Here is a 126,217-nt window from a genome sequence, read left to right as displayed (position 1 = left end):
AAAAGTTATAGGTATATCACAGGTCCATGGATATACACATATATACATGTATGAAGATTGCTAGAGAAAAGTCCAGCTCATTTCACAGTGACGTGCAAAACTGTTGTCTGTAGCGGTTTAAATGTATAAACCCGACAATGCAGACGACGCACGTGAGAATTATTTTTATTAAACTTGCATTATTGTTAAATTGTGGAGAAGTCATTGCCATCTTCCTTTGGTAAATACTCCATAATTACTGTTTGAACACTAAGGTAAACTGGTTTTGTATTTAATGCTAAAACATATATAAATTTACCAGTGACCGAGTGAGCACAGGCATCTGAATCATTGTTTGTCATTAAAATATTGTTTAAAACCATTTTGGGTACATACAATGAGATAAACAACACATCTGAAGATATTTAGTGTCTTTGATATACAAAAAAGAAACAAGGTATGTAACTCAAACTTACCCGATTTCACGGTAGAGTCCAGTTTTATGCAAATTTCTCAACCAACATATAAACAATCCATTTTTAAATAAGTGACATGGAAAGAAGAGTCAATTACCTTTAAAATGGTGTGCGATATGTTGGTATAACTATATTGTCTTTAGACAAACAAGCATAATTCAATGTCAAATTCTCATGTTTTTCTTTAGTCGGAAAGAGTACAGCAAATTAAAATCTTCAATTTTCCCCGTGTAAACAGCACTGAACACAGACCTATTAAAGTTATGTTATGCTTCAGTGTACAAATAAATTAATTCCATGCCATAATATCACGAAAAGACTAACATCACAATGTTAGAAACAACTGTATCAGTCTTTAAACTAAATCCTCTTTAAATTTCGTAGGCACCCGGCCATTTTACCGAAAGCGCCCAGATGATGTCATTGACATGTACATTTAACATCTTTGTACCGGCTTGAATGTGAGCCACACAAGCTTGGATGGGTCAAATACTCTTCTTTGGAGGTTGATCAGAAACATCTGAGCGCTGTCAGGAAAATGTCCGCCTCAAACAAAATTGTAAAGTGGATTTAATTTCAAGACTGATAACGGTACTTTCTTAAACTGTGGTGTTAGTCTTATTGTGATATAAAGGAATGGAATTAATTCATCTGTACACTGAAGTATAAAATAACTTTAATTGGTCTGTGTTTAGTACTGTTTACACGGGGAAAATTGAAGATTTTAATTTGCTGTACTCTTTCTGACTAAAGAAAAACATGAGAATTTGACATTGAATTATGCTTGTTTGTCTAAAGACAATATAGTTATACCAACATATCGCACACCATTTTAAAGGTAATTGACTCTTCTTTCCATGTCACTTATTTAAAAATGAATTGTTTATATGTTGGTTGAGAAATTTGCATAAAACTGGACTCTACCGTGAAATCGGGTAAGTTTGAGTTACATACCTTGTTTCTTTTTTGTATATCAAAGACACTAAATATCTTCAGATGTCTAGATTATCTCATTGTATGTACCCAAAATGATTTTAAACAATATTTTAGTGACAAACAATGATTCAGATGCCTGTGCGAGTGAGTAGGCAAATATTTCGACACTAATACCATTTTCCCCCCGAAATAATCTACTGATTTTCAAGACATCTGAATTAAATATTCTTGGTAATAAACTTCAATTCCTCTCAATTATTCTAAATTCAATGAAATTAAAGCTGCACTCTCATAGATATACCGTTTTTACACCTTTTTATTTTTTTGTCTTGGGCTATTTAAAAAAAAAATGGTTAGAAAAGTTGAAAAATGATCTTAATTTAAATCATCATTAAATACAAGGCTGTACAGTACTGGTTGAGTTTGTAAATCCGAACAGTTTTGACAATTTTTTAACAATATCTTTGCGATTTTTGGTTCTAGTAACTTCAAACTTGGCATAAATAATGTTTGGTTCAAACCTCAGCTTCTGCTGAAGTACACATTCACAAAATATTTTGATTCACAAATGCAAAACATTCATTTTAAGCACAGTAAATCACCATTCACTCGGTGAAATGGAGTATGTAAATCCCGATCGCTTTTAAAATTATATTTTATCTAAAAATAGATTGCGATTCCGTCATAGTTTGTTTTCGTTTCTAATCAAACACACTATAGGAATGGGAATCAACTCGAACAGAATCTAATCTTAGAAAATATGAGTTGTTTCCCTTGCTTCGAAAATCTAAGAAAATTCCTTACCCATAATATTGATTACAGTGCGATTTAAAATCTGACGTCATTCCCCCGCTGCTGCATATTTACATTTCACCTGCTTTGGACAGGCATGAGAATGGCTGATTTACAAAAAAGAGGAAAAAATTCGCCGGGGGTCAAGGGGGCAGCATGTCCCCTTGTGGGTCCACGGCAAAGCCCTGGTAGGGGGTCCGGGGGGGCGAAGCCCTCCGGAAGCTCTTGGGTTTTAAGGGATTTCAGTACTCTGAGACTGTCTTAAAATGAAAGGTTATATCACTGAAAATCAATAATCCAGATTAATCCTTCAACTAATTAGTCAGGTTTACACTGTTATTACTTTTGTTGGAGAAGGAACAAGGTTACTGATTACACTCAGCTTCCAGTTATAAGGGATAACATTTGCTACTGTGTAGGCCTTAAATGTCATTTCAAGAAGGTAATAAAAAATATTTTCTGATGCCAACTGACTATTGCACCAAACATATCATTTACATCAAAGTGATTTCATGCCTGATGCATAGGCATGTTTGTACCCTTTATGCTTTACTGTCTGGTATTTGAGTATACACCCATCCAGTGTTCTGCCAAGGATTGAAAAAGATGGGGCCGAATGGCCCAGCAGTCATGAAAATTAGGGGCCATTTTCAAAAGTGAAGGGCCATGACCTTTTCCAGGGAAAAAATGAAAACGAACATGGTGTAACATCCACATGACATCAGTATTCTCAAATATTGGACAGATCCATTTGACATTTAGAAAAAAAACTACAAATATATGGCACAAATGAGACACAGTGATATATGTTAAGAACAGTTTCACATGTCAATGTGTTGTTATGCTTTATCAGGGATGTGATTGACCTGGCAGCTGTAGGGCTGAAATCATTTCGGTCATTGGGGCACTTTTGGGGTCAAAAGCACACTGCCGTAGAAGAAAAATTGGCCCCAAAGCACACTAGTATCTTTTTTAATCAGGTAAAAAAAATAAAAAATCTTTTATTTTTATTTATTTATTTTTTCTTTCTTTTTTTTTTGGGGGGGGGGGGGGGGTCCTTGGGCGAATCCGCGGACAAATCACATCGCTAAATTGTAACCCTCCCCACCCAGGAATATTTTCCTGTTTTGCATTCTTCTAATGCACCAGGGCCTCATTGAAATTGAATTTGTTTATATCTCCCCCCCCCCCCCCCCCCCTAATTTGAGTTGTTTTCTTTTTCTCAGCCATGATGATGACATTGAATTTAGTAAAAAAAATATACTACCCCTCGCAGTTGGATAGTTACATGTATTCGGACCAATGAAAATCGTTGTTTTATCGAATGAATGCTCTGCTGTAAAACTTCTGAAAAAGAAATCGTTAAGTAAAAACGGCTCTTTAAAAATTCAATTAAGTCAGAACGGCTTTTCGAAAAACGGGCGCGCCGATCGGCCCGTCTACAGGTATTTCGTTGCGCCATCCCGACTTTTTCTGCGCCAATGGCGCAAGGGCGCGTCCTTGGCAGAACACTGCCCATCCAATACAGTAACAAAATGACCAATATCCATTGCTACAGGGAGGGACATGTAAAAACAAAACAAATCTAAAGGAAAAATATAAACATTTTATTTTAATACTGAAAAGTTAAAATTCAGTATTAAAATAAACGGAACAGGGCTTCCATTAATCAGAGTTTGGAAGTAAATTTCTCCTAACAAATGGGTTAAAACGCCCAAAATTGATTCCTTGAAAGTACCAAAATTTCCATAATATTTAAGAAAAGTTGAAAGCTTAGAAGTTCAAAATATCAATACCTGGTGTCAAAATTACTTTTATGTCCACAAGTTCAATCAGACTTTAAGTGAAATCAATTATTATAATGTAAGTCAGTGAATTTGGCAAGTCAAAGTTGCAAATTATTTAGTTTTTAACTTACTAGTAGAAAAATATGCAAACAGATTTTGTACTTTTTAAACTTTCACATTGCAGTGAAAAACTTCCAAAATTGATGGACAGGAATTTCATACAACATGTACATCCAGTTTCAAATTCTTATGGAAGCACTGTGACTAGACAAGAAATGAGATCTAAGATTCCACATATATGGCATAGCAAATTAATAATACAGTTTTGCATTTCTCTGTCACAACACAATAGGCATGTAAAAAGTCCATGACAGATACAAAACAGCTAATAATATCATGAAACACAATAAAGCAATCAACTAATAACTATACATGTATACACATCATATCCTATCAAAATTTCTGACCATGTGGTCAAAACAAAAGCAAAATAAATCATTCAATGCATAGCAATTTACTACTTGAACTGGGACAACAGAATTATTTGTTTGTTTGTTCACTTCTACTTTAATTCTATATATATATATAATCTTAAAGTGACACTCATATTGGCATTTTAGTTCTTTATGCAATATGTTTTCTCTTGGCAGCCAAATTTTCTAGCATCTCCTTTTTTCTCTTATTCACCATTCTAACACCATGCTCTTCTAATTCTTTCCTGGCAATTTCAGATTGTTTTTCTTTGTTTGCCCTCTTAGTTGGCAGTGTTTTCTTCAGTTTGAGTGATTTTCTTTTTTCCTCTTCCACAGATCTATTTATTTCCATTTCCTTCTTATATTTTCCTGCAGCACTTCTCAAATTCATGCACATTACTTTGTCAACTGGGTCCCAGACAGGATCACTTCTTGCAAATTGTCGCACAGCATCAACTTTTTCCCTGGCAAGTCCATATTTGACAGATTGTATTGCGCTGTATGTTTCTATGTTCATTCTTCCTGTTCTTGTGTTAAGAATGTCTCCCATGATGTTGAAGCTACTTTCAACCTGTGGTCCATGGAAACAACTCAGTAGAGCAAATACCATATTGCACAATGTTGGGTATTTTCCAGTTTTGCTTACAGCAGACCACCAAATGTCAATACGTGTACCCGGTATGTATGGTGGCAAGTTCATATCTATCTGAAAGTCCTTCACCTCCACAGTATACTTCTCATCATCCTCTTCATCCTCATTGATGGTTTTCACAAGGTCAGGCAACCTGTTCAACAGCTGAGATGTGTAAGAGTCAGCTCTGCGATCTGGACTAATACCTGAAGCAGCACGAAGTACTTGGTTTTTCAGAGGAAGTTTGTGCTGCAGATACCTGGCACAAGTGATATATGCAGTGGCAGCACGCTTTCTGAAATCCTGCACAACTGGGTCTTTGCCTGAGAGTGAAGAGATAAGTTTCTTGTTGGCAGCTCCGATGAACATGTCCTTCTCTCTTAGAAGAAAAACATCACTATCATCTCCCAAATCTACCTTGCACAACTTACTGCCTGACTTTTCAATCACAACTTCTGGTCTAACGATACAGGCCAGAAACTTGGCCATCAGGTTTTCCTGTTTTTCCATAAGTGTATGAATAAGGGGCTCCTTTGTTTCAAACATGGTTACATAACATTTCAGCATTGGTAGGACTGAAATGTAGAAATTCAATGTTAACTCTGACTTCACAGATTTTTCAAAAAGGCGTTCAATGATGCGTCCTTTCCTGTTCTTGCCATCAGTCGTAAGTTTCTTCTTTCCAAAGGCCTTCTGGATAGCTCTTATTTCCCTCGTTGCATTTTCTCCAACTCGTCTTCGCTGAAGCACTTCATCTATGATTTGGGAGTATATTGCCTGGTCTTCAGTTCTTAAGAATGAGTAATAGAACACCTTGTGGACATCAGACATACGTTTTGTGTTCACTGCCACATCATAGCATGATAGCCACCGGTGTGAAACATATCTCTCTGGCATGATAAATTTCACATCCAACAGAATCGCCACCTCTTTCATGGCATCTCTTGTGTCTGTGCTCCATTTTACATCATTTGCTATGTCTGTGAACAACTGTTCTATCCAACAATCAAAAGGAGCGCAGAATTTCTTTGATGCATTATGAACATGATGGCATGTGTCGCCATCAATGTCCAAGAGATGTGGGGCATATTGCTTCAATCTGGTTTCAACTCCTGATTTACTCCCCCTCATAACACTACAAGAGTCCATCAACACGGAGACCAAATTTGACCATGGAATTTCATTCTCAGTGAATATACTAACAATATGCTCTGTTAATGTTTCAGCATCAACCTTAATTACATCAAGTGATGCTAGGTGCTCAATCACTACCGATGATTTTTGTTTATCAAAGTAGCTCACTAGTATCGTCAAAACTCTGTGGAGGTTTGTACTAGTACTTTCATCAATATTTAGGGAGAATTTGTTTACTTTCAGGTTCTCAACTGTTCTGTTTTTCATTGTCTCTGCCATCCCATACTTCATTTTATAAGATGCTGTTGCCTGTCCATAGACACATGGTTGAGGGCCTTCTGGTCTTTGTTAAGACTCTTAGCGAGATCCACAAGCTTTGGTGCCATGGTGAAGGGAAGTGAATTCTCGGCTAGGAACCCCAACAGCATAGCCTGAAAAATGTGTCTGTCAAGGAATTTAGGGGAACCCGAATATAGGTAATAAATTAATGAAATGCTACTTATTTATTGATATTATAAGAAATTTAAGTGTTCCGACGGAATACCGCACTTCGAAGTTTAGGTGTCCCTCCCGAAAAATTGGTGTCCTCGGGATCCCGGGACCCCGTTAGTGTTGAACACTGTTATTAACATTTTTATTAAACTGAACATGGAATAAAAACACACAATACAGGAACTCTTTTAATGTCATTTTTTCTTGAAATAACTTAAGTTAACATGTCTCCCAATTATTATTTTAGTAGCTCTTATGTCAGCATACATTTATAGAATGTTGAATTACTCAGTCGCTCAAAATTTCTGAAGAATTGGATTTTTTGTACTTTTTTTCCCGTTGAAATGTTATATTCAAAGGTTTTTATTTATTTTCTATTTAAATTGTGCAATTAAATTTAAAAAAAAATACATTTTCGTAGAATTCAAACAATAACAAGTAACATTAACAAAGACATCATAGGAGGCATTATGATTACACTTCATACAGCAAAAATAAAAACAGGAACAATATTTTAAGAAATTGTTACACTCCTGACATATGTAGATTACAAACATTAAATAGATTTCACTTAAAATTTCTCAGTATAAATTAAAAGACATGCAATTACAAAGTAATTGATAGCCAGTGAAACATTATAAAACAAATTTAGCATTGACTCATTGCGATTTTACATAATCTGAGAAAGTTTTTTCAAAACCATAAAAAAGTGTTACTGTTACTTAATTCTTGCTCTGACAACTTGCTCAACTTGTAAAAAAATTGTAAAACTCAATTGATATAACAGTAAAGCACTACAACAGTAACTAAATACAACTGTTCCAAATTGTTACCCTCCTGACGAAATATTTCAAGTTGCAAGTTACTATGTATCAAATTTCAATTTTAACCCAAACTGAGATATAAGTGTTGGCAGTGATAGTTTTCTTAGTATATCATGGTTGGGATGGTCATGATATATCATCTGCATATGATCAGGTGTACATCCCATTTAAGGTAGCTCACTGCATTAATCTAATCTAAATATCTGAGCCATCCACTTTTAAGACATGCAGGGTTCGAATTTAGACTCGCATACTCGCAAAATGCGAGCGACATTTGGAAATTGCGAGTGACTTTTATTCAAGCTCGCAAAATTCTGCGAGTGGCTTTTTCTAGACCACAAAATGTTAAAAGGAAAGGAGAATAAACCTGAACTTAATTCCGCTACGTAGTCGAGTGTAAACAGCCTGTAAGTGGCATGTTTACACTACCGTTATAAGGAAGACAGTACGGAGTCACGCTCTAGTAGGTTTTCAAAAATAGAACAAATACGGAAAAAAGGCCGAGTTTTATCTCGAATCTTTCCGGGATGCTCCGAGGCGTGCATAATACAAAGTTAATACGAATGACGTAATCACCTAGCTTAATCATTGGCTAAATTTAGCGCTTTCGCACACTATATGTAAACCCCATCATCCTTTGAATATATTTCCGCCCAACTGTCAAAATGAATAGACTTCGTTGATCGATATATTTCATGGTCCAAAGTATCCACGCTACATTTACTGTTGCTTTTTTATTTTAGATTTATTATTTTATTGTTTTTAATACTTATAGACTTAATGAAATCTGTAGCGTGCTTGTCGAATGGGTATTAAATTACCCGATGGCGAGGGTAAATATACAAAGTGAACAATGTCAAATTATTGGACAGCTTTGTTATCAAAAAGCTGCCAGCATCAGATGAGTCTTTCCATACCCTCCAAATACAATAAGCCATCAACAAGTTCTAGTAGTCGAGTCACTCAAGATTGATACTTTTTAATATTCATAATATGTCTTAGGTGTTAATTTCTACTTTAATTAGACAATATTATAAGGGAATAAAGCAAATAATAAAATTGCAAGTTGATTTTTCATTTTGCGAGTTGCCTCAAAAGGCACTCGCAAAATTTTGCGAGTGCTCCTCAAAGTTAAATTCGAACCCTGACATGTTCATTAGAAAGTCATATTTCACAACATGTTCATAACATATCTGTCCTTCTATCATATATGATGATTAATATACCCCGTAAATAAATTTATTGCACATCAACTGTTGAATATTTATATTACCTTTGCTACTTTAAGTCAGACTTACACTAATACAGTGGCACTGATGTGACATTCACAACAATTTATATATATTGTGGCCACAATTTAGTAAATTGTGTCACCAACTTTGTAACTTGAGGCCATAATGTAGTAACTTAATTAAGGCCGCAACTTATTAAAATGTGGCAACAATTTAGTTATGTACTTGTGACCAAAACTAAGTAACTGCTATTAATTACTATGTTGTGGCCATGATTTAATAAGTTATGGCCACAAGTTACTAAGTTGTGCCCTCAAGTTACTAAGTTGTGGCCACAAGTTACTAAGTTGTGCCCTCAACAGGGTTCGAATTTAGCACTCGCACACTCGCAAAATGCGAGCCAAAATTGAAAAATGCGAGTTGAATTTAAAGACACTCGCAAATATTTGCGAGTTCAAAATTTGCAGAACACATGCAATCCTCGAAAAAGTTATGAACATAATCAGAGATCAGTTCCTGCACAACAGATATAAAACTTATTTTAGAAATGCCTACTTTCGTTTTCCAATAATCACACAGAAATTGATGACGTAGATTAACGTTATGTGCAAAGACAGGTACTTGTTACTATGTGGCAGGTACTCGTAACTATGTTTATTTCTAGACTGGTCTTTTGCTTTCTTTTTTGGCGGCGGTATTTAGCGATAATCGTATCCAGACACAGCCTGTATAATGACTACAAGCTAAAAGATAAGTTTTTTTACGCGTGTTGATTTTAAAATCGCAGACGGCTGATGGCAATGATCGATCAGTTCCAAAAAAAGCAGCCAAAACGAAATAATCCGTCCGTTAAAACTGTTTCGATGTGGAAGAGGGAGTTGAATATTAAATTGACCCTCAACACAGATGACGAAAGGAATGTTTTCAAAATATTTTGCACAGACCAATACTGAGTGCCTGATCAGACTTCCTCAACACGTACTGTCAGTGTTTCATATATGATGATATCATTTAAAGTACAATTACATGATCATTCATTTAAGAATACAATATACCTGATACCATTGTTTTCCATACAATATACTGGTATCCTTTTTCCTAGCAAACACAAAGGTTTGACTTAAAAATGCGAGTGAGTGGCTGGTTTTGCGAGTTGAAAATTTAAGTACTCGCAAAAATTTACGAGTGTCAAAAATAGTTAAATTCGAACCCTGCTCAAGTTACTAAGTTGTGGCCACAATATAAATAAAGTGATGTCACCTCTGTGTCACTATACAGACTTCTTCATTCTGCATACTGTTGAATTATCAGCCACAAAATGATCCGCTACAAATTGAAAGTAATGGCTCATACAGATTATGAATATAGTCAAAAATAGTGTCAAAAGGACATTATCATACTGATATGTCAGACAGCTCTCTGTGGTTGGTAAATTTTCCTGGGCTGCCTTTTTCGACACATTTATCTGCTATTCTAGACTTCAATTTTGAACTTAGCAAATGGCGTTTAGGTACTGGTATATGACTTCCATTTACATGCATGGTGGCTTTTTTATTGGGCATGATTCTTGAATGCAGCTTTCAAGGTGTACAGCTTATCTTCCCAAGCTGCTGGTTTTGACAGTGTACTTTTAAGTTGAGTATCTTTCCTCTTCTTGTATCTATTTAGACATGACATTCTTCTGGCCTGACTATTTTTCTTGTTTGCAGATGCCCACTTACTTTTGAAATTTTTGTTCTCATACTTTTGGACGGCCAACTTTGCTTACTTCAAGTGTTTCCTCCACAACTTTATCTTTGTCAACCAACTTTGATCGTCTGTTAGAAGTTGCCTTTTCAATATAAGCTTTATTGTCTTGGCCCAAGCTCTGGGGTTTTCTAAAAGATTCTTCATAATTGGCAATTTTCTGATTTTTGCTTGCTTGTTACAAGTGTTTCCTGAGTTTTCTTATTTCGTTTTCATTTTTTTTTCAACTTTACATTGTCATTTTTATAATTTTAATTTTCTCTGTATTTCCTAATTCTTTTCTCTGATGTACTTTTAATGACTTTCTTCCTTGTATTTAAACTTTTCTTGTTTCTTAGTGCCTCTTTGAAACCTGAAAGGCTTACAATTAATTTGTCCCTATTTCCTATGATATTTCTTCTGTAAAAATAGTATTCAAACTCAAAACCTATAATTGGTCAGGAGTGTAACATTGAAGGACATATTAATAGTCATGCTGGAAATTAAAGTCACATAGTTTTAAATGAATTTAATTATAGAACAGAGTCATCAGTTTGCCTCATTGTAGCCCAAAAATACCATTTGTTGATTGTCTGTCACTGCATGATTTTTCTATTAGTTGCATAGTAATTAAGTTGTTTTAAATTCAAACATTTTTGATAACATTAATAGGCACAAAATTGGTTAAAACTTACCTTATTTACATCAGATTGAAAATGAATCCTTAATTTCTCATTTGTAATCTTAACATTTACAAGTACAAATATACTGTTATACTTCTGAAAATGATGATATAATAATATGCCAAAAATTCGCGAAAAAATGTTACACTCCTGACGGGCATGTATCATCTACACGCTCAGTAACTAACCGATATTTTCACGAATGATAATTTGTTATGATCACTCCATGACATAGACTTCCAGGAAACACCCTAATCAGTACATTTGTTAACTGTTCGCCAACACTGTGTTTCATTTTATACCAAATGTTACACTCCTGACATTTTTAGGCCAGCTTCTTTCTAGAAAGCTAAACATCAAAAAGAGTAATAACACAAAAAATATTGTACACATGTAATAATGATATATTATCCTAAACTTTAAATAAATGAATTGTAAGTAATATGATAATTCATCTGAGCTATACTTAAAAAAGAGTTTTTTAAAGAAAAGAAAAATGTGGAAAAATTCCTAACACACATCAGTATCAGTAATATTTCATGCATAAATACTGAAATATTGCTTAAATTTTTATATTACCTTGAGGTCAACATATGTGTTTTTCTGGTTTATAAAGTTATTACATTGTCATTTGCCAATGTTGTTTAATACAGGAATGCTTTGAATTGAGTGCTTTTTGTAAAGTGTCACGTTTTTTTGTTACACTCTTGACAATTTTGGCCTGTTTTTTATGCATAACTTTTTTTCTGCTGAAGCTAATTTAGTCAAACTTCCCAGACTTTTAGATGACACAGAAATACAAGATATGGGAAAGAAGAAATGATGATAATTTTTATATTATTCATTTTATTTAGAAAATACTCAAACTAGCCATATTTTTTTTAAATAGCCCTTTTGGAAAGAGCAAATTTTAGCATAAATATCTGCAAACTAATGATAAAAGATTGCTGACAAAAGATCAGTTCGCAGATTTTCATATATTCATAAAAAACTAGACCTTTCTTCTTTGGCTTTGAACAAAACTGGATGTCAAATGCTACTTAACTTTACCCCAGAAATTGATTTAAACCATAACTGGATCCCTTTTAGTCGACTGTATATTCCAATTTGGCCCGTGACGTGCTTTTGATGGTAAAATAAAAAAGGTATGGGAAACAACTCAATTTCTCGAAACGAGTCCTATTCTGACACATTATCTCCCATGCATTAAATATTACCTTTTACTTACACACAACTAGACTATCCACAATACCATTACCACTACAACATTACTATTTCCACTTCCGCTGCCACTGCTGCTGGTATCATTGTTACTGTAACATCACCTTTACTAGTGTTTACATTTTCTTTAAGACCATATTAACAATGAATTGTAGCAATAAAACAGTACATTTTGACTATTTTTATGTAACACAATATTATGAAATGAAAAGGGGGATTATCTGCACATCCGGCTTGTGAAGGCACATTTTAATGTACTTAGTTCAGATCGCCTCATTTTACAGGAGGTGTGATTAAAACAAAAAAACTTGCATCGTTATTGATTGACATGAAGCGCGCAAGATTGAACATTACTGTCGTATCCTGAAACCACAAACCATGAACTGAACAACCAAATCACATATATAACATGTTTTCTCATCTTTTTTGACGCTAATCAAACGTACCTGTGAAATGCCTAACGGCAAGTCCGGTTCGATGTCCATGACCTCATCGCAGTCAAGATAGGTGACGTCTTCTTCGTCTGCACGTGGGGCCCGACCTATCTCTTACTGTAACATAACCATCAAATATTCATTTAGCTTTCATTACAAATACATAACATTACAAACATATTTATGCCCCTTTTAGAATTCAAAACTGGATTCCATACAGTAATGCATTACCCCTAAAAGGCATTTAACCCAAACAGGATCCCATAAACATGTTTATCACAGAAAATGATTTTATCCAAAACTGGATCCCTGTTAGTCAACTGTATATATATTACAATATGGTTTTACAGTTTGGAGTTATCAAAACTGGATCCCATACATATAGTACAGCAGTACTGCACTCATAAAATGCATTGAACCAAAACTGGATCCTGTAGTGCTTATTGGCGCTACTTATTATCTGATTTTGAATCCCCTGCATCAATTAAACAATGCAACAGCATTTCCCATATAATCTCATCTCCACCAAAAGATCAAGTTTGACAGTTTGACAGGATATGGTTATTATGGTTCAACAGCAGGTTAAACAGGAAATGATTTATTATCAATTGTTTTATATCAAAAGCTGTGCTGTAAATCTTGAGAATTGCCATTTGATAATGATTATTTACTTGTATCTGAAACATATAATTGTTTTCAGTTAACTTTTCTGTTTATAGGTACAACAATAAGCGGATCTGTTGTTTTATGTGATATAAACCAAGGAACGGGTTAATTGTTAACAACTTGTGGGCTGTAGAGATGACTTGTGAAGTTTCCAAGTATGACATCGCAGCTCTGATGGCCTTGATTGACATGATCAGGATCAACTGGACAGACAGACTAGAGATGTACAAGCTGCTGCTTGCGTTACTGGCGGACTACAACCCCACTGTCCATGGAAACAGGGAAAAGGTAAACCGTTCAAAGTTTGTCCCAATCATGCCTACTAGACTGTTTGAAACAATTTTAGAAATCCTAGAAATTGTCAGTAAACAGCAGTGATTTTTTTTTTGGCTAATTTTAGGGCCGAATATCGGCACTTTCCTTCGCCAAAAAGCCTCCAGTTTTCTCAAAAAACAGAATTTAGTTTTCCCCTTTGCCTGAGTTTCTTTTTACTTACAATTTAAACCTGCAAGATAATTTCCCATTTCATCGAACCTACTTCTATTTCATACTTTCCGATATTAAAAGTCCTCGTATCCCCAAAAATCCGGTCCAGGTAACCGCATAATAGCCAATTTTTATTTACAGTCTTTTTTGCCGGGGTCATTTTGCAGGACGCACTGTTATTTTCCTGCTTCCTGTGTTAATTATCAGTTTACTTTCAGTTTTTCGTAATGCAAAATACACGATTAACCTGACAATTGTTGCCTGATGATAGTCAATAAAGTATGGTATGTTGTCGTGTCAGTATTGTTTTGAATTCAAAAATGCTTTTATCAATACAGTATTCATATTAATCATCAGTGTTTAATATAAGAAAATAAAAAACACGGGACAAGCTGTCTTGCATCACTGTTATAGAAAAAGTCTGTATGGACACACATTATATATATAATAATCTCAGTAAAAGCAGAAAATTAAATCTTTTATAAGTAAAATTACCATATTATAATTTCCCCAATCTTTGGACTTTTGGCGCTAATTTTCCCAATTGAAAAGGCACAGGCAGTAAAACTTTTTAAAAAAAAAATCACTGAAACAAAGTTACATTATTTCAACTTAATTTGAACAGTAAGTACTGTACTAAATATTGCAAGAAGTTAGCAGATGCCTGACTGGTAACAGTAGCCATTCTTCCTCCATTATCGATACAGTCTGGCCACTTTAATAAAGCTGTCGCACCATGGATAAAAAAATCGTAATTTAAATGTGAAAAAGAGGTCAAATCAGTTTTTCTTTTTGCAGACCGTAAGATACCTTCGACTGCTGATTTCTGACAAGGTTATTGCAAAATGTGTTATAAAGTCATTGCCATTGGGTAAGTATAAAGCATAACTACTTTGAAAGATTATAGTTATAGTGAAGACAGTCATACATGTATACATATTTTTTACCTTTCGATGCAGAAGTTCACTGAGCATCTTTGATGCACATTTTCAGTGTCAGGTTGGGCCAATGAAATATATTTTTTGATGAACTGTTCCGAAAGACATTTTTTAGGTACAGTAAAGCAAATTTTGTGAGAGAATTGTTCAGAACTTTTTAATGCACAATTAGATCACATGATACTAGACTGATAATTGCAAGTTAAGATTATGCCTTTATGGATAATTGGAAATTGATCCTTGACAGCAATTTTTAGAACATTTCAGTCTCGTTTCTTCTTTTAAAGTTCAATCTCGCTTTTAGATACTTCCATTTCAAAAGTAAGGTAATTCATTATCTTATATAATCAAGGCTATATGAATAAAAATAAATGTAAATAATGGAGAGACTTATGGTTGATTTACCTGCTATAAGGAGATCACAAAAAACTAAAGACACATACCACAATACAAACAAATGCCTCAACAGAGAGACCACAGAGATTCCGAGATAAACTGAGAGGTGACAGTGAAAACTTTAAGAAATTGAAAGACAGAAAGAAAGAGGAAAACCAAAGTATAAAGAAGAAATAAAACAAAAAATACTATTGAATCCTACTTATGATGCAAAAGCTATGTCAGATATCAGATGATGGCAGAAAGTAAGTCACAAAAGGAAAGCTAAAACAGAAGAGAAGACTAAAAAGCTGACTCCAATACGTGTACACTTGTAAGACTTCCAATGAAAACCAAAAGTCTAGTCTTTAAAGCAGCAGATAGATTAATTTTAGTATTAGAAAGGGAGCTGAGTGTGTAGGCAAACTCCCTAGGCCAAGAGCCTGGGCAAAAACTATTGGACACCTGATCAAAAAGCCACCTCAAGAAGAAGTCAAGAAGAAGGTCCAAGCTGCTAGGAGAAAGTAGTGATAAAGGAAAAGAGAACTGTGAGTCAGTATTGAACTTGAAGTTGGAAGACCAAGAAAAGAAGTGTCAGATATTAAGAAGAAGCTGGCATTTTCCACCATGGGTTTAAAACTTGATAGAAAAGAGCTGAACAGTTACATGAAAAGAAAAAAAAGAACAGTTAAACAAGTTAAGGACAAAGGCTAAAGCTTACAAGGAAATATGGACAGATATACTCCTAGTTACTAGAAGCAAAAGTTTTTGAGTGTTGTTTCTGGATTTTTTTTTCATTATTCATACCATCATTACAGAATGATATGATTGCACTTTGTTTGTTTTATTAAAAACTTATATCAATGATGAATGAATAGTTTTTTTCACGTAATTCCAATAAAATTTATTCCCTTTCAAAATAAAAAGCTAAGACAATAATATGTATTGTAACACTATTTTAACAAATATGACTGATTTTTAAGGAAGATCATCATAATCTGATGCACACTTTTAATGAAAAAAATGTTATAGTGCAGTTTCTTACATATCATTTTGTTTGTCAGGAGTGCAACGTTTCTGGCCATTTTGGATATGTTAATTAAGTGTGGCATCAAAAATGTAAACAGTAATTCACTCTTTTGAAACTTTCAGATAGTACTAGGTTGTCATTCAAATAAACATTTTGGATATTAATGTTTTAATCTGGCGATTAATTTAACCAAGGCATAAACTTTTGTGTACACCCGTTGCGAAAATAACACAATTTTGTAATAAAAAAACATATTTCTAGTTCAAAATTGGACATACAGTTGGTTTGAAGGTGTTAAATTGTGTAAAACTTCTTTGCCAATGAAACTCAAAACCATCTTTGTTTACTGTTTTCAATATTTTCAAAATTGTTGATATGTTAGCTGATCAAGTAATTCATATGTTTTTCCTTGATCAAGTTCATTAAAAATTCCGCTTACAATTTATATTGGTTGTTTTCACTGAACCATTTGAATTTTTGTAAACTTTGATAATTGTACATCATTTGGATATGTTAAATGAAGTGATGTAAACACTTTAAAATAAAAAATGAGTATTTTTTCTGCCTCTGGTACCATTTTTTTTTTGAAACAGCCCATATAAGGAAATAAGAAGGCAAAGCAAGTGTTTTATTAATTTAATTATTAATTGACCCTCAAATGGTTTTCAATCTCAAATAATTGATAGGGAAATTTAGTATGATTCCCAAAACCAGTTGTATTTATTCTTTTGTAATTTGACTGTCAAATTTAAATAAGTAAATAAGTACAATGTAATTGGGCTTGGACACATACATATGGTGCTGAATTTCAGTAAATATTTTGTAGGTGTAAGAGAGACGCCTGCGAGTACACAAAACATTCCCATCAAGAAGAGGCTGAGCAGCAGGTATCCTGTGTGATATGATTGAGTATTTGATACGTCATAAACTTGATACATAATTGTTTTGCTTTTCGGTGAAATATTGGGTTATTTGCTCTTCTTGTTCTGTTATTTTCACTAAAGTGAAAATATCTATTTTAGAATTTTGTTTTTTAATACTAGCAATGTGTTAACTATGCTGGGTTGGAAATTTGGAAGTAAGGATACTTAAATTTTTCTCATGCCATTTTCTAATTAATACCAAGTAAATCAATATTTTCTAAAACAAAAAATAACAAAAGAAACAGAAAACTTGTTTAATTTTAGTGTGTGATCGAAATTTATTTTACTTAATGATCACAGAAAGTATTATTTTATAATTGCAACCAGCCACTAGTGAAAATATTATTTTCTGTGGTCAGGAGTGCTAGTATCCTCTATGTTTTTTATCATAAGACAAGATATATATCAAAAGCAGGAGAAAAACAATTTTATAAAAAAAATGCAACTTAGTTTACCAGCAGCAGTAGTGCAACTCTTCATTTAAGTACAGCATTGCAGCAGTAGTGCAACTCATTTTTAAGTACAGCATTATGATAAAATCTACAAAAGTTTATCAAGCATTGCTGCATAACTCTGTTCAAAATTACTGTTGCTTATACCGTAAGACATTTGTTTGTCAATTTTAATTATGAGCATATGATTGAAAATGATAAGAATCATTCTATTTTTAGATTTTGCTTGCGACAAAAGAGATCCCCCATCCAGTATCTACATTCCAAATTGAAGAACTTTGCCGTTCCAAGATGTCTAGAGAAAGGTTGGAAAAAAACTTATTACAAAAAATTATAAGAGAATAATTTGTGTTATACAATGCTTGTTATGAAAGCCTGAGTTGATATATATTGAAGCTCCGAGATTACCTGAAAGATTACCCCACTGTACATATAGAAATACAGAGAGAAAACATCATAACACTCAAATGTTATACTTGAAGCACCATTTTATACATAATAAATCAAAACTGAAACTAATCATATTATCTAAGATATTGTTTAATAAAATTATAAAATGGCTATGCTTGTATTTTATATTGTAGAAAAATCAACACAGGTTAAACCAGCTGCAGAATCTGAAAAATGCCCATCTAACAATGAGGACCAATCACCACCTGATTCAACTGAAGAGGAGTTTCCTCAGCCGGAAGTAAGAACACTGGATTTATTCTTTTTAGAATGAAATCGTGTTCAGATCTGTTTCTATCTGTCTTATTTTCAAATTATTTTTTTAAGAAAAAAAGTTGAAGCATTGTCATAGCCTTGTTGTCATTGTTGTTTGCGTGCAAAAACTAAACCTTGTTTGACAGAATGAAAGAAAAAACAAGTGTTGACATTTGCTCTATGGTGCACTTGACAGAACAGGATATTGGACAAAGTTTCAATAATATAAAGTTGATTCAAATATATGTTATATATGAAATAAATGTATATATATGTAAATATGAATGTATGCACCACACAGATCCTCTGTAGCTTACAAAAAGGAAAAAACTATTTTGTATTTTTATCCCCCACCTAAAGGTGAAGGGGATATAGTAATGGTAGGCATGTGTGCATCCGTGTGTGTCTGGGCAATCTTGTCCCAAACATAACTTGAAAAGTCTTTGAGGTATTCACTTCAAAATCAATATACTGATATATATATCTCATTAAGGAGAAGTGCAGTGCAGAAGAATCATAACTGTGGCTGCAGTATCTTTTGACTTATTCCTTTTGTTAATTTTTAGGAGCTATTAACTTGAAAAGTATTTGGGGTACTAATTAATGAAATATGTATAGAAGCCTGCCATTAAGTGTGTATATACGCCAAGCTGATTGTAAGGATAAAAGTAGGTTTTATTTTGGACATATAAAAATAAAAAGGCGAACAATATCTATTGGGTGTTGGGGGATTTGTGAATGAAAACGAGGGTTGTGTATTGCAAAGGCATGGTCAAAATCTGTGCAGATCGGCAAATTGTTGGTTTTTAGAAGCCCTGTTCAAAATCATGTAAATCCAGTGAGTTTTTACAAGGAGAGTGGGGTGGGAGGTCCTTCCCCTCTTTGATTGCGATAACTTAAACGGACATCTACGATTATCAGCTGTTAATGAACGAAATCTGTTCTCTCGATTATAAAATGGAACAATTATACTTACTCAGCAAAGCTCTGGCAAGCAACTTAGCTAATAGCCAAATGTTTACTGATTGACTACCGTACTGAAAATTTCCTTCACAATCGTCAGGATGTAACAGGTGCGCTTTTGTTACAGAGTTACAGTTTGTTATGCTAAAGATTGAACAAAATCAGGGTAGTCAATATTTGCAACATGAATGAACACTTATGGCAACAAAATGTAAACAACAGACAACATCAGGAAAATGAAGTTTCTTGAAACTTCACACCTGCTTTCAACAATTTAAATTTGGGGCTTTTTAAGATAGTGAAGCTCAAAATTACGAATTTCTAATTGTATAGCAGTGGAACTTTCTCATTCTCAATTTCTTGCTAACACACAGTGACACAAAAAACACAGGACTTGTATACTTTCAATGCAATTTGTGTTTCATTACACATCAGTCATGCAAGATCGATTCAAAACTCGTCCACTAAATACTGGATTTGTGCTGTCTGTCAAAAAATGTATATTTCAAGAGCTTCTGAGGGGCTACACCTCCCTGAAGCCCCAACCAGGGTTTTGCTCTAGGTCCACGGGGGTCTTGGCAGCCCCTGGAAATTTTCAGGTTTTTGATTTTTACCAGCTTTCACCAAGGAGTCTGTTTCTGCTCATTTTTTTAACTTATTTGCCAGTCTACATGTTGTTATAGATCCTTGCTGTACATACAGAACTAGGCTTCATGCTCTGAATACAATAAGCACAAACCTGCGAGCCCTGGTTAAATGTTTTAGGGCTTGATGAAAGTAGAGTTTTATAGTTTTACAGGGCTTGATTAATGACTGTAGGAGTTAACAGTGTTCAATGCATAAATAAATGCGAAACATTTGATTTTCATATTATCAGAATATTTGTGCCTTTATATAGACATATGACTAGGATATAATTATATACTTAATATTTTTTTTTAATTAATTACAGGTTGTTTTAGCTGGGTCAGTGGTGTCGAAGACATGTCAAATACCTGATCAGATGCAAGCAGAACCCATCACAGCTAGTAAGCATCAAGTTTATCAACAACAAGTTAATCCTAAAGCAGTTGAAGGAACATGTCAGCAAGCTTCTTCCAACTATGTTAGCATGATGTCTCAGCTCCCCTTCCCCTACCAGCACCACATATATCCCACAGCACCAGGGCAGCTGGTGGCCTACCCACACATGATCACCAATTGTACGGGTCCACCATTGCCTTGGAGACCGGTTCCTTTCCTGCAAACCTGTGCACAGTCAGGGCCTCAGGTAGGAGCTGTTGCAACATCAGAATCAGAAAGTCTCCTTGATCTATCCTTGAAGCCTGGTATGAATATTTCAACTGATGATAAGCATACATTGAGGAGAAAGCCTTCCAATGTTGGAGTCGCAATACCGGTTAAAAGAAGTGCTTCTATGTCTGCCGTTGACAAAAACTCTGTGAAATCACCAAAGGTCATGAGAATTTCATCCTCCACTGATTTGACACGCCAACGATCATATTATAGAACAACACCAGCAACATCTTCAGTCTCTTCTAGTTCAAGAGAGTTGAGGAGCGTTGAAGCATTGTATCCCCACCCACCGACGTTCTGTGGTCAAGGAGTATCACCCCATCTTCTGGCTCTCCATCAGCTAACATCTACAGTTAGAGGACCTGCAATTACCTACCCATCACTTCTGCCCTACTACCAAACAACAACACCACAAGTCCTTGCTGCAACACAAAAATCAGCCACTACAACAAACTCATCCAAGGAGTCCAATGTAAATAATCATCTTTTTACGTCTTACGCATGTGCTTTATCAAAATCACAACTGATGACTGTCGAGCCAAAGACCCAGGGGAAGTCCTTCCCTTACAGACATCAGATGGAATTGTCCAATGGATGTAGACCTGTTGCTGAAATTTCATTAGAAAAAAACACTGCTATCGAGAACACACAGCTTAAAACACTGGAAGCCGTTGGTCTTACTATTACAGGTAGCAATGTTTCAGAGTCCAATCAGAAAAACATGGAGGATTTGTATTCAAACTTGTCGAATATGGAAATGAGCAGAGACCCTAAAACGAAGCAAGTCAAAATTAAGCTAGACAAAACAAGCAGTGGACATTTCCTTGCTGAACTGTTAAAACTTCAGGCTACTGGAAATATCACTCACCAACCCCTGTCAGTGGAATCTAAGGCTACAACAAACGTTCCTATTTCTGTGAAACGTAATGATACCTCTGATACATGTTATAGAACACCTACTGACTTGCCAAGAAAAGTGCTAATGCCCAGGTCTATTCAGACTGTTCCCAGGAATTTGCTCTTTGGAAATGTGCATGCTCCATTATATTCAGCAAGTTCTAAAATGGCTCCATTCAAGCAACCTGGCAGGAACCAGTACCAGAGTATCTATACCGTCTCCAATAAAGGTCACTCCCTGGGTTCTGTAAAACCTCTCACTACTATAGGCAGTGAGTATACACCGGCCACGTCAGAATATCTTAATTCTGTACCATCATTTGCAAATTCCAACAAAACTTATCCGGAAAGTAGAAGTATTTACTCTGAGAAAACTTTCTTTCAAGCGTTGAAGGATCGACTGACTGAAGTTGACAGTGAAATTAAGACATCAACATCAGGGGTCATGAGAAGAGCTTCTGACACTGATCTTGTTTCATTTGATGGAGAGAACATGGATCTGAGAAAATGGACAGTGGCAAACAGCTCTTTAACAAGTGAACAGGGGCGAATTACACCAAGAATATCAGAGGCTTCAATAGCTTCAACACATTGGCAAACACCCATGTCTATCGAAAAACTTGAACTAGTGCCAAAACCTCAATTGTCTATACCAACAGCAGAGCACACATTCTCAAAGCAAATTCAACAGTCTGAGCTGGGATTTACCCAGCCAAACTCCTTCTTCCCAGATATGCCTCTAACACGTAGCCTGAGTCTTGGCCATTTGGAGGCGAGTCACATCTTCTCTGAGCCCAGTTCCGGGACATCTTCTGTCCATCTGTCTCCTTACCTGCTGGGCATGCTTCCTGACAAGATGACCGACTCCGACATTGACAGTGATGATGTGTTTATGTCGTAGGTTATCTGGCTGCAGCCAACCAGTAATAGGTGCTCTTGGGGTCATTGTTTCAGTCATAATATTTTATAATGATTTATAGTATACACACAAGTGCATGTATTTAGTTGTGCTTTTTATTATTTTGTGTGGCAATTTATTTATTCTTTAAAGAAAATGTAAAAACTGTTTAACATGACTGACATGACATGACAAGAATGAATTGTAATATGATGCAAAATTAAAATTTCAAGTTGAATATTGTTTCTTACACGAGGTCAAAAGGTTATTCGACAGTATCATATTATGGCATTCTACTTGTTGTTGGTATCATCATGGACCAGTTTGGGTGTACAACAAAATATTGTCCAATAAAGAATTTCAGTTAAGTATTGAGACAAATGTTTTTTATTCAAAGTGTCCATTTAATGTTTAAGTCATACAGTACACTTTGGTTCTTAGCCTTAATTTCAGTTAAGACCCTTGTAATAGGAGCACGCTAAGCTCACAAATTTTATGAAAATCTAATTTCTTTTTGGGTGTCACAGTTTTGTCACGCACAGTGCAATTCTGAAATAACCTTGACCAGATGTTAAGCAAGTGAAAGGGACATGTCACACACAATACTTACATCCCTAGCCCTACGATCAATGTCACACATAGCGATTAATCTTCATGGAATGCTGCATATATGCACAAAGAGAATATTCAGCCCTATCATGCACAGGAGGATTACGAAATTACCTGTCTTGTGCAAGACCAAAATCCCTATCTTGAAGGATATTTGTTTAGGAAGGAAATGAAATATTGTCGTTAAAATGGTCAAGCTTTTGTGTTCATGGTCAAGGTGACCTTTGACCCACTGACTTCAAAATTAAAAGGTGTCATCTGCTGGTCATGACCAACCACCCTACAAAGTTGAGGACTGTACAACGCAGAACACTCTAGTTGCCAATTGGACAAGGTTTTTGTGTTAAAGGTCAATACTACGAGACCTTTGACCTGTTGACATCAAAATCAATATGGGTAATCTGCAGATCATGACCAAGCTCCCTGTAGTCCCAAGCATACACTAGTTATCAATCAGACAAGCGCTTCGTGTCGAAGATCAACGGGACCATGGCCTACTGACCTTGAAATAAATGAGAGTCATCTGTTGTTCACTTAAGGCTCAAAGGTCCTAGTTATCAGACAAGGTTTGGTCTACCTTATTAACATCTATCTGCATTTCAAGTTTCATTTTAATCTCTTTAGTAGTTTTCAAGATATGGCCCAGACAAGCATCCATTATAAAAAAAATATCGGGTTATGGGCAGATAACTAAAATCCCTTAAGCACTTTCCAAGCTATGGCCCAGAACTCCCAGTATGGAAAATTTCGGGTTAAGGGTCTCCCTGAACTCTTCCTACATACCCATTTTGATCATAATGTGACAACCTTAACATAAGCTGTTCAGTTTCAAGTGTTGTTTTTTTATTATCAATAATAGTGACTGTGAAGTTAAGTTTCATGTGTTGTTTTTTTATTATCAATAATAGTGACTGTGAAGTTATTTAGTAAGTTGGGAGGGGATTAAAGGAATTCACTTCTTCAGCGTGTCCATCCGTATGTCTGTCTGTAACATTTAGTGCTATAACTAACTTATGCATTAATGGATTACCATATAACTTGAGTCCATACATTGAAGGTCAAGGTCACACAAGACATTTAAGGGTCAGATTACACATGCTCTTGTCCAGGTTATAACTTACTTTAACTTATGCATTGGATTACATTATTATAACTTGGTACAAATTTTGTCCTTTTTGAGATGATGTGCAGTGACCATAATCTGGGTCCTTACCTCTAAGGTCAAGGTCACAGGAGATATTTAAAGTTCAGAGTACACAATGCTCATGTGCGCGCTATAACTTATTTATGCATTAATGGATTACCATATGTCTAGGTACAAATGCTGTCCTCGTTGAGATGATGTGTCATGACCATGACCCAGGCCCATACCATGCTAACAATGTTATGATGTCACCACAATATATGTATCTCTGTTTTGAAAATACTTGAGGCTTGTTATTTCATCGATGTTATAAATCAAAGACTTATTTTCCTTCTTCTTTTTTTTAACAAAAATAACCTTGAAATTGATCTTACCTACACTAGACAATCTGAAGAACTTTAACAAATATCATGTTAATATATCCAAGAATATTTAGGTTACCGATTAAACAACTTGTATTTAATATTTTCTCACTCTTGCCTAGTAGTGGAAGTGTACAATTTTGGTCAGATTCAATGTACCAGTCAGGTTTAGAGAATAATGTGTTTTAAAAAACAAAGGCGGGGGATAAAGCTGGACTTTGGACTGCTTTGTTCTTTTTTAAGTAGCCTTGACGTTAACCCTATGGCCCCAAACACAGTCACAAAAGGTCTCCATAAACTCTCTATATACCAAGTTTGGTTAAAAAGATCAACCCTAATTGCAGTCATTGAAATGAGACTGTTGGATGATCAAGACTGAATTCTTATACTTTTGTTTGGCATCAAATTTCTTAACAAGCCCTGCTATATAAAATTTAGAATTTGAGCAAGTCTGGAAGACAATTTAACCAGTGGAGTGCTTGTGGGCATGCGCTAATTTCGACAACTGACTAGTTATTCAAAACAATAGTTCAGTTTGACACCGCCTTCCTGAACAGTTCACTTTGTAAAAACCTGGTTAATAACTAATAATCAGGGGGATATTTCAAAAGGAAAAATATGTTTGTATTGTAAGCATTTATTTTACAGTTTCTTTAAACTCATAAAAATCAATAAATATAATATTATGAACATACATTTCATAAAGTTTAAACACAACCATATTTGGCAAGTCATGATTTAATACACTTATAATGTTCATGAGCATCTTGTCCTTAAAACACCACGTCATTATAACAATTTACAACAAAATGTGTAAAATGATGCAAAGTACATGATATTCAACCTAAGCTGTACTGTAAATATATTCAAATTTTGTCTGTTGTTCTAACTTTGGAATTTACTTGGTATTGATGATCACATATACATGTACTTACCAATCACAAGCAAAATGCAAGTTATATGTTGTAGTGAAGAAAATGCAAGAACAGTGACAATAGCTTGTGTAATCTGCAAACAGTTTTCCTGTTGTGACTGGATCTTTGTTACAACAAACCCTATAATGGTTTGACAGATACAACACTTCTGACAATTAACTTGTTAAAATGCAACTATTGAACAATGGATGCTGTACAAGGATGTGATGTACTGTAGTGATGGGTTAGTCATCAAAGCTAACCCTGTACAAGGATGTGATGTACTGTAGTGATGGGTTAGTCATCAAAGCTAACCTATTACAGTAGGAATAGATACTATCACTAGTACCATATTTGGCATTCTCTTATCAAATATTTTCACAATGACTCTTTAAAGCAGCGCAGTACAATGTTGTAAAAATATATATATGTAAATTCAGAACACAGGTGTTAAACACTTTTCACTAAGTGTGGACCGTCAAAGTTTAGATGTTGAATGTTTGAGTAATTTTGTTCCAGCGTTGCACCAAGACCAGATAAATGCTGAAAGTACTCGTCTTTTTCCACCTGAACTGTCACTGAGTGTAGGCCTACATCCCTCAGTATACCACTCACCTGCAACGAAATACATTCAGTGATGTAACAACTTTATTTTAAGTAAACAATCACATACTCCTTCTAAAAAAAATCCCCACCAATACAGTACAGTTAATGAAATGTCATAAAAGTACATGTAAATTAAAGTACATTTTCTAATAGTAAATTTCTTTTTTGCCACCACATTTATGAAAGTATGGTTAAAAATAGAATGCTATGTTAGAAATATTTGTATTTTAAAAATAGTCAATAGATTCTTCTAAACTTAAGAGTAAATAAAATCATACAGACTTTTATATTAATTAAAATAAAGCTTAAAAATTAACAACAATCAATAAAGATTTATAATAAAGTTATATTTATAACAAAATTTCTGCAGGTATTTGGGTGCCAGACAATATTGTAGACAATTGTTATTGCAAATGATTGAACACTGGAGGGTAATTGAATTTTGTGATTATATTCATATTTGATATGTGCAATTTCAAGTACAATTTAAAATAAAAAACACAAAATCTGACAAAGATATGTATATTTAAAGAACAACCTGGCACACGCCACTTTAATCACGATGAAAACGTGTTCAGCGTGGTATTTTTTCCATTTTTATTTAAAAATATTGTTCATACATGTATACTATGTAATGAAATAAGGGGTTGTTGCTCCACAGAGTTTAAACTACATCAAATAACGGTCAAACCTTGATTGCTGTCAATAATGGTGTTTGATAATTCCTTGCAGTGATCTCAATGTCATAGATGTTTTAGGGACTACCATGCTTTTATCTTTACATCCACCAAACAAGTTTGGTGAAGGTCAGATGAGAATTGTTCAAGTTAGAGAGTAGACAAAGCTTAAATGGCAAGGGCAGTAATCCTGAAGTGCTTCGGGGCATTTGGCTGATTATCATACTTGACCGATTTATTTTACCAACAAATATTTTCAGCAAGTTTGGTGAAGATCAGATGATAACTGTTCAAATTAGACAGTGGACAAAGCAAAAATGGCAAATTTTGACCAATTTAAGGGCCATAATCCTGAAGAGCCTGGCTGGTTATAGAACTTTGCCAAGAATATATACCAACAAACATTTATAGTAGCAAGTTTGGTGAAATTCGGATAAAAATTGTTCAAGTTTGAGAGTAGACAAAGCTAAAATGGCCAATTTTGATAAATTCAGGGGGCCATAACTCTGGAGTGCCTAAAGCGATTAGGCTGGTTATCGAACTTGACCTAGATATTTCACCAACAAACACTTTCATGAAGTTTGGTGGAAATTGGATGAGAAATGTTCAAGTTAGAGAGCGGACAAAGGTAAAATGGACAATTTTGACAAATTCAGGGGGCCATAACTCTGGAGTGCCTAAAGCGATTTGGCTAGTTATTGAACTTGACCGAGATATTTCACCAACAAACACTTTCATGACGTTTGGTGGAAATTGGATGAGAAATGATCAAGTTAGAGAGCGGACAAAGCTAAAATGGCCAATTTTGACAAATTCAGGGGGCCATAACTCTGGAGTGCCTAGAGCGATTTGGCTGGTTATCGAACTTGGCCTAGATATTTCACCAACAAACACTTTCATGAAGTTTGGTGGAAATTTGATGAGAAATGTTCAAGTTAGAGAGCGGACAACATTGTGGAGACGCCCGCCCGCCCGCCACCCGCCCGCCATGGGTGTTCCCATAATACGGCCATCGTAAGATGGGCGTATAAAAATTGTCTTATTTAGTAGTAAGAAGGTTAACATTTACTTAATGCTTTTTTATTGTCAGTAATGTAATGCCAGCACTTATTCAATGCTATTTTGCACAGGATATTTAGACATTTTCATTTTTAATAAGAATACTGTAGAACCCTAACGTCTCATTTCAGATCAATCAATTTATGTGTATTAACTTCATAATTAATGACATAAACCTCTGTCAAATTATATGCTGAAATATCAACCATATGCCAAAATAAAGGAATAACAAGCAAATTCATTGAATTGATATCCCCCGTCTGATTGGGCTAAGTCAAGGAATGGAAATCAATTGTTGGTGAAATATATATATATATGAGTTTGAGTTTGATTGCAACTGTTTGAAATAAATTTTTTTATAGTATATGATGTAACATTTAGAATTGACCAAGAAACCTAGCTTATGATTCAATGTTACCCAGTTCCAAACTAATCTAAGATTTCATCAAGGCAAACATTCTGATCAAGTTTCATGAAGATTGGTCCAGATAAATGCAAAAAAATATAGCCTCTAGAGTGTCCACAAGGTTGTTTTAAGATTTCACTCAGTGACCTCATTTTTGACCCCACATGACCTACTAGTTTCAAACTATTCCAAGAGTTCATCGAGGCATTCTGATTAAGTTTCATGGAAAGTAGAGCAGATGTATTGCCTCAAGAGTGTTCCAAAGATTTCTGTAAGATATCACCTAGTGACCTAGTTTTTGACCCATTAACCCACTTTTAAAAGGCAGTCAAATTTCAACCTAAGAGAACATAAAATAGTTTCGGACAAGATTTTTGACCTAGTGACCTAATTTCTAATCACATGTGACCCAGTTTAAAACATGACCGAGAGTTCATCAAGGAAAACATTCTGATCAAGTTTCATGAATATAAGACCATACATATTGCCTCTAATGTGTTTCAAAGATTTTTCTAAAATTTGACCTAGTGACCTAATTTTTGACCCCATAAGCCCCACTTTTACAAGCTGTCCATATTTCATCAAGGGGTACATCATGACCAAGTAAAGTTTGAACATAATCCGACCAATCATTTCCATTGCGGACAAAAAAAATCTTAAATTTGACATTGTGACCTAATTTTCAATCATATGTGACCCAGTTTTAAATAAGTCGAAGATTTCATCAAGGAAAACATTCTGATTAAGTTTTATCAATATTTGACCATGTATAATGCCTCTAGTATGTTCCAAAGTTCCAAAGATTTCTTCTAAGATTTGACCTACTCACCTAGTTTTTGACACCATGTGACCCACTTTTTTAAGTAGTCAATATTTCATCAAGGTTTACATCATGACCAATTTTGAACATAACTTGACCAATCATTACCATGATATGGTTCCGGAATATTTTTTTTCTTGGATTTGACCTAGTGACCTCATTTTTGATCATATGTGACCCAGTTTTATATACGATCAAGAGTTTATCAAGGAAAACATTTTGATTAAGTTACATGAATATTTGACCATGTATAATGCCTCTGGTATGTTCCAAAGATTTTTCTATGATTTGACCTACTGACCTAGTTTTTGACCCCATGTGACCCTCTTTTTTAAGTGGTCCATATTTCTTCAAGGGGTACATCATGACCAATTTTGAACATAAATTGCCCAATCATTACCATGATATGGTTCTGGACAAGATTTTTCTAAGATTTGACCTAGTGACCTAATTTTCAATCATATGTGACCCAGTTATATTTACGACCAAGAGTTCATCAAGGAAAACATTCTGATAAAGTTTCATGAATATTTGACCATGTATAATGCCTCTAGTATGTTCCAAAGATTTTTCTAAGATTTGACCTAGTGACCTAGTTTTTGACCCCATGTGACCCACTTTTAAAAGTGATCGAGATATGATCAAGGGAAACATTCTGACCAAGTTTGAACATTTTCTGATCAATGCATACCAAGATATGGTACCGGATGGAAGGACGGACAACGCCAAAACAATATCCCCCTCCCGAAATCATTGATTCGGCGGGGGATAACAAACAGAAACGATAGTTATACACAACACAATTTCATGATGTGTCCACATGCCCTGCTTATAACTTTTTGTTCTTAAACAATAAAATATATTTTTTGCAATTAAACTCCAAAACTTCACATTTATTTACAAATGATAATTTAGTATCCCATATTTTATAGCTGTCAGATGTGAACAATTCCAAGGGCTCTGAAGCTAAATGATAACATTTAATTTGTGACTTTTGTGCAATTGAAAAGATTAAAAACAGTAAGAAGTAGCTTGAAATGAATATAAATGACATTGAAAATAATTTCATAAGTGGTCTAAGCCTGTCTGCTTTTGGCATGAATCCCTCATATTCGACCAGACCCAAGGCTGTTTTTCAGGATTGTCAATTATCAGATGCTTGAACCTCTAAATTTGAGGAATGGCATTTGGCTACAGTATTTTGGGACACCCCTTTCAAATTTTAAGTACAAATGCCATACTTTCATATAATTATTTTTTTTAATTTATAACTTGATGCTTAAAACATATTTAACTTCTGGAGGGACAAGCTCTTCAGTACAGCAGTAACTATCTGATATATATTATGCATTTAAAGGATATCTTCTTTCCCATAAACAATCACTATGGCAACCAAGGCTATCTGAATTATTTTACCTTTCCTCGAAAAACATACAAGCTAAAAAATAAAACTGAATAAATATCTCACTTGGGATATTATCTTTTGTTCCATGGCATCCTGTGATATATTAAGATGTAACGTGGCTAATACTTTGCTGGACGTATGGTACCATATATGATGATCTCTGTAAGATGTCACACCCTCGAGATTCAACACCTGAAATTAACAACAAACGGCTATTCATAAAATGAATCTCACATTAATTAGCATATTTGCCAATCAAATTTTACTACATGCCAGTAACAACATAAAAGTTTAAAACTGCCGTGTATGTTTAAAAAGCAGACTCAATGCTCACCCTCTGTAGTGCAGCATTGACTTCCTGCTCCATGTCGGCAGGTGTCCTAAGTAGGAGAATGGTGGAAGTCTCCTTAAGGAGGGGCAGCACGCTAAGCAGAATCATAGTGGCTATAAACAGGGAGCAGATCGGGTCTGCGATGTTCCAGCCAAAGTTTTCAATGAGCAGTGATGAGATGATCACTCCCACGCTGCCCAGAGTGTCTGCCAGCACATGCAGGAACACACCTGCAGGATTGGAGATATAATGCACAGGCAGAAATTCAGTAATGTCTTGTGTTCGAGATTTCAGACTCAAACGAAACATCTTTATTTTATTGTCAAATTGCTTTTAAAGGAAAAATGTTAATAAAATTTGCTGAATAATTTATAAATAACATGTTTACTATTATTGTAAAACTGTATGCATTAGGCCAATATAATTTTATTGCTAGATTTTCATCAAAAAGCTTTTTTTAAATGGGGTGGGGGTGACATTTTATTCTTATTTTTTTAGATGACTTTTTGACCGTTGAATATGTGTTCGTGCTCTTTCTTAATACATAGGGGGACATATACATGTGTTTCTAGATAACCCACAAACTCGATGGATAAATGTCGTTCCTGGACAGTACTGGATTGATACACAAAAACAGATCTTTGTTCAACATTTTTGAGTCAATCAAATTAAACTGGCGGCGGAAAAAAGAAGGGGCTTGGGGGATGAAAATCTAGCAAATAACTTCTAGTCGCCTCAGTTGGGGGTAGGCCTTGTTTGGGGACAATCCAGATACTTCAGCAGGTAAAGAGTAAGTTCCAAATTAATATGTTGTATATTGGCATTTACATAATATTAAGATTTAATAATGTTTGTTTCTTCTTTCAAGTAATCATGTCACCCATTTTATGCATAAGAATGCTGGATTATATCATATTTAATATTTTCTAAAGCTGCACTCTCACAGATTGAACGTTTTAACAAATTATTTATTTTTTGTCTTGGAACGAGCCAATTTTTGCGACAATCCATGGAAACCAGTTATATAAGACTGCTGACAAAAGTTCAGATTGCAGATTTTTATATTTAAGTTCAAAAAGTTATTTTTTATGCATTTTTCTTAAACCATTAGTAACGGTTTAAGCCATAAAACATATATTTTGAACGGAAATATGAAAATCTACAAGCTGACTTTTTGTCAGCAATCTTATACCATTGGTTTTCAGATATTTATGCAATAGTTTGCTCTTTCCCAGACAAAAAATAAAAAAGTTGTCAAAACCTTCATTATGTGAGAGTGCAGTTTTAAAAGTTGGACCTTGGACACTTGTGAAAACTTAACTGGTTGAAGTTGGTTTCACCAGCTTCTATACAGAAACATGTTTGCAAATGACATGAACATGCATGTTAACACATACTTAAATAAGAGTAGAATGTGAAAAACAGTATCTGTATTTGACAAAATCAATTACCAAGTGCTACATAACTGTCAGCATAGTAAGGCAAGTTTAAAGTACTTATATATTAGCAGATTCAAGGAATCCCTGAAACCTGATAACATTTTTTTACATTTTTAAGTACATATTTCGTTGTTTAAAATACTTGTCCTAGTTTATACATTGTGAACATACCTTCCATGTTGGTATTATGAGCGTGCCCATGGCTGTGCCCATGACCACCACCATGACTGTGGCCATGACCACCACCGTGACTGTGGCCATGACTACCACTGAAGGCGAAGATACCAATCATGTTGACCAGGAGACCTATCACAGACACTGCCTAAAATACATGAAGGATAAGTTTCTTCCTATTTTGTGAACATTTCTGATAAAATTAATACAGCTCTTCACACAAAGGCTGATATATCACAAATATCTTTTCTCAAAAACAACATCTTAAAATAGTACCATGTCTCGAATCCTTGTTACATTCATCAATATGTTTCTGTAAACAAGGATTGAAACTAGTTAAAACTGGCAAAATTCTGATTGGGTGCTTTCATGACTTGAAATATATATATGTACCGTATGGTTATCTATAAAATATTTGTTCCAATCAAATATTTTATGAGACATGTCTTTCCCTTGTAAAACAATTTGTAACGTTAGTTGAATACTTACTAACAATCTGTTTGTGTTAATTTCAGGAGGTTCTGCGAGTCTGTGTAGTGACTCGGAGAACACAAATATTGCTATGACAACCAGGAACAGGCCATTGACAAACCCTGACAACACCTCAACACGGTCAAACCTGAAACACATTGTTTAGAACTATAGATCATCAGAATGTCTACAATATTAAGTGTCTCATAAAAAGGTGTGACACAATCTACCAAATCTAATTTAAGCAAAGAATTCTTAATAAAAAAATAACAATGTTCCGAGTTAAGAAATATGTTATATACAGGGAGAAGTTCATTTCAAGTATGTATAGACTTGCAAAAGTACATGATGCTTTATGATCTTCAATGTTTACCGGGGTAAATCTGCTATTAAGGGCATTTACTGAGAAGAGTGTTACTTTTTTTTTTTTCTGCAGTTTTTTTTTCTGTTTTAAAATTGGAACATAATATCAATTCGGTATGAGGCCTTATGACATTCTACATTTGTGACTCAAGAGTTCGAAGTCGATGGAGCTAAAAAATCAGTTTTTCTAAATTAAACAAAAACATATCTTCAAACTCCTCAGCCATTTCAGTAAAACTTCAAACTTGTGATTTAGGTTTAGCTTGATCCCAGTCTAACTGTCAGATATTTGTATTTGATGATGATGTACCACAGACCTATAAACCATGTATGTTTTCAGGTCACAAACAGATAATTTAAGGATAATTACCCATAAGAGAAGACCCTTGTTGCCTTCCATCGCACCATAACGGAGGCGTACAGACCCATGACCAGTGCTGAGCAGTCAAATAACATGTGGAAACCATCCGATATCAGTCCCAGACTATTGGTCCAAACACCATAGATCATCTCAACAAATGTGAAGGCCTACAAAGATTGATTAAGATTTATATAATAGTCATACATGACATTGGTACTGCAATCTCTTTTATTTTAAACTCCTATAAATAAGTTGAAATTATTCTAAAAAACGCTTAATTGTAATTAAAGGATTAAAGTTTTCAAGCCCTGCTGCACTTGTTAAACGTTCGGTCAGGCTTGCTTAAAATTTGAATTTCACAAAGACAGGCTTGTTACAATTGCTTAAACCAAAAAGTTATCCAAGTCTTACCAGTATATGTAAGTCTATTAAGTTATTTAAGTTACAAGATTTGAACAGAATATAGTCACACAGGTATCATACCAAATTAATACAGAGGAAATAAAAAATCTTTCGGGAGTCTGAGTCCTCAAGCACTTGTTTGAGAGCATTCCTCATGTGCATGATGACTGACTGTGAGGTACGCTGCAGTGCATCTCCGGAGAAACTATACACAGGCATACCGTCCATGGAGTAGCCAATAAAACTCCCCTTGTTACTCCTACCTGCTGGGCTACATAAGATCTTCGTGGCTGTAATACCGTATATACATGTTTATATTATTGTTACACAACAACGAGATAAAAATAGGACTGTTATATTTTCATTTTATTTTCGACATAACAAAAGTATCTAGACCTAGGGAAAGGAGACACTTAATAAGTTAAGCTAGGGATTGACACATGGACACAAAGTTCCGCCGCATGCCGGTTATGATCAGAGGGACATTCACTGCCTGCATGGGTCATTATCACTTACTTATATGCTGATGAAAAGGCATTAATTAAGTTTAGAGTCCTAGCTTCACTTACTGTATTTTTATGTTTGGGCTAACCCAGCTTGAAATTCTGTGTTTTTTTCAGGATGATTTTGTAGGTACTTAAATTCTTGGATTTTCATTTCTTTGAGAACAAAAAATAAAACTGCAATCCTACATCGTCTGCAAAATCAATAGGTTGTGTGAAAGATTAATTATCTTCAAAAGCATTGATGAACTATGCAACTACAGTGGAAACTCACTAAACCGGACAAGGTCCGGACTGGGCAAAATTTCCCGTTTAGTGAGGATTCCGGTTTAGTGAGGATTTGATGTACGGAGTAATTTACTCCCCTAATATTAACTGAGTTAACCTTAAATGGCTTTTGTCCTCTAGGGACAGTTCAATTCTCCGACGTTTAGACAGAGGTTGAGACATGATTAAAGCACTTGCAAAAGTGATAAGCATAATTAAACATTTCTACCTTTTTATAATCATCTTTTTTCCAAGTCTTGAAATAAAACAACTCGCGTAATTTAATGCTTGTTTAGTATGTTTGATAGTTTAATTAACGGACCGCTCTAATTTGATTCAATCATAGAAGTCTTTAGATAAAACAACCCTTCAAAATGATCACTAAATAACCATTTCTAGTTCTTTGTTTTCTGCAACAAACAAATTAATGTTTCAATCATTTTTATTTTCACAAGTTTGATTATCGCACGACAGTCTATCCACAGCGCAATCAGCTATTTAACGACGCACCGGCTATCAAAACAAAGTGACACGCGATTCGCGAATTCCTAATACACAGAAATATTTTGACATGTTTGAACAAATAAACGTCCGGTTTTGTGAGGGTAAATTACGTTGACAACTAACAACTTTTCTCGATTTTTTTGTCCGGTATCCGGAATTCCGGGGTTCCGGTTTTGTAGGGATTTTTTTACATTGAAAATAGAAGGGGAAAACCGGGACTCTGAAAAAAGTCCGGTATCCCGAGGATTCCGGTTTTGTGGAGATCCGGTTTAGTGAGTTTCCACTGTATCACTTTTGATGATAATGTCACCCATGCAGATAATGCACATTTTTACAACTTTATTTTTTTACTATATTTTGTTTCATTAATGTTTAATTTGACAACTCCTAATCATGTGCTATTTTCAACAAATTTAAGGACCAACCAATAGCTGAGTGATGATTTGTAACTGATACTGACCGAGCATGAAAGCTCCAAGACTGAAGATCACTCCCCAAGACAGTACATGGTCCTCAGTAATAATCTCCTGTAGTTTGTGCATGGTGGTGATGCGGGTGGTGTATGGGTGGTTCCAGGTCAGGGCCAGGAACAGCGCACTCCCAAATATTGCATACGCCCCAAACTCAGCTGTTCGCACGGGCTGTAGGTGGTTGGCAGCCACAGCCTCAATGTAGTAGTCAATGACAAGGACAAACAGTGTGAACAAGGCTAGTGGGAGCAGCAGGTACAGCCAAGATGAAACCTGCACATAGATGCAACATACACAATCAAGTAAAATGCATATGTAAACATCAATTACCTTTTGAACTTTATGCTTGTTCAAAGGCAAACAATTTTTATGTGATATTAAATAATTTAATATTCAGAGCAATGTCTAAATAGAACTAAAAAAAAATTAAAACAACTAATGGTATTTAAGTTTATTTATTATGAACATATTTTATGTTTCAAACAACATTCTATTAAAATAATTGTGAACTTAAGTTGTTCAGCTAGACTCTGTTTATAAGTTATGCTGAGGAAGTCGGTTAAAATCAGCAGAAGTCTGAAACATGTTTTTCTTTTATTGTGTTATAAAACGAGTTAAAACAGGTATTTTACCGGAGATTCTGCTCCTGATGAGAAGATCAGGGCCCAGGGACCAAGGATGGCTGCCTGTATGAGCGTGGAGAGAGCATGGAGACGCTTAGCCCCACCGACATCCACAGATAACTTCTTGGACGCACTGTTGAAGCCCACTTGTAGGCATAATGTCAGAAATAGGAGCACTACTCCACCCTACAAGCATATCAAACGAAATTAATGATTACAATGTATGTTGAGATAAAATCATGTAATCAAGTTATTTTTCATCAAATTTTAATCTTCATAAAATGGATATTCATTTTGTTGAACTCATGTACAGTATCCCTTTTACCAGTCTAGCATTTGCCCTTTTATTTTATGAATATCTCGAATTTCTTTATATCAAAGTTTGGCTTTATTAAAGTGACATTTCAGTATTCATGGTCAATTATCACAAATTCTTTTTGTCCCTTGCGTCAACAAGCAATTCAAACAAAAGTTGCACGATAGTTTGTGACCTGCTGCGAAACAAGCATGTATACAGTAATGATTACATTGTTGCAATAATCGCCTGTCGAAACCAAACAAAAAATATTCATTTGTTTAGGAAATAATAATAATCCTGGCAGGCAACAGCAAAGAAGCATTAAGTTATTAAAGCTGCACTCTCACAGATTAACCATTTTTACAACTTTTTTATTTTTTGTCTTGGAAAGAGCAAATTTTTGCGTAAATATCTGAAAACTTATGATATAAGATTGCTGACAAAAAATCAGATTGTAGATTTTCATATCTCTGTTCGAAAATTAATGTTTTATGCCTGAAACCATTACTAATTAACAGTTTAAGAAAAAATAATGCTTAAAACATCAATTTTTTAACTTAAATATAAAAATCTGCAGTCTAAGTTTTTGTCAGCAGTCTTATATAACTGGTTTCCATGGATTTTCGCAACAATTGGCTCGTTCCAAGACAAAAAATAAACAAGAGGGCCCTCAAGGCCCTGTATCGCTCACCTGATCCAATTCAAGTGTGAAATAAGTGTTTTCAGGGCGAGGGCAATTGTGATAGGGGGAGGGAATAAGTGTTTTTCAGGGCAATGGAAAGTGCAACGAGAGGTGACTTTATTAAAACAAATTTAGGACTAGTCTTCAATGCTACATGTTAAATATTATAGTTGAGTGTATTACAGTTTTACAGAAATTTGAAATGTCAGTCTGGTGGTCTGCTACCTTAGAAAGGATGCGTACTTGTCTTTGTTTGTACATTTTTATTTTCTGTTCTTGTTATAGTTGGAGTATAAACATGAAAATTGTCAAGTTCCATGAACATATGGTCATAAATGTGGCCTCTAGAGTGTTAACATGCTTTTTCTATTATTTGACCTGGTGACCTAGTTTTTGACCACAAATGACCCAGATTCGAACTTGGCCTAGAGCTAATCAATTAAAAATTCTGATTAAGTTTCATGAACATACAGTCATAAATGTGACCTCTACATTGCAAACAAGCTTTACGTATAATTTGACCTAATGACCTAGTTTTTGACCACACATGACCCGGATTCAAACTTGACTTAGAGATTATTAATATAAACATTTTGACCGACTTTCATGAAGATACAGTTACAAATGTGACCTCTAGAGTGTTAACAAGCTTTTCCTTAAATTTGACCTGGTGACCTAGTTTTTGACTGCAAATGACCCAGATTCGAAATTGGCCTAAAGCTAATCAATTTAAACATTCTGAACATACAGTCATAAATGTGACCTCTAGAGAGCTAACAAGCTTTTCCTATGATTTGACCTAATGACCTAGTTTTTGACCGCACATGACCCATATTCAAACTTGACCTAGAGAATCTTAATATTAACATTCTGGCTAAGTTTCCTAAAGAAACAGTCATAAATGTGACCTCTATAGTGTTAACAAGCTTTTCTTTTAATTTGACCTGGTGACCTAGCTTTTAACCCCAGATGACCCAATATCGAACTCGTCCAAGATTTTATTGAAGGTAACATTCTGACCAAGTTTCATTAAGATTGTGCCCAAATTGTGACCTCTAGAGTGTAAACAGTCAAATTGTTGACGACGGACACAGGGCGATCACAATAGCTCACCTTGAGCACTTCGTGCTCAGGTGAGCTAAAAAGTTGTCAAAACAATCAATCTGTGAGAGCTTTAAAGTTCACTTTAAATTGTAAACGCAAAAATTTCACATGACTTTATAACTTTTGTATGTGAATTAGAGATTTAGGTTTTTGCTTCATATATATTCATACAAGACAATCTAATCCCATATCTCGAGAGTTACAAGTAATTAATATATTTTGTTGTTCATGTAATTAAACTGTCTGTGAGTGCCTTAAGCGATAATGATCCCTGCGTTTACTCGTACCATGATTCATTATCGCCGCTGATGTATTATAACAAAGAATTTATTATTTTGCATATGGCATGAGAAAATATGTTTGTTTTCAGTTTGTAGCCCCACCCTAAAGTTTGCACTGACACTAAAAGCATCATGCATTTGTTTAGTTTAGCAGTTAAAAGGAATTATGAAAGTCATATTACGAAATATTGTATTAAAAGAATTGATTTCATTATGTCAATTTTGTTATTTTTCTTTCAAGACTTCGAAGGCGAAAATGCATTGGATAAATTATAAAATTATAAGATATCATTTATATCTTCACGATTTGCATCATTCGAAATGAAAGTAGGTGTAAGTTGTGTTGATTTGATCTTCTTTTCGGACTAAAAACAAACAAACAAAAAACAGCATATCAAATCTTGGATAGTATCTGGTGTGAATGACAAAATATATCTGGTGCCCAGATTTCTATACAACTGCTCATATAGATAGAATTGAGAGCTTCGCTGAACCAACAAGTGAGGACTTTATTTCCAATTTTTATCGCAGGGATTACATACAAAGGCAGGAAATTAAATAATACATACTTTGATACCTTCTTTAAAAGATAAACGTAACTATGAGGATGTAAAAAGCTGATAGTAAATAGATATTAAGATTTCTTTTGCATGGTATTTGTTGTCAGAATCATGATCGCTGTTTTATTTTCATTCGTTAGATGAATAAAAAGATATGGGGCTTTCCTTTTTGTGTTTGTTTGTTGATAGTTAATGAAGTTATTCTTTAGGTATCAAATCACAAACATACTTTCCGCACTTTGTGTTTGTTTAACCGATTTATACGTTGGCATTCCATTTTTAAATGTAAACACGATGGATAGATTCCGTATCGGTGCCCGATAGAGCCAGCAAATGAAGAATGTGGACGGAAAGAATCCAATTTGCATCACCACGGTGATGTATATCAAAAATTGCAAACTGTTAAAATATGGTGGATAATTGGTCAGTGTGAATATTGTTATTGATTTTACTTTTAAAGGAACAGACATTTGTTGCTCAACGGCATGTCAGAAATTAGCAATTTTATGTTATATAAACCCAAAATGGGCTTGTAAAGATTTAAGTACAAACCCAAAATGGACTTCAAAAGATTTAAGCAATAAACCCAAAACCAGCTCATTAAGATATTATCTTCAAAATGTCAGATGAGAGTATCTCAGCTCTCGCCTATCAATTCACAGACAGACCCAGTATAAAATCTGGGGGAATATCTGGATCTGTTTACAAACTTTAATTATATAGTTTAGTATCATATCTCTTTAAGTGCTCATGTTCATTAAAAATACAAATGTATATTTTTCATGTATCAATATATGTAATAAAAATAAATAAAAAAATCATTTTTTATTTCTAAATGAAAACTTTTGAAAAAAAATGGTATTACAAGACCAGTTCAATGGCGGATCAAGATATGTCATTTTTGGTCCAACTTCAAATAAAGCAAAGCTTTTTAATGAGGGAGGTTCTATACCATCCATGTTTAAGTGGCATACCTTGTGGTCTGACCAGCCAACAATATTGATTACATGGTAAAAGATGTATGTCAGGATGTTGTGGTGAATATGATCAGCTGAAACTTGCGTTAAGGACATCAATGAATAAGATGCTTGATGGAAAATATTTAAGCAAATCTATTATGTCACAACTAGGGATGGCTCATATTTGCAAAAATAAAATGCCAATTCCACAAAGGTGTATTCAAACAAATATTTTAATTCAAAACTTACTGAAAATATGGCCTTCAATGTAACATTAAGAACCGATTTTGATTTCTCCCACCTCAGATAAGTAGATCCAATAATTTAACCATGCTAGAAATTCTTATCTTGCCCACGGGCGAAGATTAAATGCCGGTATGGAACTCCTTTTTGATGGTCACCACATTGTAATTACATCCCTTGTTGAAGACTGTCGTCTGTAGCATCATGGAAACCTTGTCCTGTGGCAATATTTAGAACGCTAATTTATTATTTCTCGCTTCAAATGTCACTATAAAACAGTTTTCACACACCTTTCAAGAAATAATGCTTCACTTTCCTTAGAACTACCGGGGGTATTTCAAGATCGATTTGACTATTAACATAATCTGAATCACTTTGCGCATATCCATGACAATCACAAGTATCGCATATCCATAAGCAATTATTTTCACTAAGCACAAAAGAGTTCCAGCGAAAAATACATTTTTACCTAATTTTGTTCAACTGAGGTGGGAGTAAAAGCATCTACCATAGCCGCTCGTGTAAGATCGGTTCATCCCGACCCTTGCGCAGCGTGTTTTGCGGAAACTCGGTAAACCTCGTTTCGGAATGCACCTATCTTACACTCTCGCCATGGAATATACTTTAAATCTTAAACATCCAACCTTTCACCTTTGGAAGTTTTATCAAAATTGTAGAAAGATCCTGTACTTCCATTTTTTATTGTCAAATGACATAAAATGACATTGTGTGCCGAAGAAATATTGCGATATATCGTGACAAGTTTTGGCCAATAAGACTAATCCCTTGTCACAATTCTTCAAATAATGGAAAAACTATTTTATTGTGTTTGCATGGTCTTTTAGCATAAAACTCTGTAGCTGGCTTAATCTAGGGATATTTTATTTCAAAGCCTGTCTTTGTAGATCTATTTCATTTATATTTTAAGTATGTGACAACTTCTTTTACAAGCTCAAAGGCATGAACATGTTTACTCTAATTTAAAACAAAATTATTAATGCAGTTCCATGTAAGAGAGTGATATCTCCCATTTAACAAGAGCACCGCGAAACGGAGCATTATACGCCCGAAAAAGATTCGGCTTGAGGTCCTTTTAATGTAGTGATGATTTGTATAAAGTTATTTGAAAATCGCTTTATTAGTTACCAAGTTATGGCCCGGACACGGAATTGCTAACGGACGAGTAACAAAGATGTGGCCCGGACACAGAATTGCTAAAGCCCCCCATGGTGATTCAAGTCTTTGAGGTATGGACCTGGAAATTGCGCGCGACACATCCTTTTAATGTAGTGATGATTTGTATAAAGTTATTTGAAAATTGCTTTATTAGTTACCAAGTTATGGCCCGGACACGGAATTGCTAACGGACGAGTTACAAAGATGTGGCCTGGACACAGTATTGCTAACGCCCCCCATGGTGATTCTAGTCTTTGAGTTATGGCCTGGACATGGAATTGCTAACGTCCCCCCTATGGTGATTCTAGACTTTGAGGTATGGACCTGGAAATTCCATGTGACACATCCTTTTAATGTAGTGATGATTTGTATAAAGTTATTTGAAAATCACTTTATTAGTAACAAAGATGTGGCCCGGACACAGAATTGCTAACGCCCCCCCATGGTGATTCTTGTGTTTGAGGTATGGAAATGGAAATTGCGCGCGACACATCCTTTTAATGTAATGATGCTTTGTATAAAGTTATTTGAAAATGACTTCATTAGTGACCAAGTTGTGGCCCAGACACAGATTTGCTAACGCACCCACATGGTGATTCTAGTCTTTGAGGTATGGACCTGGAAATTGCGCGCGACACATCCTTTTAATGTAGTGATGATTTGTATAAAGTGATTTGAAAATCGCTTTTTTAGTTACCAAGTTATGGCCCGGAAACAGAATTGCTAACGCCCCCCCATGGTGATTCTAGTCTTTGAGGTATGGACCTGGAAATTGCGCGCGACACATCCTTTTAATGTAATGATGCTTTGTATAAAGTTATTTGAAAATGACTTTATTAGTGACAAAGTTGTAACGCCCCCCATGGTGATTCTAGTCTTTGAGGTATGGACCTGGAAATTGCGCGCGACACATCCTTTTAATGTAATGATGCTTTGTATAAAGTTATTTGAAAATGACTTTATTAGTGACAAAGTTGTGGCCCGGACACGGAATTGCTAATGCACTCCCATGGTGATTCTAGTCTTTGAGGTATGGACCTGGAAATTGCGCGCGACACATCCTTTTTATGTAGTGATGATTTGTATAAAGTTATTTGAAAATTGCTTTATTAGTTACCAAGTTATGGCCCGGACACGGAATTGCTAACAGACTGACAGACGGACAGACGATGGAGGCCATAACATAATACGACCCTTCGGGCGTATAAAAAGGATACAGTCATGGTCTGTTAGACTTTCGAGCTTTTCGTCATGATCGAACAGCAGGAGTGTTACCATAGCAACGAGAAATATAACAGCCCCTCGCATCTGTAAAGATCAAGTATTCATTTTAATAAAAACATTTTTGGTCACAAGTGAAACCCAACTTAAAACAAATGCACCACATCTGAATCATAGAATGCCAAATCTTCAAATGGTTCATAGGCTCAGCTTATAAATAAATATATCTTAGCCAAAGTAAAAGAACTTGCTACACATATGCATAATGTAGTAGTAAACATGCGTTAGTTTCGCTTCAAAACAATTAATGATCTAAGCACGTATGTCCAACATACATGCCTCAATCCTGATATACAAGTTTTTGTACAACAATGCCCACCCCCCACCCCTATAGACACAGAGGCGATTTCCCGGCCCAGTTCCTCCAATATTCTCAAATCTTTACTCAACAAAGTACAAGATTTAAAACATTTAAATAATGAAAATGGATAGGGAAAAATATTTTGATTCATTTTTAAGTTCTTAAAATGCATGATTACTACCGGTATGTTAATTTATAAATATCACATGGCTTCCAGTGTGACAGGACATATTGCCAACATAAGGAAAATACTGTTTACCCTCACCTTCGCCTCAGGTAACAGTTTTTTACTGAATGTTGACAATATGTACTGTCATACTGGTAGACATGCAATATCTATTTTAATATACCCAACACAGTAACATATAGTCCTTTTACCATTACACAACTTTCAATTTAATCAATATGTTTTGTAATCATTTCTGTCACAAATGAAAGAAGTCTAAAAATATAACAATGACAATACACAAAAACAAGAGGCCCAAAAGGGCCTATGCTCTACTGGCATGGCTTTTGTGGTCATATCAATCTACAGCATGTATGTATGGGTAAAAGGCAACAGACATATAGTTTATTTATGTTTTGTGTTTGGGTTACCTGAAAACGTAGCACGTTCAACATCTGAGCCCAGAAAGTATTGTAAGCAGATTAGTTGCATGAACTATTTTAATATGTGCCAAGTAAAAGTTATCTGACAAAAAAAAAATGCTTTCAAAACTGTACTCATAGTAAAAATTTCTGTAGTTTTAAAAGTTGAAAAAAGTTGGTCAAAAGATCAAAGTCAAGGGCATCCTAGGACAACATTGATCAATTTGAACAAACATTCACAATCAATTGTGCTGAGATGGATGCACGAACACAAAAAGATTTTCAAACCTTTCCAGATTTATGTTTACCAAACCTGTGAACCCTGGGTGTGGCCAGTAATGACACCAGGTGCATAACTTAAACATTCACAACCAATTTTGTTAAGATGAATGCGCAAACTACAGAACTTAAAGCTAAAAAAATGGCCTTTGGGCTTTCAACAAGAACAAGGCAGAGTAATTCACAAAATCAACTGCAGAAGCAAAAAGCAAATTGTCTCTCAAAATCCTAGACTTGCAAATTGTCTCACTTAACTCTAGACTTGAATTTACATGTACATGTAAACATGGCTAAAAATAGAATTCGCTCATGCAGACCTGGCTAAAAATAGGAAGCATTTCTTTAAAACTTTCATGGCCCATAATCTAGGCATTTATGGGCGGATCTGGCTGGTTTTAGAAAGGAACCGAGCTCTAATGGATATCTAGATACTGTACAAGTTTCATCGAGATACAATCAAACCTGAAGACTGTATCGTGTTCACAACCAATTGTTTACAGACGCACGAACGCACGACCGCACGGACGCATGGATGCACATACTACGTACACATTACCATCGCATAAGCTCTTCTGGCCTTTGGCCAGTAGAGCTAAAAATGAGCAAATGCACTGACATAAATCATGAAAAATATAGCATTTAACAATGATACAAACTTAAATAAGAATTTGAATGTACCAGTAAATAGTTGTTTAAATAATGCAAATATCTAAAAAAAAAAAATTAATAAACTGGAAACAGTTTATCATATGACGTTATACTAAGGCCCAAAAAAATAATCACTTCATAGTCAATATGATCTTCCTGACTCCTTGCACAATTGCAGACATAACCGGTGTAACCAATAGTTGTATGTCAGATGTCATTGTATGTTTATGACAAAAAAGCTGACATCACTAAAACAGGCGAGAAACAGTTTACATACATATATAGTTTTTAATCAAAATTGTATCTATTTAGTATATTTGCTAGTTTCACCTTTGCAGGACTGCCCCCAGAACCATAGAAGAGAGTACTGGCCCAGGCAATGACGACCACATCGCTGTGTTCAAACAGCAGGATGGTCCTCAACGGCCCACACAATGTCAGCCCAAACATCCATAACACGCTCAGTATACAGCCCACAAGCCCATGTCTGCACACTCGAAACCACTGAAAAACAGAAATGGACATTTATTGTAGTCATAAAGTGCAAAATTGGAAGAAATCACTAGAAAGTTATAAGATGTAACCAATTTGTCAATCATTATTTGATATAGATAGATCAATGATCATAAGTATTAACTGTTTTATGATCAAGTAGTCAAGAGATATAGATGTCTGCCTCTCACACAAGAGGTCGTGGGTTTGAACCCTACGGTCAAGCAAGGGAACTTCCTCTTGGCCTCTCTAAAAAAACACAAATGCTGGTTTCTACCCAGGAAACGGGCTCCAGTGTTATTTTGTAAGTTATCAGCTATTGTCCCAATCAATCTCAAAGAAGTAAATATACTTCAAGACATAATAAAGTATACAATACAGACTATTACTAAACACTTCTTGGCAATATGACCAATTGCATTCACAATCTTCTGTAAAATTGTCTACAATGAACCATTACAATATTAAAATAGAGGATACCTGATTCTTTGAAAGTTTCTTCCCAGAAGTGAATGGCTTTTGTAGAAAAACAAGTGGAACAGATGCACTGAAAAAAGAATTACAATCTTAACCTTATAAGCCTCAAAACATAAATGTACATGTTCTATATTTAATAGTTTTCTCCAGACAAACAAGACATGTTGAATAAGGTTGAAAAGTAAGATCATGATTTAAGAAAAGTGTTCTTACATATTTTGAATTCCATAATATTACACAGTGTTTTTTCTCTCACCTTTATGATTGGGGTCAGGGCCCTTTCAGTTGTGAAAAAAAGCCAGATTTTGTGGATTTTGCTACCACTTCTGTTTAAGAAATAATATTTTTGTAATAGTGAATAGGGCTCAATTTCTCCCTCATTTTAGGTACAGAAAAAAACATTGAAATATCATAGTCTACAATTTATTCAAAGTTACTGCTTTGGAATTTTTTTTAACATAGGTGGAGGTGTACTTACCCAGTTTTTACCACAAAGAGGAAGTGCACGACTGGAATGAGCTTCAATAAATCATAGGCCAGAAAAAGTCCCACAGCCCTCAGTAGTTTGGACAAGACCAGCAATATCAAATACACAATGACACTGAAATTGATAATTATGAGGAATTTGTTTAAAACTATGATCAGAGTGTTTAAAGGATGACTCCCACTATATGTTTACTATCCTGTTCGATAAAGATTAAAACTGCACCCTCACAGATTGACCATCTTGACAACTAATGAACTTTTTTTTTTTTTTGGAGTGAACCAATTTTTGCTTAAATATCTGGAATAATATCTGATGTAATACTAGTGACAAATTAGATCACAGTTTATAACATTTACGTTCAAAAATATAAGTTTAATAGCTAAAAGCTTTACTTACGCTTTAAAAAAATGAAATTTTATTGCATAAAACATCAGTTTTTGGGCATAAATATTAAAACTTTCCTCTGATTATTTGTCAGCAGACTAGTATCACTGGTTCTCAGACATTTACAAAACAAGAGGCCCAAAAGGGCCTATGCTCTACTGGCATGGCTTTTGTGGTCATATCAATCCAGAGCATGTATGTATGGGTAAAAGGCAACAGACATATACTTTATGTTCTGTGTTTGGGTTACCTGAAAACGTAGCAAATTCAACATCTGAGCCCAGAAAGTATTGAAAGCAGATTAGTTGCATGAACTATTCAAATACGTGCCAAGTAAAAGTCATCTGACAAAAAAAAAATGCTTTCAAAACTGTACTCATAGTAAAAATTTCTGTAGTTTTAAAAGTTAAAAAAAGTTGGTCAAAGTCAAGGGCATCCTAGGACAACATTGATCAATTTGAACAAACATTCACAATCAATTGTGCTGAGATGGATGCACGAACACACAAAAAGATTTTCAAACCTTTCCAGATTTATGTTTACCAAACCTGTGAACCCTGGGTGTGGCCAGTAATGACACCAGGTGCATAACTTAAACATTCACAACCAATTTTGTTAAGCTGAATGCGCAAACTACAGAACTTAAAGCTAAAAAATGGCCTTTGGGCTTTCAACAAGAACAAAGCAGAGTAATTCACAAAATCAACTGCAGAAGCAAAAAGCAAATTGTCTCTCAAAATCCTAGACTTGCAAATTGTCTCCCTTAACTCTAGACTTGAATTTACATGTACATGTAAACTTGGCTAAAAATAGAATTCGCTCATGCAGACCTGGCTAAAAATAGAAAGCATTTCTTTAAAACTTTCATGGCCCATAATCTAGGCATTTATGGGCGGATCCGGCTGGTTTTCGAAAGGAACCGAGCTCTAATGGATATCTAGATACTGTACAAGTTTCATCGCGATACAATCAAAACTGAAGACTGTATCGTGTTCACAAGCAATTGTTTACAGACGTACGAACGCACTACCGCACGGATGCACATACTACGTACACATTACCATCGCATAAGCTCTTCTGGCCTTTGGCCAGTCGAGCTAAAAATCAGCTCATTTTAATACAAACAACAAGAGCTGTCACAGTATGTGACGAATGCCCCCGAATGTGACATTGACCTATGAACAATGTCAGTACATGAAAAATTGATTTTGCCTTTACGTGTCAAATACATATGGCAAGTTATTTTAAATTGCCTCTGAATTTTAAAAATAACACCCATACTTGACAACCTACCCTATTATGTCCTTATATTCAGCATTTCATTGTGAATAAACTCTAAGAGTCTTTCACCTAAGAGGTAGGGACATGGGTCTTGTACGTGACACGTCGTCTTTGTTTGCAAAACACATGTGGCAAGATATACAACCTATACTCTATGTCCTTATATATGCAGCATTCCATTGTGAATAAACACCTAAGTGTGACCATGACCTTAGAGGTAGTGAGACGGGTCTTGCACGCGACACATCATCTTGGTATGTGGAACACATGTGGCAAGTTTTTTTAAAATCTGTCCATACAATGGAAAGTTACAGCCCGGACACGACAACCTTTACTCTATGTCCTTATATATGCAGCATTCCATTGTGAATAAACACTAAGTGTGACCTTGACCTTAGAGATAGGGACACGGGTCTTGCACGTTACTTGCAAATATCGGAAAATAACAGAACTTCCAGAAGAGAAACTGAAAGTAGACAATTTAGTTCGGATGAAATTATTTTTATTTATTTATTATGGTGGTTATGTTTTTATATTTTAATGAATGCCAAAGAAGATATGTTATGAACTTAAACAATAAATTATGCATTTGCTTTTTATCAGAAGCAAACAAATCTGACTATTTGGGGAATTGAAATGAAAAATATTGATAATTCATTCCATTTTCTCTATTAGTCTGAAAGTCATCATTTATGATCATAGGCAGCAGACTTTGTATCCAATTTTAGAGGGAGGTAAGCCCATTAAATTGGTTCTGAAACATATTTTTCTGTGAAGTATTTAATTTTGCAAGTGAGTGCTTTTATTATGCAATATGGCTGTGTCTCATAAAAATATAGATGAAGTGCTGGAAAAAGGGGTAAACAAGGTGAATTGGCACTTGTGTCATGCCCGTAATGCTACATGGCGATGATGAAAATCCCCTGGTATGTGACCCAAATCCCCTTAAATTCTGGGGATAATCCCCTCGGGAGCCTTTCAAAATTATGGCAATTTTTTTTTTCGTACTTGCATCTTAAAATACTTTGAAATTTTGCCGAATTAGATGTGCTAAAAAATCCCCCTGAATACTACCAAAATCCCCCTGAATTTTCAGACTTTTGAACAAATCCCCCTGAATGGTCTCCAGAAAATATGGCATGTATGATATCCCACTTCTGGTTTTTCTAGCCGAGAATGACAGATCCGAGCGCTAAGTATATAGAGCGGAAAGATAACAGGCACCTGCTAGATAGCTAAAAAATGGCAATGCTTTGTTGACAGATCAATCTAAATTTGTGTTTCATAAAACACATATTTGTAATAAGCGAAAGGTATTGGCTAAAAATAATTAATGTTTAACTTTAGTGTTTTTATTAAACAATGCAGTGTTAAATATTGTGGAGTTACAGTTGAAGAATATGTTTTACATTGGTATGAATCAGTAGAGTTGTGGCGTTTAGGGAACAAAATGAATATCTAGTCCAAATAATTGTACGTTGACGGATTTTTTTTTAGATTTTTGATATGGCAAATCCTTCACGTACAAATTGTTTAGTATCAAAAGTGGGTAGTTGTTCAGATCAGGATTCCGGGTAAAAGCATATAGCGTCTATAAAATATCATAAAAACAAGAAATATTACCAGATAATGTTATTTTATATTAGTTCCGTACACAAAAAATTAAATATCCAACTTATAATAATGAGTTTGACGGCTTTTCTTCATTTCATTCTGTCAAAACATAACGTTATATACATGAAGGGCACCTGCAAGGCTTTAGGGCACAGTTTTAAATCGCTCGGAACATTTCGGCCATGGCCGAGCTGTTACGATTGTATAACGTGGTCTATCTCGAAGCTTTGTCGGAGGAGGCCGAGTTATTATGGTTGTATCGAGTTGTTCCCCTTCGCATAATTGTTGTCTGTGTCAGTCAACTTTCGTTTTATTGGAAAGGTAAAAAACTTGTTTTAATGCATTAAATGCTTGTTCAGTGCAAAATAACATTTCACTTACATGGTAAAATATGAATATAACTCTTTATGATCAATTTCAACCATAAAATACTTCACTTAAAACAATTTCAATATTTTTAAAACGCCCCCGTTTTTTGCACATTCCCGTTTAGACGTTAGGGATTGGAAGAATCCCGTATAACACGTCTATTATTTTAGACTAAATGAATATGCAAATGTTCAAAAAAAAGTTCCCTATACGCGCATTATTGTGGCTATATCACATTGATACTTACGTTGATGCTGGGCCTTTGTAAATAGCATGCTTTGGCAAAATGTTTCCTTCATAGTCCGCCATTTGGAAAAAGTGCGTGATGATTATTTGCTTATGAACAGTTAAAAGAGTTCAAACACAAACCACTTTCAAAATCATGAGTTTTTGAACAATTTCATCAATATAATTTATTAATTTAGATCATCTCATTTAAACAAAATCGAAATTGATAATTTGACTGATCATTTTTCATTGAATAAACAAAGATACAACTGTCTTAAGATAGACGGGGAAGTATATCGAAATGTTTTGATGTGGAAGCTGACATTTTACCGGAAACGAGCGATACGAGGCACTCAATAGTTTTCGAAATTTCTAAATAGTCGTTTCTGAAGGTTACGGAACACTAATTCACGTTTTCATCATAAATTTAAATTTAAACACTTCCAATAATGCTATCTAGTAAAATATATGTTAGGTGAAAAACATCGTCTTAAAACCTACACCCACAACTTACCACAAACGATAAACTGTAATTCCGTGGCATGCTCATGCAATCTGGCTGGTGTTCACCCGTGTTAAGATATATTCTTTGAAGGTTTAAAACAGTCCAAAACCCTTCCCACAGGTTTCCACAATAATTCAGCGATTTCTTATCCGCACGACATTGATTACAAGTTTTTACTATGTTTTAGCCAGACATATATATATATATCTCGTTTTTTCATCAATTATAACTTTGCTTTTACTGGGATTTTTTCACAATATAAAGTTTGTTGTGTTTGTTTGAATATTCTCTTTTCATTTGTATTACAAAGTTAAACCAGTTCTCTTTTTTTTCGCTGAGTAATACAGCGTGTAATTTCAAGTAATAGCATCCGATCTAGAACTAGTGCTCCGCCGCAAACAATCTTGGGGTTTCTCGAAAACCTCTTGAAATCACATAAAACTGGATTTTCGTACCAATGTCAATGTAATTGCCAAAACATTGATCTACCGAAAAAGTGGAAACACTTGATTCGTTTTATTTTCATGCAATCTATTGTTCAATAAATCGATCAATCAATATACAAACAATCGATATATTGCAATGACCCCCCCCCCCCCCCCTCCACCCAAAACAACTTTAAATTGGCTTTTTTAAGTAATCACAAAACCCACAAACTTCAAATTCTAAAGCAAATCACCAAACTACAATCCCGAAGTCTGCCTTATTTCAACATCTGAGTGCCACCTACAGATATAAACCTACGGCGTAAACTGACAAAAGTTCCAGACAAGAAGGCTTTAATATCATCAACGTAACATATAAACTCAACATTTTCACATCCTTATTTTGCCGACAGACTTTTCAGAAAAAATGCAAATGCTTTTTGCGCCAAAATCTTATAAAATCTCGTAAAATGTATTCAACTTCTTAACCAAAACATGTTGCAAAGGATGTTTGTTTTACTCTGAAAAGATTCTTCCTAAAAACTATCATTTCAGTTTTTGGCTTTCCCCACCCACTGTTGTTCCATGTCATTCAATAATTATAGGGAGAATACCATTTTTTCTTAGAAGAATCATAGTTCTGACTACTTTTGAATGAAAAAAACAAGATCTGCATAGTATGATGTCCTTTATAATGGTAGCATCTTGCTTTACCTGAGCGCTTGTTTTATCACCCAGGACTCCGCAAAGACCTCAAACCAATAGACTTTTACTCCTTCTGAGTTTTAACTCTTAAAAGTCATAAATACAGAACACCACAGCGTTATGAAACCCAAACGCTAAAAGCGTTGACTGTTGAAAAATTGCCCTTGTTTTTGTAAGAACTGAGAATTAGTACTTAAAATTGATCAGGGATTGACTTCTGACGCAAAAGTTAATTTACATACGTGAGGCAAGAAATCCACAAGGTGAGAACAAAGAGTTATCACTTTCTAAGTGAGTGTAACTTTTGTCCCAGCGATGTTAATTGTCTGAAGTTTCCTACTAGACCGTTATGCATGTTCAAATCAATTTTGTCAATACAAAGACCTTTATTATAATTAAATTTCGCAAATACATAAACAGAGCTACGGAATATAGAAATAATGTTTTCATGTCACAATTTAATGTTCCTTCGTAATTAGTATCTTGTTTGTTTTGTTTTTCCTTTTTCTATTTATTTTCCTCAATGAATTGTTGTTTATTTGTTCAAATTTCAAAAAGGTCAACATGGTGTGACCTTGACCCAACCAATGACCCCAAGTACGTTCACATATGTAGAGCCCGAACTTAGTTTTATTATTTTGACCATCATACAAGTGAATGTTTTTGTCTAAACATTGTTTGAGTTGATCTGTGCTAGGTATTGGTGTTTCCTGGCAGCTATACTTTTCTGTTCGAGAGCATGTCAACATTATTCATCTCAGTGCGTTCGTCCATCCGTACGACTCATAAGTTGTGTCGACGCAAACTGAAAACGCTTAATTAAATACATGCGTTTTCGAACCCGGGATTGTCCTTGATGTTTGCGAAAACACGGATTTTCTAGACCTCCAGAACGGTCCAATGTATAACTGTATAGTAAACATTTGTATTTGTTGTGTTTTCAAATCATAGATTGCATATTCTTAGTTATTCCCTTATCTTGATATCACCTTTTCTGATTGAGTGACCTGTATTCAGATTAGTCACTTACACTTACCCTCAGTGAAATAAACTCACTTTATTATCTAACGGTACGGTCGAATGGTATTCATGCATACACGTTACGGAGAAATGGCGAACTTTCTTAAAAAAGATATTTCTTGGATGAGTGGATACACCCCCTACTCACCATAATACAATTCAGAAAAAAAACATCAAAATAATCTGGAACAACGCGAAAGCATGCGATAGTTTTACATATAATTAGTTTGTAACATTATTTCATTGCAGTATTTTGTGATTATTTTTACTTCCCGAATTATACTCCGAATAATGCATGATATAATGTCGCAGCACAATCTCACATAAGCTATGCCTACAACTATATATTTCAACAAAATTCAAACTTAGACGTGTACACACTCCCAGAAGTTGTGTTGATAACACTGAAAGTGAATTCATAGTCCCCCACGATGAGTTCCATCTCTCCTCTCCACAGCTTCGGCCAGCCACCGACAGGAGTCACCCAGCGAACTCTTCCTAACACCGAACATCCCTGCTCCTTCGTACAATACTTTGGGTTCCTCAATCTAGATATAACAAGCGGAGTGTATATGTTCGATGTTTGCAAATCTGGGTCTATTGCGGTGCTGAAAACCTTCAAAGTGAAAGTGTCCCCGACTTTGACAGTCTCCCCGCGTTCAATAAGCTTAAGGAACGTTTTGCCGCACCATTCATCACCATCATAAACTTGTTTTAGTTCTTTTGGGTGTTGCTCTGCATTAAAGGGCATTGCGAATGGTATCCCGTAAGAAAATCTCGTTATCCGCCCTTCTACCCCGCGTCCCAAGTAGCCCATCATTGCAGCGCCTTGCATTGAGAAAATCCAGGGATTGTTTGGAATAAATACGTCTACGTTAGGTAAACCTGTCTGAAGGAGCGTTTGGACATGTAGCGATTCCATAAAACCGCCGACAACGAATACCTTCATGTCATGGCTGTCATGTTTTGACACTAGTAAATTCAAACCATCCAGGATATTCGACACAGATGATACATAAAACGTTTCAACCAGTCGTCTGTGGAAGTAAAGAACACGCTGCTTTTCATCGTACAGTATATTTCTTCGGTATTGGACACTCTTATTTAACATAGTTAAGTCAAAATTGGATTCATCCAAAAATCCAAGAATGTCATTATCGAGTACAATTCCAATATATGCTCTCTTTACCTTACTTGTTGTTTTCTGCTTCATTTTCTCTATACCTTTCAGAATTTTATAAAACGAAGCGGGACAGTTTCTTTTTATGGCAGTCCATAATTGCTCGCCAAAAATATCTTTGAGGAACAACGCGATCTCTTTGTTAACTGCATTACCTCCTTGGCCATGTATTTTCACCGTTTCAATCTCCTTTATTTCGCAAAATGCATTAACATCACATGCAGTCAGAGTTATGTGTTGTCCACCCGCATCAGCAAAGATTGCCCGGCCTTGACTAGGCATATTTCCGCCTAGACGAAATTTTGACGACTCTCGACAAAAAGTAATCGCTGCTTGTTCGTGTGACACGATACGGAGTCTATCCTTTAATATCCCTATTTCAGACACTGCGTCTGACAATGCCAGTTTTACAGCGTCTGAAGTACGCAATGGCACGCTTAATACCCACATAATATTTGAAATTACGATTTCAAATTTGTAATTTCTTTCGACAACATTGATAGCAGCATCTTTTAAGTACTTTAACACTGCCTTTATAACGTCATAAGCATTCAACACCTTCCGTTCTTTGTCTAACAGTGTCAGTCTTTTCTTACAAAACTGTTGACTTTCATATGGAAAACTTTCAAAAGATTCTATATAATAATGGACATCTCTTTCAGCCACTAACATCTCTGTGTACATCCGTTGGGCCTTGTAACCAAACGCTTTCAATTTAAGGTCCTTCTCCATAAGAAGAGACGTGGGTATCTTGTCTTGTTTGAACTCGCTGCTCTCTGATCCCATGTAGATCCGACCATCCTTCTTCGTCCGCACGGCAAAACCAGACTGACTCGTCCCTATATCTATCCCTACCACCAAATCCGGTACAGGTTCCAGAAAATGAAATTCCCGGTAACTCATTGTTCACATCAAGCATTTCAAAACATTTAAAGCGTATAAATAGCTTCTAAAACTGAACAAGTTCCAATTTTGCGTAATATTTATTTTTTCATCAATGTGTCAATCGATCTCTAGTATTATTAACTCATCAAAGTATCGGATAAGACCGTCTAATCCTGAAAGGACAATTGTGTGATGGTGGCATATACACAATAATTAAACAATCATCTCAGTTATGGGATATAATACAAACTTTACCATCACTGATTTTTAAAAGATAATATTTAAATGTCGTATACCATCTATTATAAATTCTGAAATAAGGTAGTAAGACGTTACACGTTCAAATAATATACGTATGGCGCTTCTTATAATATACGTATGGTGCTTCTTATAATATACGTATTGCGCTTCTTATAATATATTGCAATACGACTAAAACACGACACATATCATTTAAATATTTTATTAAAGATGATGGATATGCAAACATTGTATAACTACATAATACCAAATAAATATAATTTGATTGCGTGCAATACATCAAATACACAGTTATATACATGTAATACCAAATGAAATGAAAGAGTGTCTTGAGAATCTTTTGGCCAAATAATAAATCAAATATTTGCATGTTTCAATTGGATTGAATTTTGAAAAAAGAATAACATTGAACTTAATTCTTCGTCTAAACTTAAGAAATTTTTATTGCTTCTTCCAAATGCGGCCTTTCCTGATAGCTGTAAAACACACTTCCATTACATATTGAGTGTTCAATTTTTGAATGCATCTCTTCCTATTAAATCGGCATGGTATAAAAAAGAATGCACGTATTCGAGTAGTATTTAGTAATGCACATACAGGCCATAATATAAATGCACTTTATCTGCTGAACTGTTAATTCTTCTTTTTTACTTTGTTATTTTGAAATCTGTTAATAAGCGCGGCAACTGTGTCATTACAGCTTTTGTTTTGTCTCAACTACCACTGGAATTGTGGATTTTTGCTCTAAATTCAACAATACAAACAACTTCTTTAATTTTAATAACTAAAACAACATGAAGGCCAATGAAGGTAAAATATTAACTAAATGCTGAAACATATACATTTGTACTTGATCAAAATTAATATATGGCTGTTGGAACTACATAATTACCCAACTTCCACCTCACAACCAACTCGTTCTTGTGCTTCTACGTCTTTCATGGTAGAGGCTGTTTTGTGCTGCCACAGACGTAAAAGAAGTTCTTCGTTGCTTACAGAAACTACTTCTCATTAGATTAAACATCTGCTCTCGAAACTTGTCCTGTTTCAGTAAGACCAGCATCGGATTTACTGCTGAGTTGCACATAGCCAACCAGTGCGAGAACAGCCACAGAACATGCACTGTTGTGTTGTCATAGATAGACGGACTGACTTCTCCTATAATTGTTATTATATGAATTGGCATCCAACAAAGGGCGTACGCAGCAACAACAGTCAGGGAATCGGCAAGTGTCTAAAATGAAAATAACATTAATTTTTATGAAAAGATGGTAACCCTATCATTTGTTAAATCTAAATTATCTTAATAGCTAATACAATAATTATGTAGTGAGGATGCGAAATCTTAAAATTTTGCTAATATTTAATACAAAGTTTACCTTCCGCCTCTGTTCCCTGCGCTTGAGCAGAGCATGTATCTGGCCTTCTATCGGTGGCGCCCGGGAAAACAAGATTAGTGTAATGTCTATCTTCGTTACCAGGAGAACTATCACAGGATAGATGTAGGTGACCACCATTAGAATGCTGCTATATACGAGTCTGTGGTTACTATTCTCCCAAACCTCAAGACAAAGGCTATCGCTGAGATTGGCCTCTCGGTCGACTGGCTCTATTTGGGCAAATGCCGCCATAGGGGTAGACAATATTAGTGCTGACGCCCATACTATTGCGATCACCAGCCATGTTTTTTTGGACGACATGCGTTTTCCGAAAGGAGAGCGAAAGGCTCGGTGCTGCTGGATCGCAGACGCGGAAAGCAGGAGAGAGCGTTGTATTACAACGGCTGTCTGAATGAAGTTTACGAAGGAGCACAAAGTTGGTCCAAACGTCCAATGCAGCCAAATCAAATTGCTTAAAACTGTAAAAGGTACACATATTCCAAGAAGGAGTAAGTCGCCAGCCGCTATGCTCAGCAAAAGGTAATTTGATGCCCTTTTCAATGACTGTTTCAAATAAATCAGCAACATTAGTAAAGTGTTAGCGCCAAAACAAACTACTGATGATACGGCATATAAACCTCCCAAACCATATATCACAACAAGAGGTAATCGAATGTCGAAATGTCCTCCCCCAGTATCGACTTCATTTTGTTCCTGAATGGAATCGTTGCAAGCCATTGTGTATCGACGGATGTGCTTTAAAATGAATGCGTGAAATGAAACGACTCTCAGAAGAGTTGCTATAAATATGCTCTTGTACTATCCCATTTATACAAGATAACATATGCAGTAACATATCTATCCTCTATTATGATTGGACACTACCAATGACTAGCGGTCACTCGCTAATTGAAGTACGAACAATGAATGCTCATTTTTGTTGTCATTTTTTAAACCTTTTTTAGAACTACGAAAAAGGGGACTCCGTTGTATACTAATATCAAGTATGAAGTTATTGTAGCAAAAATACTTAAATATGACATTTGATGGAATGCATGTATCCCTTTTTTACATTACTTAAAGTTCCATAATGTTTTAATGATGTAAACGTATTTTTGTACATGTTGCATGTATATCCAAATGGCTCCTCTTCACCTTTTTTACTGTTTAACCCCAAGAATGATAAAACTATGCAATTATGAAATGTAACAAAACTGAACGTATAACTTGAATCTAATTAAATTACTTATGTTATAAATTATTCGGATTACATTTCAACCTGTTGTTGGAATAATTCCAAATGTGCCATAATTAGTTCTAATATAAGTGTGCTGTATTAAATCATATGGACATTTAAAAATACCAGGATGAGTGAAGGTATTTTGTAAGCTTTTGGACATTTTTCTTAATTCCAGGTATGCAATTCCACATAACTTGCTTGAAATCACTTTTGTATTTATTCTGTAAATATATTTTGTTGGTTTAAAAAGTGTGTGGTCTGTTTCTGTTTCTCTGCAGCGTTACTTATTATAGCTAATCGTTTTCTTGGCAGTTGTTGGAAACAAATGATCATGAATAAAGTGCTTATAAATGTAAAATGACAAGGCAATAAGTCACTGTGGCAAATTACGATCACGTCAAGGAAGCTGAAGCTGATGTGATTTCAATGTTAACATCATGTCATGATCATGTAAGCAATGTTGCACAATCTTTAACACAAACAATTAATGCTTGTCTTGATTAGTTGGACTTCATGGAAAATCAGCTGTGTCGTTACAATGAAAACAAACATTTAACGATGACCGTGTTTGGAGGTAAATGGTTCGATGCCTAACAGTTCCTCAACTAGAGACATACAACGTCAAAATTAAACAGATTTAATAGACATTAAACTATTTCTATTAATACATGGTAGTGTTACGACCTTTCAAATTGTCATTAACGTTATGTTTCTTTTGTAACAAAATTATTTATTTACAATTAAACAGTTTATTTTAGCTAAAGGTTATGAATTGCATTTAATTCAGTCTACATGTAGACATAACACCTCTTAAATATGATCTGGAAAATAACTCTTTAAGTTTGTAATGTACATTTATGTACTTTATCAACAATAGGTGATGTACGTAATGACTCACAAATATTCAATATGTGTACTTTTTATAAATTCGATTGTTGCAATTGCCTGTGCAAGCAAGAGATCTGTTTACCTCGTGCTAACAATGAACACCTGTTGTGATTTTTAACTGTATCATATAAAACAACGATTACGTGAGCATCAATAGAGAGATGCAGTTAAAATGAACTAATCACTTAACAAAATGAATGATTAATTTACAAGTGTGCCGTTTGTTTGCCAGACATGCACTTCGTACGTCGATATCGTATCTCGGTTGGAGAGAAGCGGATGGGCTTCGTGCAACATATGTTCAAACAATAGCATCCATACCCGAGCTTTATATACTAGAAATCATTACTTGTCTCACACCACGTTCAAACATATGATAAACATGGTTTGGAGTCTTTCAACATGCGTGTGTTTATTGTTAGCGACGTCTAATTTTCCAAAAACGTTTTCAGGTAAGATTTCTTTGTTGTTGTTTTTCGCTATTATACCTCTTTACTTCGTTAAACTTTGATTAGAAATACGTATATGTTTCAATCATTAATATTTGAATATCCTAACTAATTTATAAATTAATTCCGGAATCCAATTTGAATCATGTTGGAAAAAGGCCGAGAATTTTAAACTACTCAAAAACAGGTTTTGAAGGTCTTGTTTATATTTTGGCGAAATGTTGATCCCGATTCATTTCTGAAATTTAAGGTATTTTAGCTTGATTTCTCAAAATTAAATAAGGTTTATGCTGGTCCCAGAGACGGAATTCTTACTTCAAATGCCCATGTGTTGCGTTACAGAAACAGTCAACAGTCAGTGTCCTGACAAAGCGTCAATGCCTGCCAGCCCGTGTGAACATACTTGCTCGAGTGACGAGAACTGTGGCCCGGGGCAGATATGCTGCCCAGGGAGCTGTCCCCGGGAGTTTGATCCCCCAAAATACTACAATACCTGCTTCGTCCCAAGTATGAAAGAATTTGTCTTACATTGAAGTCGTTTGGTATCATTTAGTTTCCTGAAAACATATGTTTGTATTGTTAATTAATAAAAAAATGAGGATAAGGATACTATTTTTTTTCTCTGAAGTGATGCTGTGGGTCAGTTTATATTATTAATCTGTTGACAAATGTTATAGCCTCTTTCTAGGTTTTAAGTTAACAATTTATTTCAGTGACACGTTGAATGATCACCGATAAATTTAGTTTCAACTAATTTATCATTTGCTGCACTTTTGTCGGAAACAGGCAATATGTTTAAAAAATAATAAAGAAACACCACAATATGTTGTCAACTTTACATTGTACATTGACTTGATTCTTAAACTTCCGTGGGACGTAATTTGTATACAAGCATCTAATTAGGAATCAATCATATTTTTTTTGTAAAACGCATAGTGACGTGTTTTCTGCCATGTTATCCAATTAAAAACAAGTAAAACATGAACTATAGTTTAAAGCCTGTAGCTAATATGATCGGTAGAATTACGTATGAGACAGAGAAGTAATCAAAAATAAATATTTTGTAATATTCCCCGTGACGTGATTTATTGATGCTGAGGTACGGTATATAAAGAAACTGTTACGAAAGTGTCTTCCTATTGTATCATTACCATTTATCGTTCGATAACACCTGGAATATGCAGATTACAACGTCAAGTTTACGTGAGTAGACTCTTTTTTATTGACTTTTTATATGTTCATTTTAATCTAAGATGTAAACAACAATAGTGTTAATACAGTGCAAATATGTTCAAACAATTTTATACCGTAATTGAATTAACGTATAGGATTTGATTTTATGGATTCTCTTGATAATCAATTTTAAGTTTTTGCATTGCTTTTCAGTGGCTCTGTTTTTAACAAGTGTGCCCCTTGTTATCTGCCAGAATGCGCAGGACGTTATCAAATCCGTAGTATCAGATGTAAACACAAACGACCTTCATCGGCTTATCAACTTTCTCGGACGTGAAAGACGAGTGAAACCTGCACGACCAATTGCCATTGATACTACAATGTTGGATAAAACAGAACATGACCTTACCCAGGATATTGTCAAGTCTCACGCTGGGAAGTCGGACATAGGTTCACTACACCATACAGACCATGTAATTCAGACAAGGCCGAACTCAATGACATTGGGTCCTGAGCCCGAATCCATTCCATCAAACCCAACCTTCTCAAGAGTGATCGGAAGTGCTAACCAAATTTTTGCCTCTCAAACCTTACCAAGAACAGGAATTGCAAAACAGGAACAAACGTTACGCAATCCCAAAGATATTTCTGACGAACCGATGCATGTCGTTGGAAAGTCGTCTATGACATCAGTCCGTACCGTTGGGCCAAAGAGACCTATAAAACCACTGACTGAAAAACTCGCCAATACAGCTGTGTACCAGACTAGACATATGCTACCGTTTCCTAACAGCGGGTCTCAACAAAGCCGACATTTTCCACCACAACATTCATTCAGAACGTTACCTTTTTGGAACAGACTTCGACTTAGACGTGTCTTCGTGAGAGGCATTAAGCGAGTACCATGTAAACTTACATATTTCAACGTCAGATGTTTTTACGATATTCCAGTTATCCGAGTTTTCCTCGTGCCGTTATGATATCCCCAAAGACGATATTGGAATTATGAATAAAACTGTGAATACATGCTTTTTTATTTTAATCATCAACATAACTTTTCGAGAAGCTAATCGGCATAATTCCGCAAGGAGTAAGCTTTTTGCTTCACAATGGACCAATTGTTCAGAACTTTGTAAAAGTCAACAAAGTTGTTAACAACATCGTCGTTTACTTTCACCTCTGTATTGCGTTTTATGGTAACACTTGTGCTCTGCAGTGTTCCTCACAATATTTGTGACAATGTTTAAGCTGTTCATGTCTTAATTCAATATATGAGCACACCAAAGAATGTTTCGCCCTTAAAAGTTAACCATGATGTGATTAATCACGTTGTTAACTTTGAATGTTCTGAACAATCGGTCCGATATGTTTACGATCATGTCCTCGCCATTGAGTCACTTTCTACGTATTTCTTTATAAAATGGGCAATGTGACTTGGGATTAGTGTCAACGATATGTTTATTTTCCTATTGTCATCGCTTAACCCCCACAACGTCAAACAGCACATGTAGTGACCGCATGCATCAGCCATTTACGCAATACTTATCCTTGTACCTCAGTTACCATTCGTTCCCAGCTCCTCTGATGTGAAATTTGTAGTCAATGTTTCTTAACGCGGAGCGGTCCGTGTTTTGCGCAAATTATAGTTATAAATTCGTGGAAACATATTATTTATACTATTTTGTTTCGGTCTGTTTCGTTAGTTATCAAAACTGACACATGCCATCATGATGGTACATTTATGTACATATAAACACATTGATTGTATTCAAATAATTATCCATGTTCATCTAATTACATTCTCAAAAAATGTGTTTGGATACTTGTGATATCTTCTCATGACGGATATATATAATGAATATTTCTGGTTTATTTACTACAAAGAAACGTACTTAACTTGACTCTTAATTGTTTATTCATAACAATTAGATATTAAAAGTCGTTAATATCGGTTTTATTATTATTGTTGATGCATTACGCCGCACACACGAAGAATGCGTCCATATGTATATTTGTGACAGATTGCATAAAAAAGGACGAAGATAATTGCATCACAAAAATTGCAGCAGCCCATTGTTTAACACTTTGATAGGCTGTCCATAGGTTATCCTTGGTGCAGTTGACTCATTTAAACGATTTAATTGGTTAGTAGATATTATTGGATAAATATTGACAAAAGAATGAAAATGTTTGGATAACGTTAACCAAACCAAAAACTTAACCAGTTTTATACAATTGGCTGCTGATAAACGTAGCGACTATTTTAGAATCACATAGAAGGTTTTATCACACAATACCACTTATTTGATTTTGTTAGTAGTTATGCACTTTTAATTATAAGTTTGCTTTATTTCTTTTGATAAAAAATTATCGCACCGCGAAATCGTTATAAAAAAATCAAAATATCATTAAACTCTAAGCATATCTAAAAATTAATGCGAATCATGAGTAATTTGGACTTTAACATAATTATAAAGCTGTTAACAAGAACAATAACACCTACTGATACAAATCTTCATTTACTAATAGTATATAATAATAATAACTTTATTTTATGAAGGTAACACATAAAGGCACATCCGTATCCTGTTATAAGAGTGGTCTTCAACTATGACAAAATAGAGATCATACATATACAGGCGTGAACAATTATATCAAAATAATCAACAATCACATTCATTACAAAAAGTACACGGAAATTATGTAAACTATTATCAGCAATTCTTAAAACGCAACGGACAATCATATGTTATATAAAAAGCTTAATAAATATTTAATATTTAGCTTGTCGAATAAAAACTGTTTGATACGTCTTAACGATTTCTTACTATAATTGGTTTTGTAGCAAAGTGAACTGATATTCGTATGAGTATTTCTAAGTGTTTGTAAATGAAATTACTTCACTTAAATATGTTTGCATCAGCCCAAGCATATATTTAAAGATAAAAACATAATTTCGGATATTTAAATGGTGTGTGATTTTACACAGTTCCATATTGTTCAGGAATAGTCCATCGTAGATAAAATATAAGCGTTGTAAAAGCGCCCTTTCACTAAAAAAGAACTAATTATTTTGAAAAGCGCAATTATAGAGTTCATTTTACTACATACATTGTTAATTGGATATTTCCAGTTTAATTGATCTACTATAATAACGCCGAGAACCATATGGCTAGAGACTTGTTTAAGCGTTGTGTTAGTCAAAACCGACGATAACGTAATGAATTGTTTAGATGTAGATGTATAATAACTTGAAATCACCATGCATTTATATTTGCTAGGATGGATTAAAATATTGTCGTTAGCGCACCAAGAAGCACCTGCATCCGAATCATTCTGCAAATATTGTTGAATTTCGGCCAAACTATATATCCAGATGCATGCGAAGTGGTATACTTACTAAAAAGGTCAATGCATGATTTGTTCAGAATTTTTATCGTGTCATTGATATACATCGAAGAGAAGAGGACCGATAATGTATCATTGCGTAACACCACTTTAAACATTTTGAAATGTAGATTTCCTACCATCAACCTTTACACAATGTATTCGATGAAGTAAGTATGAAATCATGAGCCGGAAGCAGAGAAGTGATACATGCTCAATTTTTATAGAAGAATATCGTGAACAACAAGGTCAAAAGCTTTACGGAGATCAGGAAAACCCATTCCAACAATATAACCACAGTCAATACCATTCAACCAAGAATCATCTAACCGTATTAGTGTTGATTGACATGAATGATACTGTAGAAAACATAATTGTATATTATGAAGAAATTTATGCTTGTCTAAAAACTTCTTGGTAGATTTGCAATGTGTTTTCAAACACTTTTGAAACTGAGGGAAGAATAGAGATATGTCTATAATTGTTAAAATCATTTATGCCTGAACCTGTGTGTAATGGAATAATACACGCATCTATAAGTTGATCTGAAATACTCCACTCCAAATGCTCTATTTAATTATAGAAGTAATAGGTCCAATTATAACACATCCAGAGTATTTGAGAATCTTGGTCCTGGATCAAGCCAAGGCGCCTTTAAATCATCTAAGTTGTTGATTATTTTGAGAATTTCAAAGGAATCAATACAGTCGATCTTGAAATATTTAGTGTGTAATTACTGTCAATAACTTATTTAAGAATGGCAAATTTACTTGGGTCATATTTTTGTTTCAACAATATTAGAAATGATTGTGGTGTGGGGATTAAGAGCATGCAAAATGCAACCAGTGTCTTTGACGTAAATTTGATCATTAATTTGAATATGTGTAGGTGAAGCAAAAGGCTTTCAAGATTGTGTTAAATAATTGATTTTGTTTTTTATATGTATAGTTTTGCGAATAAGCGTGTAACTTTATTTCTTTGTTGTTTATATTGAATTGTCCTATCACAAAGCTTAATTGCAGTTTTAATATGCTTTGGTTTTCATAGGAGCGTGATTGAAAAGAATGGTGTGTATAGAACTACTTAGGGAATGCAAAGCTTCGTGAGATCCATACAGTGTTTAAGTAAAGTTTATATCAGAGTTGAGTAAAATATGTCTGAAAAGCTTGTCTATTTTAATTCTCGATATATCTATAAGTCATATATTTGTTTAGTTTTCGGCATTTGCTTGTACATCTTTGAGTAAATAACACAGGTTGGTGGTCACTCTGGCCATATCCTGGAACAAAATCTGCCAGGCATGTTGAAATAAAACTGGTCGATTAGGGTAGATGGTGTTTTACATCTTTCTGATTGGGCTAGAAAGAAGTTGCGATAATCCATTGGACGATACAAAAGAAGACCACTGAACTTGTTGAAAGGATTTCTTAGATGGATCAAAATTGATGTTAAAGTTTCCAAAAATGTGATATTCTGCAGACTGAGTTACTTAAGAAATCTGACTTTCATGTACCGAAATCCAATCGTTTGTTGAGTCTGGACACCGATACACAAAGTTTATAAGGAATGAGATTGTCTTAGAAAATAATATTTTAATTCGAACGGACTCTATCGTTTGTGTATTTAAGTACTTTCTATGTGAGATCAATCACAGCGAGCAATAACATAGATTTTTAAATCTTTATCATTGATTTCATCATACAAAAGTGTTTCACATAATCCTAAAACATCAGAATAATTGTGTAACCATTTTATAACATCTAGCTTTGGCTTTAAAAGTTGAATATTTAAACTGACAATGCAATCATCTTCTTACGAACTTAATCTTGAAATTTGTGTTTTTTTACAAATCACTAGATCACATTCATTCGTGCAAATGGAGACCTGCGTATCAATAGTTAGTTACGTTATTTATTTATTTTATTACAGTTCGAATTCTTTAAAGTGTTACGTGTATCCTTGTCTTATTGATTTACAGTATCGATTTCACAAATGCATTTGTTCTTATTGCACTCTCTGCATAACGTATCTAATTATAGCAATTTATTAGTTACATAATTATATCGGATGCAGTTTGTATATGTATATCGCTGAGTTCCTAGCGGAGATATTGTCGGCAGCAATCTCTGGTCGTTTGATGATTTCAGCGACATATTAAGCATAATACGTTAGGATTGTTTGCCTAACGTCTAACCGAATGTCTAACTGAAATGCTAATTCATCAGAACCGACCCCATACTCATAGATGTCACTAGTATACAGTATAGTGTTAAGTTAATTTATAGTATACAACACTATACATTGTTTTATGTTGACTGCATGGACAGTTTAACTAAACATAACAAACAGGACCTTATAACAATACTCTGATTGCTTTTTTAACAAATACTTTCTTAACTGTAAAAAATACTTTTTGCAATAGCGTTCAGTACATTATTAATAAACTACCATTATCAGATGATAACGATCTTTAGAAATACTTATCAGTATTTATTATTACATTAGTAGATATTGGAAAATTGCCTGTTTTACCAACAATTGCTACATGTGTTGTTGCAATGTGAATACGAAAAAGCGTTATTCGAAAAGCCATATGTAGCTTTTAACAAACATGTTATCATTAATATTAATAAAAGCAGCAACCTCAGTTTTAATTGCTCTTGAGAACTTATATGCAATTTAAAATATCTTGCAACTTGTAATGCTCATTTATAAAGATATCTATGACAGTAAGAGAAAGTTCCAGAGGATGAGAATATAATCCATAGATTTGTATACCGTGAAACATGATTTAGTTCACTGTCTAAAAATATAATGTATTAGAAATTGTTCCACTTTTGCAGAAAGTAATAATATAAGTCTTATTCATATTTACAGACATACTTCATTTGTCACTGTACTGTCAACATTTATGAAGACGATGTTTTAGTCCTTTTTAATATGATCATCAACATAGAGTCAAGGAGTGGACAGCTTATTTTTAAATGATATATTAAAAAGATTGAAGCTGAGATTATCACCTTTTCTTTGACCTATTTTGGCATGAATATTTCTGTAAAGCCGTCAACAAGTCAAACATGTATATAGTTTGTTTAGTGCATTTATTTAATAATTCTATAGGAATACAAAATATCCATATATTACATAGTTTTTTGAGAAGTATAAATTGTATCACCGTGTCGAATGCCTTGACAAAGTCTATAAAACATACTGTGATACAGAGAGATTTGGACCTAGATTAAGGTGTTCTTCAACAAGAGTTCTTAACACAAAGATATTATAAGTTGTTCTTGCTTTGTGTTGAAAAAAAAATAGTGTCAAAACACCTTTGATGTCTTTCATTAAGAAAACAAAACAATTTAACACTTTAGTAAAACATGGCATAATTCAGATACACATAAAGTTAGATGTATCACTTGGAGTATTTCCTTTATTCAAGTGTTTGATATTTCCAATATACCATTGATCTGGGTATTTTTCGGTAGAAAATATGGAGTGAAATACTTTGTCCACATTTTATCATTTTAAAAGAAATAAAAATACTCCAGTAGCCTTTTTGTTTTTAAATTTATCAATTAAAAATATACTTTCCTTTCCAGGTATTTAATCATCTAGCTTATTAAATGTTTTCATGATTATTTTTTTCTTTTGCAACATTTGTTCAAATGCCAGTTTTATTCAGAGTGAAGTATAAACTGGCGATAACCCGCAAAGAAGCGACACTAAGCGAAACCGATTGACCCATCTTTTTTACAGACATATGTGATCAAGGTTTGTGTTTGCACGGAAGCAAGTGCGTGTGGGGCCCAGGCACCCCAGAAAACGGCTACACATGCGTGTGTCTCCCGGGATGGTTGGGGAAAAACTGTGAAAAAGGTAAGAGAAAATAACATAGCAGCAATACGTTATGGCGGTAACTCTTGATTTTGTTTTTCTATTTGATATCCATTCAAATAGCATATATATAGCTACACATATAGCAATTTGTATAGTATATATTTAGTAAGGACAAAGACAACATAATGGTGAATGGTAACAGTTGTATAAATCTAAGTCAATCAATTATCAAGCATATATCGCTTCTGTGGTGAAAGCTTATATATTATCTGTCTTATGCACTGCAGATCTCCTAAATATTAAAATAATGGATAACGTCGTAAGAAAATAATATATTCATATATGCATAAAACATTTGTACTTAAATATATAAATCTGCGATCTATTTTTGTCAGCTGCCTTACATAATTGGTTTCCATGGAGTTTCGCATAAATTGGCTCGTTTCAAAACAAAAAAAAATGAAAGAAAAAAAATGTTGTCAAAACGTTCAGTCTGTGAGGGTGCAGCTTTAAAGTTTCGAATTTATCATGGAATATTGTACATGTATTTCATATGCATTACATGCTTGGTACATTCGTGAGTTGGTCGCGTAAGAAAGTTTTGTTGTTATTTAGCAGAATTTGCTGATAAGAGTGAAACTGAAACATATACAAAACTTATTTAACTTGATCAGAAGAATGTTCTTGAAAATGGTTTTGAAAAGTTCCAAACCTTTGTACAAATACAAGTCACAAACGCAACTGCGTGTTCAACTGGAATGTGAAATGGAGCAATTAATTGCATTATAAATTAAAGTAAGAACAATGCAGGAGAGTGTGAGGGTATGAGACGCATATTTCTGTCTGCTAAATGTTTTGAACAACACCAAAAAAAGTTTTGATAACTATAAAATAGCGAAAAAACAGAGAAAATTGTCGAAAACTGACATAAACTTGGCATCGATGCGTACAATGCATTGAAACATTCTAAATGAAGTACCACATAGTTTACAATTTATTTATATTTAGCAGTTATTTCGTATTTTTTCATTAAAAAAAGATTACTGGGTATGTCTACCAGGTAGAATTCATTCCTTATGCGTGATTGGCTAGTCGGTGTTATCACGTGATATTACCGAGGTAGGTGTATAGCTTAACTGTATCAGCCAGTTAGAGTAAGTCTTCGTAGCTCAGTGGATACGACGTTTGACTGCAATTTTGGCGACACGGGTACGAACCCGGTTTCCGACACATTTTTTTTACATTTTGGTACTTTTTTCATAATTATGATATCAAAGCGTAACACATTCTATTAGATAATTGTCCTGAGATTCGTTACAAAAAAAACTTTTTTGGTGACAATCTGGTGTACAGCCCCTTTAACGCCGATGGTCGTTTTATTGCCGACCGGTCGTGTTTTGATAGTTAACCACGTATATCTTTTTTATAAATACTGTTGAGTCATTACATATTCAAATGGTTTTGTCACATGAAATATACTGTTACAGAGGTAAACGAGTGCGAAAACTCCCCTTGTAAAAATGGCGGCACGTGCGTGGACCTTGAGAACGATTTTACGTGCTGCTGTCCGCCTACATACGGCGGCAATATGTGCGAAAAAGGTAAACAAATCAGTCGACGATTGTATGTATCTATTTACGTATTACAGTTTCACCTGCGACGTACGGGGGTTGGCTCACGGTTGGCGTCCAGAATATTATCCGATAAAAAATAAACTAAGAAAACTTTGTCAAATCATCACCAAATTTGGTCAAATTCATAAATAAATGGTCATTTATGGGCATTATATTACGGATTAGTCTGATAACCAGTCATATCGTTTCAGTTACTCTAGAGTTATGGCCCTTGAATTGGCAAAAACTGTATGAAGCGTGTCGTCTCTTTCTCTAACTTGGCTTAATGTACAACCACTTATTACCAAACTTGGTGTCCTAAAAAGAGGACGGGTGTACTTTTTGATAGTTGGCACTCTTGTATAAAATATTTTAATCAATGATTTCGACCAACAATGAAAAAGTAATAATTAAAACTTATTGCCCTTTTGAACGTTTCGAAAGAGTTGGTAATTTAAATAAACAATGTTTCAGTACGAATTAATACAGAATAAACATACATTTTAAATTTTTTTTTACAGAAAACGTCTGCAAAGACCATTCTCCGTGTTCTGACAAGCTGTGTCCGCGGTATCCTAAGGCAAGATGCCAACTGAAGGCGGTGTTTGTCCTGGAGAATGGAACCGACGTCACGGACCACTGCTTCGGCGAACTGCCGTAAAGGGCGTGGTATATACGGACTGGAACTAGGGTTGATTGGAGATGCTTTATTGTGAAATAAAAACCGTCATGGGATGCGTCATTCTTTGTGTGTTCAAATTTATAACTATAATGGACTTGTATTGCTATAATTTATAATACTACCACCACCACCACCACCACTACTACTACTACCACCACTACTACTACTACTACTACCACCACCACCACCACTACTACTACTACTACTACTACTACTACTACTACTACTACTACCACCACCACCACCACCACCACCACCACCACTACTACTACTACTACTAATTTCATCTAACCGTCAGGATACTAACAATATCAAATTGACATTCATTTATTGCAAGGAATGTGTTTGCTAATTCGTCAAGTTTGGTAGTTTAGTTAGATAATGTTTAGCAGTATTATATATATACCGAAGCAAATTTCAATGAATATGTAAATGTGTTTTTTTGTAATACCTGTATTGTAAAAACCTGCATAATTCAACCTGCGTGCATGTACGCACATTTCAAGTAAAGGGACCGTCAACAGAGCATTTAATTAAACATATTTGTTAACACCATTCTTTGAAGGTCAACATTTTATTTAAACATAGTCATTTGAAAAAAAAATACGTGCACATATAATTAGACTTATCACAGGCATACCGAATAACTTTCAAAACGTGTGTGTGTAAGTTTAAAAATATGTATTTTACAACGATTGTGGAGAACGTGATGATGACTAATACCACTTGTCACTCTCGTGGGAACAATGATGCGCGAGAGTGTGGTCTTGTGCTTTTGGGCAAATCGGAGTACCCAGAGAAAACCCACTTGTCCGGCTCGGTGACCACTAACCAAACACACATGCACACAGGCCGAAATCGAACCGTGTCGCCTTGGTGAGAAGCGAGTGCGCTAACCTAAGCGCTTACAGGACAACCTGTTATAAGTTTGGTAAACAAGACCATTAGAACGGCAATGACTCCAATTTTGATTTTATTGGTTACAGAGAGTGTAAAACACAATATGTGTATACAAGTGGACTATTTAACAAGTCATCCTGCTATGTGTATTTTAAACAGGGTTAAAACGCGTAAGAGACACGTCGTCGCATTGGTGATCTATGTCACACATGCATACATGTGCATAGGCTCGTGCAAACAGATTTAGGATGAAACAGTCATGCAATTACAAAATCACGATAAAATCTTGTTATTTGAGTGTCGGTGAGGTACAAGTACAGATGCACATTTTGATTGAACAGTTCACTACATGTACAAGTACACGAACACGTGGTGTTTGCAGCATTTTTTAAAATATGTACTGCACTAAAACTTATCATGAGGATAGTAAGTATGAATCCATTCCGATAAAATATCGATGGTCAAGTCAATGGAAACTAAAAGAAACATCCAGATATACTAAAGTGAAACATCTCCCCAAAAGAAGATGCGCCAGACTTACTGGGACTACATTGAAGGAATTATATGAGTTCAGCAAATCACAAAAGAAGATCACAGACCAAGCTCAAAGAAATTTTGGACATACGTGAAACATGAAAAAGATCACACTACAATTCCTGGATTGAAAGACAAAGGCCGTCTATCCAATGGTCCGGAACAAAAGGTAGCCATCCTAAACAAACAATCGAATCGGGAAGCAGCAGCATCAATGAAAATAATTTCAAGAATGACATTTATATTTTATGATTTCTAAGCCGTCCATATCAGAAATGGGACATTAAGATCAACTATAATTGGCGTAAAGAAATTCCTGAAAATTCTAAACTCACACAAAGCAGCAGGCCTGGATGGCACCAAACCATGACTACTAAAAGATTTGGCTACACAGATAGCCCCCATACCCACCACCATATTTAATTTATCCTATAATACTAGAAAAATACCTGAACAATTGAAATCAGCGGTAATCCAACCAGTCTTCAAATAAGGCAGTAAATATAACGCTGTAAATTATTGCCCAATATAATCAACCTGTATCTGCTGCAAGATCATAGATCACATCATCACTTGCCACATTATGACTCACGGAGAGACAAATAACATCTTGTACCTCTTATAGCACAAGTTGAGACAACAAAGAACATGACGAACGTACATCCTTGTAATGGACTTTGCTAAGGCAGTGCTGTAGCCTCCTCCTACACAGAATACATCACTACAGCGTACAGAAGGATACAAGGCAAACATATGGATCAATTTGCTCATATCAGGCCGCAGCCGTTACTGTAGAAGGTCATATATCAGATCCACTCAGCGTAGACTCAGAAGTGTCCGAAGAATCTGTTATGTGCCATTGCCATTATGTGACTACGTAACTGCTTTACACGAGGGTCTACGGTCAACCTTAAGGCCTTTAGACGGCACTAATGACTGCATGGCTGTTGCATCCAACACAGACTGCTCGAACCAATACAACGACCTAGATAAGCTGTCCATGTGGGAAAACAAGTGGAAGATGGAATTGAATCAAGCGAACGACAAGTCCCCGGTCCATCACAAGGAAAAGTTCAGTTACAAACTACACAGCCACACTTTAGAACGTGTCACCTACGCCTTATAATAAGGCTGCGCATTAAACGGTTCTCTAGAATTGGATCACAAAAAGGCCCTCGACATCTGGAGATGAAGCCTGAATATTGTCTCAACAAAACAAACAAACAAGGATACTGCATAAAAACATAATCAGAGCGACAGCTGAGTTCGCAAGCGTCGTGTGGGACCCCTACGAAAGGAATGACATCAACCGTATTGAAAGGGTAGAAAGGAGGGGTGCCAGGTTCGTTAAAGAGACTGGGACAGGCTGCTACCAGACATCATTTCAGCAAGCTTAGCCGAGGACTTTAGAGCCTGTCTAGCCACACACTTTCTATTATAATTACAGACGTATTTTAACATCTAATTGTGTATACTCTCACTATCTCTGTTTATTTTTGTTTTCTTCTCTCTCAACCTCTGACAGAATATACAGTTTGTTAAATGTGTGCAGTACTGGAAGGAGAAGATGTTGATAATAATAAGTATTAAAACCTTCCGAATAAAGTTGTAAATTTGTAAAACTTTCATTTTGGTGTATGATATCCTGATATACTGCTTTGCTCTTTACTTACAATATGTGTATTCGGAGGGAAAAACTGTTCTGTTTTTGTATTATTGTTAACCAAAAATTCCCATTCAAATGGTTAAATCAAAGAATTTCCGTTTTGCCAGAACAGCATCTGTGTTGAACATTTTATAGCCTTAGAATTAAACTCAAATTAGAATCAATTCACGTCAAATGAACCCGTTTTTGACGATGTAATCATACAATTTTATCAGCATTACACGTTCAAGTCTCAAAATCTGAATCAATTCATAACGCAATGATCATTTAATTACACTAAGTAACTAATGATATACATGTATGCTATTTTCCATCGTTTCCTTGAACAACGTTTGTATATTATTGCTATCAATGTCAAAAACACATCTTTTGTGTCCTCCTTTTGGCATGTGTTTCATTTATGCGAGGCTGAACTGTCAAACCCACTTGTTTATATGTCATGAAATAACAAAAACTGCAAGCTATAAAGAGCTTTTAAAACCATTCGACGACGATTTCTTTTACGACCAACAACTTGTTAAACGCTCTAAATATTCTGACATAAATCGTCAACCTTGGTTAACTTTGTAGATGTCTGTCAACAATCTTAATGACTAAATATGATATACCATATTGGGGAACACTCTAATATTGAACCTACCTTTTTTTCAATAAAACGTCCGCACAATTAAGCCAATATTGCTTTTTTTCATAGTTTGAATTATTTCGCGCTTCCGAAGGACTCGTCTACATGTATCGATGCTATCGACGTCACGGACGACGTGCATGTTTATATAAACGTATCTTTAAGTATCATGGAAGAGTTTCGTATTGAAAGAATATTTGGAGGATTTTCAAAACGGTAGGAGTGGTTGTTTTTAAATCATATTTGACCAAATTTGTATATAATTAAGGATCCCATCTGAACATTGAGAAATGCTGTAACTGCATACAGTGGAAACTTAAAGACTAATTCGGCTTCAAATGGGGATAATATGGAATTGATAAAGAATGATTCTCATAACAAAATAGCCTAAACAATCCATATCTGAACATACACCTTCACCATCAACATAAAAAAACGTATTTCAGTGTCGGAGACCACGATGACGGTATCTTTACGGCAACGGGGTTTTGTGTCTTTCGAAAAGATCTATTACAGTCATGTATGTATGCATGCATATGTATGGGTATAAATTTCCCTGAATATCATGAATACCACAATATTTCTTCAACAAAACACACAATTTAAGTTTTATTTTAAATTTCAAAAATGCTTAATTAAGATGCAATCAAAAAGACAGCTTACGGCAGTAAATGAAGCTACACAACAATAACAACAACAATAACAAAAACAAGACAGCAATTATGCCGTTAGTTTCAAAAACGAAACAAACATAGACAAGTAACAAATACATTATATATAAACTGTCAATGACTGCGTAACAACACACGTTTGTAAATATTCTGATGTATATAAATAGGTTTGATGTTTGTTTTAAAAGAAAAATATTTTAAATAAAAATATATCTGTGAATTTAGGATAACTTAAATAAAGAGACAGATTAAAAAATCTACATACATCTCCCTCGTTTTATGTAGAAAGTTCATATGAACATACACACTATAGACAATGAAATAAATAATTAATGGTGTGCAATGTGCGTTTACGATCTGTCCGAATTTATAATTTTGTCAACGACTGTCATAATTTACCACATATGGACTGTTTTTTCGTACTTCATGGCACATTAATGTCCCCAAAATAAAGTATATGTACACCACTAGCGTATATTCAGAAGATTTGTGTCTCAAAATAAGAACGTTCCCCTCAAATTGCAACCATTAACATACATAACATCAAAATAAGTTTAATAAAAAATGACATTACACGTTGTTAAATATATCAACTTTATTAACAACTCCACTTATCAAAGTTTTTGATGTCTTTTAAAAGAATCGGGGATTTGATCCACTCTATCATATCGGATACTGACGTCGCGTATACATCACCATAGCCTAATACTGTGTCCAAAAATTGAAACAGCCCAGCCATATTTTCTCTGTAAAACCAATGAAACCATATTTGCTTTAAGCGGATTGCAAACGGTGCCTTATTCGTTTTATAATATGTGTTAAAGTTTGTCATTAGATATTCGAACGTTTCCTTCTTTGAGTTTGGTTGTCTTGGGCACCCGTCAGTCACATCGCAAGAAGTGCTGTTGCTAGGACCGACCATTGGAATAACGGGAACTTCCCACACACCGGCGTGGGGAGCATCCGGACATGTCTCGATCTCGCACCTTTCAGTCCATCCGAAATCTAGCGTAAATGGCCAAAGCTTCGATTTGCTGGACGCGGTCCGGTCTGCGATGAGCGTGGAATCATACATATTTTCTCGCGACAAAACTTCAAACTGGCCGTCGCCCGCAGGTTTGTACGACGGGCTTCTCCAACCTTTGATCTCTTCCGCTGTCAAACTTGAACCTTGTATAATTTGATTCCTTTGAACATTTATTTCATTCTGCATTTGTGTTGCATTTGCTTGCGGTCGCGGTGTCAATCCCATCAAAGCGATTTCAATGCCATCTCTATGCAGAGCGTCTGTAATCCGGTAACTTGAACCTGTGTCGGAGACGAATACAGTTCCTTTTATTCTGCAGCCATTTGGATTAAAACGCTTTGGAGAAAACAGTGCTCGCATCTGGGAATACGAGTGGAAATTGAGACTTCCATCAAGCGTGATGTATATCATCTGTGGTATATCTGATGCCTTCAATCCGTGCGGCGTCGTTTCCGTTTTGCAGACACAGTCTGGAGCGTGGCAATTAACGCCTTGCATACAGCTATTCCGGCGTTGTGGTATTGAACTTCCACTATGAACAAATGGCTGGCCAAAGTGCGGGACAGTAATCCTTGGTTCGGTCTTCGTCACCAATGGAGTTGTTGACTTTAGAGTTGTTGTTGTTGTTATTGATGGTGTGGTTTCTATGCTTTCTCTAGGGTTATTTTCTGCATTCGTCTTAGAAACGGCTATGGCAATATCTGTTTCTTGGCTCGGTGGGATTTCTACTGGTTTGCGGGTTTTACTGGAGACAGGGGTTTTGTTGTTCACAAGGAAGAAGTTTGCAAAAAGAGACCTTGTTCGTGACTTTTGTCCGCTTACATCAAAAAGCTTCACAGAAGATGGTTTATTTTCCTTTTTAGGTAATAACTTGTTAATTTGTGAACTTGTTTGGTTATTATCCGAGACCTTACTTTCAGCCATCAATGTTTTCCATGGCAAAGGTAAATCGTCGAATCCAGCAGCATTCCACATTGATTTACTGCGCATTTGAGATGGCCGCACATGACGTTTTGTTGTTGCAGTTGCAGTTGTCGTGGTTGTTGGGGTTATACTGACAGTGGTGGTGCTTGTGGTTGAGCTCGATACTATTGTTGTTTTTGTTTGTGGCTTTTTTGTCGTGATTGTGGTTGGTGTTGTAGTGATAGTTGTTGGTGCAGCTGTTGTGGTCGTAGAAGTTGTGGTTATTGGTGTGGTAGTGAAAGGGTTTGTAGAAGTTGTGACCATTGTTGTTGTTGTTGTCGGTCTTGTCGTCGTTGTTGTCGGTTCGGTTGTTGTTGTCGAGGGTGTAGTTGTGGTGGGTGTAGTTGTCGAGGTTGTAGTTGTCGAGGGTGTAGTTGTCGTGGGTGTAGTTGTGGTGGGTGTAGTTGTTTTGGGTGTAGTTGTCGTGGTTGTAGTTGTCGTGGGCGTAGTTGTCGTGGTTGTAGTTGTTGTGGGTGTAGTTGTCGTGGGTGTAGTTGTTGTTGTTGGTGTTGTAGTCGGTATTGTTGTTGTTGTTGATGATGCAGTTGTCGGCGATGTAGTAGGTGTTGTCGTTGCTGTGGGTGTTGTTGTTGTCGGTGATTGTGTTGTTGTTGTTACTGTTGTTGTTGTCGGTTTTGTTGTTGCTGTTGTCGTCGGTGGGGTTGTTGTTATTGGTAATTTAATTGGAGTTTTTGTTTGAGCAGTTGCGCTAGTCTGTTTAAGTGTTGTTGGTGAATCTGGTCTCCTTTCAGTTGCTTCGCCTACAACGCCACTTTGATTTCTTTCGTTGAAAAAGATTTCATCATTTGGGCTTGTTTTATCAGCATTAAGCTCATTTACTGCCTCTCCTCTGTTTATCCTTGTCCGCTTAACTCCAGAACTTCTGTGGAATTCTTGCATTACCATGCTGTCTTTGAAGTCAACTTTAGCAGGACTGTCATTGTGTATAATGCTGATGTCTGATGGCATGTAATTCCGTAAATTGGTATTCTTTGCATCAGATAAGACCTCTACCATTTGACCATTATTGTCTGTCAGAGACACTTGATGGACTAGGTCGGAACTACTACGGAGACTTTTGTGACGCAGAAGACGATTTCGAAGTTCTGTTTGAAGTGCCTTTAGTTCTGTTAAGCTGAGTTGTTCCAACATTTGTATTCTTGAACCTTGTTGATATTGTAGTATTTTATCAAGTTTTTTAGCAATTGCCTCATCCAAACCGCCATAACGTCTAAGACTTCGTGAACTCGTAGGAGACACTGTATTCAGACCATCTATTACTTCAGGAACCATTGTGTCGGGATAAGCATTAGGCTCGACCTGAGAGCTTGCGTGATTCCTTTTCGTTTGCATTATTTCCTCCTGTGCTATCATCATATTTCTTTGGCGTTGCATCTCCTTTTGTTTAGTGATTTCTTTTTGTCGTAAATCTTCTTTCTTTTGAAGTCGTTGTTGCTCTTCTAACCGTTGCCGTTCTAATTCCCGTTGTCTTTGTATTTCAGCCCGCTTTTGTTGCTCAAGTTTTTCTCTTTCAATTCGCATTTGTCTTGCTATTACTTGTTGTCTAAGTTCTTCTTGTTTTTGCATTTCCAACTTTTTCTGCAACTCGAATTCTTTCTGTTTTGCCAATTCTTGTCGTCGTCGTTGTTGCTGTAATCGTTTTTCTTCTTCAAGACGTCTTTTTTCCAATTCTTCCTGTCTTAAAACCTCTCTTTGTCTCTCAAGGTCCAGTTGTTGTTGTCGGCGCTGTACTTCTAATAACCTGGCCCTCTCTTCTGCCTGTCGTTTTATTTCCAACTGTCGCTGTTCTTCCTCATATCTGCGGCGTTCCAAATCTTCCTGGCGCTGTTTCTCTTGCAAGGCTTGTTGCATATGCAGATTTCGTTGATACTCCATTTCCCGAGCAGCCATCAATGCAGGAGGTTGCCACCAGAAACGAACCATAGGCAAGTTGGGAACAAGCGGTGGACGAGGTGATGGGAGTATTCTTGGAACGGATGGGGATTGGTTGGACCAGGTATTTTCACGATTACTTTGAACGCTTTGTGTTGTTCTTCGTTGATTATCCATGTGATGCATTCGAAATCTCCGTCTTTTGCTTTCTGATTCTTCGACTTGTTGCAGGCGAAGCTGAGGTGCAGATTGCTGTTGGATGGAAGCGGTACCAGTGCTGTTGTTGTCGCCAGTGCATTGCCAGGGTCCAAAATGGTTTAGTTGATTAAGCGGTGTCGGTTCCTTCAGCCAATCAATAACTTGTTTAATAGATACGATAAACACGTCATCAAGCTGACCTAGTTTCTTAATGAACCTGTCCATAGCAGCCTTTCTGTCTGGATAGTAAAACCATGAAGCATGCATATTTATACCCATAGGCGCACGATTGCCTTTGTAATACCTTTGAAAATTGTCCCACAGGAATTTATATGCCAAAGTCTCCGATGGAGGTGGATTGTTACACCCATCTATGTAAACACAGTCATATTTGTTCAGGTAATCCTTCACTGAGATAACTGGTACCTCCCAGAAGCCTTTATGGGCGTGTGAGGGACAAGGCTTAATTTTACAGTCATATGGCCAGCCATAATCCAAGGTGAACGGTGTGATAGGTTTGTCATTGTTTGCCTTCGGTGTGATGGTCAATGTAGCGTCATACTCATAGCCTAGTTCTTTTAAAACACTAGGCTGGGTATCGCCTAGAGGTTCCAAAAAGGGGCTTCTCCATCCTGTTATCTTGCTTTCAGGAATTCCGGTCTTTATAGATAAATTTTCCCTCTGCTTTTTAGCTTCTCTTGCAAATGTTCGTGAGCTTGGGTGACCATGTGTAACGCTGTGTGAGGCGATCTCCATTCCTTTGTCATAGAATTCCTTTACCAAACTATAAACCGTATTCTTGTGCGAAATGAACAATGTCATCGATATCGGACATCCATTCGGATTTTTCCTCTTGGGCTCGAAGAGTTCCCGATAGTAGTTGGCAACTTGTGGTGTCACGGCATCGTCGAAAGTGAAGAAAACCATCTGAGGAATATTCTGTGTTTCGAGTGGCATCGTATCCCGACAACAGAAACAATCCGGGGGATTACAAACGTGCGATTCTCGACATGTTATGCATGTTGACGGATCATAGCATCGAACCACAAACTGTCCAAAACACAGGTATAATATCCATATTGCCGTTATGTTAGTTTTAAATGTAAGACCCATATCCGTATGAGCGTTTCTTTAAATCGGTGAAAATATCATTTACAGATCTAAATTTGTCTTATGATTTTGCAAAGTTGTGTATATGTGTATTGTTTCTAGTCTAGAATACTGTAAACGACAAGTCCAATCGTTTTCATATATCCAAACTAGATCTGAATCATCCTTATTATAAGCATGGGTCTTGAGGTCCGACCTACACAACGCTCACCGACACTGTATAAGTAATTCGCCGTTACGTCCCAACAAAGCTCCTCTTGTCGCTTCCATTGACAGGTGTCCGTTATTCGTTAGTTCTACACCCCTGGGCGGTGTATGGGGCTAAATCTTGTGCAATTCATTATCTGCTCATTTAAGCATCATTAGTAAGGACACTAAGGCATGCCTTTAAACTTTTATTACTTAGTTTTTTATTGAAAGTAATAAAGTTATTTTGTAAGTGTCTAACAGTGAGAATAAAGTATTAACTATTACTTAATGCATAACTGTCAGGTCGCGGTCGTTAAGAAAACCACATCGTCACGCAGACCGACGTTTCCTTTTTTAAACAACAGAAAAACAGTTGCATGCACTTCAAGCATATTTTGTAAATGATAGATATATTTTTGGTATACGAAATACACGTCCAAGATCTATCCATGGAGAAAATAAAACAAAATGTTTAATCAGAACTGTTAAACTCATATCGGTCATATCTATGATTTTCACTAGAAACGCCGCAATGCAGAAAAGCCAGGTTTGTTTCTTTATTTCGTGTAATCAGAAAATTTAGCTCAGTTTTGGAATCTTTATAAAAAAGTGACCTTCACCTTTTTGAGTCACACCGGTTCCAATTTTCTGTAACCTTGACCTTAATCCTACTCCATGGTACGTTTTCACATAAGCCTCATCGATACCAAGTCTCAACACCACATGCTATTTCTGTAAGTTATTAAGTAAAACATTTGTTATCTATATGTATTATCATCTACCTTGGCCTATACCCTTCTGACCCCCTGCCACGAATATAAACACAAAGAACTATGATAATTATGTAATTGCTTTATACCAAACTAATTTAATATATTAAAACACCATTTATTGGCCATTTTGCTGTGCGTCTCTTTAACCTTTGACAAGTTTCCAATTAAAACAGTTCCTGGCAAGTTAGCAGTCTCGTTTTACATTAATTTCTAGACAAAGGTACTTATTACCAATTAACACTAGTTAAGGTATAATGACTTTGCGTTATTGTTCAATACATCAAATTAGACATGACTGTTTAGGTACGTTAAAAATATCCCCGTGACAGTAATAGTAGCGTAATGTCTTAGAAATATTATTTAATATCTATCTCACGTCCAGGAAATGAAAAATAGTTAAGTGTATGATAATATTATCTGTAAAGCCAATTACAATTTGGCTAGCTATAATAAATTCCTTAAATGTTATATTGACACGATATTTATGTAAATCGTATAATCATATATCGTAATGGACGTGTAAGTCAGGCGCATGTGGTAATAAAAGGTATGTTTGTCGACTGGTTCACGTATGATGAATTCAATGTTTTAAAATTATCTGATATGAACTTACATTTCCATTGTATATCTTACACTCCTTTAGACTAATGTATGTCAACATTCATTCATTTTTATAAAAGGCGGATTTTCCCTTAATGTGGTAAGGACTACGCCACTCGTGAAATATAAACTTTGCGAAACGTTCACTAGATGCAATTTAATTGCAATTTAATACCGAAACAATTTTTTTTTCTTACTTTAATTATATGCCTAAATGTGACAAATGAGGACATTGTAATATATTATTTTATTTTTTATCAATTGTATTAATTTTAAAGAAAAAATGACGTCGTTGTCCCATACCTGTCATTGGTACGTGAGAAAGGGCTGAAAAATAGAAGAACACATATTCAAGCAGTGAAATATCTTTTTCAGTTCACTGATCTACCTATTAACCACAAAATCTATATAAACCACGGGAATGCATCTAATGAAATCAACAGTTTAAAGTGTAATTATCTTATTAACAGATAGACCGATTTGCATTCATTAAAACATTGGAAGAATTTTAAGCAGTTGTCTTTTTAAGAGTTTTCCCATGCATTTCTAAAGTGTCATGAATGACTAAACACTTAACAAACATAATGTGTGATAAAGAATTATTCTTTCGATGGTCACGATTATTCTAGGAACTAGATCGATTTTGGATAAAATGAATGCATGTATTTTTAGAACCTTTTATTTTTTATCTCTGATCAATATGGGAACCATTTCTAGCGAAATTACTGATGGACAAATTCTTACTACAAGTCTTACATATATTAATTATTTTGATACCTTAATCTTTCATTTAATTTACATTAAGGAGTTGTGATCATTTATTTAAATGAAACCCCGCCACAACTTCCCGCACTTCATCAACACTTAACATAGACAGGTGCTATTGGCGTTGAAAGTGTATCCGATTTTTTAAGCACAAAATACAACCAGAGCATGTGCACAGCAGTCTCGGTTTGATTGAGACTGTTCATTGGCACAAATAGTATATGCACGCCTGATAACGCCTCTTGTAAGTAGTTTACAGTACTGTAGTCTTCCTTTGATTGAGAATGTTTATTAACGACAATGGTATGTTTACCAATGTCAACGCCACCAATGACCGGCTAACAACAGTCTCGACTTTATTGAGACTGTGCATTGACGGCCATGGTATGTGTACCCATGTCAACGCCACCGATGACCGGCTAACAACAGTCTCGGCTTTATTGAGACTGTGCATTGACGGCCATGGTATGTGCACCACTGTCTACGCCACGAATGACCGGCTAACAACAGTCTCGGCTTTATTGAGACTGTGCATTGACGGCCATGGTATGTGTACCACTGTCTACGCCACCAATGACCGGCTAACAACAGTCTCGGCTTGATTGAGACTGTGTATTTACGGCAATGGTATGTGTACCACTATCAAAGCCACAAATGACTGGCTTACAATTAGATTTTTGATTGACGGCAATGTGTACCAATGTCAACGCCACCAATGACAGGCTAACAACAGTCTCGGCTTGATTGAGATTGTGCATTGACGGCAATGGTATGTGTACCACTGTCAACGCCACCAATGACCGGCTAACAACAGTCTCGGCTTGATTGAGACTGTGTATTGACGGCAATGGTATGTATACCAATGTCAACGCCACCAATGACCGGCTTACAACAGTCTCGGCTTGACTGAGACTGTGCATTGACGGCAATGGTATGTATACCAATGTCAACGCCACCGATGACCGGCTTTCAACAGTCTTGGTTTGACTGAGACTGTTAATTGACGGCAATGGTGTGTGTACAACTGTCTATGCCACTAATGACCGGCTAACAACAGTCTCGGCTTGACTGAGACTGTGCATTGATGGCAACGGTATGTATACCAATGCCAATGTTACGAATGACCGGCTTTCAACAGTCTCGGTTTGACTGAGACTGTTTATTGACGGCAATGGTGTGTGTACCGATGTCAACGCCAATGATCGGCTTCCAATAGTCTCGGTTTTATTGAGCTTGTTAATTGACGGCAATGGTATGTGTACATATGTCAACACCCTGATGTCCGGCTTACAACAATCTTGGTTTGATGGAGACTGTTCATTGACGGCAATGGTATGTGTACCACTGCTAGCCCCACCAATGACCGGCTAACAAAAGTTCGGTCTGATAAAGACTGTTCATTGACTGCAATGGTATGAGTACCACTGTCAACGCGCCTGATGACCGGCAGATTATTGAATATCCTAACCAATGTCAGGCGTTCAATCAGACAAAAAAACTAGCCGGATTTGCAGTAAACGAAGCTGTAATCTCTGACTTGCAATGGAATCACTTGAAGACATTGCACACTACAACACTTAAACGATCCAGAACACTTAATTAATGACAATATTATTGTTGATATTGGTATACATAAAAAGCAAAATGAAAAAACAACAACAAAAACACAACAACAGAAAATAGCGTGCTTCGATTGTCGGGTCCCATGAACGGCTATTTGACCTAAGCAGCTGAATGTGAAGAGCGTAGCATTTTATGCATCGAAACCTCGGGCACGTCGATATCTCAGTCATGTATGCTACGGCGGCCGCAGGGTCTGAAATATCTCCGGCATATAGCAATCACACGGCCGCCGAAGCGCTCCTTGGGTCACATACTGTAGCAGCCACACATGTTAGGGTAGCCGCACGACGTATTTTGATTTTGCGGCTGCTGCACATTTGAAGTGATGTCGCACGGTCGCCTAAGGGCGCCAAGAGGCGGCTGTAGAATTTGACAAATACCAAGGCAGACGCGAGGTATCCTACATAGCACCCGCCCGGGTGCCACAGGGAGGCCACACGGCAACCGTGCGGCCATGGTACCGCTCTACGGCACGGCTAGGGGTGTCTGTTGCTACGTTGATGGTAGGAAATATTTTTTATAACCTCACGCTTTAGCCCTACGGCGTGTAAATTATAGGGATACGTTCTACAGTTACCCTGCGGCCACCGTAGATTCGCTTCTGCCGCCGCTCGTATCTGTCGATGTCGGAGGCCGACGGTGAATCAGGTATTAGAAATTAAAAATAATGTACTGAATTGTTTTCTTTGCAAATTGAATAATCTTCATGCAGTAATTGGTGAGAAGACTGACATACATGATTACCTTTCATGCTATTATTTTTTACTGTAGTAATAAATGTCAATAGCACAGCATAATACCAGTGCCCTTATATATGATATGTACATGATAGGGCAGTTATTTATATAAAGGTGTTACTTTATCAGCTATTATATAGTATAACTTATGCTAATTGACAAGGAAATTGTGAATATGAATAGAAGACATGTCAGTCGTCCCTCATAAATTGCGAACTAAAATCGATCGACTACTATTACTTTATTACCAAGTCTTTATGTATAGCCGTTAGAGTTAAGTATCAAGTCATTAAGGGGTTGAACAAGAACGCTGCGGAGCAAACACCAACGTTCGTCTACTGTTTTTAAGGTCGGAAAGGAGCTAACCCAACAACGATTAAAGTCAGAGTAATCGGTATTGCTGGTCATGTGCGTATTGTTTCTGGCAACAAGTGTGTCCTTTCATTTGAATGTCTTGAATGTTTTTAAAGTTTGCCGAGATTGTGTTCTTCCTAAAACATTTTTTTATTCGAAAAACAAACCAGCTAAATGTATATGACTGCGGTTGACTCCAGTATTGTTCGGAGTTATTCACGCAATACAACATACGTATTTTATATGAAAAATCAATATATATATATATATATATATATATATATATATATATATATATATATATATATATATATATATATATGTATTGAACATATATTTATGTGTATTTAAAGACTACCCAGCTTGGAAACCAATGTAATAGGATGTTTTTTGATTCATTGAGTAGGTGGTCGTGATAGATAAGCAAAGCTCTTGCTATACAAAGTAATACTGAGAAAAAGTGGAAAATATACTTTAGTTACATAATAATATTTGATTATACCTTATAACTATAAATGTCAATTCGTTTTTTTGATGTTCATGAGGTCAGAAGGGTGCTATCATATATATACATAGCAAACCCTATGTATCCCTGAAGTGCACCATTGTTTGTACATATAGTAATCCATATGTACCCCTGTAGTGCACCATTGTTTGTACATATAGCAATCCCTATGTACCCCTGTAGTGCACCATTGTATGTACATATAGCAATCCCTATGTACCCCTGTGGTGCACCGTTGTTTGTACATATAGCAATCCCTATGTACCCCTGTAGTGCACCATTGTATGTACATATAACAATCCCTATGTACCCCTGTGGTGCACCGTTGTTTGTACATATAACAATCCCTATGTACCCCTGTGGTGCACCGTTGTTTGTACATATAGCAATCCCTATGTACCCCTGTAGTGCACCATTGTATGTACATGTAGCAATCCCTATGTACCCCTGTGGTGCACCGTTGTTTGTACATATAGCAATCCCTATGTACCCCTGTAGTGCACCATTGTATGTACATATAACAATCCCTATGTACCCCCTGTGGTGCACCGTTGTTTGTACATATAGCAATCCCTATGTACCGCTGTAGTGCACCATTGTATGTACATATAGCAATCCCTATGTACCCCTGTGGTGCACCGTTGTTTGTACATATAGCAATCCCTATGTACCCCTGTGGTGCACCGTTGTTTGTACATGTAGCAATCCCTATGTACCCCTGTAGTGCAGCACTGTATGTACACAAAGCAAAGCAATCCCTATGTACCCCTGTAGTGCACCATTGTATGTACACATAGCAAAGCAATCCCTATGTACCCCTGTGGTGCACCGTTGTTTGTACATATAGCAATCCCTATGTACCCCTGTAGTGCACCATTGTATGTACATATAGCAATCCCTATGTACCCCTGCAGTGCACCATTGTATGTACACATAGCAAAGCAATCCCTATGTACCCCTACAGTGCACCATTGTATGTACATGTAGCAATCCCTATGTACCCCTGTGGTGTGCCATTGTATGTACACATAGCAAAGCAATCCCTATGTACCCCTGCAGTGCACCATTGTATGTACACATAGCAAAGCAATCCCTATGTATCCCTGCAGTGCACCATTGTATGTACACATAGCAAAGCAATCCCTATGTACCCCTGTAGTGCACCATTGTATGTACACATAGCAAAGCAATCCCTATGTACCCCTACAGTGCACCATTGTATGTACACATAGCAATCCCTATGTATCCCTGCAGTGCACCATTGTATGTACACATAGCAATCCCTATGTACCCCCTGTGGTGCACCAGTATAATTATGTTCACATGACAGTGTAATAACGCACACCTGTTGACTACAGTATTGACAATAAATTTAAACCACTTGCCATTTTAATAAACCAGCTTTTAATTATTTGACATTGTTTAATCTGCTAATTATCTAATGAAGTATAATGAAGTTAATGCTCATTGATATATTATGACGGATTAAATATAAGTATTGACTGAAGTATGCCGTGCCCTTTAAACTTGATAAAATATTGAACCACCACATACGTTGAATGTTTAAGACAAGAACTTATGATATAACGACGACCGTTTCACGATACTGGTTGTTTCATGAAACGTGTGAGTTACTTTCGGTGACGTAATATAATTGCACAAATAAATAATGCGCCGTTGTGCAAGTTTGTTTCACTGTTTCAATTTCTTCCATGTTTTCGTTATTTCTGCGTAAGTCGACTTTTTTGAAGAAAAAAAATCACAATGTGAATCTTGTCATTTGCCCAGTTTTTGTGATAAGTTGAAACACTTCTTTGTTACAACTTCCATGTTATTCATTTCCACCCACTTACCTGCGGTTGGTTTTTGGAAGATTAATGACATTGCTTATGCCGCCGAAGAGCTCATTGTTCATAATAAGAAGTCTCTTTAGCAAATTACTGCAAGGTTTTCGCCTTCTTTGTTTTGTCACCAGTTAAGTTGTGCTTTCTTTCGAATATAATAGATGGCTGGGAAGATCAGACCAGAGGCGCGGGAATAACAAATTAAACCACCGTATTCGTGTTTGTAAGCTTGATAACCTCTGTAATTGATTTTTCGGACCTTTTTTTAAAGAAAAAGGCCTCAAACAATTGTGAAAATATCGACATCGACAAAATGCCTTAAATTGTGAATTTACCCAGCGCCTTAGTTTGGGCCACATGCCCCCCCCCCCCCCTTGCCACCCCTGTTATAGAACATGGGTTTGACGCATTTTAAGCCCGAGATTACCTTCTAAGAGATTTAAAACAACAACAACACCATAACTGTAAAATTTTGAGGTCAACTATAATTCTGGGGATTATGAATGGGGCCGAATCCTTTGGCTTATTATATCTTCTTTTTCACATAGATACAGGCACTGGTTTAATGTTAACAGTCTGCTTAATACAGGCACTAGTTTAATGATACCAGTCTGCTAGATACATGCACTGGTTTAATGTTAACAGTCTGCTAAATACTAGATACAGGCACTGGTTTAATGATACCAGTCTGCTAGATACATGCACTGGTTTAATGATACCAGTCTGCTAAATACTAGATACAGGCACTAGTTTAATGATACCGGTCTGCTAGATACAGGTATTGGTTAAATGATACCGGTCTGCGAGATACAGGCACTGGTTAAATGATACCGGTCTGCTAGATACAGGCACTGATTTAATGATACCAGTCTGCTAGATACAGGCACTGGTTTAATGATACCAGTCTGCTAGATACAGGCACTGGTTAAATGATACCAGTCTGCTAGATACAGGCACTGGTTTTATGATACCGGTCTGCTTGATACAGGCACTGGTTTAATGATACCGGTCTGCTAGATAAAGGCACTGGTTTAATGATACCAGTCTGCTAGATACAGGCACTGGTTTAATGATACCAGTTTTTGCGAGGTTTTTGTTTCCTGAATCCTTTTAGTTCTCTCAATTTAAGACATAAAATCAACATTTTTCTTGTTGATGAAAACCAATCAAATTGCATTACATATTGCAAAGAACAAGCATCGCAGAGCAAACGCTGTTGTTTTTTTTACTTTTTTCATTAAAAAAAGTGCATAATTATGCAATTTTTACAGATCATGTTATGTACCTAGCTATTCACATGCATATCTGGAAACATGCTACCAAGTTTTATTTCCATATCTTGAACATTCTTTTTATTTATGGACAACACTCAAAAGTCTTACAAAGATGCCAACAAAACCAAGGCTTTGATTTTTTTCTTCAAAAAAGATACACCTAAAATGGGAAAGAAAAGCAGACTTGGTTGAACTTTTATTTTGAAACATATTTGGTTTAGTTGCAAACATAACAAATAGATCACTTAGATTATATAACTTTAACTGCTTAGTACACATAGATGGAACAATTAGGTGAAAAAGAATTGCACAATGTTGAACAGAATTCTATCTAGTTTATGTCATGTTGTTTGTTTTTGATCTGTTTAGTTTATATTTAAATTGATTGTGAAGAACAGCCAAAAGCTGATAAAACCACTATTGAGTCTGTCTCCTGGGCAAAAACCAGTACTGAAGACCTTTTTGAGAGAAAAAGTACCCCTGGTTAGGACTGAATCCACTATCTGTGAGTGAGAGGTGAAAACCCTTACTACTTAAGCACATTGTATTTATATGCATATTTGAAGTAATAAAACAATAGCTTTTACAATGAGACACATGTAACTAAAACACATGGTATTTTAATCTCTGTTAAAAATATAAATAGTTAAATGCAACAGGATTTCAAAGTTAAATAACATAAAGAACATAAAAATGGCCTCCCATAACATTACATAAATAGGTTTTCAAAGGTCTATGAAATAAAACATGTACAATTTAAAGAAAACTAAACATCACTCTATTTTAAACCTTAAAACGAAAATCAATGGCAAATGCAAGAACAGCACTGTACTTTTCCCAGTTGGGGGATTATTTCATCCATTTTCCTCAAATAGTATCTTACAGTTCCAAACTTATATACTTAAATGCATGTGGTAATACACAAGATTAGGACAAGTTTATGCAGTTTAAAGATATTGTAGTGACCACTGAAAACAAAACACCGATATTTGATACATACATTTACATAACTAAATACACAGCATTATGCTACACAAAATAGTTCAAAAGTCAATGTTTCTAGAGGAAAAAAACATGTCACCAATCAAAGCAAGATCTACATGTTCAATTAATTTGTTAACAGTTGATATATGGGGCTCTGCCTAGAATATACGCCTCTTTGATGGAGCAATATTCAAAGCTCTTATCTAGTCCAACTTGAGGAAATGCACTGAATTAATGCAGATCATTTTAATACAGACCTCGTCCTTCAAAAATGAAATACTTTGTTAACTTGTCCGGCACAATGACATTTCACAAATATCTGATATCCATACATTTACCAAGAATACTTGTATGATATTAAGACAGACAATTGCAAACATATTGCTTATTATGATGATAGAAAATTGCCAACATATTGTTTATTAGCAAGACAGACAATTGCCAACATATTGTTTATTAGCAAGACAGACAATTGCCAACATATTGTTTAATATCAAGACAGACAATTGCCAACATATTGTTTAATATCAAGACAGACAATTGCCAACATATTGTTTATAAGCAAGACAGACAATTGCCAACATATTGTTTATTAGCAAGACAGACAATTTTCTATATATTGTTTATAATCAAGACAGACAATTGCCAACATATTGTTTAATATCAAGACAGACAATTTCCTATATATTGTTTATTAGCAAGACAGACAATTGCCAACATATTGTTTATAATCAAGACAGACAATTTCCTATATATTGTTTAATATCAAGACGGACAATTTCCTATATATTGTTTATTAGCAAGACAGACAATTGCCAATATATTGTTTAATATCAAGACAGACAATTGCCAACATATTGTCAATAATCAAGACAGACAATTTCCTACATATTGATGCAGATGTTTAGCACTCTAGTTGTTTTCCATCACAACTGTCAAGAAACAGAATCAGAAACATTGAAATCTATACATATATAAATTCATATTAACTAACATACATCAGTAAGCTTTTATAACCATAATCAGTGTGATGTAATATTGCACTATTTCTCATCTATATCCATAATTGTGACTTTTATTTTCATTGAAAACCATCTGAGATTAATATTTAATGAACAGATGAACATTACATTCCTTTCATATATATGATTTCGAAGCTATTCAAATTTTGTTACTTTTGCAGTTTAATTTGTTTGCATTTATGGTTACAGGAGAACATCTTTACGTACACTCTTATCTGTATATACATCACTCGACCCATAATTTTTTTCATCTTAAAATTTTTCACCTGGTTATTTGAAATTGATTGTTTTTCATCACATGATAATATATACGATCAAGGTGACTCACAGGCATCAAGGTGCAATGGCGTCCAAATGCCATATTTCAAATGATGTTCATGTTATTCCAAGTAACAAGTATCACCCAAATGATTAACGAATTCCTTGCAATCAAATAATTCACAAAAACTTAACAATCAGTTCAACATTGTTTCATTGTCGACCATTCCCTTTCCTTAATATATATTTATTTACGATGGTTGTGATTCATTCATCAATGACATTTCATAGAATATCATTCAGTATAAAAAGATAATTCCTTGAACACATTAAAAGAGATTCAAGTACACATCTCAGAATAATTTGTTCATAAACAAAACTGTCATTACTCATCAGTTAAAATTTGGACATGGGAAAACATCTTCCATTTATTTCCAATAAAAATTGAATAAAAACAGCACTAAATAACAGATTAACAACATCAACAAAAGTGAACACGACCTAAAATTGAAATATTCTGTCAGGTTACAAAAGCAATATCCACTCAGTCTGCTTCCTGCACTCGACGACATATTTCATCGGTAAACTGTGAACATGTTGACTTTCCACCAAGATCTCCTGTTAACACCTGAAATAGAGACATGTAAAAGTAATGTTTCACAAATTGGAAGTGTCACCTGTCCAGGCACACATCATTGTAAGACCAAATTGAATACTAAATTTAATGTCAAGGGTATGACATTGACATTAGACCAGCTGACCTTAAATTAACTGTTCATGATCAATAGTTCTAGTTAGTTTGAAGACCATAGGATTAAGCATTCTTGATATATTGAGCGGAAATCATATGTTGAACTATTGTCACTTAAACCTTGAAATTTGACCTTACTGACTACAAAATCAATTTATCTACTCGTTATGTTTCTTAATATGTCAAGCACTGGTTATTTATCAGTTAAATTAATGGTGTGTTTTTCTACAAAAAGAGCACAACTCATAAAATAAGGTTTTGTCAGTTTCGTGAGAACATGTCAGCAATCAACTCTCTGACATGTTTCTTTGCATGAATTCCAATCAACCTTATACTACCTTTGTTTTGAAATACATTCAAGAGGCATATCTCCAAAAACAGTTTTGAGCCTGAGTGATGTGACAGCATGTCAGCAATCATTGTTCAAACATGAAATCTTTACTACAAAAAAATATGTTCTCATCAAGCAACTAATTGTCAGACATGTATCTATCCATGCTAGTTGATTAGTTTTAACCAATGCTGATAAGGATGAAACTGTTTTTTCTCTCATTTCATCAATGGGTAAACTTCCTGAAATAGTTGATATCATATCAATATGACAGCATATGTGCAGCATGTAGTGTGACATCTACCAATATGTGAAATTTATTAAACTTTGTCAAACTTGTCAAGATATGGTAAACAAAAATCAACATTTGTTTTGTTGTTTTTTCAAATTTCATCAACTACTGAAGCAGTCAGAGGAATGACTCCTTGCCAGCACTGATCTCCCTGACATGAACCTAGGTGTGAAGTTTGAAACTATCACCAATCCTTCAAGATCTTTTTTACCCTTCTGTGCTGAAGCCAGTATCTGGCTACTTCCCCAAGCGACAGACCCTGTTTTTCCTAAAAAAAAAAAGCCTCTGAACTCCCCATTTTAAGAAAATTTCCTAAACAAAAAGCAATATATTTTTAACAAACAAAAAAAACAAATTCGATAATTTTAATCCCACTGTATTCTAATTTGTAAACAAAGCAAAATACGAAGACCGTAAATTCCTAGTTAAATGACTTTATTTGCCAACAGAAGTGAATATCCAATATTCTGCTTTACCCCGCAGCCTCGCTATGGGATTGATCTTTACTTAATATAACTTTGGAACAAGAGCTGTCACAGTATGTGACGAATGCCCCCGAATGTGACATTGACCTACGAACAAGGTCAGTACATGAAAAGTTGATCTTGCCTTTATGTGTCAAATACATATGGCAAGTTATTTTAAATTGCCTCTGAACATAAAAAATACCACCCATACTTGACAACCTACACTGTTATGTCCTTATATTCAGAATTCCCTTGTGAATAAACACTTAGTGTATCTTTCACCTTAGAGGTAGGGACATGGGTCTTGCACACGACACGTCGTCTTTGTATGTGGAACACATGTAGCAAGTGATTTTAAAATCTGTCCATACAAGGGAAAGTAACAGCCCTGACATGACAACCTAAACTCTATGTCCTTATATGCAGCACTCCATTGTGAATAAACACTAAGTGTGACCTTGACCTTTGAGGTAGGGACATGGGTCTTGCATGCGACACGTCGTCTTCGTATGTGGAACACATGTGGCAAGTTATTTTAAAATCTGTCCATACAAGGGAAAGTTACAGCCCAGACACGACAACCTATACTCTATGTCCTTATATGCAGCACTCCATTGTGAATAAACACTAAGTGGGACCTTGACCTTTGAGGCAGGGACACGGGTCTTGCACGCGACACGTCATCTTGGTATGTGAAACACATGTGGCAAGTTATTTTAAAATCTGTCCATACAAGAGAAAGTTACAGCCCGGACACGACAACTTATACTCTATGTCCTTATATGCAGCACTCCATTGTGAATAAACACTAAGTGTGACCTTGACCTTTGAGGTAGGGACACGGGTCTTGCACGCGACACATTGTCTTGGTATGTGGAACACATGTGGCAAGTTATTATAAAATCTGTCCATACAAGAGAAAGTTACAGCCTGGACACGACAACCTATACTCTATGTCCTTATATGCAGCACTCCATTGTGAATAAACACCTAAGTGTGACCTTGACCTAAGAGGTAGGGACACGGGTCTTGCACGCGACACGTCGTCTTGGTATGTGGAACACATGTGGCAAGTTATTTTAAAATCTGTCCATACAAGAGAAAGTTACAGCCCGGACACGACAACCTATACTCTATGTCCTTATATGCAGCACTCCATTGTGAATAAAGACTAAGTGTGACCTTGACCTTTGAGGTAGCGACACGGGTCTTGCACACGACACGTCGTCTTGGTATGTTGAACACATGTGGCAAGTTATTTTAAAATCTGTCCATACCAGGGAAAGTTACAGCCCGGACACGACAACCTATACTCTATGTCCTTATATGCAGCACTCCATTGTAAATAAACACTAAGTGTGACCTTGACCTTTGAGGTAGGGACACGGGCCTTGCACGCGACACGTCCTCTTGGTATGTTGAACACATGTGGCAAGTTATTTTAAAATCTGTCCATACAAGGGAAAGTTACAGCCCGGACACGACAACCTATACTCTATGTCCTTATATGCAGCACTCCATCGTAAATAAACACTAAGTGTGACCTTGACCTTTGAGGTAGGGACACGGGTCTTGCACGCGACACGTCGTCTTGGTATGTAAAACACATGTGGCAAGTTATTTTGAAATCTGTCCATACAAGAGAAAGTTACAGCCCGGACACGACAACCTATACTCTATGTCCTTATATGCAGCACTCCATTGTGAATAAACACTAAGTGGGACCTTGACCTTTGAGGTAGGGACACGGGTCTTGCACGCCACACGTCGTCTTGGTATGTGGAACACATGTGGCAAGTTATTTTAAAATCTGTCCACACAAGGGAAAGTTATAGAGCCGGACGGACGGATGGACGAACGGACGGTGCGATTTTAATATGCCCACCTTCGGGGGCATAAAAACTAACCAACTCAGAAAATGGTTGCCTGTTTGTTCTTACACACCAAGTTTCATCATTATTCATCTAGACCATCTAAAGTTATTGAATGGAAACAATCTGTTTAACACCCTCCTGCCCAATGCCATACCCAATTGTGATGCCACATTACAAAAGTAACTCCTATATAGCCTCCAGATATAACTATGTAAGCGTATAATAACTCTATTATAAATATCATAACAGTTTGCTAAGAACATACTGTTTTGATCTTCTACATGAGTAACCCTAATGTATAGTCAAACCTGGTTTAACGGTCATATGCTTTTAAGGACCACCTGCCTTATCGTCTCCTTGTACGTTTTTACTATATAAAATACATGCATTAACCGGCCAACTGTCTAACGCGGCCGCTGCCACTAATATTTGTCCCCATGAAGCCATTAAAACACTAACTAGCGGCCACTAATCCCTTATCACTGACACTTCTGCAAGTAATTTTTGCCAATACACAGCTTCAATTGATACTGAATTTGACGGAATAAAACACCTCAGATATGTCCGTCGTCCAATGAAAATGCCTTGTTTACTTATCGAGAAATCACGTCGGCGAATGTTTCGATCAGAATTGACACACTTAATGAAGATATTTTAATAATTACGAAGTAACTTGTCAAATACCAACAAAGAACGCAGGTTATGATAATTATGAATTTACAGTTTGCACTGTCACTTGATGGTGTGAAACGTATAACGATGTGTATTCGTTATCGTATTAATTTTCAAAGTGCACAGCTTTATACTTCTACGAAGGGATATTTACATTGCATTATTCCTGATATTCTTTTAAATTTTGATAATGGCTCATAATAAAACAAATCGGAAGTGTTTGACTCTTTAAATAAAGAACTCGTCGAGTGTATTAAGTTATTAGAAAATGGCCGTAGTGCAAGAAGAACTGTGGAAAGACTCAAATAAAATTCTTGCTTATGCTAACAATTGAAATCCAAACACTAAAAGACAGAGGAAAATTACAGGAAACGAGAACTCAATGAACTTGTGTATTCATGGTTTTTGACTCACAGAGTGACATGCTTGACATGTTAATGTCATGCACTTTAAATTAGAGACAGAAGTTAAGCAAACAAAAATGACGGACTACTTTTGGGTGTTTTTGTTTATGCTATATATTAGCTTTTATCTATTGTATTCTATTTGTATTTTTTTTATAATAAAGTTGGGTTTTTTTCTACATTTGTATTCAACCTTCTTTAATGGTACTGAAGATACTGATTGTGGTGTGAGGTGGTGGTTAAGACGCATATTCGACCTCTGTTTGAACTGAGCTAAAGTGTTAGAAAAGTCCAACCTGGACTAAGTGGCCACTTGTAGGAAGCAGCCACTTTTACCTTTTTCGAAAGGTGGCCACTTAATACAGGTTTGACTGTATATGTAACTTTCATACATAATATTTGATTATTGCTTTGCATACTGTACATACTGTCCTAACTCAAGACAAAATTTCATACACATATCTATACATATAAACACAGGTAAGACAAGAATGGCTCTGATCTAACTTTGATGTATTCTGTATTTTGCGTTAGTATGAACAATAATTACCATGTATCTTTTATATAAGTGATACCTTTTTTAAGCAACAGACATAACAAACCAGAACTGGTCAGACAAAGTGCTATCAAGTACTATTTTATTATGCTGCTGTATTTAATGCATCAGTGTAGCAGATGAAAGAAACAGCATTGTTTTGAAGGGAACCCTGCTGACCTTTTACATAGATCCTTAAAAGGTCATCTGCCTGTCAAATGCTAATTGCATCCTTTATAATAAGCCATAATTATTAACTTGAAATTGTCAGTTATATGTATCCTTCTTTGTTATTCATTGTTAAGAAGTACATATTATATTTAATATTCAAATTTTTAATTAAAATTCTGTGACGTTTATCTCTGAGTTTCATACAAATACAACATTGCTCATGCATCAAAGATTTAGAGGTTATGTTCCTGATTTAAGGACACATTAAACAGTATCAAATTATGACAACAGCATCTTCAATATTCCCTGTAGCCTGATAATTATGCCACAGGAATCAACCATGTCCAATTTACGCTTAGTGAAAAGCAGTATCCGCTAAGTGAAAAGCAGTACCCGACATTTCTTTTGTAATATCCAACAAATGATTCAGTGTTATTCTGAATTGGCTGCTATTATACCAACTTGAGCACAATTTCACTCATTCATAGCATAAAAAAGATGTCTATAGAGTTTTTTGATGAAAATAGTACATTTGGTTAGGGAAATAATACCCAGGTAGACCACATGAAAGATGATTTCAATCAAAATCCAATTTGCTTAAAATGTTAAAAGACAGCACTATTTTCCGGGGAATTTTGGGACATATTATCCCCATAAAAAAGCTCACCAAAACAATCAGAATACTAAAGGTGAGCATGTGTTTGTCAGAATTGTCTTGCTTGAAAAACTACATTGTTAGTAAAAATCAAGATTTAAATCCGTATATATAAGATATGGATGTCAGGGAGGATGTATTTCACTCCAGTGGGGGTTTTCAGGTACAGATATCTCAAGGTGCCAGCCACAGACACAAAGATCTGCAAAAATCTATGAGAGTCAAATATGACATACTGGATCCAAACGCAGTTCTAATAACCCTTTTATTATATACATTACTGTTTTAAATCTCTTCAAAGACACATGATTTCGAAATAAATGTCATTTGAATGTGGCACTATTTTGTTTACCACATTATTTTTAAAACCAGCAGTGATATTTGTTATGCCATGAGGGGCTGTCAGACTTTTCAACCCCAAGACTTTTCAACCCCTTTGTCATTTGTGAAATCAAAGACTTTTCAACCCCTTTGTCATTTCAACCCCTAAAAGTGCTAAGACTTTTCAACCCCACCTTAAACAAAGACCTTTCAACCCCTAATAAACGAAGACTTTTCAACCCCTTAATTTATCACCTTTTTAAGAAAATAACTACAACAGTAAACAATTTATTTTGAAATTTCTTTCAAAATTCAAGAATATATTAAGACTAAAAATATAACAGACAAAAAAAATGTAATACATACAAAATATACATACTTGAAACACATAATAATACTACAATTCATTAAATATTTACATTGAAATAAATAAAAAAAAAATGCTCGACTGTCCATTTAGCTATTTAGTCACTTAGCCATAAATCTTCCCTATCTCCCTGAGGAAATCCTCACACAATATATTATGTGCATAGTACTGCTCCATAAATTAATTGAAACAGCGTTTGTTTTTCTTTTAGTTTTTTTTAAACACTTTTTTAAAAACATTTTGTCATCAATAAAAAAGACAATAAAATGAGTTGAACTTTAAATAAAAATCTTCATAATATTTCAAAATATCTAGATTTAGCAAACAATGTTTAAGAAATACAAAAGTATACATTGAGTTCAAAGATGTTAAAAATGTATTATAGATTGAGTTCCAAATGCTTTCAAATTACATAAGTGTAACATAAGATTTTATTAACGTTTTTTATTTCTCAGTTTAAAAAAGTAAGGACATTCTATTATAAAGTGGTATATATGTAAAAAAAATGCTATAAACATTGTATTGTCTTTTCATATATGCAATTAAAGAATGGAATGAAGGTCGCACATTCATTAATGGGCAACATGTGCGACATGGTCATACATTTCTAAGGGATTAAGGGGCTTCATAACACCTTTAATTTGAGGTTATAGTAACTTGAGAGTGACAGTTAATTAAGGTTTTAATATCATGGCCATCATTCCGAACAATGGGCAGCTTGATACATTTTGTGTATGATTTTCAGGATTTAAAACCAAACAAAAAATATATTTTATTTAATTATACCCAAACTCTGAATTTTTAGATAATACATTATCAAGAACTATAATCAAACTGTACTGAAATAGCAATATGGTACTACAAAAAAGTTTCCACTGTTGAACTTTTTTAAAAGCAATGAAAGTTTTATAAATGTTCAAGTTCAGGTTTTTATTGGCATTGTACAGGCACAAAAAGGAGAAAGTTTCGTAAATTCTTCTTTGCATTCATTTTCTTTTGCAATTATTCAAATTTGTTATTTAAAGAACAAAATTATGGTAATAACTTGTACATAATATATGTGAATTCGCTGAAATATGTAATATCCTTCAGAATAATACAACAATTGCATGTTCGGGATAACACAGCATCAAAATCTTACTTTACCGTACCATTGTTAATTTTCGGAATATTATTTTGAAAAACACTAACCATCAAGTGCTAAGTAAATCAAGGCAAAGCCTTTGTAAATTTCATCCAATACTTTGGAGAAAAGTGTATCAAATAAGCCAAACAAATCTTTAATTGTATTTCAATAACAATTGGTTAGGTTTGTTGCAACACCTGGCTGACAAAAATAATAGGGGTTGAAAAGTCTTTGATATAGGGGTTGAAAAGTCTTCAATATGGCTATCAAAATATTTCAACTAGGGGTTGAAAAGTCTTTGATTTAGGGGTTGAAAAGTCCAAACAGGTAGGGGTTGAAAAGCCTTTAAAATAGGGGTTGAAAAGTCTAAGGGTTGAAAAGTCTTCGTTTTGAGAAGGGGTTGAAAAGTCTTGGGGTTGAAAAGTCCTCCTCCCACATGAGGTCACCAAAGTGGAATATGGCCGTATTTCACTGGAGTTGTCTAAAGACTACCATAGTTTTGCAATATGTATTGAGTGTGGATTTATGATGGGAATATGATCATATAAAATACCTTTCCTGGAATTTCTCATGTTAATAATGAGAATTTAAAGATTTTATGACAGTTTCATATGTTTAAGACAACAATCATAAATTTCACTTGATTCTTTTTTCAAGATAACACAATTGCGGTGAAAAAAACAGACCCTATGTAAGGATAACTTATGAAACAATCTGTTTCACAAATGAGATATATATCTTTGTCACTGTAAGCTTAACTACCTAAAAATGGTGTGGTTTTAGCTGAAATGAAGTGATATTGCTAATCATGTTTGGGGAGGCATTGATTTGTCATTTAAGGCTTTGTGGCTTTATGTAGAATGCAATAATACTATTAAAGGTGTATAAATATCAGCATTTGTGCTACACCAACAATAAAGGTGTCAAATATTGAGGCATATAGACCAAGTATTTGAGGTATTTTTTATTTTTAGCAGACTTTTTTAAAGTTTGTTGAAACTGATTTTACTCATTTTCATGAACACAAACCAAACTGGAACAATTGAACATCCAAGCCGAAAATCAAAGTCTCAAAATTGTTACTTATGCTTTTAATACGACAAAAAGAAGCATTTTTAAATTTTCAACCTAAGATGTTTATCAAACATTATGCCCCCCCGCCCCTTGCGTGCCTTGTTGTCAGGACAGTTGAATGAAATATGCATGGACAAAAATGCCAGCTGATTTGTCATTTCACACTGGATGCCTATGAGGCAGTTTTAAGATCAATACCAATCTTCATTCAAAGTTTGAGGATAGTTGGTACAGTTCTAAATCACTTTGAGATGATGACTGATATTTCCTGGCAGCAGGGTATAAGTTTATCAGACATTAATTTGAATGTGTCCTTGACCTTTGGATCTGATGACCCTAAAATCAAAGGAGTCATCTACTGGTCAAGCCCAACCTCCATGTCAAGTTTGAGGACCAAAGGTCTAGGCATTGTTGAGTTATCACTCATGCAAGCATTTCACAATCAAGGTTACTGTGACCTAGACCTTTGACCTCAAGATCAATAGGGGTTATCTATTGGTCACGCCCAACTCCAGAGGATAACAAGTCCAGACATTGTAGAGTTACCATTTGGACAAGCTTTGGTATACCAACCTACTAACTGCGTGACCAGCATTAGCAAAGCAATATAGACCCTCTCCTTCGAAGGAGTTCAAATTGAACTTTTGACTATTTTTTATAATTTAAAACAAGTATTTTGTTCATATTTCACATGAAATTAAAAAAAAAGTCTGACCCTATAAAATGTTAATGAGTCTCTTTTAGATATAAATCACACTGGTGTCTGTTACCAAAACAATTACCACATGCATTTTGAGGTATTGTACCAGAGACTCAAAATGCATGTGGTAATTGTTTTGGAAACATGTAGGTGTCCGCCTCTCATCAAACAGGATGTGGCTTGGAGTCAGTGACTCCAAGCCACATCCTGTTTGATGAGAGGCGGACCCCTACATGTTTACCACACGGCAGACTCATCCTGGTAAAGTCTTGGTTGTCATATTAACCACACTTTTTTAACACCAACGTTTAATCTGTATAATAGGGAGTTATCTTGTGACATCAACAATATGGTTAATACCTGTCCATCCCGGATGACAGAGAGGGCGGAGCTCTCAATACGGCGGGCAAAGTCGCCCAAGCTCATGTAGCGCAGCATCATGACAGCACTCAACAACAGGGCTGTCGGGTTGGCTAAATCCTTCCCAGCAATATCCGGGGCTGTACCATGTACCTGAAACATCACAGCAAACATGTAGGAAACTGAATTCAGTCAAAATCAACACCATAACAACTCCTTGGGATACTGTAAGAAAACTCAAAATATTAAACCTTCAGTTCTTAAAATAAAAAGATTGTTGAATTTGATGACATGTGACAGACAACAAAGTTATAAACATTTACAACAATAAAAGCTTGAAGTGAGAAACTAGTGAGAAGCTTGAAGCTTGAACTATCAAAGATATGCACCGTGAATAAGCAGAAAACTATAAACACATAATTGAATAACTATATAACCGAAATATTCAACATATAGTCAAATATGGATGTTATAAGCATTTTATGAAAAACAGGAACGTGATGAATGAAATAAAATATAAATCAGAAAGGTTGTGTTTCCGCTTGCCATTGAAGACTTTTTGAGTGCATAAAAATTAGCTTTATAAATGTCAATATTATTGCATTTTTTCATATTGCACAAAGGAATCTAATAGGATAAATATCCAAGTTTTAAAGAAAAAATCAGGATTAAAATTATTTTGATTTTAAAGCTCTTTCATCAATACTAAAATATAAGTAGAGATCCTTAGCCATCAGAATTCTGTTTCACTTTATAATTTTTTTTCTATAACAAGCATAGATGTGTCTGTTCCTGACACTATCATCATGAATAATTATTATTAAACATTAAAGTGACTTGGCCTGTCATATGCCTAGTCATAAGTAAAATGTTTTATTACAATATCTCTTCTGCTTCATAAATCTGAATCAAATGAAAAGGTCACTTCAGAATACTTTAAACAGAAGAAAGAATTATTCTCTTTACAAAAGAAATAATTCTACAGAAAAGGTTAATTGGCTTAAGGCTTCCTGTTTGCTGATGAGGAAATGACAAAAAGAATAACAAATGCTCTCAAAGGAGACATTTTCTTTTTTGTTTAGTTGCACGCCATACAATAACTCTACTGATATCTAAATGTATTTCATATCAGACACATTTTTTATTTTTTAAACCACCCAAATGGTCCAACACACAGAGAATTATCATTTATAGGTACACTCCAGCATCACATAGTTTTACATGCAACCTGGCACATGCATTTGTTTCCACTTTCATTTGCAAAAAAATGTGAACTAAGAAAAAACGATTGAAATTCAGAGATAGAGATTGAAATTCATTCACATTGGTGACCAAAATGATTGAAGGACATCAGATGATTGGTTCAGAAATGGTTAAATACTTGTGATAACCACAGATCCAATACACATGTAAGACATCTAGCCGGAGCAACACTGTTTGAGTAGCACTAGTCATGTGACTTGTTGGCCTATCAAAACAAGTATGAAATAAAATATAAATGACATTTTGTATATACCCCCCCACACACACTCCCAATCCTATGACCACGCAGCTTTTATCTTATTTTAAAAGTTTCTTAAATTGCATATAAGTTATCATTTTTGCCTTCAGATTTTATATTTTGATGTTCATATTTCAGTCCTTTGATACAAGATGATACAAGAACTCTAACTTGGGAGTGGGAGCAAGTTGAACCAACACTATTCTTTGCCAGATTCCTTACAGGTTTCTTAGTCTTGAACCAAACTGTGCCCTATCCAAGAAACTGGTAATTTGCTGTTTATTGGTTTCCATTGATGTGTGACTTTTATATATGAGACACAACTATTGGTTTGCTATTAGAAAAAAGCCATTTTTTAGTGAGTAAGAGCTATAATGTTGCATAATACAATGAACATACCACATGGCTAAAAATCACATATATACACAAAAAATCCCTGTTCATTTCAAACATTTTTCAGCCAGACAATAATGACTTGCACTGAATGCGACATTCTGTGCAATGTGACAAAAGTAGATTCAAACATGACTGTATGGTATTAGATTTACATAGGCACATCCTTACCCAAATCCATCAAGTATTTAAGTGTGAATGTATTACAAATACTTTACTTATTTATCTATATACATGGTCTATGTCATATGAATACATATAGAAATATAACACAGTTCTTGATGGGCTTTTGCATACACATACCATATGCTTATGCGTTCAACATGTGCATGGTCTTTAGCATTGGTCAATTTTGCTTAACTCATATTTGTCTGAAAGAAGTCTAAAATATCCATCAATATTCAGGTTACATATGAGTCAAATCATATTGTATGTCCAATGTGATAATCACAAGTGTGTGAGTGAGCCATGGTGTTTATGTACATGTCATTTCATTGTGAAAGGGAAAAATCTGTACATCTCTCTCTCTGTACATCTATATAAGCAGTACACTAGGATAGTATGGAAGGGATTATCCGCCAGTTCAATCATTACGCTTTAATAATGACATTCTACCATGCAATTCATTTATATGATGTATTTCAGAATTGCATTTTTCCTGTATGCCAGCTGTGTTATTGACTATGACTATGTTGTTATTAAATTGTTTGTGACGTAGTTCGACCTCTTAATGAAAATGTGAACATTCAAATTATATTTCAGTTCTAAGGCTCATGAATACATAAACATGCATAATATAATAAGACGTTGCATTTGCTAGCTTTAAATCTGTCTTTATTTTATTTGAACTTGCTTTCTAAAATTAAATTTATAAACAGTTTATTCTTACAGTGTTCAATATTTTTTATTTGCTTTCAACTACAAAATTCATAGTAATTTCAGTCATATGCGGACATTGTGTTTTATATGAAACAGTAATTTGCATATCACAATAAGAGTTTCAAAGTATAAATCAGAATTTTTTAGTATTGTGCGCTAAAATTGGCCCCTTTAATCAATGAGGGAAAACTGGTAAAAATGTAAAAAATAATAACTGCTCCCTGAATTAGCAGCCAATAAGAATCAGCCAAAAGTAAATAACTAAACTAGATACCCCGAAATACAAAATATAACTAAAGTATTAACAGTGTGTGGACTTTAGGTGAGGGTTAATACCACTAGAATGAGGTAATGTGACACCCGAAGCCTGGATACTGGCACGTAGGGGACATCTAGGGTTAACACCTAGTACCAGCCAATAATGGACAGCTTTGGGGCAGATTGACAATAAATGACTACGAGGGTCAATGACAATTTGCTATTATAAGCCAGTGTGTGGACTTTGGGTGAGGGTTTATACTACTAGAATGAGGTGATGTGATGGCCGAAGACCAGGTACTGGTAGGTAGAGGAAATTTAGGGTTAAAACCTGGTACTTGCAAATAAGGGCCAGCTTCAGGTCAGGTTGACAATAAATGACACCATGGCATGGTTTTTTCGATTGAAGTATTGGTTAATCATTTACCAGTCAGCAAATAAAGGGTTTGTGTATATGTGAAAATCTAGAAATGCCTCTAAAACTAATTTGAAGATGGTAAGGTTAATGATGAAATATAGATGAAACGATAATTGGTATATCATAACCTTCAGTATGCCTGAGGTGTTTTTGACGTACGCACCGGAAGGGATAAGTTTGTATTAAAAAGCGACCTCTGTCTTATGAATACGCTCTGCTAAACTTGGTTCCCCACTTCATTTCTAGAAAATGTCAACATCATTATGTAGACAACATTGTTTTAATTTGTCAATGTTAAGCAGCATTTTATAGCCCCAATTATGCTTTCATTTTTAGTGTTTAATATTTTAATTTCAAATAAATTTACACATATTTTGTAAAGTTCATAAATTTAATGCCGAATGTTGATTTCAATGTTTTATGTTTAATTAAAATGTATTAGACAAATTTTAAGGGAAATCATATCAATTATCACAATTAAAAAACAAAAACTCGTGCACAAATAAAATTAATGTTTAACAAAGTAATATTTCAAAATACCTCTATATTTATAAAGATATGAAATACACGAAGTGTTTAAAATAACCCAAATCTAACACAAATTCACTTTAGCAAAAGAAAAATTGAAATGTCATAGTGTAATGAGTGAACTGGCAGTCAATCTCTTCTATACGATAGTTGCCATGGTAAGCAGTTGTTAATTGTGTTGTTAACAATATTGACTCATACAACGTCTCAAAGAATTTAGCTGCAATACTAAACAGGTCTACAAGGTTATTTTTTTATGATATAATGCATATTTTTTTTTATATTACCTTTTTCGGTAATAGGCACAGCCAGACTCAGACTTCCCACTAATTTTTTTTTTTCAAATGTCATTAACATACCACAATTTTCTTAGTAATATGTAAATGATGATATTAATGGCCATTATTATTTAAACTATCATAAATATATGCAAGTATTGAAAAAACATCCATGATAAATGACTTCATTACTTTGTACAATTTAAAGCCAATAAAATAACTACTATACTTGTAATAGTTGACGTCAATGGTGTGATACAATAAACGTGTAAGAAAAGTCACATAATCTGGTCAAATCAAATTTGTTAATCAGTATATGACTTATACAGAATTATGAGAGTTCCTGTCATAACAATGACTTCATTTGCATGAAATTGACAGCAGTATATACATATACTATTAATTTACACTACATGACAACAACAAACAAGTTTAACTTTCAATTGGCAATAAAATACTAAAAATCACTCTATTATTTCCAATAATGAAATCTTATAGTGGTAAACAAAGTTTCTTTGAGCCTTTGTAATGGTTCAAGTGTCTAAAACCAGCGATTGTTTTGGTAACAAACACAGATGTTTCCTAACAGGTTTGTTTCATTCTCTTACATATTTGATGTTGGGAGATATGGAGCAATTTGTGGGTGTTGTGTCGATAAGGTGAACATTTTACCCAAGTTTCATGAAAATCCTTCAGGGTGTTAAGAAGATATGGTCCATACATAAAATCTATTACTCAAACTTTTGACCTTCAAACTGTGACCTTGACCTTGAGGTAGCTCACCTGTAATGTGGGTTCCGCAGGTCATCTCAATAAGGTGAACATTTGACTTAAGTTTTTTTTAAAAAAAACTCAAGGGGTTCAGGAAATATGGAGCAGACACAAAATTTGTGGTTTAAACTCTTGAACATGGAGCCAGTACCCTAGGGAGACATGGGTAATCCGGACTTTTGCTTTGTTCAACACAAATAAGAAAACCTTTATTGCGTAATGTATGAAACAGTCTTCAGAGGTGAGAATAGCTGAGGGCAAGAGTACATTAAATTACACAGGGGCGTCCAGAGGGCACAACTCTCCAGGGCAGTGCCTAAGTGAGGGTCACACGGGGCTTTGTTGAAGGTAAAGGGTTTGAAACCTTTTAAGAGCCTGAGATTGCATTTAAACATCTGTATTAGATGTAGCGAGTTAAAGAGACAGAACAATCCCGGATATCCTTCAATGATTCTCACCCATGAGTATTGATCACAGCTTGACTGTTATTGATAAACATGGATAAACATTGATACATACGGATTCAAAGATGGCACCATCCTGTCCAATATTGCCACTAGGGGTGACTCCAAGACCACCTATCAGACCTGCACACAGGTCACTGAAAAAACAACCACCATACAGTGCTTGAAAATTATAGGCTTCTGCTGAGGATGCATTTTCTTCTAGGGCAATAATTTCCTCATTTCAAAGATAGATAGGACTTGTTTGGTGTCTGTGCATAGACAATTCATTTTCAATTGTTTTGTCAACGAAAAGTTTTGCACTACAACCTTGACATTAAAACCAACATCACCGTCTCTAATGAGCTAATAAAATTCTTTCAAAGACACAATATCACTAAAAATGAAACAAGAGGGCCAAATGGCCCTGAATCGCTCACCTGTCATATATTGCACATTCTTCCATTATATACAAATATTGAAAACCTAAGCCTATGAACACGGGGCGCGGCCAATTTTGACCCCAGGGCTAAAGTTTGAACAATCTTAATAGTGGTCCGATAAACGATGCTTCATACCAAATATCTAAGGCCTTCGCCTTTTGGTTTCGGAGAAGAAGATTTTTTAAGTTTTCATCATATACATATATAAGGAAACCCATGACCGCCCGGGTGGGGCCATTTTTTGACCCCAGGGCCAAAGATTGAACATTATTGGTACAAGTCAACTAGATGATATATCATGCCTAATATCTAAGCTCTTGTCACTACTTGATTTTACGTGTGTATCTATATATGTATATTTGTTATTAATTGTTGTATGTGGCCCATATTGAAAATTGGTATGTGTACTAAATATGTTATCTAGTTTAAATTAAGACGTTACTTGTCTTTGTGAGTTCGGAGAAGATTTTTTAAGTTTTCACTATAACACATATAGAGAAAACCCATCAGCCCCGGGGTGTGGCCAATTTTGACCCCAGGGCCATAATTTGAACAAACTTTGTAGAGGTCCACTAGACGATGAATCATGCCAAATATCTAAGCTAAAAGCACGTAAGTTCAGAGGAGATGATTTTTGAAGTTTTCACTATAAACATATAGAGAAAATCCATGACCCCCACAGGGGGCGGGGCCAATTTTGACCCCAAGGCCATAATTTGAACAATCTTTGTAGAGGTCCACTAGACGATGAATCATGCCAAATATCTAAGCTCTAGTCCAAGTAAGTTCAGAGGAGAAGATTTTTAAGTTTTAACTATAAACATATAGAGAATACCCTAACCCCCCGGGGCGGGGCCAATTTTGACCCCAAGGCCATAATTTGAACAATCTTTGTAGAGGTCCACTCGACGATGAATCATGCCAAATATCTAAGCTCTAAGCAACATAAGTTCAGAGGAGATTTTTGATTTTTTTTACTATAATTTTTTTTACTATAAACATATAGAGAAAACCCATGACCCCCCAGGGGCGGGGCCAATTTTGAACAATCTTTGTAGAGGTCCACTAGAAGATGAATCATGCCAAATATCTAAGCTCTAGTCCAAGTAAGTTAAGAGGAGAAGATTTTTGAAGTTTTAACTATAAACATATCAAGTATACCCATGACCCCCCGGGGCGGGGCCAATTTTGACCCCAAGGCCATAATTTGAACAATCTTTGTAGAGGTCCACTAGACGATGAATCATGCCAAATATCTAAGCTCTAGTCCAAGTAAGTTCAAGGGAGAAGATTTTTGAAGTTTTCACTATAAACATATAGAGAAAACCCATGACCCCCCGGGGCGGGGCCAATTTTGACCCCAAGGCCATAATTTGAACAATCTTTGTAAAGGTCCACTAGACGATGAATCATGCCAAATATCTAAGCTCTAGGCCAAGAAGTTCAGAGGAGAAGATTTTTTTAAGTTTTCACTATAAACATATAGAGAAAACCCATGACCTCCCGGGGCGGGGCCAATTTTGACCCAAGGGCCATAATTTGAACAATCTTGGTAGAGGACCATTTGGTGATCCTACCTACCATATATCAACGGCCTAAGCCTTGTGGTTTGGGAGAAGAAGATTTTAAAAGTTTTTTCTTTTGGTTGCCATGGCAACCAGAGTTCTGCATGGAATTGAATTCTTTGAACAACTTTGATAGAAGCCTACCCAAGGAACATCCCTATGAAGTTTTATTAATATTGGCCCAGCGGTTAAGGAGGAGATGTCTTTTAAGTAAATTGTTGACGGACGACGCACGACGGACAAAAGGCGATCACAAAAGCTCACCTTGTCACAAAGTGACAGGTGAGCTAATAAAAAACTAGTAAATATAGCAATGATGCACCGTTTGTACAATAGATATTTACCCTTTACATGATCAATTACAACCTCTTAATGGCACAATTGTTTTTATAATGTCTTCACTAACATCAAAGAATACAAAAAATTGCAACAGTGATATGCCTGAATTATTTTCTTATCGACTCAGTAACAGGTAGCATACCTATGTATCTTAGTAGCTGAAAATTAAAAAGCTCCTAACCTCAGAATATCTCCATACAGGTTTGGCATCACCAAAACATCAAACTGCGTCGGATCCTGTACCATCTGAAAAAAAGACAAATACTTGATCAAATCATGGTATAATAACAGGGAATAGTCATCAATAAATAACAATATGACATGGTTGTTTTAAAGAAGTGATTTAGGAAGGTTAGTTACAGGACAGTGTGTACAGATGTGATGCAATGATTTCAAGATATAGGCATAACTCAAAAAATATGGCGGTTGATCCCTGGAATTCATCTGATACTTAAATATTTCATATGGTTAGAAAGGTTTTTAAAGTTCATTTTTTAAGAAGATGACATAAGGCTAGGCAAAATTACAATTTTGGTTTTCCTTTTTTTATTTCAAAGTTAAAAAAATCAGTCTTTATTTTCAAACAAGAGATGTCTTAGTACAGCATGCTCATCTTAAAAGCTAGCCTCTCAAAAGTGATAAAAATAGTAAAAAAAGCCCCCAAAAAAGGAAAATAGGTCAATCATAACTTGAATAACTGTTTGAAGTATTCCCCAAGTTGCCCTAAAACTTCAACAAAACATTCTAAGTTAATCAAGGGCCATAATTTGTATTAGGAGAACATTGAGTTAAATAATCTTATTGTATGATGGCTTTCACCAATTGTGTGAGTTATAAAGTCAATTGAATAAAGGGTATACAAGTTATTAGTGAAAATCCCAACTTGCCCTAAAACTTCTAACTGACACAATATGCCCTGAACTTGAACAGAAGTTCCATAATCAGGTCCATAATTTGTATTTAGGATGATCTGGAGGTATGTAATCTAATTGTGTGATGGTCCATAACAACTGTGTAAAGTATTGAGTGAATTGAATCGAGAGTATTGGAGTTGAAAGTGAAATAGCTAGCTTGCCCTAAAACTTTAACCAGACGGTGACCGCGGAGGGAGTAGTATAGTCATTTGTATTCATTGAAGAGTCAAGCTAAAAATGAATTTCAAGAGCTTTATGGGTGTAATCATGTTAAGAATAGGTCCACAAACAACAAAATTGTCGTAAATAAAAAAATCTGCTGCTATGAAAGTTTCCTAAAAATGGATATTTTTAGCCCTCAAGATTAAGGTTAAATTTAAAACAATAATTCATCCTTTTCTCAGTAAAAAAAAGTTAAAATATAGTTGCTTTCCTTTTGCTAGTTCATTTATGCAAACCAAACTTTGCTTCATAATTGGATATTTCGAATTATGGTCCTTATTGTATGAGTTTCCCTATAGTATATAACTAAGTGAATTTGGTCAATGTTTGACAAATTCATGGGCCATAATTTTGGATTAAATAAATGGTGCAATGTGCTTGTTTATAAAAAACAAATTGGATAATATCCTCATCACCATTTGCTAAGAATTGGGGGAAAAGGTGTGAGAGACCAGTCAACGTGAATATGGTCAAACATTGACAATTTAAGGATCATAACTCCAGATCAAATAGTATGATCTGGCTGTTGACCAATCTTGTTTGAGATATGATGCCCTTAAACATTGTAACCCATTGTACTACAGTCTGGAGTTTAGTCCAAGAATGCAGTTATGTATGATGAAGTCAAGATGTTATGCCAATTAACATTGTAAAAATATCTGGCTGATCAAACTCAGTCAAGATATTATGCCAACATACATTAAATTGTAGAGAGTGGATATGAAAATGATGCTTTGTATGATGACGCAGATGACAACAACAATGCCTGACATGATTCCTATATGTCTGCCATGCTATTCAGGCAAAAATAACAAAAAAGCCTCTCTTTCAAGCTTAAGAAAAAAAAAATTGTCCTAAAATTTGTATTCCTATCAAAGCCATTGATACAGTTTTAAAGCCTGCTTATTTTGTAATTAAGTTCTATTTCATTTAAAGGATTACATGCAATGGGTTTCTTAGCAAAACTCACATAGAATTTAAAATGTTTCCATGCATTCAATGGTGTTGTTATTCATTTTCTTCATAAAAATTAACAGTTCTAACCTACCTATGCAGGCAATCCTTTTCCACGGCAATGTTGCAAAAACATTGCCAACATATGTAAACAAAGACGCCAAGGTTGCTTTAGGCCCTTAATGTCAGTCAAAAAGGTGGAAATTGGAAGCAAACTGGCATGTCAATAATAATAACAAGTAATGTAACAAACAAAAGTAAGCCGGTAACTTCTTTTTAATCAATTAAGAATTAAACAAGATGCCAACAGGTGACTCGCCAAGCCCGTCAAAAGGGCCTTTGAGTCACCCACAAGACATATTGATCCTTCATGGAATTGCAAAACCGATTCACATGGATATTTTTAGCCCTCAAGATTAAGGTTAAATTTAAAACAATAATTCATCCTTTTCTCAGTAAAAGAAGTTCAAATATAGTTGCTTTCCTTTTGCTAGTTCATTTATGCAAACCAAACTTTGCTTCATAATTGGATATTTCGAATTATGGTCCTTATTGTATGATTTTCCCTATAGTATATAACTAAGTGAATTTGGTCAATGTTTGACAAATTCATGGGCCATATTTTGGATTAAATAAATGGTGCAATGTGCTTGTTTATAAAAAACAAATTGGATAATATCCTCATCACCATTTGCTAAGAATTGGGGGAAAAGGTGTGAGAGGCCAGTCAACGTGAATATGGTCAAACATTGACAATTTAAGGATCATAACTCCGGAGCCTGAATATAGAGATGCTTCTATATTTTCAACCAAAAAGTTTAAGTTAAATTTCAAAATGTCATACTTCAATTTTATGACACAAGATATTTTTCAAAGAAGAATGCATAACCAAACAACAGGATTGAGGAAAGTCTGTGTTCATTTTGTCACAAAGAAGACCTTGGAAGGATTGGGAAATATTCACAAGTGAAGCCAAACATATATGTGATGTTCTTGTTTTGACACGACTTACGTTCAAGCACACTGTATCCAGATACATCTCCTTGAATTTAATGTCCTTGTTCTTCTCAGCAACATGCCGACAGCACTTCAAAAACAAGCCGTCAGACATCCTCCTGTAAGTTACATTGTAAAGATCTTTAAAGATTATAACATTTTATGACATGATTGTATGCAGTGAGGATACATGTTTTCAAAATTGTCAGTCACATGCCTTTGTTCATTCATTACAGCTCATTTCAATGTACCTCCAGAAACATGTTCACAAAAACAATGAAAACAGAATATTATTGTATGTATTACAAACTGATGAACTTAAGTTTTGGTGATAAAAATGTTTGTCAGTCATTGAAATGTACACAATATTGCTTGTATTGTGTTAAACAAATTACAACATTCTGTACCAATCAGCCCCTGGTCTCAACAATTTACTTAAAAGTCAATAAGGCAATTTTGGCCTAAATATGACCCAATTTCCTCTGTCCAAAGGTTTCTCCTTCCTCCCTCCCCCCCCCCCCCCCCCTAGAAAATAATCTTCAAGATAATCAATGAAATTTGATAGTGTCGTTTTTGGTTTAGTGAGCTATACTTGAATTATGGTTGTTTCTTTAGTTGAACCAAATACCAATTCACACATTTGCTATGGTAAGAAGTAAATAAAAAATATGTTCCATGTATTGCTATTATGTGATATACTATACAAATATTAAGATTCCCCCTAAAATGATGACACAAAAATTCCACCTCTAAACGACTGGATGAATGACAGTCCCAAAAGACTTGAAAAATGCCCTTGTCTATTTCAATATACATATCATACATTTGTTGAATATAAACTCCATTTGGAATATTGATATTGAAAAAAGCATTTTTTTTCTTAAAAATATACAAACCAATGTCTAAAAACTTTTCAGGAAGTCTAAATGCCAAATGACAGTTAATATTGCACTTTTTTTAAAAGGATTACTTTTTGGAAACATTTTTTTAATTCACAGAGATTTTTTTCTTTATAAAACAAGAGTTGTCAATGTGACTAATGCCCCCAAGGAGTCAGACAGATCAATGAAATAGGCCTACCTTCAGGATGAGCTAACATTAACTACAAGCATATATATATTAGATAAAATGACTTGACTTGTCGTGAGTGAGCGATGGCCTAAGAGGTCCCAGGGACTTGCACCCAACACACCCAGAGAAAAAGCATCTGTCATGTCACCTTTATATGCCAAACATCTGTGTCATTATATAAAAAAAAATCCCCGCTGCATACCTTAGACAGAGCCAGTACACCACCACCTATACTCAATGTGTAAATATGCAACATTCCAAAATGATAGACCTCTTAAGAGATGCTTTGTGTGGCATGTTATATGAAACGAAAATGCCCTGTACATGACAGATTAACAGCCCGATATTGACCATCTATACTCTATGTGCATATTAGCAGAATTCCATTATGATTAACCTATAAGTGTAACCTTGACCTTCCAGGTAGGGACGTGGGCCTTGCACAAGCCACATTGTCTTCATGTGCCAAACTTCTGTTCCAGGTTATTTTAAAATCCCTATGTGTATGACATATTAACAGCCCAGAAATGACCGATTTTTCTCTAAGCGCATTCAATAACTATCAACCTGTAAGTGTAATCTTGACCTTCAGGGTAGGAATAAGGGTTATTGTGCATGACATGTTGTCTTCATGTGCCTAACATTTGTGCCAAGTCTAGACACTACAAAAACATATGAACAGACAGACAAATGCACAGTGAATATGCCCATCTTTGGAGCATACTTTTTTCCCCATCAAGTAAGATCTGTAGAATATGATTTTGAGCCCTTAAAATGTAAACTTGTGAAATACAAGCTGTTAGTTCCTGTATATACCCACATGATGTTAGCCTTGTGGACGGCAGTGACGGTCGAGCGGTTATTGTCCCGGGCATACTTGAAGGCGTACTCTGCCACCCGCATCGACGCATCTTCCGTGATGAGCTTGATGCTCTGTACCACACCATCAACAATCTACACAGGAGGAAACAACAAGTATACAACAGTAGAAGCATGTATGAAGGTGTTGGAGATCATGTACAGTTTTCACACACATGATTGACTTTTTTGAACTTTCATGAGACAATTAATAGTCAGAAGTATGGGCCTTGCTACACACATGCCAATGGTCACTAGTAATATGTGAACAAATTTGTTCAAAATATCATAGACGGTTTTTCACTCCAAAAACATAAAAAAACAGGATAAAAATGTACATAATATTTATATTAAGAAATCCCAATTATCCCGAGAATAAATCTTAGTATTTAAAATTATTCAATGCATATGGTAATATCTGTTCAGGGTTTTTTCCCTATCATATATGTTGTCCAGTAAACTATATCTTGCCAAACTGGGGGTCTCTGGTAAAGTCCAAATGATGGACATTTACTTCAAAGTCCCTGGCTTCAAAATAATGTCAGGGACTCTGGTTTTTGACATTTGGGAAATCTCTGATTATTTTAATTAATTTCGGATCGGAGTCAGGTATGAGAAAGTTCACATACTGTGTGTTCTATACCACTGTATTCCCCCTCTGTGTTTTCCCGAATGGTGACCAGGTCTACATCATCATATGGAGTCTTGAAACCCTCGATTGACTTGCAAGGACGCACATTGGCATACAGGCTAAAAGCTCTAAAATTAAATTTGACTCAGTGAAACAATTAAACTAATCATAAGATGTTTTTTGAAACATTGTGAAATGTTTATTCATGACATATCAATAAAAATCAATACAGCTTAAATCAAACATACACCTTGATTAAATCTGCTGTAGTTTCATACCAAGACGATTACCAATAGAAGATATTTTTTGTAAGCTGTTACATGCTATGTTGTATAATACATTGAACACTGACATGATACTACAATTTTTGACAGACCTTTAAACAGCTCATTATTAAGCAATGAAAATATGATGAATAAACCTCTGGAAATATTTTTCAGATAGGCATGTTTAAAATGTCAATAAACCAATTACAAAACTAATGAGGAAACATCAAACAAATATTGATATTCATTCTCATTAGCATTTCAACATTAATTATCAATAAAATACTCCTCAGAAATTAAGAATATTGACAACATCATTTCATTTATATCCTCTCTACATCAATGGCATTTATCTTGATGAGATAAAAACAGTGGTATGTTTGTTTGAACGGAATGTTAAATTCTGCTTCAATGGCTTTGGGTGATAAATCACTTCTATGACTGACAGTTCCTGTCCACAAGGTTGATGTAGGAATACTTATACAGAGACAAATGTACAAGGAGTGATAGGTTAACATTTAAAGATATTTTAATATTATTTCACTTGAACAAAAATGGATACTGATTTAAGATGGAGAAATATAATAATTCAATTTAAATGCAGTTTTATTCATTTAAGCTTCTGCTAATGTTAGTTTCAATGTATTGATTTTAACTAGAATTCTGTGATTCAAATGTGTCGCCAGTCCAGAAAGCATTACTTTTTGTAAAGGTGATTTGGCTTGACCATGACTTTTTGATCCCAAAAACAATGATAGGGGTCATCTACTGACCATGACCAATATGCATCCCAAGTTTGAGGACTGTTCAGTGTTCACCAAGTTTTAAATTAACAGAAATGAAAGCCATGATTCACAAGTGCATACAAAATTTATGGTGAAGCATGTTACATTCTAACAATGTCCACATGTTTGGTTCAATTCATTACTAAAAAGTTCTTTTAACTTCAATGTGAGCAGACCTTATAGAGAAAAACAAAATGCAAACTACGTGGATTGAAAAGCGAGCAATTAAAATCCCATGTTACATTGCATATCAAACAATCTAAAAAAAAATTCCACTAAAATATTATTCACATAATGGAATGTTTGATACTTATTATGGTGAATTTAGCTTGAAGTTGATGATGCTATGTTTACAAATATGTTTGTGTAGTATAAATAGCCAAGTTCCAAAAATTAAACCAGAGCCAAACAGAATGACACTATTTATTTCAGAGAGCCAACCATTTAACTTCTCCTTTCCCGACAACACATATGCATTACAAACACACTACTCACTTCCTGAGAGCAAGGTTCAATGACCTGTGACCCTTGCCAACGGGTGTGGCCAGGGGCCCTTTGAGGCCGACCTTGGTGACGGCCATGGAGTCAAACACCTTCTGTGGGAGGTGGAAGTTTCCGTCAGCTCCCTTCACGGGCGTCACATCAACCTCCTCCCAGTCTATAGGAGCCTGTAACACACAAACATTATGAATGGAAATAAAGGGAAGTTAGTTTAAAGCTACGGTTACTGCACAAAACTATCAAGCATAACAACAGTATGTGTGGCAAGGATCTGGTGACTTACAGGTGTGTTGCTAATTTAACATCTTCCTATTGAGAATGCAGGGGCATAGCTAGCCCTCTATTCATGTAGATTCATAATTATGGTAGGTGGGTCCAGTCACATGCCCCCTCAGAAAATTTTGAAAATCATGGTGCAATCTGGGTGTTCTGAGGTGCTTTATTTAGTACTGGAAAATGGACAGTTTTAGGATCATGTAGTCAAGTATGCATACCGCAATTTTGGGTGATTTTTTTATTTGATTTTTTGTCAATATCATGTTGTTTCAGCCGCATACTCACATGTAGGCAGCTACGGGCCTGGCATGTGAATATGAGATGTTATATCAACACAAGTAATATACATGTAAGCTTGCAACAATAGAATCATTTTTGGCTACAGCTGTTACCTACAAATCTTTTCAACTGCAGAAGAAACATCAATCACCTTAATGAACAGTCACATTTCAAATAGCTTCAAGCCTTGGTAACACCACAGATTTGTTCAAGGAAGAAACATTTTATCAATTTTGAATAGGGGTTATAAATTGAAGGCTGACAGGACAGGTCAGCAATCATTCATATTATAATTTATAATAACAGAACTGCTTATTTGAAACACTGATGAAGATGGGGCAAAAACAATCAAAATGATGTGTGAGATGAGATGTTAGGCAAATCTTTAACAACTTTTAGATGACAAAGATCTATAACAATTAATTTCTGCATAATAGCATAATTAAACTTTGTTGTCTGATGCTGAAAGTTAAGTTATGTTTAACAAAAAAAACATTTTGATTTACATGAATTCAACCTCGGTTTTTGCAATACATAATCAAACAAGAGCCATCGTAAGACAACGCGCTCGACTTCGCCGCTTTGATTTAGAAGTGAATACAATAACAATGTAATATTACCAAGTTTGGTCTATTTATGTCAAACCTAACTAAAATTATTCAATACATAAGGTAACTTTGATGCTGCCCTCCCACCAACCGAAAAATGACGCAAGTCATTCAAATAAATTGATTTCCCATTATGAAAATGTGGTAAAAAATATACAAATATGCCTTTCAAAAAAAATAAAAATAAAATTTAAAAAAAAAATAATAATAATAAAAAAAATCAATGACCATATAGTATAGCCCTCCTTGTTTTCCCTTGGTAAAAAACTGTTTAAGAATGTAAAAATGTGCCTGTCAAAAGATATATAATTTTTTTATATATATATTCAAGGGACATAATTTGTATTTAGGGTTAAAATGGAGTTATGTTTCTTGTTGTAAGATGGTCGTAAATAATTTTGAATTTTATTAAGTGCATTGAATGAAAGGTATAGAAGTTTTTTTATTAAAATCCCAACTTGCCCTTAACTTTTACTTGCCTAAAACTTTAACCTAAGTCAATCAGGGGCCATAACTTCTATTAAGGATATGGAGTTATATAACCTCATTGAGTGATGGTCCTGAACAATTGTGTGAAGTATTAAGTCAATTGAATGAAGGGTATAGAAGTTATTAATAAATATCCCAACCTGCCCTAAAACTTTAACCTAAGTCCAATAGTCAATCAAGGGCCATAATTTGTAAAAAGATAATATGGAGTTATCTAACCTCATCATGTGATGGCCCTGAACAACTGTGTGAAGAATTAAGTCAATTGAATGAATGGTATTGGAGTTTTAAGTGAAAATCCTAACTTGCCCTAAAACTTTAACCTAAGTCAATTAGGGGCCATAGCTTGCATTAAGGATAATATGGAGCTATGTAACCTCATTGGGTGATGGTCCTGAACAACTGTGTGAAGTATTAAGTCAATTGAACAAAGGGTATAGAAGTTATTAATAAATATCCCAACCTGCCCTAAAACTTTAACCTGAGTTTCATAGTCAATCAGGGGCCATAATCTGTGCAAAGAATAATATGGAGTTATCTAACCTCATCATGTGATGGCCCTGAACAACTGTGTGAAGTATTAAGTCAATTGAATGAAGGGTATAGAAGTTATTAATAAATATCCCAACCTGCCCTAAAACTTTAACCTAAGTCCAATAGTCAATCAAGGGCCATAATTTGTAAAAAGATAATATGGAGTTATCTAACCTCATCATGTGATGGCCCTGAACAACTGTGTGAAGAATTAAGTCAATTGAATGAATGGTATTGGAGTTTTAAGTGAAAATCCTAACTTGCCCTAAAACTTTAACCTAAGTCAATTAGGGGCCATAGCTTGCATTAAGGATAATATGGAGCTATGTAACCTCATTGGGTAATGGTCCTGAACAATTGTGTGAAGTATTAAGTCAATTGAACAAAGGGTATAGAAGTTATTAATAAATATCCCAACCTGCCCTAAAACTTTAACCTGAGTTTCATAGTCAATCAGGGGCCATAATCTGTGCAAAGAATAATATGGAGTTATCTAACCTCATCATGTGATGGCCCTGAACAACTGTGTGAAGTATTAAGTCAATTGAATGAAGGGTATAGAAGTTATTAATAAATATCCCAACCTGCCCTAAAACTTTAACCTAAGTCCAATAGTCAATCAAGGGCCATAATTTGTAAAAAGATAATATGGAGTTATCTAACCTCATCATGTGATGGCCCTGAACAACTGTGTGAAGAATTAAGTCAATTGAATGAATGGTATTGGAGTTTTAAGTGAAAATCCTAACTTGCCCTAAAACTTTAACCTAAGTCAATTAGGGGCCATAGCTTGCATTAAGGATAATATGGAGCTATGTAACCTCATTGGGTGATGGTCCTGAACAACTGTGTGAAGTATTAAGACAATTGAACAAAGGGTATAGAAGTTATTAATAAATATCCCAACCTGCCCTAAAACTTTAACCTGAGTTTCATAGTCAATCAGGGGCCATAATCTGTGTAAAGAATAATATGGAGTTATCTAACCTCATCATGTGATGGCCCTGAACAACTGTGTGAAGTATTAACTCAATTGAATGAAAGGTATTGGACTTATAAGTGAAAATCCCATGTTGCCCTAAAACTTTAACCGGACGCCGACGCCGGGGCGAGTAGTATAGCCCACCTATTCTTCGAATAGTCCAGCTAAAAAGTAAGCATGACACACATTAATGATTTCAAAAAAAGATATCTAAACAACTCATAAGAAAAAAGAAAACATGTATAGATAGTTATGAACATGTTCTTAAATGTAATGTACAATGTATATGAAGCAAGACAACAAAGGTAACAGAACATTTATCAATCTTTAGAGTTAGGTTAAGGGGGTATTTAAAAAATTTCACAATAATATCCACAAAAGTAAAACCTGATCATACAATGTATACGTAAAGATAAAGGTTAAGTACTCATTTTAATAATTTCTTTAAAAAAAAAAACACCATAAATAAATCTCCACCTGACAAGTCTGACATCAGTGTACAAATCACAGCAATGAAAAATGAAGAAAATGCCTAAATCATGTGGATCCCATAAACTTTCGACTTTTTCCAGACAGTAGGGAACCACAGAATGTTGTTTTTTCGCTTTTAATGCTATGTATAATTAAATTTGATGTAATGATTTTAAGATTGTTATAATAAGGATACTGATTGATAGAAAAGGTTTTTAGGGAAAAAAACAGTACCTTCTTAAACAAAAAGGATATATCACCATTCACCATGATTTTCTATTGAGTACAACTTCAAGGCCTAAAACCTGAGTTGATATGAAATAAGGTTTTTAATAGTAAGCAGCAAATTTTCCATACATGTGAATGATATAGTAACAGTAAAATAATGCAGCAAATTATCCTACATACTGGTAGCTAGATACTTGTTCAATTAACAGGACACAAGAAAGAAATGTATTTAAGTGAATCTTCATATCACTATGATCATGGTTGTCTTACCCCGGAGGCAGCAAAAATCTTCTGTACAGCCGCCGATATCTCTGGGCCGATGCCGTCTCCCGGAATCATGGTGACCAGCTGCCTCTGTAATGTACAGATATATAAGCTACAACAACATTCGTACCATTATGTTACATGTTAAACAATGTTTAATTCCATTCATCAAAATTAGTCTTTTGGATGAGAAAGCCCTGATTCTTATTCTTATGCTTGGCATTTCATTTTTTGAACAAGCCCTGCTATATGAAATCCAGAATTTGAGCCTGGAAAGCATTTTACCAGTGCAGGGCATGGGGGCTTGTACTAATTTCAACCACTGTAATACACATTTATGATTGCCTTTTACATTAATTAACAAACCATGCTGCCTTGCAAAGGTAGAGTAATCAACATCGAATTGAATTGAGAGATACAAGAGTTATTCAACATTATAATGAAGTTATTTTAATATAATAAAATATAGAACTTAACTATGTGAAGATCAAACATTTAGAAGCAGTTTCTTTTGAAATATAAAATTTAAGTATAATCATTAATCAACAATGCATTTTACTTAACATTAGCAATTTTCTTGATTTTTTTAAATGTATTTTTACTCTTTCTTGATTGACACATTACAGACTTTAAAGGCTCTTTAGCCCTCTGATCTGATTTTTTTTACAAAGACATGAAATAAATTTTATAAATAAGATATAAAAGAAAAAAAAGAAACAATATAATTCAAATAAAATTTCAGCCACCATCAAATTTGAACGTGAGTACTCTTGGTCTTCATTCGGGGACCATATATACTGGGTATCCACAATTCCATGGTGGACAGATACTTTCAGATGAATTTATAGAACATATCAACAAAATTTATTATTGAAATAAATTATTCAATCATCATTGAAATGAAAGTTGTCAATATTTGAATGTTGGTTGCTACTTATTTGATTTAAATAAACATATTTAAGAAAAAAGCTGTTATTTCATATTTAAGAAAATAGCTGTCATTTTTGTTGACAGTTTCTGCTATCACCGTGATGATAAATTTTTAAAAGGCCTCATTCAACTTTATTCAGAAATATAAAATAAATACACCAGCCAAACCAGAGAGTGAGGCTTTACAACAACTACTTCAAATTAGTACTGTACCCCATTAGAGCTATAGTGTCTTCCTGGGATGACAATGGAACCAGGTCTCTGAAACAAAAAAATGTCACGATTGAATTGGATCAGTCATCAAAACTGAACCTTTGAATGAGAAGGCCCGAACTTTTACACCAGTGCCTGAAAAGCGTACTACTGGTGTGGGGCTTGCTGGATTGTGCTAATTAAATTTCATCCATTTTTGAACTCCTCTTAATCTGAATTTGCTATAAGAACTTTAAGGCAATAAGCAGCATACCAGTACGTTCATATATCTGCCCTTAGTAATACAGTGGAAACTCACTAAACCGGACAAGGTTCGGACTGGGCAAAATTTCCGGTTAAGTGAGGATTCCGGTTTAGTGAGGATTTGATGTACGGAGTAAGTTTACTCAAACATAACTTGATTGTAGGCTTAGAAATTTTCTCAGAATCTATTCATTTTGTCCTCTAGGGACAGTTCAATACTTCAACGTTTAGACAGAGGTTGAGACATGATTAAAGCACATGCAAAAGTGGTAAACATGATTAAACATTTCTGCGTTTTTATAATCATCTTTTTTTCCAAGTCTTAAAATAAAACAACTTGTGTAATTTAATGTTTCAATCAATTTTCATTTCACAAGTTTAATTATCGTCTGATTATCGCATGGCAGACAATCCACAGCGCAATCATCATTATTGATTATCGAGTTAACACAACATCACAGGTGCAATATTTAACGACGCACCGGCTGTCAAAACAAAGTGTCAAAGTGACACGCGATTCGCGAATTCCTAATACACAAAATCATTTTGACATGTTTGAACAAATATACGTCCGGTTTTGTGAGGTAAAATTACGTTGACAACTAACAAATTTTCCCATTTTTGTCTGGTATGCGGAATGCCGAGGTTCCGGTTTTGTAGGTATTATTTTACATTGAAAGTAGAAGGGGAAAACCTGGACTCTGAAAAAAGTCTGGTATCCTGAGGATTCCGGTTTTGTGGAGATCCAGTTTAGTGAGTTTCCACTGTACTAAAGTTTGTTTCACTCTGAAAAGAATGGTATGCAGTCTTCAACATTAGCAATGGCACCATGTTGGCTATGAGCAAAAGACGGAAGTCTATTCAATGGGCTAATTAAGTGAAATCTTGGAAATGGACTATTATTTTTCTGTCGAGTTTTAACGAAAAGGCCATAATAAAAGTAACATTTATGCCAATTAATATTTTAAAACAAAAAGCAGGAGATGATTTTATGCATACAGTATTTTTTTGGCGTTGAATTTGAATTTTGCCGGTCAAAAACTCTAGGGGTTATGACTCTATAAGTTTAAACAACTGTGAAGATTTTGTAATTAATAAAAACAATTCAATTGTTATTCAAACAAAATAGTAGTTAAAGTGTTATAAAAGTTTAGACAAGAAAACTGCCAAAGATAGGCGACTAAGTACAATGTATCAAGACTAGGATATTATTCCAGCATTGTATGTCTGAGTGAATAGATGCTTGGATGTAAGGGAAATAACTGTTTTGTTCATATTTTCATCTTCGTTCTTTCTTTTTTATCTTTCAAAATTTTCATAGCTTTTGATTTGGAACTTTCATGAAATATTTGAAGTAGATGTATTTGTTTCAAACTGAAATCAATTGACATTGCCCAGGCGCTTAATTTGAGCAGATTCAAATGTGTAAACAAAATATGGAAAGCAGGGCGTCTCAAGTTTGAGATCTCACTTGTCGAAACCAGCATCCCCCCACTGCCGCTCCCTCAAAAAAACAACTACGGTAAATGTTCAGACACTAATAATTTGGACACGCATAATTAATTTAAAAAAAATTGTGCATGTTTTCTCATACAAACAAAGGTTCATTCATATTTGTAGTGAGTTCAAACATTTCAGCCATAATTTGATAGTTCTCAAAAAGGATTATTGATTTATATTTTTTCTGATCGTATGGTATTTTATTTTATTATGGTATTTTATTACCAGCCGAGATGCAAACGTGGTAAATACAATAGTTGGCCAGCCTAGAGTAAAATGAGATTATTCATTATTTAACTGACTGATTTAATTTTTTATCAGAAAAACGCACTTCGCCTTGCAATACATTACCATGCACCTTTACTATCTATACCGCTCGTTCTCTGATGTCAAACAATGTACCATTTTATCTGTAGCTGACATATACGACACTTTCAATAATGTGTAAATAGGTAATTCCTCGCAGTTGTTTGTTTGGATTGCAAATGATGGTACTTGCATTAGGCGTTATAAATAATGTGTATTAAAACCTGCCATTTAGCATGTATATACGCAAAGATTGATCGAAAAAAAAGTTTTATTTCGGACATGTCAAAAATAAAAAGGCAAACAAAATCCAAAATATTTGCATTATATAAGCAGCAAAATGTGTCTGCTAATTAGAGGATAATAAGTGCTCATCGAGGCTTAACAAAGTAGCTGGTCATGTTAATCTCATGGTTATCTTGTTCCTTTTTCTGGGTGTTGGGGGATTTGTGAATGACAAACCAGGGTTGTGGATTACAATTTTTACTGACTTTTTAGCCCTTATGGACCGAAAATATAAAACATTGTTCTGTTTTTAGGCAAGTCAGGTATGGAACATCCAAAAGAAATAAGGTGCTCTAAAATGTAACTTGGATTTAGAAGGCTGATCCCCACCTGGACAGGTCCCTCTTGTAAATGCTCAATGTGTAAATAATATTTTCCAAATATTTTTTTTCTTGCAAAATAAAATAATAAATAAAAAAACATAATTTTAAACATTTTATTTACCAACTACACTACTCTACCATGCTTTAATTCCCAAGTACATAATGCTACTTACAATCGTTGCTGTTTAAAATGTATACTATTATTAGTGTTAACGCATATACGGACAATGTGTACTGTTAACCGAATTTCGCACCCATTTCTTATAGCCTTTCGATCAATATATAAACCAGTCTATAGAAAGTCTTTATTTAGAAGGGGAAAAACCATCTTCGTACAGTATGGTGTGTTTTAATAGACAGACTTGTGAACCTCTTCCAATGTCAGCAATGTAGATTTAATCCAAAAGTGGTAGAATTTTTAAAACTTTTGCATTTTCAGTCAGAAACGATGATGGATACGATGTAAACAAGAAATTGATGGTTGTTACTATTTTAAGATTTTCTAAAACTAAGTCATGGTTCAGGGTCATGTCAAATGTCGCCTTTTTGGGTGAAACAATCAGAAGGAACATTACACCTGGCTTGGGAAAACTAAAGCTTTTTTTAATTTTAGAAGAGCAGATGATAAATCAATCAGACTGCCCAAACCGGCCTGTGCCGAGTGTAAATCAGACGACCACAGAATTGTGTGCGATAATTTTCGCACCAAAATGTCATTAAATTTTATATATTGAAGCCGGGACCAGTAACAATTTTGATCTTACTCCTATATTGGAAAATAATTAATAACACTTTAGGAATTTATTTCATTACGTTTTGAAAGCATTCTGATATGTCTTTTAGATTAACAACAAATGCTGATAAGTAGGATGCCAAATTTATATTAAATATTTTAGACCTAACCAATCAGTTTTTGATTTTAATCAGTCACTGAAAATCACAAGTGAATATCCCTTAAATTTAATATGTTGCATAAGTGCATTTTTACTCTTGACAACACAGATGCAGTCATTGAAATAAGACTTTTGAATGAACAAGCCCGAATTCTTATATTATTGCCTGACATAAAAAATTTGAACAAGCCCTGCTATATTAAATTCAGAATTTGAGCAAGCCCAGAAGATATTTTATCATTTCACCAGTGTAGTGCTTGCGGTCTTGTGTTAATTTCGACCACAACAGCTGTAGTGTGTATGGGTTAGAACTAGTCTAAAATAATAGACGTGTTATATGGGATTCTTCCAATCCCTAACGTCTAAACGGGAATGTGCAAAAAACGGGGGTGTTTTAAAAATATTGAAATTGTTTTCAGTGAAGTATATTATGGTTGAAATTGATCATAAAGAGTTATATTAATATTTTACCATGTAAGTAAAATGTTATTTTGCACTAAACTAGCATTTAATGCATTAAAACAAGTTGTTTACCTTTCCAATAAAACGAAAGTTGACTGACACAGACAACAATTATGCGAAGGGGAACAACTCGATACAATCGTAATAACTCGGCCTCCTCCGACAAAGCTTCGAGATAGACCTCGTTATACAATCGTAACAGCTCGGCCATGGCCGAAATGTTCCGAGCGATTTAAAACTGTGCCCTGAAGCCTTGCAGGTGCCCTTCATGTATATATCGTTATGTTTTGACAGAATGAAATGAAGAAAAGCTGTCAAACTCATAATTATAAGTTGGATATTTATTTTTTGTGTACGAACCTAACTTCTTGTTTTTATGATATTTTATAGATGCTATATGCTTTAACCCGGAATCCTGATCAGAACAACTACCCACTTTTGATACTGAACAATTTGTACGTGAAGGATTTGCCATATCAAAAATCTAAAAAAAATCTGTCAACGTACAATTATTTGGACTAGGGTTAGAACCAGCCTTCCGGTTACCTAAGTTGATTAAAATGTTATGCTAGTGTTCCTATGGTTGTGGGTTTGAGCCCAAAACCTGGCACGCTTCACCTCCCAGGTTTACTTTCATGGTGGCAGCAGTTAACAGCAGGATTGCCTCCGTTGGCCTTAAAGATGGATGGGGGAAGAGTGTAGTGTGTGTGGGTTAGAACCAGCCGCCCGGTTATCTTGGTTGGAAAGAGCACTGTGCTAGTGTTCCAGTGGTTGTGGGTTCGAGACCTGCACCGGGCGTGCTTTTCACAGGTTAACATAACAGAGATTACAAATCGGCAGATATGTTCCGACATAGCCATTTTGGAAGTTTGTCTGTTTGTGACTGTGAGTCTGTAGATGACGTTTAATTGAAGAGAAATGATTTTAATTGCTGGTCATTTTTATAGAGGCGTCCGTCCCACAAAAACGTGGGGAGACATCCAGTAAAACTGAAACCTGAAATATTTATTTACTTTGTACATGGATTACAATGTAATGAATTAAAAGATTTTCGAATTTAAATAGAAATATTTCTTTTCTTATTTTTCAATAAATTAGTGTTATTGTCAATGATAAAAAGCAATTTACTTGAATAACTTGCAATAGCAGACGCTTGACATTGGACGCCATCTTGTCCTACACGGTGTGTTTTTTCTTTCAGTTGTGCTGTTCGCAAACTTATTTCTAGTAAAAACGTCTTTGTACACGCAGTGTCGGACAGGCTTTATAACCTCCATACACTGCTACTACATTTATTAAACTGTTATTGTTCAAATATTGTCAAGCTAAGTTGCTAGATAATCCACTAGTATTAAACAGCAGGTGTTCAATAAGACTGTTCTGGGGAATCAGTTTTGCCAGGAATGGTGTGGGGTGCAGGACGAAGTGAATCATTACCACATTCATGGTGTGCAAGGTTTTTGACTTGGGTATTTGTTTTAATTATCGAATATATTAAACTACTCGAACACTGTCTGACAAAAACTATTTGTTTCAATACCCTTATTTTGATATTGATAATAAAAAATACATTCTCCAAATAT

General features: G+C 35.1%; 8 protein-coding genes across 9 annotated transcripts; 3 read left to right on the top strand and 5 right to left on the bottom strand.

Annotated features, from left to right (window-relative positions):
- Positions 1–5,155: 5,155 nt before the first annotated feature.
- LOC128226910 (uncharacterized) lies at positions 5,156–5,959 on the bottom strand. Its single transcript, XM_052937022.1, has 2 exons — positions 5,260–5,959; positions 5,156–5,218 (listed from the first exon to the last, which is right to left on the bottom strand). Exons 1-2 carry the CDS (start codon positions 5,903–5,905, stop codon positions 5,199–5,201), a joined length of 666 nt encoding a protein of 221 aa, XP_052792982.1. The 5' UTR covers positions 5,906–5,959; the 3' UTR covers positions 5,156–5,198.
- Positions 5,960–13,587: 7,628 nt separating this feature from the next.
- On the top strand, positions 13,588–22,788 carry LOC128226909 (uncharacterized). 2 transcript variants are annotated; one of them, XM_052937020.1, is made up of 6 exons: positions 13,588–13,773; positions 14,770–14,842; positions 17,141–17,201; positions 17,909–17,994; positions 18,274–18,380; positions 20,310–22,788. In XM_052937020.1, exons 1-6 carry the CDS (start codon positions 13,621–13,623, stop codon positions 22,449–22,451), a joined length of 2,622 nt encoding a protein of 873 aa, XP_052792980.1. In that variant the 5' UTR covers positions 13,588–13,620; the 3' UTR covers positions 22,452–22,788. The 2 variants fall into 2 exon arrangements, with proteins under 2 accessions (XP_052792980.1, XP_052792981.1); XM_052937021.1 differs by lacking the exon at positions 13,588–13,773 and adding an exon at positions 14,165–14,255.
- A 2,402-nt stretch (positions 22,789–25,190) lies between these two features.
- LOC128228031 (proton-coupled zinc antiporter SLC30A5-like) lies at positions 25,191–50,433 on the bottom strand. The gene is made up of 15 exons (XM_052939063.1): positions 50,110–50,433; positions 46,206–46,328; positions 45,731–45,797; positions 45,089–45,262; positions 42,879–42,969; positions 40,258–40,334; positions 36,368–36,544; positions 35,726–36,008; positions 34,073–34,281; positions 33,599–33,756; positions 32,884–33,013; positions 32,392–32,542; positions 30,785–31,011; positions 30,514–30,642; positions 25,191–26,092 (listed from the first exon to the last, which is right to left on the bottom strand). The coding sequence occupies exons 1-15, from the start codon at positions 50,169–50,171 to the stop codon at positions 25,928–25,930; spliced, it is 2,223 nt and encodes a 740-aa protein (XP_052795023.1). The 5' UTR covers positions 50,172–50,433; the 3' UTR covers positions 25,191–25,927.
- Positions 50,434–53,094: 2,661 nt separating this feature from the next.
- On the bottom strand, positions 53,095–54,828 carry LOC128226291 (heat shock 70 kDa protein 12B-like). The gene has a single exon (XM_052936171.1). The coding sequence runs from the start codon at positions 54,826–54,828 to the stop codon at positions 53,095–53,097; it is 1,734 nt and encodes a 577-aa protein (XP_052792131.1).
- Positions 54,829–58,880: 4,052 nt separating this feature from the next.
- LOC128227612 (delta-like protein 1) lies at positions 58,881–69,779 on the top strand. The gene is made up of 5 exons (XM_052938314.1): positions 58,881–59,030; positions 59,370–59,534; positions 67,344–67,463; positions 68,912–69,025; positions 69,559–69,779. Exons 1-5 carry the CDS (start codon positions 58,952–58,954, stop codon positions 69,696–69,698), a joined length of 618 nt encoding a protein of 205 aa, XP_052794274.1. The 5' UTR covers positions 58,881–58,951; the 3' UTR covers positions 69,699–69,779.
- LOC128227611 (uncharacterized) lies at positions 60,044–61,227 on the top strand. Its single transcript, XM_052938313.1, has 2 exons — positions 60,044–60,230; positions 60,414–61,227. Exons 1-2 carry the CDS (start codon positions 60,206–60,208, stop codon positions 61,178–61,180), a joined length of 792 nt encoding a protein of 263 aa, XP_052794273.1. The 5' UTR covers positions 60,044–60,205; the 3' UTR covers positions 61,181–61,227.
- A 4,261-nt stretch (positions 69,780–74,040) lies between the features above and the next one.
- On the bottom strand, positions 74,041–79,533 carry LOC128227610 (uncharacterized). Its single transcript, XM_052938312.1, has one exon. It carries the CDS (start codon positions 79,307–79,309, stop codon positions 74,714–74,716), a length of 4,596 nt encoding a protein of 1,531 aa, XP_052794272.1. The 5' UTR covers positions 79,310–79,533; the 3' UTR covers positions 74,041–74,713.
- An 8,621-nt stretch (positions 79,534–88,154) lies between these two features.
- LOC128228241 (isocitrate dehydrogenase [NAD] subunit alpha, mitochondrial-like) lies at positions 88,155–125,858 on the bottom strand. The gene is made up of 11 exons (XM_052939418.1): positions 125,763–125,858; positions 120,623–120,670; positions 119,486–119,569; positions 115,343–115,515; positions 113,795–113,924; positions 113,128–113,261; positions 111,253–111,355; positions 108,332–108,396; positions 105,880–105,961; positions 100,335–100,487; positions 88,155–90,862 (listed from the first exon to the last, which is right to left on the bottom strand). The coding sequence occupies exons 1-11, from the start codon at positions 125,802–125,804 to the stop codon at positions 90,779–90,781; spliced, it is 1,098 nt and encodes a 365-aa protein (XP_052795378.1). The 5' UTR covers positions 125,805–125,858; the 3' UTR covers positions 88,155–90,778.
- Positions 125,859–126,217: the final 359 nt, after the last annotated feature.

This window comes from Mya arenaria, chromosome 3 (assembly GCF_026914265.1).
Source record: "Mya arenaria isolate MELC-2E11 chromosome 3, ASM2691426v1".
NCBI classification, from domain to species: Eukaryota; Metazoa; Mollusca; class Bivalvia; order Myida; family Myidae; genus Mya; species Mya arenaria.
Note: the sequence above shows the minus strand (reverse complement) of the source record. Positions and strands in the feature narration are given on the sequence as shown.

Coding starts and splice junctions, on each gene's coding strand:
- LOC128226910 (XM_052937022.1), bottom strand. CDS start 5,905: ATGTCTGATGTCCACAAGGTGTTCTATTACTCATTCTTAAGAACTGAA. Junction 5,219..5,259: donor TATTAGTCCAGATCGCAGAG/CTGACTCTTACA, acceptor AGGTTGCCTGAC/CTTGTGAAAACCATCAATGA.
- LOC128226909 (XM_052937020.1), top strand. CDS start 13,621: ATGACTTGTGAAGTTTCCAAGTATGACATCGCAGCTCTGATGGCCTTG. Junction 13,774..14,769: donor TCCATGGAAACAGGGAAAAG/GTAAACCGTTCA, acceptor TTCTTTTTGCAG/ACCGTAAGATACCTTCGACT. Junction 18,381..20,309: donor AGGAGTTTCCTCAGCCGGAA/GTAAGAACACTG, acceptor AATTAATTACAG/GTTGTTTTAGCTGGGTCAGT.
- LOC128228031 (XM_052939063.1), bottom strand. CDS start 50,171: ATGGCGGACTATGAAGGAAACATTTTGCCAAAGCATGCTATTTACAAA. Junction 46,329..50,109: donor TACAAAGGCCCAGCATCAAC/GTAAGTATCAAT, acceptor TATCAATTTCAG/TGTCATTGTGTATTTGATAT. Junction 33,757..34,072: donor ATTTCCTCTGTATTAATTTG/GTATGATACCTG, acceptor CAATCTTTGTAG/GCCTTCACATTTGTTGAGAT.
- LOC128226291 (XM_052936171.1), bottom strand. CDS start 54,828: ATGAGTTACCGGGAATTTCATTTTCTGGAACCTGTACCGGATTTGGTG.
- LOC128227612 (XM_052938314.1), top strand. CDS start 58,952: ATGATAAACATGGTTTGGAGTCTTTCAACATGCGTGTGTTTATTGTTA. Junction 59,031..59,369: donor TTTTCCAAAAACGTTTTCAG/GTAAGATTTCTT, acceptor GTTGCGTTACAG/AAACAGTCAACAGTCAGTGT. Junction 67,464..68,911: donor GGGGAAAAACTGTGAAAAAG/GTAAGAGAAAAT, acceptor ATACTGTTACAG/AGGTAAACGAGTGCGAAAAC.
- LOC128227611 (XM_052938313.1), top strand. CDS start 60,206: ATGCAGATTACAACGTCAAGTTTAC. Junction 60,231..60,413: donor GATTACAACGTCAAGTTTAC/GTGAGTAGACTC, acceptor ATTGCTTTTCAG/TGGCTCTGTTTTTAACAAGT.
- LOC128227610 (XM_052938312.1), bottom strand. CDS start 79,309: ATGGGTCTTACATTTAAAACTAACATAACGGCAATATGGATATTATAC.
- LOC128228241 (XM_052939418.1), bottom strand. CDS start 125,804: ATGGCGTCCAATGTCAAGCGTCTGCTATTGCAAGTTATTCAA. Junction 108,397..111,252: donor TGGATACAGTGTGCTTGAAC/GTAAGTCGTGTC, acceptor TCTTTTTTTCAG/ATGGTACAGGATCCGACGCA. Junction 90,863..100,334: donor CTGTCATCCGGGATGGACAG/GTATTAACCATA, acceptor TCTCTATTTCAG/GTGTTAACAGGAGATCTTGG.